At 39.4% G+C, this 144,179-nt stretch overlaps 3 protein-coding genes across 5 annotated transcripts; 1 reads left to right on the top strand and 2 right to left on the bottom strand.

The window, feature by feature from the left end:
* Nucleotides 1-748: 748 nt before the first annotated feature.
* LOC128363268 (melanin-concentrating hormone receptor 2) lies at nt 749-4,375 on the bottom strand. The gene is made up of 2 exons (XM_053324217.1): nt 3,972-4,375; nt 749-1,388 (listed from the first exon to the last, which is right to left on the bottom strand). Exons 1-2 carry the CDS (start codon nt 4,373-4,375, stop codon nt 749-751), a joined length of 1,044 nt encoding a protein of 347 aa, XP_053180192.1.
* A 31,347-nt stretch (nt 4,376-35,722) lies between these two features.
* On the top strand, nt 35,723-119,868 carry ctnna1 (catenin (cadherin-associated protein), alpha 1). Of its 3 annotated transcripts, none has more exons than XM_053323378.1 (18): nt 35,723-35,788; nt 38,176-38,293; nt 38,641-38,836; nt 45,234-45,400; nt 45,962-46,081; nt 47,357-47,626; nt 59,994-60,197; nt 79,643-79,723; nt 80,009-80,161; nt 88,032-88,124; nt 89,702-89,858; nt 91,101-91,301; nt 93,468-93,619; nt 98,027-98,137; nt 100,868-101,049; nt 105,980-106,085; nt 116,703-116,837; nt 117,830-119,868. In XM_053323378.1, exons 2-18 carry the CDS (start codon nt 38,189-38,191, stop codon nt 118,118-118,120), a joined length of 2,724 nt encoding a protein of 907 aa, XP_053179353.1. In that variant the 5' UTR covers nt 35,723-35,788; nt 38,176-38,188; the 3' UTR covers nt 118,121-119,868. The 3 variants fall into 3 exon arrangements, with proteins under 3 accessions (XP_053179353.1, XP_053179352.1, XP_053179351.1); XM_053323377.1 differs by having other exon boundaries at nt 35,750-35,931; XM_053323376.1 differs by having other exon boundaries at nt 35,750-36,006.
* lrrtm2 (leucine rich repeat transmembrane neuronal 2) lies at nt 73,541-77,792 on the bottom strand. Its single transcript, XM_053323974.1, has 4 exons — nt 77,781-77,792; nt 76,313-76,404; nt 75,828-75,880; nt 73,541-75,183 (listed from the first exon to the last, which is right to left on the bottom strand). The coding sequence occupies exons 1-4, from the start codon at nt 77,790-77,792 to the stop codon at nt 73,541-73,543; spliced, it is 1,800 nt and encodes a 599-aa protein (XP_053179949.1).
* Nucleotides 119,869-144,179: the final 24,311 nt, after the last annotated feature.

Genomic DNA, 144,179 nt, shown 5'->3' with positions numbered 1-144,179 from the left:
TGGTGCCTTATTAGAAAGTGCTATCAGTAATTGTATTTCCACAGTTCTCATCTGTTCAGATTGAAGGTGTCATAATGTGTGGAACTAAAAAGCATGATCAAACAACTCGTACGGCTGTGAAGTGGAATTAGATGTCATCATGAGCCTGCGGGAATTGGGCTTATAATAACAGAGCGAGTGTGAGACTACAGAGTATCTAAAGATTTCTCACTGTTTCCCACTCTCTCGCTGTCACATGTTCACGTTACCCAGGGAGAAATCTCATAAGCTGCACTTCAGTCACTGACCAGCGTGACAGGTAGTGTGGGTGTAGCCCATTCAATTCTTGTGAAATCTCCCCAGTCCAAAAAGAAAAAGGAGCCACACCTCAGTCGTTCCTCAGTATCCCTTCTCATCTTTGCATCTTTTAAAAGTCAGTGCTCATATTCCCTCTAGTTTCGGCTCAGTGACTGTTACTTTCCTTTTTAGCGCATTTGCCACCCTCTGAGAAGTAGATCTGTTTCTTTTTCCTATGAATATCTGTTGAAACCTCCGACATGACCTGCACTTTACTCTTTTCGGTCGTCGTTGATATCGCTGCTCATTCTTAATACCAAGTCTTAAGTATGGTATCAATTTCCGACTTATTTATGTGAAAAAGCTGAGGAGTGTGACCTCACCACAAGCAACACCATTCATCCCAAGCTACTTCCATTTGGGTGAGCAGCAAAACATGAACATTTGTATATACAAAAAAAAATCGTTCTGGTTAAATGACAGTACTGCGGTAGTTGGGGTCATTGGCCATACTCGAACCATCTGTTTTGACCACTGTGATCTTTGAAGAGTGCTGGGAGCTGTGCAGTGTGTTCTTGCGACAAAGACGTTCGCGGTAGTTCTGGGCAAAGATGAGCAACATGAGCGGATTGATGCAGCTGTGGGAGTAGCTGAGGCAGATACTGATGTTGTAGGCATAGACAAAAGCAATAGTCGGGGTGTTGTTGCTCAGATTGACAACCTGAATGACATGGTATGGTGACCAGCAGATCAGGAATAGGGCGATCACCATCAGGACCATCTTAGTGGCCCTCCTTGCCCACACAGACTGTTTACGCTTGACCCGACGAATGGAGCTGAAGACGTGATAGAGCGTGAGTGAGTAGAAGGTGCTAATGATGATGAGGGGGATGATGAAGCCCAGGATAGACTGGTAGAGAGTGTACCAGTACATGTCCTCAGGCCCGTCCAGGTACATCATGCAGACCTCCAAATGCTGCCTGCGCACCACCTTAGCGTATATCATGACAGGTACAGTGAGGAGGAAGCTGCCAAGCCACACAAGCATGTTGATGATAATGGTCCACTGGATGGTCCGCTTCTCTGATGTGGGGTGGACAATAGCTATGTACCTAGGAGGAAGAATTCACTTTTTTTTAGAGCTGGACTGCGGTCTGACACATAGATGATAAAAGCAACTTTGCTGAAGTGCATGTAAAGAACATTCGTTTTGCTTCAAGAGGTCATTTTCATCCTTGACAAGCTCAGAGAATCAAATCAGGCAAGGGGGAACCATGAAATCAAGTACCATGTCTGAGATACACTCAACATATTACGTGTTCAGTAGAGTGATGAAGGCAATGACAAATTAGTGTAATTTGAACAAGGTGACTTAGCAGTAAAATATGAAACACATTTCCATTTGGATTTTGTATTTGATGGTGTTTCAATTTGAGGAGCTGCTCAGCCAGTTCGGTCAAAATTGAGCTCACTTGTCAAGCCATTTACAGGAAATGAATGACCGCTTTATCATTACTTACACCAAGTGACACTGAAGTGGAGGAAATTACATATTTCCAGTTTGAGTCGACATGTTACTCTGTGTGTGCTCAACCTGTCTAGTTAGATTAAACAGGTATGTAAACTATTAAGAAGGTGACATTCTTTCAGTTTCTTGCTAGACTTCCTGATAACGACCATAAATCAATATTTATTATGTAGCAACAGAAGCCTTTACATATACTATTAGTCTGATTGTGCACTCAATAAACACACATCAACATCCAGTCCAGAGCTTACTGAAGTGTTACCATATATCAGAAAAGTTAGATTTTGATGTGATTAAAAACGTCAGACTGTCTAAACTCACATAGCAGCGAGCCTCACAGAGCACTAAATGTTTTATGCTCTGTAGCTGTATTTGTGGCTACATCCTTTTAGTTTGAGGAAGCAATAAAAGACACAAACTGTACAAAGCCCTGTATGTCAAGATTATTGATCTCTCTGTAGTGTGCTAGTGAAGAAAAACAGCACCAGAGTAAATTGGTTTAAGTCCAAAAAGGTTTCTTTAGACAGAATTCACACTAAACTTATTTGTTCCTATTGTTTAAATGTTTCTTGTGAACGTCTTTACTTTAGAATATATCTATATAAGAACTTAGCACATGTCATAATTTGTAAAGTTTCTCTTCAACAAATGTGCAACAGTTTGATTTGACTCTGCTGTGATGTGAGTTGGAAACAGGATTGGGTTGGCATCCATAAAAGTGCCATGAAATGAAATAATAATGTATGTGTTAATGTGTAGATTTGAGTTTGAGTTATCAACAGTTGTGTAGATACGACTGTTTTTTAATAGTTGCAACTTTGTTACACTGATATTCAAAGTGAACTTACTCACTTTGACTAGACTCTGAAGTGCTCCTGAACTCAGATAAACACCTTCAAAGCAATGTGGTTTGGATTATAGAGGGCAGAGGGCTGAGGTGTATCATTGGAGCTGTCAACTGGGAAACTCTCATCACAACAGCTCTATTGAATGAGGCTGACAAATAACACATTTAATCTTCCATGTGAAAGGTATTAAACACTAGAATTACTTTTGGGTTTTTGTATTTTTTTGGACACTCAAGATAACTTTTGTCTTGTTTCTTTTAGTTTATTATTAGTTTTATACCCATATAACCATATAATACTACTAATACTAATAATAATGTTTTTTAAATGGGGTTAGTTTATCAAAAGACTGTTTGATTAAATAAAAGTAATTAGAGACATTACGGCTGATTTGTGGTGATGTCAAGGCTAGATGCTACAAAAAAGTATTGATTGATATTAATAATAAAAAACAAACACTTATGCATTTGACTATATGTAGTGTAGCACTACACTACATGCAAAGGAGTGAGTAAATGACATGTTTTAGTACAGGTAATGCAAATCAGAACACAATGAACTGGTCGTACACACAAATGCATTATGTACATTATTCTGAGGATGTGTGACATTATAACCCTGAGAACGACTGAGTCTGGTAATGACCTTTAAATGGAGACGTTTATCAGTTGGACACTTGGCATAAAGAGAGATTTAAATGGCCTGCATGTGTTCAGATCATAAACATGACATAGGCTACATCATTTATGCAGGGAACATTGTGTCTTCATGGGCTGTCACACACATCAATAACATGCTCCATTAGTATATTTTTAGATGTTTTTTTAGGGATTGTCTCTTTCTTCAATTATGTCATCTTTTAGGACACTGGGTAACAGGGAAAATTCAAATATTTTTACAATGTTGTTGTTGTTGTTGTTGTTGAAATTCAGATGAATATTGTCATTTTTAATAAACTGCTGTGCTGTGTGCTGTGCAAATTAGGATGCAGACCCCCATTTGATTAGATTTTGTCCCAGGGTCCCATCTGATAAGATTTTAGATTTTTGGATGTTTTATTAGTACATGAAGCACATGACTAAAGAAATCAGACATGTTGTCATTGTGTTATTTATGGATGAAATTATGGTGAAAATATATGATTCCCTTTTTTGATGGGGACTCTCTGGAACCCCCTCAAAGACCCCTGGGGTGTCCCTGGGGCCCACTTTGAGAACCACTGTAATACAGAATAGCTCTTACATTTTTCAACAGCCTCTAAAGAATAAAAATAAAACATTGACAAAAACTGGTATGAAATGTGCGGATTTAAAACTTACCGATCAATACACAACACAGTAACAATCCCCACGGTGGTAAACTGGTTGCTGACATCCACCACCACAACCGCTTTACACATAAAGTTTCCGAAGACCCACTGCCTGTCTCTCACCAGCTGGTGAATGTTGAAGGGCATCACAAGCAAAAAGAGCATATCTGCTATTGCCAAGTTCAGCACGTAGATGTCTGAAACCATCTTCTTCTTGCATGCTGCCACCGCATAGATGACCAGTCCGTTGGCTATAACTCCGACTGAACACAAAATGCCATAAATGGTTGGAAAAATGTGCATGAAAGTGGTGATATCGATGTGGCTGAAAGGTGAGGGAGTTCCGTTTATACATGATGCGTTAGTCAAATTGACTGTTTGGTTGTTTTGGCAAAATAAGTCCGTTTCATTCATCTTCAAATCCCCTTAGTAAGTACGTCGATGCAGTTGGGGTAGAAGCGCGCACCGGGCGCTCTCCAGCTGACGGCTCGTCTCCAAACTTGGGCAGCTAACTCGAGACCACTCTCCCAGAGCGCGTATCCTTTCCTTGAGTTTGTCCCGGCGTGGATTTTGTTCAAAAACCAAAATGATATTATTTAAAATAGTCAGAAGATCAAAACAAGAAGGAGCACAAGATTATCTCTGGTACATGTTTATCTCTGGAAGCAAACTATGATGTGACTATTTACCATGCGCGTTGTCTGTGCGCTTTACCAAACACATCTGCGCCTCAGCGGACACTAGTTCCCTCCCTTCAAATATAATTTGCTGTTTCATGTAACAGGACAAGCAAATGAAAAGAGGGCAAGTTATACTGAGCCTAAAGAACGGAAATATTGGTTCTCTTTACAACTTGACAACTTTAAATCAAGGAGAAGAGTTAACAAAGTGTGTCATTGAGGTACGTTAATGTATATCCCCTGAAGTTCCACTTTATTAATACTGTATGTTACTTTGATGTTGTATTCTTTCATGTTCAAAGTGTAATCTAACAGGAAGAATCAATCAGACCAAAGATTACTACCTCTTCAGGCTTGAGGCACTGGAAAGATGACATAGAAGCACATTATGAGACTCTTAAATACCCGTAACATTGAGCCACATGGTACAATTACTTTAATACAAAAAGGGATTTGTATTCTCTTATTGCACATTTCTGATAAACACATTTTACTCCAGTGCTTTTTAAACACTCTCCTTGTTTCAAAGTTGTGATGAGTGCCAGCTTTAAAAACTTGAACTGATCCAGACTATCATCAGGAATTACGTTTTTTTAATGGTGAGTATACCTCAAAGCCTGCCGGTTAACCCTCACACCAAAAGATGTGATTTTCATTGCAGCTTTGTTCTGTACATCACTGGGAATCAGCTTTGAAAGATAGTCGCTGATCCAGCAGACATGGCTCCGCTGGGATCTGACCACAAGTCAGCAGGAATATATGTGAGCTTTCCTCCAGCTGGCCTCAGGTACCATTTGTTCATTTCCTGTGATGCTTCTCTTCTGTTCCCACTTCTCTTCAAAGTGCATCATAATATAATTATTTTAAGAGGCCTTCAAATAAAGTACACTTTTTGAGTTTGGGCCATGTTCGCTTGTCCCTGGCTCCTGTAGGCCTGCTTCAACAAGCTCTTTAAACACAGCTCTGTCAGCTACTGGCAGAAAAAGAAAAATCCACCCTGAATGAAAGTAACATTATTAATTTATATTTTATCATCTTGATCTTTTTCTTTAGGTATGCAAGTATAAATCCCTCGCTCCCAGAGATAGAAACAAGAGTGTAATTGGTGTCATCAAGTGTGTCTGTGATGATTTTATCTACTAGTCAAAGGCCTGTTGAGCGACAAAATGTTTGCATGACTGAACCAGCAAGTCTAGCTGGTTTTAATTTTAGATACAGTGTGATCAAGGACAAGATAGGAATGAAGTGACCATCTTTCAAATAGAGGACCTATTAAACTTACTAACTTATTTTTATAGGTGGCAAAGTTGGTGTCCACTAATCTGGTCATGACTGAAATATCTCAACAATCAATAGATGGATCACACACATTTATGTCCCTCAGGATAAACTGTAATAACACTGGTGATCCCCTCATATAGCACAATCATCAGGTCAAATGTTCCATTTTATTTATGATTAAATACTTCAAAACTCCCATCAGCCTCAGCTGTACATTGTGTCAAATATAAGCATGCTTAGACACCAAACTAAGATGGAGAACATAGGAAAGATTATACCTTCTACCCTAAACATCAGCATCAGTTAACATTGTTATTGTGAGCGTGCTAGCATGCTGATGTTAGCATTTAGTTCAAAGTACCACTCTGCAACATAAAGATTTCAGCTGTTGCTTGAAGCTAGTACCTTCACTGAAGGTTTTAGAGATGCTGCTGTTAAAAAAAACATAAACTGGTATCAATGGACAAATTGAGGAGGGATTTGAATATTTGTCCACATCTTTTCTGTTTGAAAGTCAGAACCACTGAGCGCTCAGCAAGTGGTGTGTTTACCCAGTCATGTCTAGGAGGGGTTCATGCTGATTCCTCAGTGAAAAAGAGCAATGATACCTGAAGCAATAATAATCCAAACTCTACCATGAAGAGACTCATACGGTTGCCAAAGTCATGAAATGTTAAATTCTACTGACAGCAGCTTAAACTTTCTCTGTTGCTCATTACGTTGAAACTTTCTGGTTCACACATATTAAAAGCCTTCCTCCTGACAGTCAGTTGTCTGTAAAATGTGGCATAATTGTAAAAAGCTGTTTAAAGTCAAGATTTAGCTCATAATGAGTTACATTTTACATTTACATTTAGTTATTTGGCAGACACTTTTATCAAAAATTACTTACAATTGAGACAAGACAATCAACTGTCAAGTTCTGAAACAATTTCTACACTGCTGAAATGTCTTTCTATCTGCATTTAGTAATGAGTTTCAAATGTTCTCATCTGTCCCCATTTTGCCCCCATGTACTGTATATGTCTCATGTTTTTTTCTATTATATAATTTGCTCTTCCTCAGAGAAATACAGTGCTCCAGATCTGTCTGTGCTTTATGTGATTACTTATTTCTTAGAAGACGCTCATACATTTGTAAATAAAGGCTTGCAGTGGCGACACAAAGCAAGCTGATGAGCTTGTTAAATTAACAGCCATAAATGACATTATTTGGTTTGTGAAGCATGCTGCTGCTGCTATTTTTAAGACAGTACTGTTGCTATAACTGCAGTTGAACTGGGCTGGTGGCTGCTGCAGCAGAACTGAAACCTGAGCAGTAAATCTTTTCGTTCTCTCAACAACTGCCACTGCAAGTAGTGGTGCAAGACGGGGTTAGTAGGGTCGTACCTCCCATCTGCTCAGTGGCTGACAGTGGAGGACGGTGCTCGCCCTGGTCAGCTCCAGGGAGTGACGATGTGCACCTGTGTGAATGTGAAGCAGGACACTGCTGAAAAAGAGCATGAGCACTCAATAAAACTCTTATCTGGATCAAGTGAGGAATAAGCATGGATGAATCACAGCTCAGCTAATCAAAAAAAGACTCAATCAGGGTATAAATCAAATCCAAAGTAATCAAGAATATTTCATCCTGGCTTCATAAGTAGCTTTCTTAAGGATGTCTTAACAATTGATTGGTTACTTTCAGACATTGGAGTCCTGGGCTATCTCATTGTAGCCACCTACAATACGCTAGTCTCCCTTAATGAGATGATGTGCACACAGCACTGGCCTGAGGCTGCTCACAAAAGCTGGAACAGATGACATAAAGCCACAGTATGGTCAAGTGAGAGGAGTAAAAACTGATGCAACAACAGAAGCAGAAAAAAATACAGTCACAAACATAAAACCCTGTGTGATGAGCACATGGAGAGGTGTTTCTTTGTGATTACAAACAATGTTCAAGCAGTGAATTGGTGACCACTGCTGTTTTTATAAGCGCATGTAAGAAATAGTCCATTGGAAAATAATTTCATCACAATGACTGCAAGAGTCGATCCAGTCAATCACAATTCATCTGGCTCCTTATGTAATCCATGTGCCATCCATGTGACAGAGAGCATTACTGTGAAGCTAAACCTGCTTCTATGGAGAAATCAGTCCATTTAATTCAAATAGAAGATTATTTCAAACTATGTCTGAGACCATTCTGAGGCAGTTTGGTTTAGAAAGGCCAGTTTAGTCTAGAACTTGGCTTCTAGACCAGCTTTCAGATGGCCGCTAATGCACTTAATAGTTTGAAAGACAGTTTTCTAGTTTCAGGAGACTTACAATGTAAATAAAAAAGTGTGATTTTAAGATAATGGAACTACATCCATTTGGTATAGTAATAGATTTACTCACTAATAATTGAAATAAATAATTTTCACATTAAAAATAATGATGGGGTTTTGTAATATGCCTTTTGAATGATACAGCTATTATGTAATAATAGCACTCTTGGTTTGAAACTGCCCCTTAACTATATCAATTCCTTTGAGTTTAAAAGGTGAATATTCCAAAATACATATGCATGAATTCAAATTACCACAATGTCAGTTACATATTATAAGCCCGCACAAAGGGACCCGTCAGAATTCCTGGAGCTTTGGGCCCTGGGAAGCTGCCTGCTTTAGCAATCTAGAGTTGATGCAATGAAGCATAAATGTCTAAAAATGTCAAAAACGTGATTGCTTGGCATATGCCGACTCTCCACTACAGGTCAAATATGTTCCACTTAGTCTAGTTTTACAGCGGCAGCTGAACAGAAGTAGACAAGCCTCTTCTTGCATTGCTCCCATCAGTCTTGATGAGCACCCATTACGGTTAAGAGTATAATTGCCTGTGACATTAAGCTATTTGACAGGAGCATTGAGGAGTGTGCACTCATTTCTAGTGGGAAAATCATTTCCTCCTTTGTGTAAGGGTTAACGTGCATTTACTGTGTTCCTGTAAGGAGGGTAGTTTGGAGCTTCTTCATGCATCTAAGGGTGTGTACTGTTTCATCTGCAGGAAGTATCATACAGTTGAAAGTTTCTTGATGTTAATAACACTAGTGTGTATTTTTTATTGACTTCTGTTTTTTGTGTCACTTCAAGGCTGATGTGATAACCAAATGCGATTAGTCAACAATATGTTCATGATTGAAATGACTGAACCTGTTAGAATCACATTCAGTGTAATGTATGTCAAATGCACCACTAATACATACTTTCCTCATGCACAACATACAGAAAGAAAATGCATGAATGTGCATTGATATACACTTATCACTCAAATCATTAAAACCACCTGCTTAATATTGTGTGGGCCTCCTCGTGCTGCCAAACCAGCTCCGACCCATCAATGCATGGACTCCAAAAGACCTCTGAAGGTGTCCTCTGATATCTGACATTGTTGCTTTAGCAGCAGAAGTCCTGTAGTAAGTTGCAAGGTGGGGTCTCCATGGATCTGACTTGCTTTTCAAGCACATCCCAGAGATGCTCGATCGGATTGAGATCTGGGGAGTTTGGCCAAAGCAACACCTTGAACTCATGTTCCTCAAACCATTCCTGTACTTTGTCTGCAACAATGTTTAGATAGATAGTAGGTGTCAAAGTAACATCCACATAAATGCCAGGACCTAAGGTTTCCCAGCAGAGCATTGCTCAGAGCATCACACTGCCTCTGCCTGCTTGCCTTCTCCCCATAGTGCATCCCAGTGTCATCTCTACCCCATGTAAACAATGCACAGGCACTCAGCTGTCCACATGATGTGAAAGAAAACATGACTCATCAGACAAGGCCATCATCTTCAGTTGTTCCATGGTGCAGTTCTGATGCTCACATGCCAATTATAGGTACTTTGGGCAGTGGACATAGGTCAACATGGGCACTTAGACTAGTCTGCGGCTACGCAGCCCCATACACAGCAAGCTCCGATGCAGTGTGTGTTCTGACACCTGTCTATTATAGCCAGCATTAACTATTTAGAAATTTGAGCTCCAATAGCTATTCCGTGGAATCAGAGCAGATGGGCTCGCTTTCGCTCCCCGCACAAATCAGTGAGCCTTGGGTGTCCATGATCCTGTCGCAGGTTCACTGGTTGTCCTTTGTTGGACCACTTCTGGTAGGTACTGACCATTGCATACTGGGAACACCCCACCTGATGTTTTGAATATTCTCTGACCTAGTATTCTAGCCATAACAATTTGGCCCTTGTCAAAGTGACCCAGACCCTAATGCTTGTCCATTTTCCCTGCTCAAGAAATGAAGCTTACTGAAAGTTCAGTCAGGAAGACTACTGTACATACAGGCATCAGGAGTAACCTTCCTTCCTTCTTTCACGCATACTCATCTTTTTTCTAGTTTGTCATGTCCAAGAGCGTGATCTTAATTGAGTTGTCAGTCACTTGTCACTCTTGGCAGCCAATAGCAAAAAGCCTTAGCCTTTCATCTTGTCGCAATCTGTTTAAATATGCCTCTCTCTCTCTGCTTCAGTTCTGTCATACAACTGTTCCTGCGCCCCACCTCCTCCCCATCTCTGCCACACGATCTGCAGTCCATTTTCCATTCTGCCGTCTTCTCATTAGACTCATCACTAATCACCACCAGTTTTAATATTTTGACTGATATTCATATACCAACTATTCCAATTCAGCATAAGTACAGTGCATAAATGCAGACACATGTATTGTTTCATTGTCCCACACCACATTTAATTTTGCATAATTTAAGAACCACAACATCCAATCATGTTTCTCTAATATATACACACTGAGACTGATCACTGACCTACCAGAGCAAATCATTCTCTATCACATCAAGAAACACTGACCTGGGAACAGTCTGTGCTTTGTATCCACAAATATACTCCATAGACATGAGATTGAAAACAGTGAGTGATAAGCACTGCCTGCAAATGAGGGCATAACAGAGGGCTTAACCAACTTTTCTAAGAACATCTTTAATTGAATAGATGCTGGTATGCCTGAGGTCTATAATTAAATTATGAAAATGTGAACTGAAATGCCACTGTTGCCACAGTGTCTATATGCATGACAAAACATGCCCTGGAAATTAGTCTGTAATGATTATTTGTGTGATTTCCTGCACGTCAGACCAGACAAACTATAATTTATTCTGCATAATAATCTGTAGGATGCAAATATACATTTGCCTGTGCTGCACGTTCAAACTGAACCAGTCTAAAAGTGTCTGTTGTTGTCACAACTGAGCACAAATACAGAGAGAAAACATAAACCAACACAAAAAGAAACAGTAGCTTGTCCTGTCTGGTTCATAGTTAATAGTATCACATGCTTCAGATGTCATATGATTCTTTGTCAAGATAAGATAAACATCTCAATAAATGCTTCAAGCCTTTGCTAATGTTAATTGCATGATCTGCCAGTGTTTAGTTTATATTTAAGGTTAAGAAAGACAATAGAAAAGATTGTGCTCAGAGGGTTAAGACATGTGATGAACACAATGGGAAAGGTCAAGACAAATTGAGCTGAGTTCGATGTCGTGATACGTTCCTACAGTGTTTTTATGTCTTTTAGGAAATTCCCATTGGTGTGCAACCTCATTTAAATATTCCCTCTGGCAATGAATGTCAGTATGGAATTGTACATTTTGGTCTGTTTCATTAACCAGTGAGTCTTTGGATTTTCACATGTTTCTGCACTTTATATAACACTACCTTCTATGAGGACGCTTTGTGAGCCAGAGATTCCTCTCGTAATGAAATATTTGTGAAAATTTCCCACCCAAAACAAGCGAATAATATTAAAATGTAATCCTGAAAATATAACAACACAGAGGCTATGAGGATGTCATAGAGACAGAAGTAACAGCATGTGTCTTCCCACGCGAGTTGTCGCTATAATGTACAACTTATTCTGATTAGATGGTCAATCAGATTATGACTCACTCCCAGTGGGACAGCTCTGCCAATATCAGCAGGCAATAGGTCAACACATGTCAGAAGAACTCTATGTCCAATCATGCATAGTTTTAGAAAGCACAATCCTGCAACTCACGCTCAGCTCAAGTTAGATTACTTGACTTGTGATTGTTTGACTAAGGATCGAAATGAGCTTTCACAGGCGCCTCTGACCAGTCTGACCACAGCGTTAGTCCTGCCAGGCTTGTTATGTTCTCCGCTGGCTGCTGGATGACACAGATCTTGTGGAGAATCTTTGAACAATCATATGATCTCCTTCTGCAGCTCCTCTGGGGGGATCGAGCAAGACGAATTCACATAATGTGGTGAACGCATTCCTTTATAAAGTAACCACACACTACTACACTACCCTGATGTTACAAATATCTCACTTTTCTCGAGACTCATTTTCTAAGAATTTAATTATCTAAACAACAGTATATTCTACCACAGCATCTTGACAAAGATTCAGATTAGAACATAATGTAAGTTCTCCACAGGGCAAGACCAATATTGTTATCAAACTACTGTCAACAAATTGTATGGCCTCTCTTTTTCATTACATGCAGAGAAATGGAGAATGACAACAAGTAAATATGAACAACCATACAATTGAAGCTCTCTGGTATCCTCCTTAGACTTGGTTTATCCTGCTTAGACTTACGAAGGCCCACAGGGAAAACATATTTTTTGAAGTTGAAACCTTGTTCTTATGGTTGAGAATCTAGATATTAAGTGTGTCTCTGCTTTCCCTCAGAGTGCATGGATTTGACAGCAGGCTGATGCCGATCTTGTTTGATCTTTAATGCTTTTTTAAAAACATTGGTTTAGGAAGATGGAAGTTGTTTAGTCTGTGAGGCTTATCTAATCATAGATTCAATACAAAACAATAATCAATTATGTTTGCCAAATTACTATTTGTGAAACATGAGTGCCTCTTTGTATTCAAAATGCCAATTTATAGTTTATAATAGAAGAACATAAACATATTTTAGATATACTGCTGATGGCTTCTTGCAAGCACTATGGAGGGCGTCACTGTGGTATGGGATGATGATATTGCGAGAAAATACCCCACAGTTCCATGTCCTCCATGACATAAACCCAATTTAGAAGCCTGAAAAAACTGTATTGTGGCAATGGCAACATGAAAAGTAGTGTTTTCAGTGCCGCAAGGACACTTTGAGTTCAGGGAAGAGTAATGCATTTAATTCTACACAATATGGAAAGAAAACAAGAGAAAACATGGAAATGATTTGACTTTATGTCTGTATAGAGTTTTTATGCAGGAGTGTTTTTGCAGCATTTATCATCTGAGGTTTTTAAATAAATTGACATTTTTTAAACATACACGTCACAATGATTGAGCTGCACAATGATACATGCTCCATTTGAACAAATGAGTATGTCATTAGCTTGGCAGCAAACCTCCCAAACTTCAGCTGTTTTTGACTCTTATCACAGACATATCAGATGATTTATAGGTTTCCTTGGTTTGTTTTAAGATTCTCATCAGACTGGTTTTGTTTTTCTTGACCGAGGTCTCACATTCTGATAATGATACAATGTTATCCAAGCTTGTGTCTCAGCTATTTCTGTACCATCCCTGAATCTCTAAAAGATGTAAATATATAGATCAATGTGCTCAGAATAGAATTTTCCGTGTGTCTTTGTTGAATTATTAGTGATCCTTTTAATACAATTACTGTAAACAAAGTAAACTGTTGTTAGGATGACTGATAAAAACATATGGATACAATATATAATAGGAATACCTAAGACTACTGAGGCACTGTATCAGTGTTTGTAGCAGAGTTTTTGTCATATATTTGTATGTGTGTGTGTGTGTGTGTGTGTGTGTGTGTGTGTGTGTGTGTGTGTGTGTGTGTGTGTGTGTGTGTAAAAATAAAATAGAGCTTTAAAGCCACATTATTCAAATTGCAGAAGTATCTGTCAAAATCTAAAGTTTGAAAATCCATAAACCTCATTACTGCATGATGTTCACCTTCTACCTCCTCCCTGGTGTCACTCTGCCTTTGTTTCTTTTGGAGATCAAAAAGACGAACAAGAGTTGATAATTAATAGTGATTTCTCCATTGATCCCTCATCTCTTTCATTATTTCCCACGGCCATGTTGAAAGCTCTCCATGCTTGCTGGAAGAGACTCTATACCTGTTTTGTGCCATTAAGAAATCTGTAAGAATCCCCATCTATTGATTCTAATATTACTCTATTAAAAATAAACTACAATAGATTATTTAAAGTGAAGACACATAATCAATTACTCATTGCACATGCTGATTTAAGATCTGGGGTCTTAGGTCTAGGTTACAATAGATAAGGACCGGTTCATATGACATGTTGTGTGACCACGTTAGAAACAGTCGCACTGGTCTGGCCACATATTTTCAGACATGCTCTCCTGGAATGTGTTCATAGTGTTGTACTCAGTTGTGCATATGAAATGTAAGAGAAAGTGGGCCTGGAAAGAAACTCTAAAATAATATTAATTGCAGATAACAAGGAAACAAACAAATGTGCTGCTCTCAGGAGTGTGATTGATGGCTGAAAAGGACCAGCAGAATCAGATAACATGTGGCGACAGCTGTAGTGGGCAGGTGTGGAATGGCAGTACCATGTAGCCACAGGAGACTTGTTTCCCTCCCACAATAAACCTTTGTGAAAGAAGACATTTTGACATGTCACAGTAACAAAAGCAAATAATAAAATTAAGGATGGCTGAATTCAATTTAGCTGCTTCAGTTTCAGAGTCTTGGTATTGTGCATGCTGGCTCACTGTCACACTGCCTCAAAAAAATATTGCCTCAAATTCATATTCCTGTCCAAAACTGAAGCGATATCTGTGTGTGTAGAATATCTAGATGCAATGCTCCTCTTTGCATCACAAATGTCTGATGTGAGACTGCCTCTATTTGATATCAGTGCAACTTTCCACACAAACCTAAGAAGAAATATTAGACAATACCGCAAAATTCTACAATTTTTCATGTCTAATTCTTTCCAATTCCAGTTCTCTTTCTGCAATTTTGGCGCAATTTTAACAATGGCAGATCAAATATAACACAAAACACTTGGTTAAATGTTCTAGGAAAGGTTGTAATAAAGGATCATTTTAGGCAAACTCTGATCTCCTGCCGATCCACCACTATAATCTTCACACCTGTACCTTCTTTGTCACTATATATAGGACACACTACTTCCTACAGTGATTCTAAAAACAGCTGTTGGGCATCGATCATGAGGTTTGTAATCATGCCATTTGTTATTCTCAGAGAAACCTGGCTGATTTTACACTACTCATCACAGTGTCATGGATATGCTCTGATAGGATAGGTGGGGATATAAGGAATCACATATGAAGGATTTAAATCGTATCTATGCAACCAAACATTAATAAAATATTTGGTAATCAGCTACTTCAGTAAGTGGTGTGCCACATGAGTCGATTCTTGGTCCAGTCCTGTTCTCTCTATACATGCTGCCTCTTGGCAACAGCATTTGTCACTTTGATATCAATTGATATGCTAATGACACATGGCTGTACCTCTCTTTCAATCGTAATACCCGTATGAAACTAAAAATAAACCTAAATTTATTTAGTGCCATACAAGAATGGATATCTCTCACAACACAACTTTAACTTAAGAAAACCTTGTGATGAAAACACTTTCATGCACAATTACTCAATTTAATTGGCTTTTTTAAGGATGTTCTGGCTGTTCCATGGTCATTGCTGAAAACTAAGATTCTCTGCTCTTTTGCTGTTGTTGTTTCTCAACTCTGGACCATCCTTCTGCAAGCCTTAAAACCTATCCAACCTGTTTTCTATGACTTTCTGGACCCAGGAGAAGCTGCAGGATGTACCTAGGCTGGTCTAGAGTTTTGCATGTTGTTTGTAGTTGTTTACTTGAACTTATTATTAAGAATGTTATATTGGATTATATATATCAGTTATATAAGTTATATTCTATTGTGCCTATGTGTAATAATAATGGTACAAAGGACAAGAATAGGAGAGAAACAGACTTCTGATTATGCCCTTTATACACTTTGATGGGCAATTCTCTACAATGGCGCTATTTATTACTTACAAAACAAAATTTCTTCTTATGCAGCAACCCATTGCATAAACTATGAAACCATGAATAATACTGAGTAATAACCAACCAGTTTGATGTGCAGATAAGCATAAAATTGCGTGTGGTCTGATGGTGGGTGCTTAAGATTTAATCATGGTGCCAGAATGGGTCTAGTATGCACAATCATGCTTTGATAATGTGCATCACTCAAATCAGAGACTGCAGAGGGAACACATACCCTCCATCTTCATGTAGCTGCATAAAGATGAAGTCAACTGAGAGGGAAGCATGTAAGCAGTTGTGGATGACATGAATATGTAATATACATTAGAATTATTGTATAATTATTGCAATGATCTGAATAAAACAGTATTTTTGCTGTATATTGTAAAATTTAAACGAATGAAATATCTAAGGGAGGTTCATTTAGACATTATGCATCTCTGACAAATAATACAATAAAAACAAATAATACAGTGATGATTAAAAGCCAACTATGTTTTTTCAAATATTTACTTAATTATTAGTTTGAATAATTATTTTACAAATTTGAATGCACAAACAAGAGAGATCAAGGTTCATAACATAAAAATGATTTTGCTGCAATTCTTACTTCATACATGGTACCACCAAAATTGCAGTACCCCACTGCACTGCCAGTGATACTCCCCCCACTGCAACACATGACAGAATATGAAAATACCACACAGAAAAAGGGAAAAACAAAATAACAAATATAAAAATGTTTATCCTATTGAGCACATTATGACCATTTATTAGCATCTATGACTCGTAACAGCACAGTAAATGCCACAGTCAACATTGTTATCCATAATTTAATTTAAGTATACACAGAATCACTCTGATGTGTTGTTGTGTGTGGGACAACATAAGACAGTGTGTGTCATAGCTACCTCTGTTGGTGGAGTACTTCCAGTAAAAGAGAATCTATTTAAAGAATACAGCCAGTGATAATCAGTGGCACTCCGAGCCAGACTTGTATTAAAGATGCTGTAACAGGCGGTATTTAACTCTTGCTTGACTCTTTTTTTTTTTTTTTTTTTTTTTACAATAATTTGTCACAATAACCTTTATTTCTTCTTCTTCTCTAATCACATTTTCTATAGGAGCCTCTTTCATTTCATTATGTCTGTTCCTCCTGTCTCTTTACAAAATGTGCTGGCTCCTGAAAACCCATTGATGCACAGGGCAGTGACTCATTTCCATCCACCAACACAATGTTCACAGAAACATATTTTCATTAATATGTTTACCAGTTTTGTCTTGGTTCAAAGAGAATACAGAAGGTGGGAAATTTATCAGTTATACTGCAGAGTGTTTAGTTAGATTTAGTCTGATTTACTACAATCAAAGTACCAAATCACAATCTGTTTTCCTTCTACACCGCGCCCGTTGCTGTTTCACCCTGTGGCATGCCAAAACACTGCACTGACAAATTTGTAGTGCTATTCTTTTTATGTCATTCTGAGTTTTTAATGGCATAATAACTCTATTCTTCAGGCTTCAGGGAGGGCACTTGTTTTTTTCCCCGACAGTCATCAAAGTGTTTTTATTCGAAAGTATAAAATGCCTCTGTGCTGTCTATCCTTAGCAGGTCATTTGATGGTTGTGTAATGAGGAAGTGCACATCAATCAGAAATAAACAAAAGTCAAACAGCTTATTTTTGCCTCGATGATGTAAAGAAAAATCTGTATGTTATATTGATCTTGCTGGCCCCAACCATCTCCACCACAGGAGCTCTCACCTCTCTGTATAGCATCTGAGGATTCGTACAGTGTCTGTGGGGTTTCAGCATTATCGGTATGCAGCACACATACCCACAGGTCTGCAAATAACTCTGTGGCATGCCCCCCACCCCTTTTATTGATCTATACTTTATTGCTATATTTATGCATATACACAGACTCCAACATAGTCATTCCAATCAACCAGGAGTTGTGCAATTTTTTCCCCTGCCAGCCATAAAATCTAATGAATAATTTGAATAGGTGCTGATGCAGATGGAGCTTGTGGTCAAGTGGGTTTATCTAATTAGTTTTTAAATATGCTGTTCTAAAGTTACATGGTACCACACTTCTCTATCTCACAGGATAAAACATTTGTTCATCTCAATTTACCCGTCAGCTCCTGACATCAAAAATGAATATTTCAAACCAAATGTGATTTAATGCCTTTCTTTAAATAAGTAGAAACTGCATCAGTACAAACGGTCACAAGCAAATCAACCTGAGGCCAACTTTAAACATAATCCTCTGTGGATTTCAGTGATTTCACCATGGAGATACGGTCAAACACTAAGCCTGAAGAGCAAGGGGAATCAATAATAGATTTTTTTTACAACGCAGAGAGAGGAGACTGGTTTATATTGTACCTGACAAGTAATGATAATACCCTCTTTGTTCTTTTACACATTCATCCACTTCCAAATGTGACTGAGGCCAGATTTTAGTCATTTTGATGCTTAACAGATATAGGAGCAGATAGGCATAAAGGAATATCAAGTCCACTAGACATGACAGGATTACAACACAGTCCTGGAGATCAAATCTATCAGATGTGGTTGTATTTTATCATTCTGAAAGAAGGATTCCTGTTCACAGCTGCTATTCAAGTATTCTTGTGTTGCTTTCTGTACTGAAATAAGGATGAAACAAAGTGCAACATTGTCCATCTCCAAGGTTTATATTTGTATTTATCACACATACATACTCACAAACACAAAATCACATTACAAATGTGAGCTACTCCACTAAATAAACCATTACAAATTTTTATTTTTAAAAAAAGGAAAAAGTTAATAGCATTGTTTGATGCAGCCAAAAGCTCCAGAAGAAGAAAGTAAGCTCTTTTCGAGTTAATTAAAATTGTTGAGGTCAAGCTCAACTTTTTGGTCAACTGAATGAAAAATGAAAACTGCTAGAGGTACACAGAATCATGGAAAGTCTGAACATCTCCATTTCCATAGCAACTGAGCAAACTCAACCTGCTCACAACAACTTCTCTGATTAGAAAGCTCCAGAACAAGCAAGTAAGTGAACCTTTAGTTGAGAATGTATTCAATAAGCAAGATTGTCTGCTCTTCTAAAAATATAAAAAAGAAAAGGGTTTTCTTCCTGCTCCTGGTACTGCATTAAACCCTGTCTGTCCCTGACTCAGCCACTTAATATGCAGGTATTTCCACCTACTGGTCAAGTGATAATACTGCACATCCCCTCCCTTCTATTTTTCACCTTGTGATACAAATTTAAATTACTGCTGGAAAAAATGAGATTTGGCCAGATGCTAGACATGCATGTAAAATTTTATATCTACATATCTCTCTCTCTCACACACACACACACACACACACACACACACACACACACACACACACATATATATACACATAAATATACATAAATATATATATATATACCACTCCTGTTCTCATTTGTCCAGACTTCTGACCATTTAAAGAGTTCATCATTCCTCCTGTTCATATTGACCATTAAGATCATATATGTATGTATATACATACATATTTATATATATTGCAGTCAGTAGAGCATATCACTGGCACCCTCCAGAGTTTATAGCTATTATAAAAACAGGCTGGTTCAGGCCTGTGCTGATTTGTCTCTCTGTTCTTAGCTGTTCCTGCATGTAATTTGTCCAGTGCATCCTTTTTGATCCATGCTGTAAATTTTCTGTCAAACAGGATGACACAGCATGCATGCCATTCCTGTGATACATTTTACATTATGTCTGTCATCTAAACCCGCTCTGATGTTCAGCTCTCACGATTAAAATAGGTGGTGCCTCCCCCTCTTGTGGTTTGATGCAATATTACATTGGTCATTGCTCTTAATTGCACCTGGTCATTAGAGCTTTTGATAACAATATTGAGACTGAACCTGAGTGGCAGGTTGCGCTTCAGAATTTGCATTTCATGAGAAAAATGTTTGTGCCTGGACAGCACTGACGCTTCGTGTGAGTAAAAATATTGTAGACACTCATTTCCTTGAGTATAATGTGGAGTTATGTGACTGTCTCTGCTCATGAAGACAGTGTTTGAGAGGAAGGAGAAAGAAATCAATGTCAGGATTGAAGTGGTTGCCTTATTTCCTTTGGAGTGCAGTGTATTGCTGATTGAGCGTTCAGACCCATTCAGAACCAAGATTGCCTCTCCTCTTTATAGGCAGCTCCAGCTTGGATTGACTCTCAGTCTCATGATGCTGGTAAAAATAGCTGTATTCTCAACAGGCTAGATTTAATTCCGCAGGCCCGCGTTTCCACAGTGATAGCTGATGGGGAGAAGTGTATTCCTAAGAGTTGAGTGGCTTGAACATAGTTTCATAGAAAAGCACAGGTTTTCTGTCTTTTTATACAAAACTGTAGTTTGAAGTAGTGATCACTGTACCAGAAAACAACACAATAGGTATTGTGAGTTTGCCTTGTTTGCATTTTTGTGCGTGTGAACAATTGTCTCTGCCCCGCTGTGCATGTGTTTTCCTTTTGACAGTGAAGACAAGTGTTCAGAGTTGCAAATGTTTCTCCATGCGTTCAAAATTTTCTTCTTTAATCTCCTCTGAGGAAGCTTCTGGGCTTGACTGCAAAGCATGGGTGGCTGTGTGAGTTATGGCATGCCAGCTTTTAAGGAAGGTCTAGAAGAATGGGTGAAAGAAAGGCTATCACCCCAACAACATGCTAATAGTGAAAACGTATCACATCACTGTGCAGAGCAAGAGAAGACCAAATATGCTTTAATACAAGACAGAAGTTATGCTGCACTTGTCCCTGGTAGTGACAAGAAGTCACAGAAAAGAGTGTTTTCACTGGCAATTAAATGGTGATTCATTTTCACCTTCCTTTAGGCACTGAATTCATGCCTCTCTTTCTTTCTTCCTTCCTCTCTCCTTGCTCTTTTGTTGTGTGTTTACATGAATGAGCTTGCTACACTCCTGTGTTTATGTGTGTGTGTGCATGTGTATATGGTGAGTGTGCAGGGGCATCATTGGGTTAAACCTATGTGGAATGAAATTTATCAAAGTCAGTGGGGTATTGTGATGAAAGCTTTGTGAGGGAATTTCAACCATGACTATAGCCAGGGTCCATGCAAAGTCGTTAGTTTTCTCTCGCTTTTTAATGAAAATTCTCCCCAGCTATTTTGGTTCACAGGGTCTCAATATCGCTATAACCTTTGCTGTTTATACTGTCAGCTGAATTGGCAAGCACCTTCCACTGGGCTGGTTGTGAGAATTAGAATCATCCAAAAGTTGTTTAGCATGCTGAGAATCTGTCCAGGCGTCTATCTATCTGCTATGTCCCTGGAGACAGATTCCTCATTCAATTTGTATTTGTTCCACCCAGTTTCCATTTGGAAACTGATTGATTCAGTGCTTCCCCATCTCAACAAATGTTTTACCTTGCTGTTATCAAGAGGCAGATAATAGAAACGAAAATAAATCCCAATCTCAACTTTGTTAGGCCAGAACATTACAATCAAATGCTTGAGTTGTTTGTTAGGGAGCAAAAGAGGTAGACAAAAAAAAGCAGCTTTTGCGATCTCTTACCTGTGTTATGACTTTGTATCCAAATGGTTTCACACACCTAAGGCCAGTCATTTATTGATAATAACCCAGCACATTACTGTAAATGGCATGGCTGAGGCCAGCTATGATGTCCTCTGCCACTTGCAGAATGAACACAGCCCATTGCCTGTGCATTTACAACCTCCAGGTAGAGCACATGATATACAATTGACATTAACCCGCTACCATTGCAAATGGACCACAGTAAACACATTCATGATTGCATCACAATAGCCTGGTGTCGGAACATGATGAATGATTTGTCATCAACATTTTTTTCTTGATGACAGATTTGCTCCAACAATTTTTATGCTGCAGGTTTTGGAGGTAGACAGAAGCTAGAGTAGCTGCAATATGAGCAGTCATGTCTCAGTTAACAGAATTTAGATTCATTTTTCAGGCAATGCTCAATCTGCCGCTGACACTCTCCTGCTTACAGGCGATATCTTGTATATGCTGATGTGGAATTTCATTTTCAGATGTGAAAATTCTCAACAGTCTATAATTATTTTCCCATTGGATAATGAAATTCATGCCATCACTGTAAATATAATGCAATTCGGTCTATTATAGTTGCAGTGCACAGGTGAGCATGCAGAGACAGAAAAACTGTTTTGAGTTATGTGTTCTCAGAGATCCGACTCTTCTTCACTACACACACACACACACACACACACACACACACACACACACACACACACACACACACACACACACACGCACACACACAAACCAGAGGCAGCAGCAGATTCTTGCCACATTCTCAGGTTTAATATAGCACTCTCATAGCAAGCTCCAGAGAGATTTCACAACACATCATTGACTGCTGACTGAAAACCTAGTAATTTACTTCCACTTTTATGTAAGACTTGCATAAAATGATGGATGTCACTTCAAAAAAAAACATGAATCATTAGTTTTTTTCTGTAATCATGGCAATCACTTACCTATCACCTCTGACAATAACCATTCTTTTTTCTCTCCTACACACTTAAGCATAACAAATTATTTGAATCAACTAACAGAAACACCATTAAATAACAAGTACTGACAATTGTATTGCTTCCTCCCACTCCTACCTCTGGCTATCATATCTGCATTTGAACTCTAGTCTGCTACTGCTCAACATTCCTGACCACTCTGCTGTGAACAACTTTGCATTTCAGTGCATTGTAGAGAGGAAGGTCAGATGAAGAACATACTGTAAGCCTATCAATGTACAAACTGGCATCAAAGTTATGTCTTTTCACATCCTCATGCTCATCTATCTGTCTTATAGTCCTGATGGATTTGACCTAGTTTTCAAAATATAGAAACAAAACGTACAGAACAGAAATGCCAAAATATAAACTCAGATTGCACTGCTTGAATACAGTGCAAACTTCACAACTCTAAAAAAGCTAGCCTTAATTTATTTTGTTAAAGTTTAACAATGTCAGAGTATGTACATAAATGTTCCAAGTCCTGTTACAAGGCTGGAGGCTTAGTACCTTAGTTTACTCAATCATTACAACATGTATTTTTAATTGCTCTTTGTTTCCTACAACACTGGCCAAGTTACTAACACTGCAACCTAATTAATACATGATGAGTTCTGAGACAGCCATGCACACGGCCTTTTGCTTCACTCTCACTCACACTAACAGACATGTCTAAACTTTAATCAACAGAAACACACCGAATAGGAAAAACAGAAAAGGGCTGAATCAATTTCAATCAGCAGGAACCTGACCTAATGCTAATGATGAGGTGCTGAGTTTTAGCAGTAACTGTGTAAAGTTGAGTCTGACCACATTAGACTGAAAACAAACATTTTCAGACTGGCTTTAAAGAGATTTATACTAAACATACAGACAACTGTAACGCAAAGGACTATCATAAAGTTATGTTCGGCTTCGTGTGGCATTGATTGATTGCTACAGTGCCGTACACATGATTCCACAAGATCTGATTGATAGGATGCTGATGAATCAAGTAATATGGCATATATACAAGTAGCTCTACCTTGACTTCTCCCATCAAGTACCCAATGTCCTATCAACCTAACATGCATGTGTTTGGACTATGAGAGGACATACAAGTGACCTTCTAGCTCTGAGATGCCACAGTGCAGACTATGGGATATTTTGATCCGGTATGTAAATGTCTGTTTTGTTATGACTTAGGGGAGAAGCACAATTACAGACATGTGTAGTTTGAACTTGGTACATCTCCATTATTAGGACTTGAGAGGGGTTATTCAGCTTAATAATTAAATAAAATTGACTGCCATCCACATAAAAGTGTTAAAAAAAAGAAAGAAAGAAAGTCAAATGTATGAATGATTTCTCAAAAGGGTAGATTGAGAATAGAAAAGGCCAGGAGCAGAGGTTTATGGTGCTTTAAAATTTTTATTACAGAGCTCCGAGGTCATAACTTTTTAAAACTCAAAGGAATCATTTGACATTTTGGGAAATATGCTTACTCACTTTCTTGCAGAGAGTTAGAGGTGATGTTTGATACCACTCTCATGTCTGTGCTGATTAGCTTAGTTTAGCATTTAGACTGCAGACAGTGGGAAACAGCAGGCCTGGCTCTGTCCAAAAGTTAAAAAAAAAAAAAAAAATCCATCTACCAGCACATCTAACGCTCTAATTGACATGTAATATTAAAGCATAAAAACAGTCACAACCTTGTCTTCTATCATCCATTAGAGAAGAACCACTGTGTGTAAACTCCCAAGCTCTTAATTCTATTAAAATGTATTGACATACATTGATTGCCTCACCTATACACTATATCAATATGTGGATACTTTGAGATAGAATTGACTGTACAGTTCAGTCACCCCTAGTTTTTGGGAGCAGGAGATAAAAATAACTACAAAGAGACAGAAAGAAAGTGCTGAAAACATTTTTACTATACTTTATATTTACTTTATTGGGTCACTGTAGAGCAGCTCATCTTAAACTTAAACTACTCTTCACCTTGTGTCTGTTCGAAATCCCCTTGCTGAACACCCAAAGCAATAATTCTGTGAAATATGATACACTGGGTACAGATTTAGTGCTACACTCCTAAAACATTGACAGAATCACAATGGACTTTTTTCTTTTTTTTTTCAAATGATCTAAATCGATCCAGCAGAACCAGCAATATTGTCTTCTTTTATTCTACACATTATTCTCCCTTGTCAAAACATTACCCACAATCCAACCCAACTGCCAACATTTCCATCAGAGATTTGTTTTATGCTACTAGTGGCTGATTTAGACAGGGTTGTTAGGATTAAACGGAGATGAGGATGAGGCTACAGAGGTCTGGTAGCCTCTTTTCGACTGTTTTTTTATTTTATTTTAAAACTTGTAGTCTTCAGCAGCAATCAACGAGGACTCAGCTGACATCAGTTGCAGCAATTTAACAGACTTCATGTAGTTCCTCCAGGAGCCATAAAAGACTTTGTACAACTTTTTCCACATATATTCTCCGAGAACTAAAACCAGACTTTGAAATGTAAAATTAAGTTCCCATTTAATAATGAAACATGAATTATCAGCAGTTGAGGCTGACTTTGGATCAGTATCCACTAACAAGCACTGACTCTGACTCTGATCAAACATCATACTAGCAGTTTTTAGAACAATTCCAACGTGTTATGTCATGTGTGAAATTTTCACAGTACTGAAGGACAAAAAATACTGAAATAATTAGATAACACTGGAATCTGTCAAGAGTATTAACTGTCCTTCTACTTTTTTTATTAGGAGATTAGGCAGTGGCTCATCTTTCTCTGTAAAATGGCATGTGCTGACGAGTGAAGGGCATTTATTAAGATATCTCAATGAAAATGGGTTTTATGGGTACTCATGAGTCTCCCCTTTACAGACGTGCTCATTTTTTGCTAATCCGATGCAGTTTTGGGAAAGAACCATGCAGTTATTTTCACCTACTCTAAAAATGGTGTACTTGAATATTTCTTGACTGGGGTCCATAAACAGCCTTGGAATTGTATAGATTTGATACGACTGGAAAGCTGAGACTCTCGATCAATTTTTTGAAACTTGACCTCACTGTATACAATGACCTGTTGTGACCTCTAGTATATATAATGGCAGCCTCACAAAACTTCACAACCACAAACTAGAGATGTAGAGCATATATTGTATATTGATAATAAGGGGGTTTCCTGAACAGAAATCCAGCCATTCTGACAGAAATCTCCAAATGTCAAAAGTTTTTGATACCAAATAACTGAATGGATTTTTTTTATTTTTCTATGACTTTAAAAAAAAATCTATTCTACAGGTCAAAACAGCTAATAAGTCTGTGTAATAAATAGTATCAACCCAAAAATTGCTGTTGAAACTCATGAGATATAATTGATCATGGGAATGACCATCATACACTTCTATTATAGTGTTGTTAGCTCTTATACTCTCAGATTTGAATAGGAGCCAATTTTATTACAGATTTATGACTAAAAAAACTTGGCACACAGTGCTGAGCTGCATCTCAAATTAAACTTCAGGTTACAGTCTTTTTAGTTTAAAATTCCCTCTTTGTGTTTCCCTGGACAGTGTTTCCATGCTGAGCTGCTGTGGAGGGATTTTTATACTATGAAGACTTGGAAAGATATTAACTTGATTTGTCTAACTTTGAACTTCTTAAGCCTCATATTAGCACCAAAATAACTCAGATGATTTTGTCCCCCTCAGTTACATTGAAAGTGCGTTAGGAGTATGTACAGGGAAAACATGCAAATACTGTTTCAGTCTTCCTAACTATTGTTTTGAGATCGACTTGAAGAACTGTGAACTGTTAAGCAAATTAATGCTTAATTTTTACCAATAGAGGGCAGAAAACAGGTTGACAGATACATCCACACTATATATTATATTACAGAGTTGTTTTTTGTTTTTTTTACTTAAACTTTAAGAGGACACAGAACAACATTATTAGTCATTTAATTTATTTGATCTGGCTACCTGGTAATTGTAGAGCTGATATATTCACTCTCTGATATATTCACTTTAGCTCTATGGTCTTTTTCAAATATGATGGTCTTTAAAATAGTCAGAGTACTCATTCCATTTCTCTTCTATTTGATCTGGCTAGGTAGTGTACCATGGCTCTCTTTTTCTTGGCTGGAAATGTCTGCCTGATTTTGATAGGGTGGCTCATTCTCAAACATATGACACATGCTTGAGCCGTAGCTGTTAAACTAAAACAGCCACCTAGCAGGGGGTAAAAAGCTCTATAGAGATAAAGAATGTGTTGTTAATTCTCCATGATCTTGGCACCATGAGCAATTTTTTTTTTTTAGTTTAGCAAATTTTAAATATCTTCTTTCCATAATATTTAAATGGCACATATGCATTATTCTAGTCTAATTTACAGTTTTGCAACTTGGGGACTCATTACTATGCTAGCAATGATTCGGCAAGAGTCAGTGTTACGTTCTTCAAATGCAACCCGGTACAAGGCAGCATTTGAAGAATATGTCTTCACAGTCAGTATAGATAGCTTTCTAATCAATTCTCTGTTGGCTTAGACGAGCGTTACGTGGTAGGGGAGGCAGACCTAGACATCTGTCGGGATACATTTTTCATAAGGAAGCATCCTTGTGGGCATACCCCCACCAATAGCATATGAAACATTTAACACAATCAGTGAAATGAAGCTTAGCAATCGGCAAGAACAGAGTTAATGCTGCAGACTGCATAGCTTCTTGTGAGGAAACGACCAACCAAAGCTCTTTGACATGCATGCAGTGGAGGATCTGATGCTGTAACACAGATTCTAGCTGCAAATCTCTTGCATCTTTTTGAACTTTGATTGGTATCAAGGTCCACTCCTCATTTTATGTTTTATTTTTACTCCGCCACTCCAAATCCATTTCCACACTCAGATTCTGTTAAAAACACAGCTGGGTCATTCTCTTCATTCCACTTGTTATTCTCATTTTTTCATGCTTCATGCATAATGGTTTCATTGTACTTAAGAGAATAAATATTTTTAGATAAGCTGCAATATATTTGTCACAGGACGGTTGTATTTCTTCAGGCTTGTCTCCTGTCACTAGATAACCTTGGTATATTAAATGGTGCAACAATAGCCCTTTCAGATGAAATTGCAATGTGACAGCGTCTTATATTATGACTTTGTCTTGTCTTTGTCTTCAAAGATATGTCAGCAACAGTCATCTGTAGTTTAACCCTGGGATTAGTTTTTGCTGCCATGTCCTGCTGTGGATGTGCAGTTACAGAGACAATGTCAACTCTATGAAAGCAAATGTATACTGACAGGGTGTGATCATTTTCTTCTCAATATAAATCCTTGTCTTTCAAGTTTGGGTCATCTGTGTAGTGTAATTAAAGGACAAGTGTAATTAGAGGACTTTTCAATAAAAAGTCACCAAACAGAATGTAATTTTGTTATGCAGCATCCTTCTTTCCTGCACAAATTATTATAAAGTTGATCAGTGTAACCCTAACCATAACCTCAGTATTAAACCTATGCCATCCATCTCAGCTGAGTACAAATTCAGAAACTGAGTGTTATATTAACTACAAATGGAACTTATCTTTTTTCAATTCTTCACAAATGGACTTTTCTACATACATAGCACTGTGCATCTGTTTGTAAAACACTATTTACATAATTCATCTTCATTCTTATCTTAGACTACTGTGTGAAAAATAAATTATGAACTCTTCTTTGTGGTTGCTTTTAGGTTACTTAGCAGTTTAACAGTTTCCCATTTGTTTATTCCCACATTGTGAGTGTTTCAGTCATTTAGTGACCCTGTCTGGCTGTGCATTTGTTACAGTTTGCAGTATGCAGTGCCTAAAAGAAGTAAGGCAAGCAACAAACCCACATTTACTAATGAGGTTGGATAAAACAATCTGTTGTTCAAAATCACAGAATTAAAAATGCCCATCTTAAGAAATCTGTCCATTGATTTTTTTGATACAGTAGAATTTATCTCTGCTTATAAAATATCATGAAATTGTGATAATAGACGCATGGGATTCCCTGTTATTGGCAACATTGACGTGTCAAAACAGAGATCCATAAACCTCTCTTGACAGTGCATTAAAGTGGACACATCCCCATGATTGATTAGACATCCAGCTGACAGATACCCAGCGATTGTTTATTGTGGTGGACCCTGGCAACGACTTTGCGTTTATTGCTGTCTGGTCCAGCAGTATTTCAACATTGTATCTCACTCCTTAGAACCATCAACAAGCGGCTTCACAGCAGTCACACACTTCCAAGTAAGCACTGCTGGGTTTGTTAAACTGCAGCACAAGCCTGTTGTGTTTCCTTCTACTGTCACCTCTTCAAACCAATGTTTTCACTTGCAGGTACCTCACATCTATAGAGAAAGTAAGGAATGTCACTTTGGATAATTTATGGGTAATTATCCTTCACACATTGACGATCAACATTTTTTGCTGAATTCCCTTCAGGTTTGTAAGTACTCTTAGAGGAATGAAAACTGCTGTTTACCATGTTGGTATTGGGAAATGGTAGGCACGTTAAACATTCAATGCATAATCACTTGAGTTGCATTTGTAGTTTGTGTATTTTTTATTTGGTACAGGATTTTTGCATATCAGTGGATCAGCTTTTCTTCAATCTCATATTCATTATTCAAAAGACAGCTATTTTTGCAGGAAATGCTTTTTGAATTTTAAAGCCCAGAAGGGAAAAGAAAGATGCTGTTTGCTGCCATCAGGTGCTACTTAAAACTTTTCACTCACTTATGCACCTCATTATTCATTCAGATCACAGCAGCGCATCAGGGGAAAGTGACTGACAACAGCTCAAGATGGAAACCACAAATAAAGGATGGTACTGGTGACATCCTCCCCACCAGGAGTCCCTACATCGGAAAGAATCAATGTCAGACGGATGAAGCATCACTTTCTCTCACTTCATCCTCTGTAATGTGTAAGAATTTGATGCTTTCAATGACCCACTGCACTGCACCATATCATAAAACCTGGGCACGGCCAACTACACAGAAAGAGCAATATTACTTCACCCATTTTTCGGCTGTTTTGCCGCCTAAGGAAGACTTATTTTGTTCTCCAAAGGTGATTGCATTTGTTATGTTTGGAGAAAATTTGAACTGACAATAGAGTGTGTGAGGTACTGAAGTCTAATCATGTACCGGTAAACAACATTTTTTTTGGGAGTATCAGTTCTGCTTGAGTGAGTTGGAAACAAGGGAAAAAACTGCATTTCAACAAGACATCATCTGACATATGATAACTTGTGTCAAGAGTGGGAGGATGAGCTCATTGAATTTTGCTGCTGCATTCAATAAAGAGTGACTCAAGCTTAGAGTGTGGTAGTTGGTTTGACAAATTCTTATTGAAGTAAATATGGCGTAAATGGGGCTGCGGGTGAGCTAGTATCCTCACACAGTCGCATCTATTCATTTCCCGTGGATCACACGGACCCAATCAGGTCCTGATGATGTCATGGCTCCGCATCATTAATACTGAAAGGTCATTTCCCCTACTTGGAAGTCGTGTCCATCACATGCTGGGTTCAATTTCCAATTTGCCACAAGACTGCCTGGGTCATTGTTACTATTTATCTGGGTAAAGACTACCTAACAGTGTTATAAAATTCCTCTGGAAATTAGCTGACTACTTCTTTTGTTGTTTCCTATGGAGCCCTTGACTTAGAAGGGCAGCATAATGTACTATCCATGGTTTACCTCCTATAGGGCACTTTACAAGTGATGAAAAGACTTTAAGACTTTCAGAACAATTACAATGTTACAGTCAAAAAATGTTAAATATAGTTTTAATTGTGCTGTGTGTGTCATCAAAGCCAACTCAATATAAAAGCATGCTGTGTATAAAGCTGGGTTTCAGGCTCCAATAGTATTCGGGTCATTAATTCTGATTAATTTCTTTTCTAAATATCCAGTCTCAAAAGTTTTTTTCTCTTCACATCAAGGTGTCAGTTATTCATAAATCCAGGACTAACTCCAAACTTTTTTTTCTTGATTCTGCCGTGTAGTGTTGTAATTGGTTTCAGAAACTTCAAAGAAGTCTTATCAACCCAAATTCTTCAGTGCATTCTGTTTTGTTCTGTTTCTACATACATGTGTCATTAATAATGTGCCCTGCATGAAAGTCTGAAGTATGTAGACACACAAAAGCATTTAAATTACATGTCATATAATTTACAAATAAAACATGAGCCAAATAAAAAAAAGACATATCTTAATATAATATGTAAGACATCCAATCCAGTTGTCTTTGGTGATGAGATGGACACAGATCCTACACTGGCACTGAGATCATTAAAAAATGATAACCATACCATTATGTACAGTCTCTCCAATTTCAGTGTTGGCAATGTTGTGATCTAGTGTTTTAGTATTTAGTGTATAAACCAACAACATGCACAGCAAATACTGTATTTTTGAAACTCAGAAGCATCTGCATATTTAGTTCAAAAGCTTTGGAAGGTGTCTGAAGGTGTCACTTATGGCTTTGAAATGCATTATGTTTCATTCATGGCTTCCTCCCCATTCGTCACTTTCCTTTTAGCCCGAGTCCCACTTGGAAAGCAAGAAATTAGGGCATTAGCTCCCAGGAGAATTTTGGAATAAAACAAGGTTTCCGCTATAGTGAGAGTACTGTGAATGACAAGACTGTTTTCAGCCGGTGGTCTGCTGGCAATTGTATTTCAGTCAGTAATCACTGATTGTGTACAAATCATTGTATGCACTCTATTGTCTGAACATCAGTGACACATACCCGGTAACAGAGGTGGGATCATAAAAAGAATTGCAGGGGAAATGAAAAAAAAAACAACAATTCATACACGTTTGTTTTCATATTGTCAACAGCACTGCTTTCCTGAGATGTCAACATCACCTCCTCAAGAGGATCTCTAGCTCTGAATTGAGCACTTGTTTGACTTTGAAGATTCACTTCACTCTAAATACAAAGCCTAAGATGGGCTGTTTGAGATCTTTCATGAGGAACACTTGATAAAAACAGACACACAAGTGACATACTAGCAAAAGTTACTTAATGGATATTTCAGTTATTTCCTGCCTCTTCTAAAGCCAGTGAGAGGTGGTACACAGACTCACCACACAGAAGGAGCATGCAACAGCCTGATACCACAGTTGAAACCAGCAGGTGGAGCTCAGCAGTCTGCCAGCAGCAGTTGAGTCATCTGCCACCTTCTCAACAGCCCAATCAGATGGGAAGGCTGCCTACTGAAACCATGACATCACTGCCCAAACAGTGACATGAAAACTTGTGTGATATGTCGTCTCAAAGGAGTTTTTGCTAATTTGGTGCGATAATATATCTTTCTTTTCATTTCTGTAAGACAGTCAAAGTGAATGACAGCTATTGAGAGTAATCATTATGTTACTTATCTGTTGGCTTTCTTCACCACCCCTAGGGTGTTTCTGTGTCAGGAGTGACGCCCACATTGCACCACGCTCATTGCTTGTCATGGAGGTAAAAGGTCTTACTCAGGAAGGTAGAGCCTGCAGATGACATCATTCAGCTCCATGGACAGCTGTCAGGATGAGTCAGGTGAATGTGGGCAGACTGAAAGTCGCTACGTTCCTTATGTCAGGGAACAAATTCCTCCTGCAGTGAGGGAGCTTCCAGTTCAGTCAACATCAAAGTATGAGTAATTACTTAGACAGGAAGCTACATGTAAAGTTACTATAATTCTTGCAAAACAATAGTTGATGATCACTACAGTCAATGGTGATGATGCATTGTAACTACTAAGTATGAGAGGATGGAAGGAACTAGTCTACAGTATCGCTATGGGTAAAGTTAAGGGGGGAAAATTACAGTAATAAAAGTATTTTTTTACTGTAATTTTAGACAATGAACTTTTTTATACATATTTTAATTTTCATTCATTCACATTTTCAGATTCTTTTTACATTTGTGTGATTCTGTAAAATGTTATAGATGAAAAATATGATTTGTTTTTGTAATTGTATTTTTTATAAAGAGGTTAGGTCAAGTTAGTAGAGTTTGTCTTTCAAACTGCATCTAAATCATCCACCCACATCTAAATGGTTGAGACATTAGTTTTATTCCAATGTGCAAGTTTCTTTTTCTTTTTTTGCTGTAATGGGGGAATACGAAAGAAAATGTGTCTGAAAAAAGAGTCATTGTTGATTCAGATGAGCCAAAAATGATAAGTAGTGGATCTGGTTCTATAACAACCTTAGAGATAATATCAAAAATGCCCAACCAAATACTACAAACTGGCATCAATCACAGATGGTGTAGGAATACTGGACTACTTCTTCTCATTTCAGTCTGAAGCTATTTGAAGAAGGAAAATCCTCTGTTTGTAGGAGATCACAAGTTTTTCACAAGTAAGTTTTGTTTTAAGAAAATCATCTACAACTGAATTTGATCCAGTCTCTAAGGCTGTTAAATAGTTTCATTATAATCTCTCTATTGGAGATATATGAACACCTTACTTTATGGAAAGAAATAGAAAAATCATACCCACTATCTTTTTCTTTTTTGATCCACTATACTTCCACACAATGCAAATTTGCATGTGCTCAATTATACATTCAGTGTGTGAGAAACATGTGCACTTCCTCATTATGAGTAGGAATTATTTATAGCATGCTGTGCTCTTATCATTTGTCGGGCCCAACAGGTACAAAAAGATGAAGTTCAAGGACAACCAAACTTGCCCTCCCAGCAAGCTGTTACTTGGACAAACATTCATCATTCAAGCACACAATTGCACCATATCTAATCCCCCTTCACCACAGAGTGTTAATTGGATAAACAAATCTGCTTCACTATTTATATGGCGGGTCTCCCTGTTCTTGACTGAAATTAATACTACACACAAGATAGTTCACTGATATATCTCGCAGGGATTTAATATGCCTATTTAATGCATGACCCTTCAGTTTCGGCATGGTCAAAAACTCTATGGAGAAAGCAATTACATTACAAATTATTATTGCAAGAAAAATATTCAGGAGGGTCTTTCCAGAAGATGATTATATTTGGAGGCCTTCATTAAGAGCTTTGTAAGTACATTTGTAAGCTCATTCTCTTCAGGACTGTAATTCATGCTGCACTGGTGGAGCTTCCTAATTAACACCTACTCCAGCCAACAAATAGAAGTGTGTTAGTTGTATTGCCGGCAGAACAAAACACCATTGTTGTTTGAAATGTTCTCTTTGGCTGCCTCCTTGGATTGCTGATGACTGTATCCTCCTTTATTTTCGTGACTCTCTCTCTCTGTATATAATTGGAATTATGACCTATGCTTGCACTGCTTTGTCATATTAGATTAGATTTTTTTCTTTTGCAAATAGACTCATGTTTAGCCAATGAGGTTTACTTGATACACACATGAAAGGTGCAAATCGGATGCAAGCTGTAAAAAGTGTCAGAAACTTTTCAGTTACTTTATATGCCATGAAGTAAAATCTGTTAGCATAGTACCATGGTTTAAAGGGATACTGTGTGTGTGTGTGTGTGTGTGTGTGTGTGTGTGTGTGTATGTAAAGTGGGTGGCACCTGGCCTCTTGAGATAATCTATTTATGGCTTTTACACTTCATCGGGTCTGAACCAAAATACTTGGCTCTTGAATGTGTTTATCAAATGTCCCAATGTTATCAGTCATAGCTGCAAAAAACCATAAAAGTGTTACTGCAGTATTTTGCTTGACCTTGAAATTGTAAAAATGTGTGCCATCTGCAAGTCTTAGCTATCTGGATAAAAGCATTATCTGAAATGGCTGTGCTGCTAAAGTTGGATGTTTATTGTATATTAATAAAACATGAGAAAGCCCAAGCTACAACCTGCTCATTGTTTGTGTACCTGATTCTGCATCAGCTCACTCCAGGGCTGATGGAGTCTCTCTTTGTCTCTGGGGTTTTCTGTTTCTTGACTTTGTCCAACATTTGAACCCATTAACATTTTAAAAAGTCATATTTGTGATTTAGGACAGACACACAGGGTGAATGCAACAGTAGCCTATATACTTGAAGCCTACTCTAAAACCTCTGTAACAGACTAAGAATTAAGAAGCAGAGGGCACAGAATGGCTTGTATTTGAACAATTATTTAGAAAGTAAACTACTAAATAAATGGCTCTTAAATCTGCCAGACAACATCTGACACTTTGACATTTGCAGAAAGCTAGTTACAAATTGAAACGACTCCATCCAGCATGCTATGAACACAGACTTTATTTATTCACAAGAGATATTCAAGACCTTTAATGGTCACATACACACAGCAAGACAGCATGTGGCAACACTGAAGGCTGAAATTTGGCTTCTTCCAGCTCTAGTTCCAATTAGAGAATGGCAATAACATTTACAATTATAATAAAGTGAGAGAGTGAACAGAAAGATAAGAGAGATGAAATAATATAGAATAAAATACATTTATATTTAGACCAACAAGAAAATATGTTGACTTCCAAAATGATGATATAGGCCTATTACTAAATGTGAAGATTACAGTCACATGTGATTTAAATAATAAGCAACAGCCTTTCCCCAGTGGTTACACACTGTTTGAGAATGGGATCCTTGAACTAAATCAGTTTCCAACCAGTGCTACAATGAACACTGCAACACTAAAGAATCAACTTTCAAGGTGACATTAAACTGCTCAGTTTTGTTAACATTTCCAGAGAGGAGCACTAGATCAAACACTAGTTTTTTCAGTTCCCTTTGTTTTAACTCAACAACTACAGATCAAGTGATTTTTTTTCTGCTTTCAGGATTAAATGAACCACTCACTTTTATCTGCACCAAGGAGACAATAAAACCAGAGCAAAATGAGACTAAAAGCAGAGATTAAATTAAATTCGGCTTGGCTTTAGTTTTAATTGCCATCACTTTCACATACATCATTATTTCACTCAAAAGTTTGCTTTCCCTGAAAACTGCAGGCCTACTCCTCTTCAGCCTAAATATTAAAAGCAAAACTGGTATCCCACAGTCAGGCCTGGCCTTACAGTAGAGCCATGGAAGCTATAATTAATCCATATATGGACACACACGCAGCCGGTGCCACGCCCAGTACACCTCCTCTCTCTGTGGGCTGCGGATCGCTGTGGTCGGCCTGCCCCGCTGCCAGGAAGTTCAGCCGCCCGGTCACCGCCCCAGCCCCCCCTCTGCCTCATCCATTGTTGGGAAGCAGTCTGCGACATCGACGGATTCTTAACCGAAACTTTTCAGGTAACCAAAGGTCGCTTAAAGCCGTTCTTGTATTGCCCTTTGGATATATTTTTCGGAGGGAAATATCTGTTGTAAAGTCGGCAGTTGAGAGAACAACTTAACTGTGTCAAAGAAGAGAGGAAACAGGGAGGAAAACTTTACAGGCAAGGAATTCCGTAATTCTCATTCCTCCATTTTGAACTTTTAAACTTCCAAGTTTTTCCAGCGGGTTGTTGACGGTAAGTTATCAGCAGTTCTTTTGTGACTCAAATTAAGCGATGTAGTTTATCTGTTACAGCGTGTGGTTGTTAATTGGATGATCAGTTGACACTGTTTAAGCTTTGCGCCGTGTGAATGCAGGCTAACTGAGCTAATGTTTGTTGTGTCGGTTAGCATTAGCTTTAGCACGGTGCCGTGTTTGGCAGACTGGACGCTAGCAGCAGGTAACTTGGCCTTAAGACACGGCCTTAGAAAATACCTGTTGGAAAATTGCCAAAAGTTAACTTTGTCAACAAGAGGTTTTAATTCTACATTAACACATACTTTATTTGTAACTGACCCAATTAAGTAAATTAATCCAGTGTTAATTAATGTAGCCACCTCAGGTGTAACATGAGTGTTAGTACGAAGCTGGCAGGGCGTGTTACCCAACCTGTTGCTCTTGTAATGTATTTTAGGGGGGGGGGGGTGCTGTTTGGATGGTGTCCTCCAGTTATCAAACACAAATGGCTTATATAACTTAATGTGTTAAGAAATAAGGGTTATTTCGCTTTAAAACCACAATCACTTACACCCCCCCCCCCCCCCACACACACACCACCACCACCCGTGGTATGTAGCCTTCCGGGTAGTTTCGTTTTCTTTAGCCCAGATTTGGAGATATCCCTGGAACTTGTGCCACACCCATACAGTGTAGGTGAATGTATTGCGACATTCACATCCTCTGTCACAGTTACTTAGCATAATCAGTTCACACACCAGTTTGAACTATTTCTCACCCTAAAGTAGTTTCAGTGGTAATGATTCACAGTGAAGTGTATAGCCACAGACAACCACTACGTTCATTTTTTTTCTTTGTGAAATGTAATGTTTCAATGGTTTGTGCATCACAACATCAGGTTTGTCATTTGTTCATTATGGCAGCAAAAGTTTCAGATCCTAAAACCACAGCAAATCAAACCAAAACTGAAAGAATGGTTAGAAACTGGTATGATTTTTCTTTTGGTAAGATTTGTGTGAAGTGACCTTTTAAATATAATGGGTGAGAAACCTTGCAGTGGTTGATGAGTAATTGTAGTTTAAAGCTGCACTGAGTATCAAAGAAATGCCTTCAGATTTTGGTGTTTGATAAAATTATTTAAAGCAGAGCCTGACAATCAGCATCCAACCATACTGGCTGACATTTAAAAAAAAAAAAAAAAAAGAAGGTAAAAGGGGCTTCTTATTGCCACAGCTTAAAAACAACCTAACATTTCAGTATAATGTGGGATAGCCATCATTCATGTGTTCTTAAAATATTTTGTCTTCTGTGTTAACAATGTAGGCTAATAGCTTGAAATGACATTGTTCTCACCTTACAGCTGACCAACTTTTCAGTTGAAGCTGTGCTGCCCTTAGGGCTTGCTGATTATCCCCACCCCTCCATGTTTGATAGCAAATCAATGGAGTTGTAGTCACTGTCTAAAAAGAGACATTGGAAATGGGCCACAGTGTTACTGTGCTCTGCATGTGGCAGTCATTCTGTGAGGGATCGAGTTAAGACTGGGCCATATAGATGAAATCAAATATAACAATATTTTTGACCAAATGCTTCCAGCGATATTGAGACTCTTTTGTAGTGTTGACTATTGGTGCTTTAACAAAACATTTACTCAATAAGATTTTTGATATAATCAACCTTAATGTGGATGTAATAAGTAAGTAGGTAAAGGCAAATTATAGAAGAGCTAGAATAGTCAGATAAATTCAGAAAGTTTAATATCTTTACTGTAATGCAACCATTAAAACCAGGATAAGACGCTTAGGCCGATCCAAAATCTAAGACAATATCTAGTCTCATATCCTGGTATTGATTCATATCAGTATATTGTCCAGCCTTATATGGAGTAATGCTGGCTCTTAACAAGGATCGTAGTATATTGACAACTGTACAAACTGTTAGTAAGTAGTCTGAACAGTTTAGAGGAAGTTTTTGCAAATCAGACTTCTCGTTTTACTATTCACTGTGCCTTAAAAATATAGTGTGTAGCTCCAATCACCACATATAACAGGTATTTGGTGTTTTGAAAGACAAAGATGATCGCATTTGTTGCAGTCCAAATTGTATTTCATTGCTGCATTTTAAGAATGGACATGGCTTCTTCCTGATCTTCTTTTTTAACATATTCCTTCTACTTTTTTACTCCCAGAATTTCAGACACCATGACGAGCATCAACACAGCTAACATCAACTTTAAATGGGACCCAAAGAGCCTAGAGATCCGTACTCTGGCAGTGGAGAGGCTGCTGGAGCCCCTGGTCACCCAGGTAACATAGTCTGCCTTTTTGTTTACTAACTCATTTACTGACTCATTTTAATGCAAGTCTAAAACAAAATTCACAGGATAAGTAGAAGACAGGAATTCCGCCTGTGCCAAATTAATTTTTTTGGTGAGCTCAGAATTCACATGCTACACATAAAGTTTATAAGTTGACGCTAATATTTTTAATAAAAGAAATCGCTACTGGTTTCCAGAAAGCTAAACCTGAAACAATAATGCTTTAGGCTGCGTGTGAAAAGATCTGTTTGCATAGCTGTAGTCCACCAGTTCACTTGAGACCCTAAAGCAGCTGTTTCTTACCCGGGCCGTCATGTTTTTGTAACCCTGCCACAGGTTACCACTTTGGTAAACTCCAGCAACAAAGGCCCATCGAACAAGAAGAAGGGACGCTCCAAGAAGGCTCATGTGCTGGCAGCCTCAGTGGAGACAGCGACCCAGAACTTCCTCGAGAAAGGAGAAAAGATTGCAAAGGAAAGTCAGTTCCTTAAAGATGAACTGACTGCAGCAGTGGAAGATGTCCGCAAGCAAGGTATATTTAAAATACATATCACAACAGTGTGTGGTCTCTAGCTCGTACAGAGTGCTTCTGAAGATACGATGTATGATAAATAAATCATAAGCTATGTACATATCATCTGCCCCAGTGGAAGACCTTGAAATAAGAACATACTTTGAACCTGACAAATCTTCTAGTGCAATGGAGGTTTTCAGGGAGCCCGTTAATAAACGCTTTTATTTAAGCATGCATACTAAACACATTCAGTTCAAGCTACATTCTGTCAGTGCCTTGTAGGATCCAGTTTCAGCATGTTCCTCTCTGAAGTTCATGTCTTCTCGTTGCCCAAGAGATTGGGTTTGAGCATCACCAGCCTCTCTCTTCACAGTCATAACTGTTGTGTAGTGTTACGCCCATAACAAAAGGCTGAGGTGTCTCTGAGGACTGGTGCTAATTCCTATTTAGGAAGTAATGAGGCTATGATAGAGAATATTGATTTCTCATAGAAGTTGTTGACTGTGGTCACTTATTTGTTGATGTACTGTATAGAACAAAGTCATAGTTTGCATTGCAGCAGTCTTGGTCATATAAATGTTAGTGTCTGGGTGATAATTCAATATTATAAAAATTGGACAAATTAGTTATTGGTGTTTTTGTTTTACATGTGTTCAAAGTTATCTTGTGATGTAATGTATAATATAGTTTACCTCTATAATATACATTGTGTCTTTCTACAGTAGAAACTACAAGAAAATGTTCATATTAATATTGTAACAATGTTTTCAGTCACATAACCTCCCCAATATCATTCGGCCCTGCAATGTAACTCAACTGTAGTCATCCTGTTACTATAGAAACCTTTTTGTTGGCGCAGTATCTTTAGAGCAAGATATTGATATTTACCTGTGTTGTCACGATCACACTTGTGGAAGAAATGAGTTCCTCCCGAATCTTGGTGTGAGACTGTGAGTGATATTCATTTGTAGCTTCTGTAGATGGAAGTTTGCCTTTATTGATGATGACAAAGTCAAAAGTGAGTCATCACACACACCAGGAGGCTCGTTTTGTCAATGCGGATGATTGAAGGAGCATGCTGGTATGTGGTGGTGGATCTGCCCGGTATTCTGTATAAAAAGTTGTCTGTGAGGTGGTTTAATGTGCACCAGCTCATTTTGTGACAGATGTGACACACAGACACTATCCAGCCACTTGTTTTTCTGCTTTATAATTGTAATGTGAACAAAAAATAAGTGTGCAGATTTGTTTGAATGATGATATCCACCTGCCTGGTGGGATTCAACCCACACACAGTCCATTTCCAATTTAATTTCATGCCTCCCACAAGTCTCGAGACAGGAATCCACCATCACATCAGTAGGCAATGAAAATAGCATTTGTCTTGTGATGGCAGGTTCCATCATCTAACCAGCACACTCACAAGTCTCATTTATTTCTCCTCTCCGGATATCTGACTGTCTTTTGACACACTCACAGACCACTGAGTCCAGGGAGGCTTTGACCTGAGGGTGGCTGTTATTATCACCTTGTGAAGCAACGTCTGTGTGACTGTGTCTCTTCCCCCCAGATCTCAGCGAGTTAGCTGTCCCCCGTTGGAGCTCTGTGCTGAGTAGTTGGGAGGTAGATGACATGTTGGTAGATAGCCTGTGCAGCGCTCAGTGCCCAGGAATGTTACTGTAGATGTGGTAAGCTGTCACCGGGGTGGAATTCAGAGACTGTTGTTAGCTGGTGCCGAGGCCTGGCTGTCAGCTATGCCATGCTGCTCAGCGGAGCGTGCCTAGACTGATAATACAGCCATTGAGTAGGGTAACACCCCTCCACCCCCCTGGATTCAGAAAGCATTTTCCATCCAGCTGTGGCTTACCAGCTGTTTAAAAATGTGAGAAAACATTTCTGACATGATCATTAAGGATGAGTATGAGAACAATTCATGTTGAAGTGGCTCGTCGCCTGTGTTTTTCTTTCTTTTTTTTTTTGCTCAAATGATTTGAAATCTAGTGGGCGTTTTTGCCCCTCTTAACATATTTCCTGAATGTCTAAAATCACATTCATTTCAAAGTAAGCACCATTATAATCAGTAGATAGTTCTTACACTAAGGACTTGTTTTTTTCTCAACCGCTTCTGTCTGCTCTTGTCCTTGTTCTCTCTGTGTTGCCCTTCCCTCCCCGTCTGTGTCTTTGTTGTCCTGCTGTTTGGGAGGCTTATTGTGTGATATACATTTTAATCATTTCATCATGCACTTGGTGGGCTGCAGGTGAGCGTTAGATGGATGGAAGTTTATTAAAGGAACACTGATCACTATCTGCCCCCTGAAAATGGCCCTATTGATTTTGCTCACAGAGGGGAATAACAGCCTGAAGGTGCGGACTGTGTTTGAGGTCTGTGGTGTCGATCATTTGCACAAACTGCTTTAGCTCTCTGTCGGGGTAAAACGGTCAATCTGTGGGAGATCTCAGTTCTGCAGATCCTGTAGTGCGAGTTTGGTTTATCTTTTGTTGTTGATACACAAACATCACACGACTGAATTTGAAAGCAATACCAAATGCACATTGAAAAAAACTATTCTTTTCTAGAAAAAGTCAATTACAAAAGTGTAATTGATTTTAATCTGAAATTTAATATCATGCTTGATGATATGTTGTGTTGATGCAGCGCCGTTCAATTGAAATTCAATTTGACTTAATGAAGCTGTCCAAACCGAACACATACTGTAACTAAGTAACAATTTTCTCATCTCGAACATTGAACTAACTGGATGTTATTAGGCTGTGAGCAATATCAGCAATTGTCTGAGCGGGCCACACTGACAGAGGAACAGTTACTGCCTTTTGCTTCATGGTAAATATAAGTGTCAGACTGCATGGATGGATCTGTCCATGTCTGCTTAAGTCTTTTTGTGCTTTTGTTTCTCAGCACTTCAATTCAAGGACTGTTGATTCTGGAGAACATGCATGAAAAGCTTGTCGTCCTTAGGTGGTCTTAGAGGTGCAAGGCTTTTAGAAACATTTTTTTTTTTAATTCTGTGGTTGTAAGCAGAAACCTGAGATTGTTGAGTGAGTGGTTGTAGAGTTTCAGTAAGTAATTGCTGAAGTGCGCATTAATTATAAGTGCCGGCATTAGCAGTGGTTGGGCTTTGTGTGTACGAGCACAGCAAGCAACATTTATCAGAGATTCTCACGCGTTGTCAGATTACTTAACTCAAGCAGGGGGCGTATTGACGCCATGTTATTGATGTTTCATTTATTAAGCCAGTTGCCTAGCCGGTGAAGTTTCTCAGTCCAGTCAAGCACTGAAAAATGAGTTTGTTTTTATAATGATGAGTGATTGGATTTCAAACTGTCGCCAGCTTTTTGCCACAGATAGTCATATTTGTTTGAAGGCTTCATTACTAATTACATGAAATGCTTTTAAAACTATGATTACAGTTATTTCATGTCTAAAATGATATTAGTATTGACATTTCCACTAATGGGTAACCAAATATTACCACTTGCAATTATTCAAATAATAAAATGAAATCTGATTCATATTACTGCTTTTTAAAATGTCACAATGTTTTTAACTGATGGTCTAATGCCAAAATAAGACTGAGATCTGTCTGCTTGGGTTGGGCATTATGTAATTTTATTGTTTTTTTTATTCCAAAGTTTACAAGAAAGCAAATAAATTAGAAACATAGATATTTATATTTTGTTTCCCATTATTATCCCATTATTTCTTTCAGTTTATGGATTTTAAGCATGTACACACGTTTGTATGAAAAACATTTGTGGCAAAGCTGAGAGGGCCGACTAAAAATAGAGATGAATTTCTTCTGCGTGCAATTACTCGATCTGGAGTACATAATGACGACTGGATCTGTGAAAAATATGCTACTCAACATCCCCGATCATCAGTAGTACACGTTTTTTTGTTTTGTGTGTTTTTAAAAGTCCAAACCCACCCAGAAATATGTCTTTCTGGTGTGTGTAGAGTTTGACACTGGAAGGCTGTTTTCACATTCATCTGCTGAAGGGGGAAAGTTTATCTGTGCTCATTGAAAATCTCATTTTTAGGGTCGTTTGGAAGCCTAGTTTTGGAGCTAGTCCTGGTCTGGTATGCAACTTACACAGGTGTGATGTGAAAAATTGCAATTATTTAGAAAAACTGCAAGTACCCTATTGCAGAGATTTCTTGAATTTGTGTTAATGTGATCGCAAAATCATAATTTTCTGGACGGACTGTTAAGTGCATCTCATTGTGTTTTAAAACAGTGATGTATAGAGAGTTTAAATTTGGGATAAACACAGCACTGGCAGTGGAGTGGTAGTTGGTTTGGTGTTGACCGATACCCCGAGTTGAGCTGTCAGAATCATTGTTGGGTGGAGTGATGCACAGTTGCACCCCAGCACCCTGTGAAATTTCTGTTGGGTGCTCTTACCAGAGGTTGGGTGTGGTTTTACACTTTTAACCAGAGAATTAGACATGAACCCTGTTTACCAAAACAAACTTATCACAAACTAATCAATCAGAAACTGATACGAGTTAAAAAAATCCTTCTGAGTTGTCACACATAGAGTCACAAATTCTTCTCACAGAAAACGTCAGTCATCCATTGACTGCTTTTGGGGAGAAGACACACTAGAAAAAACATCCCAGAGGTTGAAGCAAGCCAAGAAGTCACTTCACTTTGAAACTAAATACAGCTCACTCGTTATCGTGAAGTGAGAGAGAGAGCACTCTGTGACGGTTTGACTTTGAAAAAAACACACCCTGCTTTTACTGTGCACTGCTCACATAGCCACTTTATGAGATCAACTTGATATTGCCATTCATTTTTCAGTGTTGCCTTTCTGTTTCAATATAATGTCACATCATTGTTGGCACCCCTTCATATAATCTAAAGTTTTTTTTTTAAAGCCTCCATAATTATTAGACTGCTAACTCTGATGAGGGGCATGGTGGCTGGAATCAATGCCAGGACACACTGGGAGAAAGGTTGAGTCTCCTCCCTCTCACAGTAAGACTTCAAAAGCCCCAAATGAATAGTTCTTCTTATATACAGTATATGATTGTTGTCGAAAAAAGTATTTTGCGAGATGGTAAAAACTGCCAAGCATGAGCTGCTGCTAAGTTGGTTTTCAGTTGTCTCTTTTTACCAAAGCACGCTTCAGTGATGTAATATAATTATTCATGTTGCTGCTTGTCATCCTTTCTTAGTTTTTGCTTCAGTTCACCAGCAGAACTTGTCTTTTTTTGCTGGCTTTGGATTTCTAGCACAGACATAGCAGTTATAAGGCGCTTTTTTTAGAGTTTTGATTTTGGCTGTTCCTCCATTGACGTAACCTATTCACAGATCTACTGTCTTGTTGATAATGTGAGCCTACAAAGTCTATTGTGTACCCAGTCGACAGCACAGCCCCAGCCAATGTAGGACAAAGCACGACGCTGGCCAGACTAGACAGTGAGCCTGTTGTTGCATATTTGACCTTTTTTTTTTTTACATTTTTTATTTTTTTTAGTGGTTGCGTGTTCATGTCTGTGTGCAAGCTGAAATTATGACTAAACATGGAAGAGGTGCATGTGTCTATGTGTCTGTGTCACTCTTTGTGACACATGCTGACCAGAGTCAGGCAGGGGAGACACGTCACAGTTTGACCTCTCTCCTTCACCCTTCTCATTCTGTCAGATGAAGACTCTTGATGGCCTACAGCTGACATTTAGCCTTCAATGGACTATGGCTGTTTGGTGACATCAGCTGGCTGGTTACTGTACACTACTACTACCACTATTACTACTACTACTACTACTGTTACACGTGAATAGTGTTGTCCAAATTAACAGTGGATACAATCAGATGAACAGTTGGATAACAGTGGAAGGTTTTTGTGATACCATGCTAAATGGACTTTGTGTCACATATTTCCATATTAAAAGTTGTTGGTGATGCAAATATCAATCAATATAAATTGACTGATGGAAAAATAATCACAAATTAATCTGATTATCAAATAATTGTTGTAGTCTGTTTGGTTGAGGTGGTTCTTTGTTGTAAGATATTGATTGTTTAACGGTAAACTGAATAGGTTTGAATTTTTATATTGGACAGAACATATTTGTAGATCTTTTTTAGACATAGCAATTAATTGAGAAAGTAATCTGCAGATGAATAAGTAATGAAAGTAATCATTAGTTGCAGCCCTGAAAAAAGAAAAAGTCTAAAGCTTGAATTCATTATATTTTTAAAGATAAGGAAAATGCTTCCTATTAACAAACAACCAGAAATTCAGTATATTTTTTGGCATTATTAGTCCTAAAATGTGCTCAATCCCTTGTTTGTTTGTTTGTGACAGCAAAAATCTGTTTTTCAACCAGTTTTCAGTAGAAGACATATCTGTTTACAGCAGATGTTTTGTTTTCACTAATTCTCAGGTGACTCAATGAGGCAGGCTTCTGGAGAATTTGCAGAAGACCCTTGCTCCTCTGTGAAGAGGGGCAATATGGTTCGTGCTGCCAGAGCCCTCCTGTCGGCAGTCACACATCTGTTGGTGCTGGCAGACATGTCTGATGTCTACAAACTTCTACTGCAGCTTAAACTGGTGAGATGGATGTGTTCTTCTGCATATCATACAGTACAAACAGGCTTAATTATAATGTCAGATAATTGAATTAGTCCACTCTGTAAAAAGCCAGACATTGTCAAGAGCAGGGTTACTGACTGATTGACTGCTCATTTTGAGCATAGACATTTCATCATAGTCTATTTACATGTATAAAGCTACCTGGTACTATTGATGGCCACATGAAGGTAATAATGTGATTAAAGCAGTTGATAATCAGATATACCCAGTTTTGTAAATTTAAATGATTTTTCTAATAATGTCCAGAAAGATCTGTGCTTTTAATTGCATTTAGCTCATGAGCTCCATGTTGATGTATCAAAACCAACTAAATAGGTTTCAGCTAATTAAAGTCACAGCTTGAATGATTAAAAAAATATATATTTGAAGTTTTGATATGTTTAGTGTTGTGAGTGATATGTTAGGAGTTATAGCATTGTATAATCTACATCAGTCATTAAATTTGTTTAATTTGCTAACTTTTAATTTGTAAAGTTTTTTCTCAAGCATTGTCTAACGCTTTCCATCTACCTGGTTCAGGTTGAGGATAGTCTGGTGAAAGTCCGTAATGCAGGAACAGAGCAAGACCTGGGGATCCAATATAAGGCCTTGAAACCAGAGGTGGACAAGCTGAACATCATGGCTGCCAAGAGACAGCAGGTAAAGTATAGTTGGCCAAACAGAGGTCAGATTGTAGATGGAATGTGGTGGATTTAATTGGGTTGGGAGAATATTAAGAAGTTGAATGGGTGTTAGTGGTGTTGTCACACATGAAAAAACATACTCTAACCCACATAGCAAGCGGAAGAAAAACAATGGGATAGAGTAAACAAGACGAGAAATACCTCATGCTTTGGCTAGACAATTAGATGCAGTAAGCATGAACAATCTTCTTATTACCAAATGCAGTGAAGTGGGCTGGGATTACAAGAAAAACATATTAAGACTCGACTCTGAATGTGACCAAACCAATTTCCTGTGATAAAAAAGGCACATAGTTATCCTAAACTATGGTGTCAGTGGTAGTCAACGGTGATATGCATTTCATGATTCATTTTAAGGGTAAACAACCTCATAATAGGTTCTTCATACAGACACAGAAGATGCACACACATACTAATTACTGGAGGTGAAGAAAACACAGGGTGTGGTATTTAATATTTTTCGAGATGCCGGACATTTTCTCTTTACTATAATTTATAATTATACATTAATTTATATGATGTGCTTATTATTAATTTAATAAGTGTCACGTGTGTCTTAAAAAACAGTGGGAATGTTTATGTTTTTTTTGGCTCTAAAAATAGCGGGACTGATTGCTGTGAGTACTGTATGCATATAAAGCATTTTTTCCCAGGTCTCCCTCCTTTTTTAAACAGGCCTTTTGGGGTTCATTCAGGATTTGCAATGCACATTGCTTGTACTTTATTATTAGCAGAATGTGTTTAATCGAAGTGAATGCAGGAAGTAATGTGGCTTTAAGACAGTTTTTTTACTCGGAGCATGTCTCAAGCAGCAGTAGTAGAAAAAATCCCTGGGAGCGTTCCATTTGGAGGAGAGGCTTTTGCTTTGTGTATGCAAGCAGTTTTTTTTTTATGCCATAAATCTATGCCAGCGATCGCTATCTCCTCTCCTCCCTCCTATGAAGGTGTAATTGCAATATAATGCAGAGGTCTGAATAGCAACGCATTAAATTGCAAAGGCATATTATAATGGCCTGATTATGACTGTGTTGTGTTACCGCAGGGGACATAAATAAATCTGGGTCATCCAGAACAAACTCTGTCACACTTACTGTCTCCATAAGGGCATGACAGGCCCATTTTGAATCTAAAGTACATTACCACACCACCCCCTGTAAGTATTTCATCTTCCAGTTTAACCCTTTATTTTTTGTACCCTTTTCTTCTTTCCTTTTGATTTCATCCTTTTTAGGAGCTTAAGGACGTCCACCACAAGGATCAAATGGCTGCTGCTCGTGGCGTCCTACAGAGGAACATCCCCATGCTGTACACAGCGTCTCGTGCCTGCCTGCAGCACCCTGATGTGGCAGCCTACAAGGCGAACCGTGACCTGATCTACAAGCAGCTGCAGCATGCAGTTTCAGGCATCTCTAATGCGGCCCAGGCTACCGCCACTGAAGACTCAGCACTCAATCAGCCAGGAGGAGGTGGAGAGCTCGCCTACGCCCTCAACAATTTTGATGTGAGTTAGTTGAGTATTTTACAAGCCACACCCCATTTGCCTGTTTTTGTGTGTCCCACCATACATCCAGGTGTCAACCAGATCAATATTTAGCTGGAGTGTGGGACTTTTTGTCTCCTCCTTTTGGCAGTGAGAGTAATTACAAAAACACTGTTGACACATGCTTAGGTCACAGACTCCACTGTAGCGTACTCTGTCACTAGCACTGCCGCTGTAAAACTGGACAAATAGTTTTGGGCTTCACACAACTCCTCACGAAATTTCACCATCCATTTGGTCCGATGAGATATGGGAAGTCTAGGAGAGCCACACTATTAAAATATTTTATCCCCATTCAATTTAGCAGAGAGCTAACCGAAAGATAGGCTCAACCGGTCAAAGTCTTAGGTTCGCACGCTCTGCCCATAGAGCCACACCCATTACGCATTTATCCTGCCATGGTGGGAATGTCAAACCTGACACCAGATTAAAAACCGGTATTCTGTGAAATGCAGAAAGATTTATCTAGCGGTGACAGGCTTAATCGGCACTGGCGTTTGGCAAGGGCTCGAAGTTAACATTTATATGTAAAAGTTCTGCACTGCAAGTTTAAGGTCATATTTTCCCCCTCTTTACAGGAAGTCTATGTTTAGAAAGTATGATAAACTATTTATTTATTCAGCACAGATGATGGGGGGCTTATTCAGAAAGGTTATGGCTAGGTCAGAATTTTATCTTACAAGAACTAATCCAACTGAATCATAAAATGACCAAAACCCTTGAAGGGCTTGGGGTTGGGGTAGAAAATAGGACGAGCTATGTGGGCAAATTGGACATGAGTCACAATTTCCTTATTCCTAGATTTTTCTCTGTCTCTGTCAAATGAAAGATTTTCACAACTCTAGCTAGAGACATAACTAGCCATAACCTGAGTTTACAAAGAGTTGAACTTAATTCTGCCCTATTCTCAGACTGTCTTATTCAAGACAAATATTACTGAATATATGATACTGATATATGACACGCCTGTCATCACAATATTGACATGAGACAACATCAGGATAACAGCTGGATAAAACATTGAGCTAATACTTGTAATGCTGCCTGGGGCGGTAAATGCAAAGATGATTAAATTGTTTTTGTTTTTTTGTTCTTTTTTTTCCACCAACTCTTTTTTCAAGAGCACGTTTTGTTTAAAGGAAATGTGTTATTCAGAAAGCTTCCAAAGACAGCAGAGCAGACCCAAACTGAAAAACCAAATGTTCAATGAATTCTGTACAGACATAGGTTTCTGCTGTGTGTGGATCATATATTTAGACATTCAGCAAGTAGCAGTGTGTAAGTTGATGTGTTGCTCCTGGCTCTTCCAGTGACATTGTTTACTTGCGTGATTGATGCAATCTGCATGCTCATGGTTTAGATGCCCGTAGCCATGTGACGCACTATTTAATTACTCATGGCATTTTGCAGGCATCTCAGTGGTGGCTGTTGCAAAGCAACATTGCCATACCTTAAGAAGCAATGATTGGGCTGCTAGATTGTATGCAGGTTCTTTTGTTGGTGGTGCTTTGGATGCAGGTTTGTATTGATGTAACATTTTATTTTTATATTTTCTCTTTCTCATGTAGGGAAAAGAGTAGAAACTCATTTTTTCACTCTTTTTATCTACATTTTTTTCCATTGCTTTTAGTGCATTTTCTGAAACACTTTTGTAGTCCTCAAGACACTAAGAGAAATCACAGCATAATTTTATAGTTGGCAGCACAAACCTTTCATATGTCCTGCAAAATGCTTTCACTTAAGATATTCAGGTTCTTTATGAAAGCAACAACAAATGCATATAATATTGTGACAAAATAAACTATGGATTTAAGAACTAAAGCCTTTCATAAGTACTAGCTGCCAACCAAACAGCCAACTACTGATTTAAGACCATCCATAAGACAATTATGCAGTAAATGTTAAAGTCCACTGAAGGCACTGCATATTCCATATATTTCTATTGGATGAATTAATAAACAAATGAGAGAATAATCTTTATTTACATGATGCTTTTTACAGCAGAACCATCTCTAAGACGTCTGGTAAACACACACTAAAACAGACAATGTTGTCCATGTAGCAAGTCTCTGTCATATGAGTTAAATGTCAGCTATACCTTGAGCTCACTCTAAGGATGAAAATGAAGCTGAAGATGACTAGAAGTTGAGTTGATTCAATAGATAGCAGTGTTTTTGGCATGCATTTATTTTATGAATAATTTAAAACCAACTAACCTATCTCACACCGCATCCTGACGTACAGCGATGCGAGTAAGAAAAAGTGATTATAATGCATGAGTTTTCAGTCAGCCTTTCCTGACATGCCACGAGCGACATCGCCCTGTCCAGCAATGACACCCACCCCTCAAAAAATAGCTCCCTCTGTCTCTATCTGAACAAAATTTTGCGGCCTTGTCCCGCCCCTAAACACTTCTTATTGGTTGAAATGTACACGCTGCTTGAATGTCAGGAATCTAAAAGTAGCGCCAGAAGTTTGTTTACGCCCCTCAATAATTTGATTGGTTTGGAATATACTTGTGATAAAATCGTCACGCTGCATATCAGGACCGCTTCGCATGAGATTTCATCGCTGGTTCGCTTGCTCGCTGTATGTCAGGATTAGATTAAAAACATGATCCCCATTAAAATAACCATGTTTATTTATGTTGAATAACAATGCATTTATGTTTCTAGTTAAACATAAACCATCATTGTGGCATTTCTTGATAAACTAGTAAATGAAGTTAAGATAATATAATATTGAATGATTATTAATTACAAAAGTTCTGATCACTCAGGAAGAGGCATAGTTTTAAATATTAATAATATTAATTAGCACCCACATTCATCAGAAAAACTCTGATTTATAAAATACTAAGCCTGTTATCAATACTTAGTTGGAAGACAGACTCTACAATTATAAACTGAAAGTGGTGGCTCCGTTATTGTCTGCGGTAGCAGCAAAGTTTCAGCACAGAGTAGCGGAGTGAAACATCTGTCCTCCCCCCTGTTCTCTGCTGAAAACACACGTAGCTGTTAGCGAGCAGCTGCTCTCATGTCTCACTGGGTCTTGGTCCTTGTTTTCGGCAGAAACGCTCCTGATCTCTGCCTGCTCAGCCAGCTTTTGGCGTGTCTTTCTTTTTTCCCACTGGCTGGTTACTCCATATCCTTGTGGAAAGCTCTGGAGAACTGCACACAGTGTTTGGCAATGCAACACAATGATTGTCTGAAGTCTGTGACCCTTTGACATCAGCTGACACTTGCTATGCTCCCCGATGATGGTCTGGCAGGCTTATACTACAAATTCAGCTCTAGCCTGTTTCAGGGCTTTTTGTGAAACACATGCTCACTTGGATAGAAGTCAGGTGACTGACTTGGCATTGAGCTGTTTGGCCATAAAAAAGCTCTGCTCCAGTTGCTTTGTCTGACTACACTGAGGAAGTTTGTTAGTGTTATTGATCAGGACTCATGAGTCACAACTCAAAGGTCACTGCCCCAGTTGCTGGCATTTGTGGCCTGCAGAAGTTTACTCAAGTCCAGAAAGCTCTTTCAGGTAGCTTGATGTCATGTTTTTGAATGAACAGGGGGAAAAATGGGTAAAGCATTGGAGATACACCAATTTGACCTGCTGTTAATTGACAGATGCCCTGGTCAACAGTGTTGCCTTTTAGTTCATGAATGTTAATACAAGCTCCATATCAAACAAAGTCTGCCCTTCTTAAATTGGTGCAGTTTTTTCATTTTATTCTTGCCGCTGATTTGTACGTTTTGTAGACTAAATTATTGGAAAGTTAATATTTAAGTGGTTTGCCTTGTTTCCATGAGTAAAAATGCTTTGGCCTACCTTTTAGAGTCTCCTTTGAGTCAGTAGCTCTAAGCAAGGCTAATGAAAAATTTACTTAAGCTAAGCTTTTAAGTAGCAAATGTTGTACTTTAGGTATATCTCCTAAAGCACCAGAAGTCTGTGTTGCTTTCTAAAGTGGTCTAAGTACTGAGTCTATAAAATCATCTCTGCTTTCAACAAATAAGCATCTATAGGGGAATGGTTTTATGATGGGTAGAGTAGTGCTGGGCGGTATACCGGTTCACACCGTATACCGGTCTATATTTTCATTATGATATGAATTTTTAATCTACCATCACACCTGGGAGAAAAGACAAAACGGGAAGGCCGCGGGAGATGAGTCTAAAATACGGGAGAAACCTGGGAAAAACGAGAGCGTTGGCAGCTATGATATTACTACTAGTGTGGAATTCTACAATATTCACTCATCATGACAGTAAAATAGTCCATCCTAAGTCAATCTACTGCAGTAGATTAGTAGTTCCTCTCTCAACTAGTAGAAGATGTTGTGAACACCTGATTATGCATGGAAAAAAAATACCGTCATATACTGTGAAACCGTTGGTCATACCGCCCAGCACTAAGGTAGAGGCAAAGAACCTTTGTGTACTTAATATCAGTTAGATTCACTTGCTAGATTTTCCTGTTGCTAGGGTTGTAAGAATTTTCCAATTTGGGATCAATACAGTACATCTATCTGTCACAGTTGTAAGTTTTTGTATGCAGGACCAGACCTGACTCTTCATGTTACACTGCTGTAAACTATATAAGCAGATGGTTTGGCTAATGACACATGTACGTAAAGAAAAATGCCTATGATCAGTCTCTTAGACCTGTTACTTTAAAGTGGTTACACATGGACTTCCGGTTCCGGCCATGCCCGCGTCAGACGCATAAACATAACACTCTGCCCGATTTCAGTTTAAACTAGCCTGAAAACCAACCATATCCCACGTACAACTTGAGAATGTCCACGGAAACGAGCTCAAACCAAAAACAGACTAAAATGGACACCAGAACCGGGAAAAATAACGACCCAAAGACGAAACAAAAGCAGCTAACGCTCAATGCTAACTTAATCAACAATGAGTCTGGAGCTGAGCAGCTAATGTTAGAAGAGCTCCGGAAATTCAGACAAGAGTCCGGGGAGGCACAACGACAAATTAAAGACTCCCAGACACGGATGGAGACGTCTATGGCCGAAATTAAACAGCAGATAGACACACTTGAGGAGAGGCTGACCACTACCGAAACCAGAGTGAGTAACACTGAGGACCGGGGCCTACGGCAAGAAAGAGCGCTGGCTTACCTGCTAAGTAAAGATGCTAAGCTAACCGCTAGACTGGATGACCTGGAAAACAGGCTCCGAAGGAACAACATCAGAGTGTATGGAATACCTGAGGACGCAGAGGGTAAAGAGATGATTCCGTTCATAACCAATCTTTTTAAGTCGACTCTGAAACTGCAGGAAGAAATGAACATATGCTTAGAGAGGGCTCACAGGGCCATAACACCGAAGCCGAAGCCGACAGCGCCACCGAGATCAATAATAGTGCGGTTTTTGGACTTTAAAGTTAAACAAACGGTGCTTCAACAAGCCTGGGCCCAACGAGATGTGGAGTTTCAGGGGAAAAAAGTTTATTTCGACCAAGACTACTCCCAAGATGTCCAGAGGAAGAGAAAGCAAGTGCGCGAAGTCATTAAAAAGCTCAGGGGTTGCAACATCAGAGCCCAGGCACCATACCCGGCGCAGCTAAGGATATTTTTGGACACCGGGATCAAAACCTTCCCTTCTCTTTGTGAAGCTAAACCAACTCTACAGAAGCTAGGAGTGGAAGTGGACGTGGATGAGCGAGACCTCCTGGAGAGAGAGCTACTACAGGACGGATGGCTGACCCAGGGCAGACAGGGGAAGAAGGGGCTGATACTGACTCCCAAGGAAGTCAAGACCATCATGAACAGTGCAGATCACCACGGAAACGACTGATGACATGGTCTCAAACTATTTCCACAGAACCAGGGATGGAAATAGTTGTGAAATGAGTGGGACATCTTAGAGAGAGAGAACTACTACACAGATCGACACTGAAAGGTTTGACAATAAGAAAATAGATATCTTATTTTCTGGGAGTTTTTTTTTCATTAAAGATCGAAAGGAAAAGTTAACATGAGTGTAGTGAAAACATAGTTAACTCTAAAGGTTTACAGGCTTGACGAAATTAGATCTAAGAACTCGGGCAAGAGGATATGTAGGGATTTTCCCTTTTTTTGTGGTTGTTTTTTTCACCTTTTTCATTTATTTATTTTATATTTTAGTACAGACTGATTCGGGCATCTAATGCAGCAGAGTTTGGACGTTGCGTGGACTGCTGCTCACACACTTTGTGTAACCCTCCCAGGGAGTCTATTCTCCCAGTCTCTTTGGAAGTTCTACCAAGTTACCAGTTTGTTTTGGCGTTTCATATGTTCTCTGTTATACGGCAAGGTGACCCTATGCACTATTTTCGGTTGTGAAGGTATCAAGACAGTTAAGAGATTTTTTTTTTCTTCTCTCCACATAGTAGAATATGACCACTCTGAAATGTGTTAGCTACAATGTAAACGGACTAAATCACCCTATAAAGAAGAAAAAAATATTGGCACAATTAAAAAGGTTAGATTGTTCGATAGGGTTATTGCAAGAAACCCATTTAAATGAGGAAGAACATGCTAAGTTAATAAGGGGGTGGGTGGGACAGGCATTTAGCGCATCATATGAAAATCATAAGAAAAGGGGAGTGACGATTCTCTGCCATAAATCCTTATGTTTGGTCCCAGAAAAAGTTCTCCAGGACAAGAAGGGTCGCTGGGTCATGGTCATAGGTTCCATTGGAGAACTTGTATTGACAATTATGAATATCTATGCACCCAATGAGGATGATCCAGGGTTCTTCAAGGAGGTGGCACAACTCTTGGCGGGGAACTCAAAAGGAATAATAATATTAGGGGGTGATTTTAATTGCGTGATAAACAAAAACATTGATAAATTTCCATTCGAACAAAAATATCAAATATCCAAATCCAAAGCAGTGTGCAATATGCTAGATGAGCTCGGATTGGTTGACATTTGGCGTGTAAAAAACCCCAAGACCAGGGACTACACTCACTTCTCGAGAGTACATAAGAGTCACTCAAGAATTGATTACTTCTGTATTTCGAGACAAGAAGCCCATAGAGTGGATGAATGCAACATAGAGCCCCAAACTCTTTCGGATCACGGCCCAGTGTTTATGTCGTTATGTATGGACCAAAATAAGACTCAGAAACTATGGAGATTGAATGTGTCACTTTTAAATAACCTCGAGGTGGTTCAGGATATAAAAAACGAATTTAAAAATTTCCTAAACACAAATGATAATAATGAAGTCTCCCCTTCCACCCTATGGGACACAGCGAAAGCAGTGTTGAGGGGTAAAATTATATCACTATCCTCTAAATTAAAAAAGGAACGTGAAAAGGATCAAAGGTTATTAGAAGAACAGATTAAGAAATTAGAGACAGAACATAAAAAAACAAATAAGGATACTATCTTCATAGAACTAAGTAAATGTAGACAACAATTAAATGATTTATTAACATACAAAGCAGAGGGGGCCTTACGCTTCACTAATCAAAAGTATTATGAACAAGGGAACAAAGCAAGTAGGCTGCTTGCTTTCCAATTAAGAAAAGCACAGGCAAGCCGAACAATACAAAAAGTTACATGCCCAAACTCAAAAAATTTGGTGTCTCATCCAAAAGCAATAGCCAACGCTTTTTCTAAATATTATGAACAACTTTATGATTCAACAACCCCCCCCAATAAATCAGAAAAAATTAAACAATTTCTCCAACAAATTAACCTTACCAAACTGGACCAAAATGAATCTAAAGCTATAGTTGAAAATATCACTGAAGAAGAAATAAAAAATACTATTAAAAAGCTCAAAAATAACAAATCGCCAGGCCCGGACGGGTTCCCCGGGGAGTTCTATAAATGTTTTCAAGCCGAGATAGTTCCCCTTCTACATAGAGTATATAACTATGCGCTGAATGCTAGAGACCCACCTAGAACATGGGGAGAAGCGGTTATCTCGGTCATATACAAAGAGGGGAAAGATCCGACACATTGTGCCTCATACAGGCCAATAAGTTTGTTATGCAGTGACGTTAAGATATTGAGCGCTATAATAGCAAAAAGACTCCAGAAGATCATCAACAAGTTGATTAACCCAGATCAGACCGGCTTTATACCTGGGAGACAGGGAATAAATAACATTAGGCGCACGCTTAATATAATATCAACTGCCCAATCACAGTCTCACCCATCAATGCTCCTCGGTCTCGATGCCGAGAAGGCATTTGATCGGGTGGACTGGCTGTTTCTGGAGCAGGTCCTAAGTAAAATGGGATTTGATGAAATATTTATTGAATGGTTCGAAGTCCTATATAAAAACCCTACTTCCAGAGTTCGAGTCAATGGTCATATCTCTGATAGTTTTCCATTAAAAAGAGGAACACGTCAAGGTTGCTGCCTGTCCCCAATTTTGTTTGCTATAAGTATTGAACCCTTAGCAGAACTAATTAGAAATAACCCATTAATCCTTGGTATATCAGACAAGACAAAGGATCACAAATTAGCATTATATGCGGATGATGTCATTTTGTACATTAGGGATCCCAGCACTTCTATACCTGAACTTTTAAAACTTTTGAAAGACTTTGGTGGGGCCTCAGGCTATAAAGTAAATGAATCGAAATCGGAAGCTTTGATGTTGAATGGGTGCTGGCCATCAGAATTATCTGATAAGGTCAAATTTAACTGGTCACCTCATGGATTTCGATACTTGGGAATAACTATTTCCTCGGATGCTTCTCAACTGTACAATTTGAACTATGGGAAATTAATAGAACAGATACGAAAAGACTTAGAAAGATGGGAATTATTGCCACTATCCTTCTTTGGTAGGATTGAGACAGTCAGGACAAACATTCTACCCAGACTGTTATACTTGTTTCTGTCTCTTCCTATTTGGGTCTCAACAGCTAAATTCAAAAAATTACAAAAAATGATTTCTTCCTTTATTTGGCAGAAAAAGAAACCCAGAATCAAATTTACGCACTTGACTAGCAGTAAAGCACGTGGTGGTCTAAATGTACCAAATTTGAAATTATATTACTGGGCTGCACAATTACACGGGGCAATAGAATGGCTAAAACAAAAGAAAGAAACAACATGGCTATCTTTAGAGCAAAATTCATGCCCTGAAATCCCATTACAAGCATTACCATTCTGCTCAAATGAGATATGGACAAAGAATAAAATTTCAAATATCTGGATGAAGTGCACACGTAAGGTTTTAAATTCTGTGAAAAAAATAATAAATGCACCACGGTCTATATCTAGGGCAATGAAAATTTCCGAGATAATAGATTTCAAACCCAGATACTTAGATTTGAGATTTAAAGAATGGGAAAATAAGGGCCTTATTTTTATTGATGACTTATTTGATGGTGAAACCCTGAAGTCATTTAACAATTTACAGGAAAAATTTGGTTTGATATCCACAGATTTCTACAGGTTTTTGCAGTTGAGAAGCTATCTGACTTCACATAAAGAATGGCAATCTCTTACATCACTGCCTTCTGATTTAGAACTTTTCTTCATCAAGGTGATAAAGAAAGGGGATGGTAAAAAAATTGTTTCACATTTATATAAATTACTACAGACAAGTGTAGCGGGGAGCTCTCTTGGAATAAAGGAAAAGTGGGAACTAGAAATGAATGTTGTGATTGAGGACCAAATTTGGGAACTGGTGTGTGAGAATGGTCATAAACTGACCAGCAGCCCCACATGGAAAGAATTCATATGGAAAGTAAATCTCCGTTTTTTCAAAACTCCACTTATTATATCCAAATTTGACAAAACAAAGACAAATCTTTGCTGGAGACAATGCGGACAAATTGGAGATTTCACACACATTTTCTGGGATTGTCCTAAACTGAAATTGTACTGGGAGGGAATCCGGGCGGAACTTTCTAAAATTTTACAAATTCATATAACGAATGACCCGCTGGTCTTTGTTCTTGGAGTGCTTCCCTGTGATTTTTTATGTAAAGAAAAAAGGTACCTACTTAAAGTACTCATAATGGTAGCAAAAAAGATGATAACTGTGTCCTGGTGTAAGCCATTACCCCCGACCGTTGATAAATGGAAAGAACGACTTCTCAGGGTATACACTATGGAAAAAATAACAGCAAAGCTCAACCTTGATATGGCCTTATTCAAGAACAGGTGGAACCCACTAATTATGTACTTTGGACTTACATTACAGGACACCTAGATGATTGAGCATCATATAGGCACTGATAGGCCTGGACCATCAAAGTATAAGGGTGTATTTCTGTCTCTGTTTCTGTATTTGTTATGATTTCATTTCATAAGTATCAATCACCATGGACATTTTACTTAATCTGTCTCTTATATAATTATCAATAATTTTATTATTTATTCAATCATTTATTTTAACTTTCAGACCTCTGATACTGTCATAAGAATATGGATCCACCTTTGCCGATAGATTCTCTGTTTATACTGTTACTATTTTTGCCTTGTCTATTTTTTATTATTTTTTTACTCAGATATAGAACAAAAGAATTTAAAGCTTTTTAAAAAGAACATTCTGTAAGTGTGTTTAAGTACCGGTATGTAAAGCTTGGAATATCAATAAACACATTGGTTCAAAAAAAAAAAAAAAGTGGTTACACATAAAGTCAAAAAACTTGTATCCAGGCCTTTTCAAGACTGGCTCTTTTGGATGTCCAATTTGAAATGCAAGGCAATATTAGCCAATGAGTCAAACCCCCCCCTAATCTCTGTCTCTCTCTCACTCTGTTTTCTCCTCCGTGTCTCTCTTGTGTGCCTGTTGCCATGGTGATATGACACGCAAGCAGAGGAGGTCAGATGAGACGGAAAGGAGGGGGCTGGAGGTGGCTGTGATAGAGACTCGGCCGCCTAATAAACCACAACTCTTACCAGCTGAATTGTTGCATTTTTTCGTGGCAATAAGGCATCTGCAGAGGCACAGAGTTCGCTTGTCTTAGGGGAAGTTGGCTTTCATTCTTTAGCTGCCACAAGCGTCATGGTGATACCTTAACCCTCTGCAGTGCCTCTCCAGCATGTCAACTAGTTGCCTCTCGCAGCAGGCTTGCCCCTGTGAAATCAGACATTTAAGTGTTCTCTCTCATCCTGCAGATATAAAAGAGAGGGGAGTGGGTTACTCTCACACTTCTGTGACTCAAATGAAAGCGAGCAAAGGCTGTAAAATCAAATCCTTTCACAAAAGGGATTATATACACATTCATTCTTTCATCTGTCTGATATTGATCTACATTACAGAAATAATGTTACTTTTTGCTTTTTGACTCGATTCATTCGACAAGTCTTTTGATATAACTTTTCTGTTGATGTGTTTTCACCACCATTTCAGATTAAGATGATTTTGGTAGATTATATGACTTATTGTTGCTGTCAGGGCACAGAAAAGGTGCCTGTTGGAGCTATATTCATTTTCAATTCAAAGACAGTAAAAGCAGAGCAGAGGAGCAGACAAAAATAGGAAAAGGAAAAGTCCTCAAAAAAGGTAACTTTGTTCTTTGTAAACTGGACTGTCAGTCGACTGAAGCTTTTGAATAGGACATTTTCTTTTTCCTGTGAGTTACATCACTGGCTGACTGAAGAACTCAAACAGTGTCGTCTTGTGATTTGAGTCCAATTTAGAAAAGCTCATTATGGTTTTAGCAGAAACCAAACAAATAGTTTTGAGTATTTAAATGACTACTTGCAAGGCAAGTAATCCTGGAAGGGTAAAGTATTTCTCAACATTATTAAAACTTTCCTGACTACATAATTTTTATTTGGAAATGTTTCTTGTTTTCATGCTTTTGTTCATGTAGGTTAGAAGCTTCGGTTAAACAAGGACGATTTGATTATAATATCTGCTTTTAAGAAATGAAGAGTACAGCTCCCATTTTAACATTTTTTGTACTTTGTTACAGAAAAGACTGTGAGCATATCTTGATATTGTTGTTAAGACACTTTTAGTTGAAGACTTTGCCAGCTCTATTACGTAGTGGCTTTGTATTAGTCACTTTATGCACTGTATGACAAACTTGCAACTCATACTATTAAAATCCTTCATATTTCTGTATGATCCACATTTGATCCATGACCACATTTTCAACTTCTGAAACAACAAGAAGTTAAGAAGTTATTGTCTTTTAGCCTGTGGACTCAAAAAGACAACTTAGCACTTTCCTGTCTTTAGGTTTCCATCTGACCCGTCAGCCTTTCAAATCAGTCCTCCCCTTTCCTTTCAGATTTCTCTCCTCTGGCTCTGAGAGGGAGAGATCAGTGTACCATGATGACTTTTTGCATTTTTTTTTACCTCCCTGTGTAATTTCCCCTCTGACCCTTTCCTTACAGAAACAAATCATCGTGGACCCCCTGGCGTTTAGTGAGGAGCGCTTCCGTCCCTCCCTGGAGGAGCGCCTTGAGAGCATTATCAGTGGTGCTGCCCTCATGGCCGACTCTTCCTGCACACGTGATGACCGCAGGGAGCGCATCGTGGCCGAATGCAATTCTGTGCGCCAGGCTCTTCAGGACCTGCTGTCCGAGTACATGGGCAATGTAAGTGTCTTCTTATCTTTCTATTTCCTTTCCTTTGCCACGCCAGCGCGGTGTGTCCACAGCACATCGGTGCTATATTTTTAAAATGGTCTTTTTTGAATTTGCATTTTGGCTTTATCGGACAGTTTGACAGCAGGATAGCCGCAGGTTGTAAAAAGCATTACAATTTCATAACGTCAGATATGCAAAAGTTTAAAAAAAGGTCCCAAACTCAAAACAACTTGATGATCACGTCTGTGTTGAACTTATATACTAAATAAATCATCCCTATCAAATATTTGCACACACTTGCTTACTTTCATTGCTTTAATTTGTTTACCTCCAAAACTGGGTTAATGTTGTCTTTGACAACAAATGAAAGTCGACAAATAAATAGAATGTAATGGGCTGTAGTATAGTGTCTCTTAATGGTTAATCAGGTGTTTCTATTTGAGCTTTAAATTGGCCGATTGAAACTGGGTAGTTGAGTTGTACTATGCTCAGAAAGTAATGAAGCAAAATTAAAAACGAGGAGTGTCCCTAATTTATAAAGCAGAGTATAGTCAACAAGAATGTATATCAACCTCACCTTGCTTGTGTTTGGGTCTGGATTTACCTGAAATAGAGGCAATATTTTTAAATGTTAAATGTTACTTTTTAAGTTGTGCTTTAATGTCAGTACACAATGATATTACACTCATTTTATACTATTGTTGCTTCAGCTAATGCACTAAAATCATTGCAGTAGAATCATGCAGTGTGTGTCAGTGTGTGTGCTACTCCAGATAAGCTCTACTCATCAAATGCTTTAGGCTATAGATTGTTAGGTAAGAGCTGTAGCCGAGGTTAGACAAGATGGAGGCTGTTGCACTGAAGAAAGCAGAGGAAGGTCTGCTGAGGAGGCTCAAACCAGAACCCCAAATTCCCTTGGGAAACCTTTCAGGGGAAACAGAGGCACACTCCTAAATTGCCTGTACGACTGTTAGTCTATGTGACAGCTGTGCTAAGTGATTTTGTCTTCTTTTTTAACTGAAGTGGGTGTTTGGTGGTTTTGTTTAGGACTTGGTGGATTGTTTGATCTGGTTGAGTTTTAAGCTACTATATGGTGGTACTTCTTAAATAGGATGGCTGCTGCTGTGGAGAGAAGTCAGTCTAAAGCTACATACCCAGCTGAATACTAAGTTTTCATTGGCAAGTCAGAATTATTCAGGGAAACATTGAGAATCTGACTTTTACTTATAGTCACACACAAACACACACACACGTACGTGCAGTCATTCTCTAGTGCACGCTCTTGCTTGCTCGCTCCAGATTCTGGGAGATTGTGTCTCATTGCGGGCGTTAGGAGCCTCTATCAATATGCTGGAGACTCACAGGACATCCAGGAGAGTTGGGTTGTCTGCTTTTATCCTCCCCTTACTTCAGTAGCTTATGAAGGGAGGGGGCAGGTTGTGTTATGAAGCCTACACCGAAGCCAAAAGTGAAGTTATATGGTTAACTAGCTGCTAGCAACTTCTAATGAAATCAAGCAAGTCATCAACATAGTTAATGTCACGTTACTTCAAGCACAGTCATTTTTGCAGCGGCGCTGAGAGTTCAACAGCGCGCGTACATAGGAGAAACATAGTACATTTCTCTTGTGAAAAACTTTGATTTCTTTATGCAGCACAGAATAAAGGAACAAACCATGCAAAAACTAATTTAATTTATTCAACACATTTATTTACTGTACTTTATTTGTTTATATATATATATACATTACTTAAAACATTTAATTATATCTGATGTTTTTAGGATGCTAAGAAAAGTAGATGGCTGGAAAAAAGGAACTGTGCAAGGCAGTGCACAGTTTTTTATTTTAAATATTTGAAGAGATCATTTCGGTAGAACATGTTGTTGTTTGGAAACAACTGTGTTAAAACAACCCCCAAATATCCTGTAACAGCAGAGTGTGAGCCAGCCAGCCAGCCAGCCGGAGAAATATCATTGTTGTGGTAATGCCTTATTTATTATCTAGTGCTTGAACTTTAGTGGGTTTCAGCTGTTCTTGCTGGTTTTTCGAGGTAAAACGGTGTATTACTCAGCAGTAATCCTGTGGCTGTGGTGGATGTCTGGTCATAGAGATGGGCCGGTATACTGCTCTTGCTACAAACTGGTGAAAAATCTGACGCTGTTAATATCGCCAAACATTTCCATTCCCACGATTATTGTTTTTTTCACTGTGAACACAGAGCAGACTGTGCGTGTGAAGGTGTGCAGAGCGGCAGTCGCCACTAGTGGCCTGTAAGATCCCAGTGTGACTGTTGTTATGCTCTGTGTTTGTTTACACATTAAAAAAACTTTACGAGTTAAAACCCAACATATAACTCTTACAATAAAGTTCTCGCACTCCAGAAATCAATTGATCAATCTCATCAGGAATGAATTTTCAAAGTATGAATGAGTGTGTAGAAAAGACACTTAACTGCATTTAATGTTATTTCCAGGCAGCTTTCTTAAACTTTTAACAATTTTTCTTTACAGTGTTTAAACTGTTTTTTTATTTCTAATGCAGAGTCCAAAAGAATCTGTGCTATACAATAGTACTAATGGTAGACATTGATGATTATCATGATAATACTGTTGCTTTGTTTTTAGCATTGTAATCGTAGTGTGAATTTAGCTAATTCTGACATGCATGGCTAACTATCTGCCTGCCTACAGTAATAACCTTCTCAAACTGCCTAAAATTAGCTGAATACGGTATTTTATTGGCCTATAGGTCACAATAGAAATATTTTCAGGACTAGTACATTCACTGCATGGCTGCCAGTGGAGGACTTGAATTATAGCAGTAAATAGGGCAGTGGGCTAAAGCCTGCTAACAAAATGGTCTACCTGTATAGAAAATGACTCTCCATGCACAGTCTCCGAAATCTGTTATCTGGGTTTTGAGGGAAAGTGACTATTTACAGAAGACATATCATTTGATAATGGCTCTATCATCATTTTTTGAAGAGATATGTTTTCTTTGGATAGTGACGGACAAAATAAGATCAGATCAGAATACTTTATTGTCATTGTACATTACTGTTCCAACGAAGTTCTCGTGCAACCCCTCAGTAACAACATAACAGACGGTATAAAAATATATACCGTCTAATAATAATAATAATAATAATAAGTCAGATGTCCACTAAGTTCATGTCATTCTCTCTTGATACTGTCCTATCCATGCTCAGGCATTATAGCCATGGTTTGCTCTCATTGCTCATCCAGAACACTGTCAGTTTATTTTAAGGTCCAGGCCGTTCAGGCAGCATCTCTGGTTTGCTTCAAAACAAGTTTTCTACTTCACTGGACTCCTCCATGCCACTCATGTAGCTCTGCATGACTTGAGAACTTTACAGATGAAGTCATCTCATCACCACAGTGACAATGAGTGGACATGACAGGAATTAGGCTACTAATTTGGTCTGATAAAGGAAACCGATGAGAAGCATAATCTGTCATTGTCCACCTTGTGCAATAGTCTAATAGAGCCGAGCTGAGAACTGTAGCTGACATAGTGAGATAGCTGGTGGTTTAAACCAGTGGCAGACACCTGACTGCATCTGTAATTAAATTTGACAGACAAAACAAATCTCAAAGTGACTTGATGAAGATATGTGTGCTGTTATTTAAAGGCAATGCAATGAAATGTATCATTCTTGCAGGAAAATAAAAAAAAGCTCCACAAGCTTTTTTTCTGGAAAGATTACACACTACAGGCACATACTTACCACTGATTTTGACCGGGGAATATACTGCGTTTAGCTCGATGGGCATGATTTTGACAGCACATTATTCTGATTGTAGATGGGGCAGAGCAATACATCAAACAGTATTTTGCTATTACAGCATATGGGTTTACACTCACAGCTGAGGCTGTTGGATGAACTCCTAACTCGCTCTTTCTCTTTCTCTTCCCCATCACTTCTGCTTCTTCATTCCCCCTAGCTACAAGTTGTGTTTCTCAGTTTTCCTTCCTTTCTTTCAGACTCTTCAACAAAAATGTTACCTTGCCATCTTTGAAGCTGCACTTTGAGGTTTTCTATGAATGAAAAGTGTGATACAAATTAAATGTATTATTTTTTTAATAAACTGTAATAAGGGAAAGATTGGGGGAAACAGAAACTTGGCCCATATTTAAATCTACACAATACAGTAAGTTGTTGGATTACTGGGATAGACCCAAGTCTTTTTTCTCTATTCATAGAGAGGAAAAATGAGTACAGTGTAATGATCATTTAACAAGACTCAAGCTTGGCTCCTCAGCCATTGAAGAGGAAAGGCGGGTGAGGGTTATGCCCCGCCACATAGTGTGACCTCAATTATTCCATATTGTCATGACAGTTTGGCATTGCACGTGTTGAGTGTAACTGTTTCTGCCACTTTTTATTAATAATGCATCTCTAGTTCCCAGCATCTGGCAGGGACTTGTTACACAGAGGGAGAGTGATGCTAGGTTGCTTTGACATATTAAGCTACTGACATTTAGATTCCTTCAACTTGAGGTGATACATTATCATTGGGACCTGGATGAAAAGGACATGTTTGGCCACTGGAGTGGGACCCCTGCCTCTTCCCCTTAGTTGCTTTTTTCTGTGTGTCTTAGTTTGCACTCTTTAGTATTTCTCCTACATTTTGCTTTCTCTTTGCTGAATCCTGTTTTCTCCACCTTTTGCAGTCTTTATTGTTCCTATTGTCCCTTTCTTCGTAACGGCTCACTCTCTCCTACTCCTGCTGTCATTTTACCCTGGAGCATCTACAGTCACTGGCAGAGTTTTGCTTTCTCCTTCTTCTCCTTTGCCTGAATAGTTGCCTCTCATTTTAAAGTCCGTGTAAAGTGTTCCTAGTTTTTCACACCATAGAAACATGTGTTATTAACCACTCAGCCAAATTTGAATGATTTTAAAAGAATTGCCAAGTATACTAATTAGTTTTCAAACTGATGGGAAAAACAAGAAATGTTGTGGGCACGTCTGCTGAAGGAGCCGCTGAGCTTCTGAACTAACGACGCTAAACTGCCTTGCCTTGCCTAAGGCTGAAGTCCCTTTTTCAAAATGTACGATTTAAAATAGTCCTTGTTTGTAGGTGTAAGACAAGCAACATAGATGATGTTTCAAAAATAAAGTAAAGCTAGCAGCCACTGTTTAATTCAGCACCTTCTTTGTAGGTAAATGTGGATTTATTAAAAATGCAGTTTAAAGAATCCATCACCAATAATTGTAATGTTCTATATCTACATTACTCACGTCTTTGCTGAAAAGCACCAGTGAGGCTCTAATGGTGATGACAGTTGGTAATTTCTATGACGTCTTATTTATGCTGGGATAGATGTATAACATATTAGCAGGGTGAATGTAGGTCCAGGGTAGGAAAGTATAACAGGAAAACATAGTGGAATTGCCCAATGTGGGGCTTTGTGCCCATGATTTTGAAAAAACTGGAGGCAGTTCAAAGATGCTGGATCTATTGTGAGACCAGTGTGAGAATAGTTCAGTGTATCTAGTTGTAATCTGATTTAAATGCATAATAAAAAGAAATTACAGTCCACACAATGTAACAAGGATAAGATTTAGTGTCCCCAAGGCTTTTCGTATATTTACAGCCTCCATAAAACACTGGTCTGTCAGTAACCGCCCATCAGGCAATGGCTCCCAGACCTGGCCCTTGATCTTTAGGTGTGGATTCTGGGCTTTTGATTGGCTCTGATGGCAGGTAGATGAGATGCACCCCCCCCCCCCCCACCTCAAATGCCATGACCTCAAAAATTGACATTTTGTGATATGACTGAACGCCACCTTTTTCATCCAGAATGAAGTTAACTCATGAAAGACCTGCACTTACTGTTCTTTTGAGCTTGTCTGTGCTTTTTGCTCTTAGGTGATTTCATTGGCATGTATGACAGCTTTTGTCTCTACATGTTAATAGATATGTATTCCTTCAGATGAATATTTAATTGGTGATTGATTGGTCCTCTTTTGTTGTACAGTCTGAGTCACAATATGTTGTCACCAAATAAAGCAATTGCTGTAGTTTAACTGCGGTTTTCCTTCCATCATAAAAAACTCAGTTTGACCCTTGGGATTACTTAATTCCCCCCAATATCCCTTTTATGCACACAAATCTGTTTCATCATGCATTCTTGTTCTTAATTGGAGATTTCTAAAAAACAAAATTAATCTTCTAGTTTTTATTACAATAGAGTTCAATTATGTATCTCATCTGTGTATCACTATACTGTACAGTTCAGATTTAATGTGTGGATCCATTTTGGATTGATTGTGCACATAATTTTTTTCACATTTCAGACACAGTTGACAGTTGCAAACCAATTTTCATGCAGCTGGACTGACAGCACCAGTAGTGGTAGATGTAAAAAGCATCACTATCGGTGTGCCAGTGCAGGACAGTCGCCACAGACACCAGATTTAAAGTCTCTTATATACTTTGAAATACACAGAGATTTACCTGGCGGTGATAGGGTTAATCAGCATTGTGTCAACTCGTTTGGCAAGGGCTTAAACGTAACAGACCTTCATTTAGTCCAGCACCCTAGCTTTAACACATAAATATGCTAGAAATTTCACATCTCTTAAGCCTTGATTGCAAATTAAGAACACAATATGTAATATATGTAATTATGTAATATAATTGATTGGGAACAGCAGTGATTCACATCTGATGCATCTAAATCACTGAGGTGGTACTCAAAAAATTCAGTTTTCCGACTTAAGAGTGTTCAACACATTCTCAGCATTTTTTATGTTTATGTGATATGACATTTAAAGACATCCAATTGTTATCTACACCATATGTCTTGTTGAGTGCCTAGGGGACTGGAGCCTGTCCAAGTACACATTGGGCTAGGTTACTGCTCTATAACAACAACCAACAACATAAACAAAACGTGTTCAAACCCTAGTTCACACTGACTGCCTGTAGGGTGTTTCCAATTCACCTCACCTGCGTGTCTCAAGCGCCAGCATGAAAACTAAGTAGACATGGGGAGAACATGCAGACTTGACACAGATAGGTCCCGATCTGTATTCGAAGAAACAGTTTGTAGCTGTCAGGCATGCTAACCACTGGATGAAATCATGTAGTTGTGGGAACTGTTCAGAACAGGACCGTGAAACATTAATATGTATATTGTTAGTCATCTATTTATTTGCTGGACTGGCCTCGGACCAACCCTATAACCCCAAGTGTCTGCCACGGATTGACTGACTCACTGAGTGATGAAGTTACACTATTAGTTTGCCAGCCAATGTGTTTCCCATCGGTTGCTCAAAATTAATCGGTGCAAACACTTTTAATTATGTCCTCACGGGGCCTTTACAGTGGAGCCCCAAGGGCAGTTCACTCTAGCAGTGCTGTCATAAAAACATACATTTACCAGCCAAAGTGTGGCTCCAATACTGACAGGAGCACCATAGACTGTACAACAATAAGATGTAGCTGTGGTGGTTCCGGTTTAACAGCATCAGGCTTGGCGAGTGAGTGTGTTTACTGTGTTTGTGAGCTTTGAAAGTCACAGCGCAGATATTAAGTCACACAGTTGGTGGACATGCTAATCCTACATAAACATATGGATGAGATTATATGTTTAAAGACATCTACAGATAGAAACATAAAGGCAGGGGTAGTTAGTTAAGTTTTTTCAAATTAAACATTCCATAATATGAGTGGACAGTATTGTCCTTGCAACAATATTTATATCATTTTTATTGACCATAGCTTGACTGTAAACGGTCCAGCCATGGACTAGGTTTAGACCCAGTCCTGTTACTTTTAAATTGGAATTCACAGTTTTGGTCCTGGGTTGGTGGCACCAGTGACAGACTGCCCATCTGGAGTCTAGTGATTGTTCCCAGTTGGCCGCTTTACAGCTGGACTTCACAGAGAGGAAAACTAAAACAAAGCTAAATAAATGGGGCCTGCGTGTGAGTGAGTGAACCATTTTGGCAATTTGTAGCATTAATCTTCAAAGTTATGTTATGCTGTTGCTGAAAAGACTGATTTTCAAAGTCACTTCTGTTGATCTGGGGCTTAAAATTATTGCATCAACATCTTTTGAATTGCTTGTTAAAATAGTCACAGCTGTATTTGCTCTGTAGGCAGCTCTAATCATGTCTGTTGGATTTAAATTATGTATTGAGGAGTTAAAGATTTGTTTGAATCTACAGTAGACTTTTCTAATGTTGTTGATTTGAGGAAAGATGTTTTTTTTTTTTTTTTAGAATCCAAACAATATATTGAAGATGCTGACAACATGCTCTTCATTTATGTGAAAAGTGAAGTTGCAGTGTGCTGAAATGGTTGAGGAATAGCTTTGAATGTCTTAAGCGGTAAATTCATTAGGGAGGTATTTCCAGATCAATATATCCCTCCTAGAAGGAATTTTCTAGATGTGTCTTGGATCAGCCTGTTTTCCTCTTAAAGTTTGCATCGTTCAACACTCCAAACTGCTTGATGTAATCTGACTTCACATGAATGATACATCTAAGTAAAGTGGTATACTTGAAACTTTCAGTCTGAAGCCTTTAATGAAAACAGTTATTCTCTTTCTTTGGTGTAGATTGACTTGTTATTTGGACTTTTTGATAAGCTAGAAAAGGACCAGCACTGCAGTATCCTACTTTATCACCCAAAGTCCTATTTCAACAAGTTGACTAGACTCTATATGCAACTTGTAACTGCTGCATGTGGAATAGAGACTCTGATACCTCTAAAAGTTGGAGAAAGATTGTCTATTAGGCATATGGAAGATACACAGGCTGCTTCTGGTCTCCACTGGATGTTATATATGTGAGTGGGTTATGCTAAAAATATATATCCTGACAAAAAAATCAGCTTAAAGAATTTGACTCACTGCATACGTAATACATAGCTGTATTATGGTGTCTCCCTTCCTGCAATATACTTACTATGTAAATATAATATGTGGAAATTGTCATTTTTCACACAAAGGGGTAATTCATTTTTTACTTGGTCTGCTTCATTGACATATGGAGAGATGACTTTGATCTCAACATTGTAACAGACAATCACATTGGACATGGGTGAAATCTATTTTATGCTGTGGTCACTAATATATCCATCAATATTTTGCGACTGTGACTTTTCTGTGACTTCATTGTCTCTAACTGCTACATGGTAGAAATTGTAGACATGTAGGCTTACAATCTGCTCAACATCAAACATAAAGCTGTGTCTGTGCAGGTTGTTTCTGCCATGTTCACACTGTTAAACCTCTGGCATTTTAATAAAAGCCCACATATGTAATGCTAATCTGTAACTGTTACCTCTCTAACATTTGTAACATTTGCCTTGCCATACTTCATCTAGTTTCATTTTTGTCAGTTTTTGGTTAGTTATTCTACAACATTGTCACATGTTCAATTTGCCTGACAGTTGTTAATCAGCATTAATAGCAAATCTTATAGATTTATACATTTATAATAAAACAAAGTGTTGCCAATAGAAAATTAATGTACACAGGTCAGCAAGCATCCCAAAATCTTAAGTCTGTGCCATATTGTTTTTTTTTTGTTTTTAAATCTTTGTATGACAAACCTTGGCAGAAAAGGTTGTGCTGAAATGCTAACTTAGTTTATTTTCCAATATGGTCATTCTGTGAAGCCAGAAACATTTGCTTTACCCTTTTCTCTGTTTTACATAATTTATTAAAGTGATACCTTTTGAGTTTTGGTCATTAATAAGTGACAAATTAAGTGATCGCTAAGATAATCCATAGTTGCAGCCTTCTATTGAAGCTTGTAGGACCTCTTCCTGCCATCGACTGCAGAATACTTAACATTGTGGACCCTCACTTGGTATTAGGGTAACACTTTGAAACCCACAGTGTTTATTTAACTGGGTCCATGTTGACATTTTCCCATTTTTAAGTCAAGACACGAGTCCTGCTTAATAATGTAATTATATATATATATTTTTCTCAAAGCCTTGTAAACTGGATGATATCCTAATTATAATATTGACATGCATAGGTGGAAGGGAAATAGGATAGAATTAATCCCTTAACCTTTTGTGCGTTAAACTGTGTCTAACAAATTTATGAGAAATTCTAGTTCTAATTGACACATACTGTCAGAGGTATTCACAATATACTGTTACCTTTCAACTTCATTAAGGATTGGTTTGATTTGTTTTGCTTAAGGAGGTTTTTAAAGTGCTAATGACTAAAACATCGAACCAAAATGTAATGAAACACAAAACCAAGTTGTGAGCATCCATCAGTTAGCAAACACTGTAAATTATAACCATTTTATTTAAAAAATATATGTTTTAAGGGGAAAATGTTTTTTTTTTTTCCGTTTGGCACATCTTATCCACTATACAGATATGAAATTGTACATATTACAATACAAAAGGAAAATGGTAAGAGAAAAGCATTCATTTTGCACAAAGAGGTTGGGTAAGAGAGAGGGGATTGGTTCACTTGTTTTTCTTTTTTTTTTTTTTTTTTTTTATTTTAGGCAGGATGGGGACGAGGGCTAGAGGATGACAAGAGGAAACAAAACAGTTTACAAAGAGCCAAAGTGCAAAGGGATGCATATTTCTACAAATTTTTGTGAATTTTTAGTCACTTAGTACAACCGTAGTCTTAAACAGTGAAATGTCAAATGGTTGACAGAACTTTATTGGAATGCCTCATACACCCCCATTTTTGCTGTTATCAAAAATGAGGTCTCTCCATAATGTTTGCTGAATGACAGTAAGAAATATTCAACTCAATTTAGACTTTTGAACATGCAAGACAGATTAGAAGGGCAATAGTAAAAGCAGTGCGAAGCTGGAATAAAACAAAATTAGAAACAAAGTGAACTTGCTTGGCTTTAGTATGATCAGTGTATGCAGTGTTGTTTTTTTCTCATTTAATTCAAAGGTGAAGTGTAACAATTTTTGGTTCACACAAACACTCTTTTCAGAAGTTGATGTAGGCATATGAGCATGTGTGGAAGCAAATTGACAAAAGCATTCATTTGGAAGTTGAAAGCCAAATTTTTGACATGTTCAACAAAGAGACAAAGCCACAAATGGTACCTCCTGGCTACCTCTAGGAGACACTTGCTAATGCGCTGTATCCTAATTGCTCAAAACCAGATAACTCACTTCAAGGTGCTGTGCTATCAGGAGCATCTTGCCATCTAAATGGTGGACTTTGTCAAACACAAATGAAACTGCTGGGAAAATACAATGACCTGATTTACAGTTTTAAAAGTTTTTTTTTTTTTTTTTACCATCCAAACATCAGACAGTTTGTCAGTTGACTAGAAGTGAAATAGTTTCTGCTGTGTGGTGAGGTGAGTGCATTTCAAGCAAAAGCTGCTGTCAGTCAGTATTCATCATTGGATTCTCTGCTACCGTCACATGGCCAGAAAGATGCTCACTGGTTTTGATAAACTAAGACATTACCCCATAGTTGCCCCTCTCCACCATCCCATCAATACCTCTCAATCCCTCTCTCTTTCACCCTGCCCCCACCACCAAACTGAACACAAAGAAGTGCGGAGCTGCGGCAGCAGCTTTAGTCTGATGCTAATGCACATCCTCTCCCTGCTGCATACAAATGTGTCCTGACCCAGGCTTGCTGTTTGCTTATCACTGGATCTCCATTTGCTTTCAGGGTATTGACCGCAGTTTAACTTGACACTTGTGACTGCTTACTGTGTCATAGTATTATGTATCGCAACCCCTTTTTTAAGACTGTAAATGAGAGCCAGTATCTTCAAGAGGAAACGTGTCTTAAGAGATCCAGTGATGTTGGTGTGGAGGGTGATTGTATGAGGACTATTTTTGAGTGGCTGAACAAGCTAAATGTTGCTGGATCACTGGTGTGGGTGACAGAATATTAGATTCTTTTTGCCTTGCCTTAATTGGTTCAATCTTGAGCCTGTCAGTTCTGATTAGTGTGTAAGCAGTAAAGAGCCTTGGCTACCGGGAAAGGTTTTATTTTCAGAATGAAATTGTCTCCTATCTGGCATTTGCGCTGTTCATTACCCTTTCACTTGCTACTTTCACACCTCACACTAGCTCGTCTGTATATTGATCCTGGTATATAATGACAAATCAGCAAACTGTACTTGCTATGTTAAGCTGTTGGAAATATGGTCACAGTGTGTATGGTGTTTAAGAGCCAGAGAAACCATATACATGTTTTTATTCATTTAAAGGTCTATAAATTCTGTTCTTGATGTCCAAGGTGAGGAAATAATCCATATTTGTTCTAAGGAGTGGAGAAAATTGGAAAATAACCATAGAGGAACAATGTTTAGTGTTTCCCACAGGTTCAGAATGTATTAGTGGTGGTAGGGCCTGGTGTGTGGGAGCTCCAGCACTGAACAACTTGAGAGTCAGCTGCAAAACTGCATTGCATTTAGGAGCTCACATCTGATTAAAGAGGTCATTTTCCAATTTATATAATTGAACATAAATTCACTATTCCAGCAGTCTTTTCAAATAGTAATCACTTCTAGTTGCACTTCCACATAGAATTTTTTTTGGAAAGAACAAAAACAATCCCTTTTTGGCTAAGGGTAATTTTTTTTGGGATGGGCTGCCCAAATAAGTTCTTTAAACAGGAAACAGCCTTTTTATATGATGGAAGCTTACAGACTTCCCTAACTGACTCATGTCTGATTTGGTAAGCACTATAATTGGTATATACTAAATAGGCTCTCATTTCCTCTGGAGAGGAGTTATGTTTTGTAATATAACAATAAAGACATGTATTTATCTGTAATAAATCAGAATTTGAAAGTGGCCTTTAATGTATCATAGTTCTCCCAAAACAATGAAACTACAAAAACAAAAACATTCTGATAAATCGATCCAATTTGCTTACTGCAGTGATTGAGTGTGGTTGGCTTACAGTGCCTGTGGTGCAGTTAAAAGGATGATTTCAAATATTTAAAAAAAGAAGAAAAAACGACGTAAATCACATTTCTCCACTTAATGTATTCTGTTAGCAGAGGGCCATTTGGCTAAGTATTTTCTCTGTGCTGCAGAATATAGAGACAATGTGGAGACAAATCTCACAGTTTACAATTTTCTTGTTTAAAATGATTGCCCCTGCCTGATATGAACAACCTTGCATTCATAGAAAAATAAATTTGTGACTATCTCTACATCATCCCTAAACTGTCATGTCCAACCTCTGTCATTGTAGCATTCAACACTTCTCACATATTCTCAAATCTCACTTGTAGAAATTATGCTTTTTACATAAACTGGAAAAAAAATCAAAAAAGCAAACCCTGTATCATCTGAAATGGTCAAATGGTAAACCATATGCTCTAGGAATAAATAAGAGTTCATACTTCACACTCTTTGTAAGGCAGTTGCTGACACTTGCACTGCCCATAGCCGTTGATGATCACGAGTGCCCCTTCTTCATGGCTGGGCTCATACTCATTATAGGGTACCTGTGTAGCTAGATCTGCCATAGGCTGCCGCTGCTGGGTCCTCATCTGTCTGCGGTTCTGGATAGCCGAACAGTGGCGTATCCGACGCAAGGTGGGAGGGCAGCACTTCCGTGAGATATACACAACGAAAATGATGAAAAAGAATGAAAATAAAAGGGCCATAGTTCCAATGATAACCCTATGAGTCATAACAGTGTTGTCCATTGCCGAGAAGTCATCCGTTACAGCTGCCTCTTCCGCTGTGGTGGTCGTTGCTTGAGCAGTGCGTGGTGTTTGTGTTGTGGTTGTTGTGGTTGTGACTGTGGTAAAGCTCCCAAAATCCTCTGCATAGTCCTGCGTCGTGGTCAGCTGCATAATTCCAAACAAGGAGCTTGTGATCTCTGCAGCTGTAGTAGCGTCTGTTGTTGTACTAATGGTCTGAATAACCGGCGCTGAAAAATTCTGGCAAAGCTGGAATCCATAAACGGCATCAAGTATCTCCTCACCTTGGGCATACTCAGGACTTTGGCAGAGAATGGAGTGTTCCCACCTACCCTTAAAGGTGCTTAGCCAAGTGGCCAGAGAGCAAATCCTTTTGGTACATTCCCAAAGGTTGCTAGACAGCCCAATGGTACCCAGAGACTGCCACATATCCATGACTTTGGGATCCAGACTGCTTAGTTTGTTGTTATCCAGCAGCAAAATCTTTAAATTTGGCAGCGTTTGAAACACATCAGGTGTCAGGACACGGATCTCATTTCCTGTGAGGTCCAGCTTCTCTAAAGTGGTCCAGGTCCACTCCATGCCACATGTTAGGTTGTTGATCTTATTCCATTGCAGATATAGAAACTGGAGAGCAACTAGGCGAGGGAAATGGGCCAAGTTGATCTTTGTCAGCTGATTGTGCTCCAAGTGGAGCTCTTTAAGCTTAATGAGCCCAGCAAATCCATTTCGGGCCAGACTCCGTAGACGGTTGCTGCTCAAGCCCAGATATTCCAGGCTGCGACAGTCCCAGAATGCCCGAACAGGTGTGGTGCGAAGTAAATTGGAGCGAAGGTGAAGTATTTGGAGCTTCCTTAGTCCATGAAACAGTTCTGGTTCCAATGCGGTCATCTGATTGAAGGACAGGTCCAGAATCTGGAGATTGATGAGGTGGATGAAGGTTGTGTTGGGCAACTTGGTGATACGATTGGAGCTCAGATTGAGGTCCTTTAGCTTGTAGAGCCCTTGAAAGGCATCCTCTTGTACCGTGGTAATCTGGTTGTGGTCTAGATGAAGCCAGGTGAGCTGGCTGAAGCCATAGAATTGATCCGGGCTGAGCTCAGTGATGCTGTTGTGGCGTAGTGACAGCCCCAGGGCCCCCTTGTCCACGCCATCTGGGGGTGCCTGTAGCCCCTGGGTGTCGCAGTAGAACTGCAGGTCCTCACAGCGGCATTTTTGAGGGCAGGTTGTGCATGATGCAGGAGGCAGCAGGCACACCAGGAGCATGCTGATCACACACAGACACAGAGCCGCTGGTGCAGGTCCCACCATTGGCCACCTTGAATGGAAACCTGGGTGGGTTCAAAGATAAGAAAATGAACTGTGGGGCGGGAAAGCTAATCTCTGCAGAGCACTTATTACTAATTCATAGTGGTGATTGTGGTTTTTGTATCTGTGCTCGTTCTCTGCCATACATACAGCGGTTAAGGTATTTCACATGACAACTTTCACAGTGGATGTAAACATGATTTCTTTGAGCTCAGATTTAATGGACAGTCATTTACACAGGCGTCAAAGATGATCCTTTACATCCATGAGCTTGGTCTTGTTTCCACTCTATTGCCTTTTATATTAAGCCTGATTTGTTCATATTTTGTGCTCTGTAGTTTGTGTTAAATACAATTTTTCTGCTGGTAACTGACATTCATGCAAATGTCAATTTGTAATTTTCTATACATTTTTGAGCAGCTCATATACGTCCTGAATTTTTAGTTTTCTTTAGTCTTTTGTCATTACTGTAGAGGTCTCTTTTAAGATACAAATGCTAATTAAAATGTATCTATGACTAACTCCTGTGTCATTGAAGGAGAAAAAAAAATGAAGGACAGTTGCAGTAAATAGACTAGGCTGAAGAGCTTTTAGTCTTCATCCTCCCTCGCTCTGACTCGTATTCCCTATTCATGTCCAGACCTGCCATATAAAGGGGCTAACTTACCCATTCTTTTGTGCACATCGGAGGCTGCATTCAACTGTCCTTTTCCGCAGACTCTTGGAGCAACCAGATGGAAGAAAAATCCAAAGGGAAAAAACCCTTTTGAGTGAGCACAAAAGGAATCAGCCTCTTTGGAAATAAAGCAATTCTGAGCCCACCCAAATGAAACAAAATATGAAATTCCATGTCCCAAGATGATGATTATTCCTGTTATTTTGCTTTGAGTCTTATAAAATCCAAGCTCAAAGAAAGGGTTGAATCTTTTCCTTCATCCCACGAATCCTTGGAATATATTTATATATATTTTTTTTAAGTTGATCACTTGCATCCAGAGCGACTCCAGTGAACAGACCCCCCCCCTTCCTCTCCTTTTTTTTCTTTTTCTTTTTTTAACCTTTTGTTTCCCTTGCACCGCAATGATGTCAGCTCAGATGGTTAATTGAAGATCAAGTGCTCCTCTTTCATGGCGGTGGTCTTCCAACCCTAACTTGTTGATGGCAGCCAGAGATCCTGCTTCCGACGCCGGCTCAGTCTCGGCATAGCCTCTGCAGAGTTGTGAGCGGAGCCCTTCGTCTGCTAGCTGAGACGCAGGGAAAGAGGGAAAAAAAAGCAGAGCAGGGAGTCAGGGATGTTATTCTGTGCTTTTTGTTGCAGCCACTCACTGCTACAGAGTGGTGGCAGCCTGGCGTCGATCATCACTACTGTTTCTCTCTCTCTTTTTCTCTCCCACACACACAAACACCCTCTCGCTCTCTCGCTCAGTCACTTGCTCTCCGCCTCATACGCACTGCTTGTGCACCTCAGTCTTCCTCCACCTCCCTCCTGCTACCCCCCCCCCCCCCCCCCACCCCCACCCCTGTTCCCTCCCACTGGCTCGTCACCATCAGAATATTGATATCTTGAACGTGTTGCGGCAGCTTTCTGTTGAAATTAACCACAGTTGTAAATCTCAGTCTCGCCCGGCTGTTGTTGTGCATGCACTATATATGAAGGTATACTACAGACATAAACAAAACACAACAAAGCAAAATATACTTTGTAACATGTTGCTCTCGACAACAAACACAAGGGTGGTTTAGAAAAGCTGTTCTGCATTGCCATATATGTCTGTAGAGGAGGGACTATGCTATAGCAGTGGTAACATGGGGTGTCTTTTTATTCATAATTTACATTTCCTGAGTGCAGTGCTTTAATTTTTGAGCACTGGCATGTGATGTATGACCAGCTGCTCAGAAGGAAAAAAAAATTAGGCTAGCTTTGAACATGTAACAGACAAGGCCAAATACTAGCTCGAGGGTGTGAACCACTAGGTAAGATCAAAGTAACTAAAGTATCCCACTAATGTTTTTTTTAAGGTTTTTTTTTTTTTTTTTTTTTAGCATTGAGCAACCGGCCTTGATTTGTGGCTGCTACAGACGGCTATATTTCAGTAGCATTTAGAGTTCTAAACAGAATATGATGTCTGTAATTCAGTGCATGAAAATTCAGACTTTTCCTTAATTATTTAATGTGGGTTGAGAAGGGTGTGAGGGTAGCTGCAATGAACTAGATTTCAATCAGCCCAGAACTAGATAGTTTTTTAGCACTCCTACCCTCTGTTATTCTTTTATTTAACTCATGCATCTTTCACTTAAACATGACCTCAGGTTTCTGGATACTGCTACACTCTACCTTGCTATAAATTAAATATTCAATTGATTAACCTTCTGTTATTTTATATGGATCTTGTTAAAAAGAACGATTCTACTTAAAAGAAAGAACTTGACTTCTTTCTCGTGGGCTTTGGCAGAAGGTGATAGCAGATACTGCTAAAGCTAAATTGGATCACAAAGTCAGTGAACTGTGCTGAGAACTTCATGGATATTACTGAAATTATGCCCCCTAATTTTTATTACATCATTTTTCAGGTCTTAGAACAAAACATGCATCTGGCTGTGACTTTCCGGGTCACTTTACCAACATGCACATGTCGCACATTTATTGTAGTAGACTACATCTCCCACTGGGAAAATGTGCACAAATGTTAGAGTGGGAAAACATGGGGAGAAAAAAAAACGCTTAAGTCTCAGAGGGGCATGATTGATATTCTCTGGATTTGACATGCACCAGCTTTTAATATGGAAGTAAAGATGTTTAAAAAGCAGTTTTAGAGAAGTGAGTAAATGTGTGAAATTATAAATGCATGTCAAATTAAGTGACCTTGCCGAGCTATGAAAAAGCAGTATTGTAAAACTCTGTGATCATTTAACACTGGGGTATACTTTCTATACCATAAGTCTACTTCCTGTGCTATATTTGCATAGAATTTTTCCATAATCCATTGGACTAGTGGTTTGTAGAAAAGGGATGTTCCTAAATCTGTCCCAAAGGAGATGGATAGAGACTCACTTGAGTATCATAAAAAATGCCGCAGAGAAACTGCCTCCATAATAAGCACCTGAAGAAGTGCTTTAGAAGCCTCTGGCGTGGAAATGAAATATAGGCTAGGCATGAATGAAATAGGATTGAGAGAGTAGGGGCAGAGCAGACTAAAGCCCTACCACTGCACTGCATCCAACCGGCAAAAAAATCACAGGGGATTAGTGCCGTTGGAGCTCCCTGGCCCCTAACTATTTACACCCCCCCCCCCCCCCCCCTCACCCCCCCAACTTGCACACACCCTCCCAGAGGGCAGGGGGGATGGGACAGGTCAATACCACCACCACCCATGGTGTTATGTCGCAGCTTATTTGAACATTATAAGGGGGTTGAAAAGCACAGAGTGGAATTGGTTCTTTGCCTTTTCTCTGTTGCCCTTTCCTGTTCATCTAATCTTTCTCTAATTTTATTATTCTCTCTCTCTCTCTCTTCTCCTACCCCCCTTCTTTTTCTGTCTCCCCACTCTCTCTCTCCTCCATCCCCCCATCCTTCCTGAAAGTTTTAGATTTTCAACTTAAGCTTGAGCAGTTTGCAGAATGTCACTGAACATCTCTGTGCTCTGTGGAGAGCTGTGGTTAGGGCTTTGACTACTGCTTAGCGCTTAGCTGTGTGACTGCTGCCAATAGTGTTGAAATGTTTCTGACTGTGCATAATTTACACTGTTAGCCATGTATAGTGAATTGCAGCCTTTTAATCTACCAAAATTCCTCTTTGATGATATTAATATTAGACATCTGGGGAAGACATGAGCACATTATTTACAGTGTTACTTTACATCATTGGTGATGAATATTTCACAGCTGCTTTGTATTTATGAACTAACCCTCGACCATGTCCATACTGATGTGGTTACATTTGAATGCATACTTATTCAACATAGTTTTGTATTTTCTGTCCAAACTGTTGCTTTACAACCTCAAGAAGGATGAAAATGCCACTCTGTTTGTGGAGTTGATGGGAAAAGCACGGCCTTTTGAAAATCCTGATTGTCAGCAATCTTTTTCTTTTCTTCTTTTTTTTTTTTTACAGCCTACTTACAATATTAGAATTGTACTGCAATTTCTTGTAAGGTAACACTAAAATGTAAGCTAAAGAGACTTGGATAATAGCATTAAACAACATTTTGGTTATCTTAAATGCTATTACTAGTCTAAAAAAGTTAGAGAAGAAGAGAGAGCGAGCATATACAAGTAAACTAAAATTTAAACCCGTGAGAGAGATACATGTCTTGAAATTATAAATATTGCCATTATGTGCACATCCTGAAGGTACAGAGTGAATGTAGAATTGTTCATTGTTGCCTTTAATTCAAGTCGAGACCCAAGTTAAATAAATTCAGTGTGACACAGCAGTATTTTTTGTGTGCAATGACTAATTCCTCTTTCATGTCTATGTTTCAGGCTGGAAGGAAAGACAGGAGTGATGCTCTGAACACAGCCATCGACAGGATGACAAAGAAGACCAGAGACCTTCGCAGACAGGTTTGTGTTTTCCTGTCTTTTTTTTTTTGCCTTGTCTTTTCATCTGGGAGTATTTTGCTCACTGAGACATTCATTTAAAAAAAGTGCACACATAATATATTCTGCACCAAAGCAAATATACTAATACTCTAACTGAATACCTATCCTGTATGTCTTTGTGTTATCTGTCTTGTGTATAGAGGGCTCAACAAGCTGAACTGTAAGATGTCACTGAATAGCTGCTGGGGGATTTACTATTCTAACGTTGTCTTTTCTCTTTTCTTTTTAAAATTTCTCTCTTCACAGCTGCGTAAGGCTGTAATGGACCATGTCTCCGACTCCTTCCTGGAGACCAACGTCCCCCTCCTGGTCCTGATCGAAGCCGCCAAGAACGGCAACGAGAAAGAAGTCAAGGAATACGCGCAGGTGTTCCGCGAGCACGCCAACAAGCTGATAGAGGTAAGGTGGAGTTGTGACAGCTTTCACAGTCAAAACCTGATGCCTCCTCAAATACAGAACATTCACATTTCTCTTCTCCAGCCCATCTGTTACGGACAGTTTAGCTTAGCATATAGTAAACACCAGCCTTCATCCAGCTCCTCTGTTCTCTCTTCGAGGTTGTGTTCTCAGAGATTCCCTAGCGATAAAACTTGTGGATTACAGTGCCTTACAAAACAGCAATCTGGTATTCCTTTAAACCATAAACATTGAAATGATTTTCTGTGGCTGCTGTTTTTGTCTTTCACTCTCTCTGCCTGTCTCTCAATCTCTCTCTCTCTCTCACACACTCTCTTTATAGCAGCATTTTGTCAGTTGAAGGCCGATTATAAAATGATGCTTGAAGATTTTGTGAACAGAGAAACAGAACGTGTGGTTATAGCAACAAATACAGTTTTTAAGTGTAACTGGGTGAAACGACTCCAAAGAAGAAGTGCTACCTCTGGGGGAAAATGTCATCCTCGCAGCAAAAGATTGACGTACACATTTATCTGACCAACTTCACGTGTCTGCAATAGCGATACTTACAAAGACAAATCCTAAAATCTTCTCACTGGCTCGACTCAGCTTAACAGATCAGCATGTGTTTTGAAAGTTGAGGTTGTTTTTTGTTTTTTTTTACTCTTTAGTGTTGTACAAATGGCAACAAAGATGCAGATGTAAGCTTCTAGGCACAGTGATGACCTCAGATGGGAGACAAGCGAACAGGAACATTAGCTGTCCTCATTAATGGTCTTTTCTTCAATTTTCTTGAACGTCTGTGTCAGAGACATTCGCTGACATTTGAAAGGGACTTCTCCCCACAGGCAGATGACCATGAGTGTAGCTGGATCAGTTGGTGTAGTGAGAGCAGGGCAACATAAGCATTCACTGGGGAAGCCTCTTAAGCATCAGAGGGAAAAGGGGACCACGTTGGGGAGTAGACCTTTAAGTCGCTCCAGAGGACCCGAGTGTCAGAAATGGCATTAGAGCATGTCATCGGTGGACTCCCCTGATGCTCCACTACTACCTCTACTTATGATACCACTGGGCTACAGGAAGAACACAATGCACAGCTCTAGTTACGGGTCAGTGGCATTAAATGACAAAAGTTTGAAACACTATTAGATTTGATGGATTTCCTTTCCCAATGAAGTAGTAGATTGTTGTGTAGTGTCATCTAAGCATAAAAAAGGTAGCTGCTTTTCATTATCAAGTCTTTTAGCCAAAACTATTTGATTACTAGGCTAATCTCTATGTCTGAAGTGGATCTGGCTCTTATGTATATAATTCTTGTTAAGATGTTCCTGTGTGGTTCCAGACCTTTGAACCTGCCCGCTCCATTGTGTCGAGTTGACTGATTCTGTCCGCCTGACATCTTGACACGAAACAGCGGTTTGTCAGCTGAAAAAGCGATCGATCCAATCAGTGTCGCGGGTGGGACCAACGTAGTTGTCAAGATGTTGTCAAGTAGTTGCCAAGCTGTGAGCTGGAACCAAGAAGGAGTAAAACTAGGCAATCCTGATCAAATATGAATGAAGGTTCTGTTACAGCATTTCTTAAAATATGCTTTCAGAAACATATTTTAGTGACCTTTTTAAGCTTTAACATGAGAAAATATGTGACCTGGCAGCCATGTTGAAAATAGGCAAGCCAAAACCAAGCCCTGCCCAACTCTTAGTGCATCATCCACCGCGTCACCCACCAGCTGGAGTGATGATCAATTGAATCCCCCTGCTCCACAGAAATTGATTAGATTGGAGACTGAAGATGGAAACAAGTGGAACGAGTTGACAATTCTGTTTGAGCCAAAAAATATGAATCAGAAAATATCTCCTATTGCAAATAAATTGTATATAATAAATGTTAGTTACCGTACATGTTCAAGGAGCTCCAGTGAAGAGAATGAGTGCTGTCTAATTAATTTGCCAAACATGAATTCTGATATCACAATATGATGATAGGACTGTTTTGCTTTCCCAGTCCTAATTAAAATAAGACAAAAATATTTTGTCACAGTCTGATTAAGAGAACCACATTTAATAGCAGACGTTCATGGAATAAACACGAGTTAAATGAAAACCAGTTGACAGCTTTAGAGATTATAAAAATCTGTCACACAAAGATACTGATAGTAACTTGGCTAAGTACAAACCTACTTGGTAGCTCAGTTGTATCCACAGACCTGTAACTAGTGAAAGTCTACTTATTGATTATTAGACATAACAAGTGCAGGGACCCACATTATAGCTTATAACTTATGCACTGCAAGCACTCGTATCACATATTTCAGTGTTGCATTTAAGCACCTCTGAAACACATTCCAATATCCTATCAAAATAATGACAATGCACACATCACAAATGAAATGAATGTGGACAACTACAATAATCTTGAGGCATGTTCAGAGTGAAAACAGCAAAGTAATTGCACATGAAGACGGTGCAGAGAGGCAGAAAGGCGCCGGTTCATTCATGCTGCTGTAAATTGAAGTAAAGATGCGTCTGCATGATTGGAGTGTAGTGAGGATGTTATCAGTAAAACGTTTATGTCCAAGTGGTAGCGATGCATTGACAAAATGCACTGTTCTACCATTCAGATGCAAATGTCATGTTGTACTGTTTGTAGTGTAACTAACACAGCAGTACATATCACTAGGAAATAATATTTTATTATTTGTACTGAAATAGGCAGAGGTTGCAGGTTATAATGCCTCCATTGTCGCTAAGAGCTTTTCAGAGCAGCCACAGTTGTTGACATATCATCATTTAAGATCAGCTCTTAGCTTAGCATGGTTCAGCATTAGCTTTTATCATTACCAAAAGTGCACAGTCTGACATTGCTTAATTTGTCAGTATAATAACATTGCTGTAGAACCAGCCAATAGTAATGCATAGTTTGGCGGGGCAATAGGTAAGTCACAGTAGGGCTCATATCTTTCATATCTGACTGAAAATGGTTGACATTTCCTTGCATATGCATTGTGAAATGTGCATATTGAACAGTAATATACATTGCTTTTGAAAAGAGTCTGATGTAGATGTAAATGAACATTGCATGTGTGCAAATTTAGTGATAAGTAAGAAAATGTTACTCGTCACATGAGGCAGTGAATATGATGGAAATGCACTGCGTCCTGTATTCAGAGGTAGGAGCAGCAAAGTGCCACCACTGAATCACAGGCTCTGTTTGTATGACATCATGAGTTGTGCAAGTGTAGGCTGCCCTAAGGCAAATAGTCCATTAGTTCACACACATTTGTTTGAAAGCGACATTATGACTGACCCATATTCATTTGATGGCCCCTTTAAACAGCTCCTCTGCCCTTGTTTTTCAGAGCTGCCTTCTTTTTAGAATGTAGTATTTATATCATTACATAAAGCTAAGTAAGAGCTTTTACTTCATCCAGGTTTTCACTCGGTGCCAAATCTTACTGATTGACTTGATATAAGCTAACAAACAGAAGCATGTCATTTTCTTTATTCACTTCATTTCAAAATGAATTAAATAAATAATATTTGGCCAATGCCACCTTTAAGCCTTTTGCTCTTGGGAGTTGGGCCAATTCTCCACATGCCATCAATTATCTATTACCTTTGTTGCTTATAGCTATTATTACTGTGGTGAAATGTAGTCAAATCTACAAGGAAAATATCACAACAAATATTCACACTGATAAATATGCTTGCAAATCCATTGGTTGAATGTTTTTCGTCACCTCAGTGGCCCTTTTTAAGCTGAAACTCATCATCTTAAGAGCAGGGGGAAAGATGGACTGAGCTCAGCCTTGTTGCCTCAAGGCAATGTCCTCAAAAGTTCCAGGGCGCGGAGGATGATGTGGAGATTTTAGCACTGAGTGAGCAGAGGAATAATGCAGCCTAGAAAAACAGCATCAGTAATGCTCTCCTCTGATGCTGTGAAATTATTTGAATTCTCTCCTTATGATAAAAATCAAGCGTTTGTTTATCCTAATGAGAGGATGGAAGAATGGATGGGATGGAAAAATGGGAATCAATTCGAGTTTTAAGGCTCTCAAGCTGGCAGGAGGATGGAAGTGACATTGGGGGTTAGTTTACATTATTAAAACGAGTCGATGCTAGATTTGGATGCACTTTCTGCTTCGCTTTTGAGGTTTTAGATTGAAAAGGCACGATAAGTCATACAGACTTTCAGTACAAATCAAGATGCAGGGATGCCTCTATTGAAGTGTGACCTGTGATCCTATATATCCAGGGGAAATAGTGTGATCAACCGTGGAAATTGCTGGAATATAGTGAGGGTATCCAACTCAGGATTTTTTTATTTTTTTAATACTCTGATCTGAAATCAGTTTTTTCATACATTTTACCACAGAAATTTACCCAAGTATAATATTTTTTTATATTTTGACCATTAACAAACTACTTTATTAAACGTAAGAAAGACATTTGGTTAAGCCAAACGCCTGCTGGTAGAGATGCACCCACTGCAGTTTTGTTGGCTGATTCTGATTTTTATTTATTTTTTTATCTGACCTGGTCATTCCAAGTTTTGGCCAAAGAATTTGATAAAAAAAGAACGATTTTGTTTCCTTCTTCTATAATTTTTTCATTTAAGAACTATAATGGCAGCATACAAAACATTTTTTAAAATCTGTTTTTGTGTTCACATGCTATTGTCAGTGCAGAGGCTTAGTAACAAAAAAGGCTATGAGTGAAAAGCGAACAAAAAAATTAACATTTATTAAATGCCAAGCTTCGATTTCAGTACGTCAATAATTTCCTGAGCATCTTGTTATGACAGTGTGCGACCCACCTTAACTCACCTACCTGGCATCTGAGCATCAATGACAACCGAGCATCAGCAGAGCTCGTGTGTGTGTGCTCTGTGTGAGAATGTGCCTGGGTGTAAAGTAGCAGTGAAAACGTGGGATGGAGTTTCATTGATTTGGGCATTCTTTCAATAAACAAGCAGAATGGATTTGATAATGAAGCACTGACACAGCGCTCTGAAAACAGCGCTAAGTGGATAGACTGATGTACTGATAATTGACATGGTAATAGTGGGTGGGACTGCCATGTCCATGTATGTTCATATGAAACATGAACTATTTAAAAAGCTTTAGCTGCTTTATCTTTGCTAGCTTCTTGAAATTAAGCATGCTCGCCAGGTTGAAGTGTTTGATTAAATTAGTTCAAAATGTTCTCAGTTTGTTCCTCCATGGCTTATTTTGGATTTAGAGCTATCACACATGGCAGGCTTTTTGTCTTCTTTACTCAAGCTGAGGAACGTCCACATCAACGATGTGTGTGGGTGTGTAAATTTCACCAGCAAAAAAAATCAGATATACGAGACTCATCAGCTGATCACTGGTCATGGCCGATCAGCAAAGTATCGATCAGTGCATCTCTACCTGCCAGCTTTTAAGTCTGACTTTGCCTTATTTTCAGGTCTCTAAGCCTTTTATTATTATTATTTTTATCTGAGATTTTATTTAATAGAATGATGACATTGCATATATAGCCTCCAAAACACCTTCTCCTCCCCTCTTCCTCTCTTCCTCTACTCTTTCCTGTCCTGACAACCAAGGGGAAATATTTACAATCTGATATCTTCCCCTGTTTTCCAATACTGTCCTCAGCCCTCTGCCTGCATTTTATCACCCATTTAAAATTTGGTTGCTTAAGACAGATACAAATGATTTAGTCAGAGATTTGAGACACTGTGTGATTCACTGAACCTGCTGTTGGTGCATAATGCTGGAATAATGACACAGTGGTGGGCCACGCTTTTGATCACAGCAAGCTGTTTGTCATCTCATCTATTTAAATCCACACAATATTCATCAAGTTATACAGAGACTGACACAAATAATGTTTCTTATCTGCCAGGGTGCACTAAAAGCTAGTTAAGGAGATGGGACTGTAATAACTGTGCACCATGATAAAGCCATAAGGATAAAGGTCGGAAAGGACTGAAATGTTCTCACAGGGATTATTATTATTATTACAGAGATAAGAATCAGTTAGTATAATGTAGTAGCCTGATTAAGCAGAGTTTTATTGTGTAGACAGAGAAACTTTAAAACAAGTGTATTTAGCTGAGTATTTACATGGTCTGGACTCCTCTGACACTTTAAATGGTCCATCATGGCAAGTGGAATAGCATTAGCTGACTGTAGGCTAGAAATTCCTTATATTACTTCCTCCAGTGCCTTTATGCTGAAATGGCTCCTTTCCCCAGTGGTATAACAGTGAGAGTAAGAAAACGCTTGTGCGAAAGTAAAAACACAGGTTTCTCCATAAAATGCCCCCCCACCCCCCCTTTCTTTATGTAACCACTCTCTCACCCCTCACTCTCTGGGTTAGTGAATGCGCTACCTGTGGTCCCTGCATGTGTTTGCATAGTGATGCAGGATGTGTTTATATCAATGTTTCAGTGCTTCACCGGTGCAGTGGAATAAGTGCTTCTCATCAGCAGAATTGCTCAGGAGTTTTGAGATGGGGGCGCGTATCTTCTTGTAGGATTGAGGAGAAGAGGAGCTCTCAGACGCTCTCATTCACAGATGCATTCCACCACCAGCGCTCATTTAATGAAAAATGAATCTTTTTTTTTTTTTTTTTTTTTTACAGCTTGGGTCATATTTTCATACGTTTCTTCCTACGTCCAATATCATTGTATGTTCAGGCTTAATTACTGAGCTGTGGGGAACCTGGTTAAATTGCTAAAACCCAATAAAATCCAGCAAGGAAAGAAACTGGAGCAGTCAAAGATCACACATGTCATAAAAATATCTGTTTTCCCTTTTTTACTTGGAAAGAGAAGAAAATGAATGCGAATGCTAAAATGACTTTCCAAGCTGTTGTTTATAGCTAGACATTTATTTGGTTTTGAAAACCCAGTGACCCAGATCTCTGCAATTAAACTGGTGAGTAAAATATAACAGATTGTTGGCTGAAACTACAGAAATAAGACCCAGGTTGTGAAAAAAAACCCCTTTCAGTCCCTGTTCCTGCTCCAGTGCAATCAAGAGTTGGTTTAGCCTTTTGTAAATTGATTACGTTTCAGCACATTTTCTGTCCATTGGATAATCCCACTTTGGCACAGTTCCTCACATCCCAAGCATTCTGTTTCAGCATTGTTGCCAGCACATACCAAACAACAAATGGGAATCTTCAAAGTCCCTGACCTAAATTTTTGTGAATATGAGTAGATGCATAATGTTACTGTAGAAGATGCAAAAAAAAAAGGAAAAAGATTTAATATTTGGAAATAATTGCAGGGGAGCTTTGATTTGTTGGTCAATACAAGGAAATATACTCACAAACCATAAAGGTTGGCAGCAGCGAGCAAGACTTGCTTAGCTCAGCACTCCAGTTCTCGCTCGGCTGCTCGGGTTTTCAAAGTGTCAGGAATATTTTCCTCTCTGATTCCAGGACTGGAATGGCAGCCTTGTGATTTAGTCGTCGAGAATAACCACATCCTTGAACTAAAGACTTCAACTCACATTTGCATTTTAAGATTTTTTTTTTTGTATTTTTGGGAAATCAATAGAAAACTTTATTCATTCAACAGCTTTTGTTTCCCCTCTTTCTTCCCATATTTCCCATCTGGGCCATTGTGTTGTAACATTTTTTGCAGCTTTATAAATTAATCCTCAGCAGTGGGTTTGTATTCCACATAGTTTTGTAGTATTGCAGATCTGCTCTATTTCTGAGAGAAGAATATCTAAATCATAAATCATAAACTTTTTATCTACGTTTAATTACGTATTCCTGTATGTCTAACTCTTTCTCTTTTCTCTTAAAATACATCTTTGTGTCCGAGTCGCTGTCTGTGCCTAAAACTAGTTTTGTTTTTGTTTTGTGTTTAGGTGGCCAACCTGGCGTGCTCCATCTCCAACAACGAGGAGGGAGTGAAGCTGGTCCGGATGGCAGCATCTCAACTGGAAACTCTTTGCCCCCAGGTACCTGTCTGTTTTGCCCCCGTCTTTTCCAGCCAGCTCATTGAGCGTGCACCTCTTTGAGAGTCTGCCACATTGTCTTTTAATGCTGCAGCTAGGAGTGGCATACAAGGGCTAAGGCATTATTATGAGCTTTAATTAAAACAGCAGCTACTTAGATTTTTTTTCTCTCTTCAAATGATGGTTTAGATACACAGCTTTTGTCAATCTTTCAGCCTCACTGACCTGGTATTAAATATTTTGTAAGCAGATTAAGACAATATTCAATTTTTTGCTGCTTTGTTTAACAAATCCTAATTGGGTTATGAAATCAAGGTTGAGGTCAGTACATAAGCATAAAGCAAGTAAAAGACCTGGATTACAGTGATGCACATACACTGTAATTAATTTCAGTGTTGAGATTCTGCATCTGTGCCAACTGGATACAGAAGTGTGTTCGGTAGAGGTCTTTCGTCCCACAATGTATTAATTGAAGCAATAATAATTTATGGAAATTAGTCACAAATGTGCCACACAAAAGCTAGTGGTGTGTTAAGAGGGAAAAACACCAACCGGTTGAAGTTGCCAGTGCAACTGAACAAACATGATTTTGCGTTTATTGGATCATAAAACTCTACTGAAGGGTAACACTGCCTGGACATTTCAGGTCTCTGTAGTGCCCCCCCCCCTCCAGTTTCAAGTTCTGAATCAGAAATCTTTCTATATGCAGCTTATTTTTTATACATGTGAAAATATACGTAATAGTGCATGTCACAGAGTCAAAGGGTTATGTTTGCTCTGTATGTTTTATTAAACTGTGAAATAACTTTGGACTCATGTTGAATCTGAAGAGTTAAGTGAGCAACCGTTTATTCATCAACACCTCCAGCAAGACCCTGACTGGAAAAATATTCAACTAAACAGACTGCAAATGTTTCCTTAATCAGATCATTTTCCATGATAACGCTGTAGTCTGCATGTGAGTGCCCCCAGCCCCTCACCCCCCCAACCCACACACACACACACCTCACCCCTCTCACCTGTGCTAGACTCTGAAATCTACTGGCTCTGTAATTTTGCCGTCTGTGTACCCAAAACCTGCAGTTCCTGATATAACAGGTTAGATGCATAATTTATTAGTTCATATCAAAACGGCAAATTGTTTGACACAGCTGTGTGATTTTAATTTCACACATAGTATAGTGGCAACAGCGGACAATTCAGGTAACGACAAAGAAGAAAAAAAAAACCTGCTAACTACCAGTTCCTCATCTGCACTTCGGAGCCTTGTCAGCTCTCTCCTCTGTGCTGCCACTGCTCTTTTTAATCTCATCTAATGACTCCCATTCATCTTGAGCTTTGATATCCACAGATGTTTCTTCCCCCAAAACAAGCAGCTATTAGTTTTATTTCATTCAATCCTTCAAAACACTTCGTGCCTATAATCACTGCCAGGAATGAATTGGCTTCATGCTGCAGCCCCGACGTTGGGGCGGGGGAGAGGTGGGGGGCCATGGTGCAATCAACCTACAGTATGCTAATGTTGTGGCTGACGGCTATGCTGTAATGGAGCTTTAATGGCTATAATTGGGTGATTACAGGTGATTAATGCAGCGTTGGCCCTTGCTGCCAAGCCCAACAGTAAGGTGGCCCAGGACAATATGGATTTGTTCAAGGAGCAGTGGGAGAAGCAGGTCCGCGTCCTCACTGATGCCGTTGATGACATAACATCCATTGACGACTTCCTTTGTGTGTCTGGTGAGTGGTCATCATCTGCATGTCATAGCAACGCATGGAGAAAAGAAATGTGTCATACAGGTTGAATGGACAGCATTTGTGTTATTGATCTGTATTTAGTTAAGCCTTTAATGTCTGTTGTACATTAGTTTTCTTAACAGAAGTTTGAAAAAATGAAAAGATAAACTCAACTGTGTTTAGACTGAATGACCGTGATGTGGCACCAACCACAGTCTCTCCCAGGTAGACAACAGGCAGTAGAATTGAATTATGGAGATGTGTGTAACATTTAAAGATATAGAGTTAGACACAGTGGTCTGTGTCTACTGTGTTTATTTTATGTACTGTGTTACTCTACTAGCGTATATGGGAAACAAAATCTACCCAACAGCATCTTACTATAGGTTGGACTGACTCACCACTGGTGGTTGACTTCATCATAATGGGAAGTCATCTTACCACAACCCATTTATACTTGATTTATATTATACTCATTTATACTTACTTTTATACACTTTTTTATACTACTTACTGCTCATACTTATACATATAAATTGTATGTAAATGACAGGTGTTGTTCTACCCACAAGTTATTGTAAACAAACATCATGATTAGTTGTATGGGTCAACAGCTCCTTTGGTCTCCTTTTTAGATGGATTCTTAAGAGGTGGTATAATAGCTGTAAAGGATCTGTGTGGTATTAGTCTTCTCTGATGAGAACCATACATAGTAAGGCTGATTGAACTCAACAGAGAAAAGCAGTGAAGCATCAGCAGAACTAGAGCTGAAATTGACATCCTGTCACGTGTGTTAAAGCACACAAATGGTTTGTCAGCCGTACCCTTAAAGAGTTCTCATTAAGCATTAAGCAGAGTGACTTCTCTCACCTCCAGCCAAGGACAGACTGTAATTTACACGGTGGGCATTTGCATTTAACAGGCCCTCCATTATAAAGCAGTCTAAGAATTTGTCTTCAGCCCTCCCCATCCTATCCTTGTGCCTCCCAGTGGCCCTCTTAATTTAAACACTATGAAACACAGCATGGAGGCTGGGGATTTCCTGTCTGTATTTATTTCATTTGTATTACTGCTACAAACATGCTCCATCTTTGGTTAAACATGTCTCAGGTTAAAAAAAATGAGAATATTTTCACACTAACCTCTAACTTTTGTTCAAGGTAGGCTCATGGCGTGTTTGCATCAAGGTGTTTTGACTAACACAACGTATAAACAACTAACTGCATCATTGTTTTATGTCCCCAGAGAACCACATCCTAGAGGATGTGAATAAGTGTGTCATCGCTCTGCAGGAGAAAGATGTTGATGGTTTGGATCGCACTGCTGGGGCTATTCGAGGTCGTGCTGCCAGAGTTGTCCATGTGGTCACCTCTGAAATGGACAATTATGAACCTGGAGTCTACACAGAGAAGGTCTTGGAGGCCACCAAGCTGCTCACTAACACAGGTTAGTGGTTACATAATCACAAACATGATTACATAATGAAACAAAGAACAGTAATGTGTTTGTTTCTGCCGATAGACTGTGCACCTGAATGCCAGTAATTTGACTTTACAGAGTACTCAGTATTCTCAGTGTGCTCATGTTCTTCCTAAGACTACCCTCGTCTACTCTTAAAGGATTGTTTGAATGTCTTAACTTTGCACATCATTTAAAGTTTGAACTTTTGTGACATTTAAAAAAGCTAACATGTTTTAAGATACACCCGAAATTGGATGGAAAATGCTTTCTTTTGTTGTCAGAGACTGTTTCAGCCATTTCCTTAATACTCAGCATACATTCTGAATGCATTGTGAGACCCAACCCCCTCTGACACAACTGATGCCACTGATCTGCACAGCAGGCGCTGTTCAGTAGTTGGATATCCTTGAATATCTTAACCCGAGTTATCTCATAGAAGTTGTTTTTATCCATATGCTGTTGTATATCTTTACCAGCCAGTATGTGTGAGCCGTGTTTAGCCTCTGTCACCAGTAAGCTAAAGAAATGGCAGACTGATTTGTTGGTTGTCAGAATTGGAAACGGTTTTGCCCTCTTGAGGCAGGGTCCATTCAAAACTGAGGAATTGCTGGCTGTAGTTCAAGCAGGATTTCTGCTGTAGTTGAGAGAGATGGTGAGCTGTGGAGATACAGACTATTGAGAGAATTTTTGTAAGACTTTCCCTTTTCTGCTCAACAATCAAAGGATGGGATTCAGGTATAAACTCAACACACTCATCCTTTAATTGTAGACTTGTGCGCTGGCATACAATGTCATCTGTAAAAAGTAGTTAAGAGTTTAAAACCTTTGATTAGTGAAAGTGGAGCAGTTTGAGAGACTTGCAGGTCATTAAAAGAATTTGGATTTCATCAGCCAGTGTGTTATCTCACTGGTTTTAATGCTTTCTAAAGTCAAAACATGTTTTTTTTCTTTTATTTGCCATGAATAAAAAAGTAATTGCATGTAATTGTCTGTGTATATATTAGACATTTTAAAGCATCCTAGTAGCAAAACGCTATTTACACCAATAAATCCAAAGCATGACTACATTTCTCAACACAATATCAAAATAAAAATAGCAGTTGTGATCTTAATTAGGTGGCTGACTAAAAAATACTGAAAAAATCCCAGTCCTTAGATCACTGCCAATTTGCTAAATATTATGCATGTGTAATCTCATCATGTTGTGTGTATAATGTGATACGTCTGGTAGTAGGATTGTGTCACTAAGACAAAATATAAGACTAATAGTTGTTTACTGCTCTACAGTTGATTAATTGGACATCTGAGATGGATAAAGTTGATGTTGTCATTTGAATATAAATGTTCACAGTATCACCAGATATTTATATTTCCTTTTTTAACATTATTTTCATACAGAAGCCCACAGGTTTTAAATGGTCTCTAAGCACAAACCAAATCCTCTTTTTCTTTTTCTTTTTTTCTGCCGCTCCCTGCCTCCACATCTGCATCCTGACTTCCATATCTCTCCCACGAAGGCCCAGCTGAATTCTAAATACTGAATTTCAAATGCTATTAATGCAGATGTGTTGGAGAGCCCTCTGGAGCTGTTATTATATTGTCAATGGGGCAAAATACATGCCCGCTGGGGCAGCTTTGCAAAACCTTCTATTGGAAAACTCTGTCATGCTAAATCTGGGATCTGTTCCCTCAAGCGTTTTGTTCCCTATTTCTCAAAGACGGCAGCGAGTAAGTAAACCAACAGCACAGAATTTAATCTGTCAAAGGTTAATTTAATCACCACACTTTTTAAATAAATTATTCAGAGGCTGCTGTTTTCAGAGGCATAGAAAGAAATACTATTTGATAACTTGTAATCTCTGCTAATGTCATAGAGCTGCTTGGGAAAAATCTTGCTTTAAGAAACCCATGGACTCTTGTGTTGGAGGTGGTGGGTGGACAATGTGTTTATTCTATTAGTCATTCTGTCTATGTCAAGTTTAATTTAATGCAATATACCATTTCATGCCTCACTCAAGGTATATAAATGAGCTTTCATGGTCTATTCTTCTATACTGTGGTTACTTTGGAAATGTTCCTACCTTCACTGGTTTTTTTGGAGTGAATCTTCTTTGATATTGTGTTTCCCACCTTCATTTCTCCCTCCTTCAGTCATGCCACGGTTCACTGAGCAATTGGAGTCTGCAGTGGAGGCCTTGAGCGCAAACCCCTCACTACCTGTGGATGAAAACGAGTTTATCGATGCCTCCCGCCTGGTATATGACGGCATTCGCGACATTCGCAAGGCTGTCCTCATGATCAGAGTAAGTCCTTCTGTTTTTTTTCCTCCCTCCCTAATACAAAAGAATACTTGATTTTCTGCCATGAGCTTAAAATCCATCTTTTTTATTTTAAATGACGGTATAATCTCTTCCCTATTCTGTGTTAAACCTGGACTGTGGGAGTTACATTTTCTCTCTAGAGCTTGGACACAGTCCTGACTGTCAGGAGTAAAGCTCCTTCACTTCAGGATTTGTTTTCATGTGTATAGAAGGCTTTACCTTCAGCATGATTTGCCTTTGATCACATTAAGAAGCTGTAACTCCTTGAAAGCCACACAAATCCAGTATAAAGGTTAAAATGAATTATCCAGAGAGAGCATTAATTTGATGCAGTTTCGTTTAAAACATTTCAACAGAAGTCATCTAATCCCCTGACATTGTGTTGTTGGTTATTGTAGTGTAAGATAATTATATATATATTTATTTATGGCCATTGGTCTCTACAGCAGATGTTATTTTTAATGGTATGTGAGAAAGAGGATATGCGTGCGGTCCTAGAAGCCAATGATTAACTTGTCTCAGGCAAGAGCCGACCTAATTGACCAGACTTGCAATCTAGTGTAACCACAGCCTTAGTTGTCTGTTGGTTAATGGACTTTGCTTCAGTTGAACTATAACAGAGACAGATGGTAGTTGGGTAGCGCTGAAGCGTTACCTAATTGACTGACAATGAGCTGACAACAAAAACCTTCTCCAGCTGTAACGAAGAAGTGAATCACTCTTAAGGCTTTGTAATATAACTAGTTTAACTACTGACACATTTGATTTCTCATATATTAGGAAATAAGTTGATTTGTTAAAACTCCCCCTTATGTGTAACAGCACTTAATTATGTATTTACCACGTTGAGTTACAATGTAGTGGTTGGTTGTATTGTGCCATCTCCCATTATTTTCAACACTTTAATCTTTTGAGTTGTAATCATTAGTCCTGACAGCACATTTTGTGTTGACAGTGGTGCTTCAAACTCCGCTCGGGCTCCCATTAATAATGCTGCTCAGACATAGACAAAAACCAAATGAGAGAGCAACCATTATGCAGTATTTGCATTATAATAAGCAACTGATTTAAGATGGTGGTTTTAATTAGCATTCTTTAGTCGAGTCTGCGAGCCAGAGAGCTACATTCATTCTCCCACTGCCCCAGCTCTACTCTTGTTATCCAGATTGATTAAGCTGTTAACACCGGGCCTGTGGGGCAGGCTGAAAGCTGCCAGGTGGGTGGCTGTGTGTTGGTGTGCATGCATGTTAAAAATATCAAAGAATTTATTTAAAAAATGCTGCTTGCTTATAATTAATCCGTCAGATTCATTCTGCCATTAGCTGAAAGCGGGAGATAGTGATGTGGCTCAACGTCATCCATTATCTGAAACGCTGTGTAGTTCCCCATGAGCTTTCCAGTATTTTTTGATCAGGTGTGAGAGGTAATCACTGCCGGTTGTACTGTAATTATTCAGAAGGAAATGGCTCAGCCGCTTAGTCGGATAGTTGGGTGAAATTTCCAGCAGCATCTACACAGTTGTCTCCTTAAGCTTACTCTAATTGGTGTTGTTCGTAATGAGATTAGACAAGTGTATCAAAAACATTCATTTCTATCTGGAAGAAGCCTTCGCCTGACTGAACTGTCCTGTGGTGGTTCAGTTTACATGTGAAACTAGGCATGTTCAGCTCTCAGTCCAAAGAAGTGCGAAACATTCCCAGTCGGCTGCGTCGAGAGCACCATGATGCAACTTCTGGAGGGCATGTCCACACACGTCTTTCTGTCAACTCTCGTGTGCATGTGCCGCACAGTGGCCTTTTCTTAAATCGGAACAGACAAGTGTGTGGTCGGGGCTACTCTAGATAGACAAGTCTTTAACCTCTGTAAGTGGTGCACTGGCAGCCTATGTTGGACGTCCCTTGGATATTTGACAGGTGGACAGAAGCGTCTCTCCACTTACAGCGACATCAGACAATATGCCTCGCAGACATCACACTGTCTCAAAGTCAGGGAGCTGTTGACAGCGAGATACAGGGGGCAGCTGTTGCTACATTATGATGTGTGTTGTCCATCACTGACCAAGGTGAATTTTCCCTTCTCTTTCCAAAGAAATAGACTCTAGTCACACATGCCACAAGCAGAATGTCAAAATAGAGTATAGGACTCCTTTCATGCTGAGACAGAGCATCATACCCTGAAAAGCATGCCCACCACAGGGGAAAACAGTCAGAACCATAACATACAAACAAGGCCTGAAACACTTAGAAATGCCTGTAACCAACTAAAAAACATGAGATTTCAGAATGTCACAGAATTATTTTAGCACCCGATATCTACTGCAGAGGAAAATGTAGTTTATAGCATATGCTGTTAAAATAAGATGCAATACATAAATGCAAAAGCTGACCTCATCTCTACTGTAGAGATCGCACAACTGTGTACAACTGGCATACTCCTCCACATTGCAGGCAGCCACGACAGAGGAAGCTGATGTGGCCAGTTTTTTTTAAACACAGGCAAGGAAATTACAATTAATTGTACATAATTGGAACTTGAGCTGAATGCAGGTTAGCTATAATGTTAACTTGACTTTGATTAGGCACATATGTTTCTGTTTATTTCTTGCCCCTGTGTGTTGTGGTACCGTTTGAAGTATTGCTGATCTGTCAAGACAAATACTTGTGTACATGTTATGATACATTTGGCGAATAAAATTGATTCTGTGATTTAAACGTCTGTTACAAACACTGCACACCTTTCAGTTAAACAGCTGTTCTGTTTACTTTGAACCTGCGTGTCCTCTGTGACGAGCAGCGTGTTCAGGTATATGTGTCATTTTCACAGAGTGTTTTTGAGCTGCAGGCTGTCTGTGCAGCGCAGCACACATCGCTGTAACTTTATCCACTTTTGTCTTCTTAAAGGCTCAGTTTTTCGGTTCAGCAGCTTATAAAAACTTGGTTCTAGCTTCTTTACCCTGTCGGTAGTGCATCCCATCACACAGTAGCTTTTAGGCATTCTTCTGTTGTTGTTTTTTAGCAGACTGAAGTGCAAGGAGGCACCTTCACTCAATATAAAGTCAGTGGAGAGCGATGAATTGTTTTCCCCCTCCGTGGTGTTTGGGACTTAATTGCGGTCTGTTTCTATACTGTAATTTCAGCAGCGCTCCCCTGTTGTCTCCAAACTGTACAGCTTCAGATAGCAGCTGGTCATGTTTACCTCATAGAGTTGAAACTGAATGTTTGAGGAGTTACTGAACATTACAAAATTAAACATTGATTCATTTATTTTGCCACAGTATGAAACAGTGATATTAAGATTTTACCCACTCTGATAAGGATGCTACCCTGACAAAGCCCTTTTATTATCAAGCTACAGGCTATTGTTGTCACTTCTCCACAGTGGTTTCCCATTGGGTGCCCACCATGAGCTATCGTCTGTGAGCCTCCCACGTTCACAGGTTATCTGTTGCACAGGCCACAGCAGGTGATATCTCTGCCCCACTGAACAGCATTGTCTGGGCTGAAAGAGATGCCTGTGAGTCACTACAGCTTTGTATCTGAAACCATACCCCTATTCCCCAGAGAACAAGAGCATCTCTACATTCCATAAAGCAGAGTAAGGTTGTTCGGAGACCTTCAGCTATTTTTAGATGTGAGGGCTCCAAATCCATTACAGAAGGGAGGTATTGAGACAGCTGGATAAGCACGAGTAGTGGCACAGGCGTGATAATGCACCTTTATCTGTCCACATCATCTTCTTTGTGTCTGTATCAACACCAAATACATTTTCCTGTCAGGCGGTATTGTATTTTGCCTTAAGCATGACCTGTTGAGATTCTTTTGAATATTAATATTTATGAAAAAAATAGTTGCTCATGGCTTGTTTAGCATTCAAAGCTAGGGAAGAGGTGAGGGATCACAGATGAAGTAGCAGCACTCCAGAAGAGTACAACTCATGCCTCACCCTCCTTTCTACAGATAGCAGCGACAGATGGGACTCTAAAGTGTTTTGCTCCCAATATGTTTCGTACCAGCTCGAACCTTCATTTTCCCTCTCAAAATGCCCAGGCAGCACATTACACTTGATTTACAAATTCATTTAACGTTCACAGTTTCTTGTACCAAGCTACAGGGAAGAAGACATTTATCTGATGCTGCCCTGGCTGGCAGCGCCAAGACATTGCTCATAGATAGTAAGCAGGTTGGTTATTTAATAGTGCTCAAAAGGCTGTAGTATGCCAATATTATTTTATATTCTCCGCTCACAACAGATTTTTCTTACCTTATTATTCTTTTATACCCACAGAATAATCTTGTTTCTTTTCCTCACCTTGTACGTTTGACTCGTTGATTTGTGGTGATTTGTGCCTCCTCCCTTGGCCCCCCCTTTCACTATGTTGTCTCATTACAGACTCCAGAGGAGTTGGATGACTCTGACTTCGAGACTGAGGACATTGATGTTCGCAGCAGGACCAGCGTGCAGACAGAGGATGACCAGCTCATTGCTGGCCAGAGTGCTCGGGTGAGTGCGACCTTTCCACTTGTTGTATTAACAGACATTCCCATCTCTGCTCTTCAGTTAGTCAGCACATGCCCTGTTAATGGTCTGGCATCTCCACTTGTCACACGGCATCAAATAATACTGTGAGAAATGAGAAACAGTATGAGGAAGAACACCCATACTCTCATTTAAAATACATATATATAGGAGAATGCATTCAGCGGCAACAGAGGCATATTTGAAGAAGGTTAAATATTGACTTGCATACTTGCAATATATGCTTGAGTTATTAAGTTGAATATTGCTCTCCAACTTGTTTTAATTCATGTGGCACATTTGACAAGCATGAGAGAAGAAAATGTACTAATTTTTCCGCTATGGTGAAATACATTTTCTTTAGATCTTTTTTCCTACCCCTTTAACCTTCATTAGTTTTGTTGGTTGATTCATTGAATGTTCAGGTCAGACTTTTCAAGTCAACTCTGTTGGTTACTGGAAAAGACTCATCAGATAACGTGTCTCAGTGCATCATTCTGGTGCACTCTGAGAGCAACATTAAGAGGCTAGATCTATCTTTTTTGTGTGCTTTAGTCATTTACCGGTTAATTAATTACTGGTTGAATGATGATGACACAGCCACAAAGCATAAGAAAGACATTTTACCAGCTAATAAATGTTCCAATCAAACAATCAAAGAAGGCAATCTGCTGTGAAACAAAGAACGCAGAAGTGATTATCTTAGTTCAACTAGTTAATTACTTATGAACATGTAAAATACTGTTTCAGTAAATATCATTTTCAACATTGTGTTTCTTCAAATAACTAAACTGTCTGCTAATCAATAAAAGACTCAACTTCTAGATGACTTAAAAGTGGGTCAGGACCAGAGTTTTTGTTTTACAGATGGAAATAAAGAAGATCTCTCATTAAGCCTTTGCTTTTTAAAATCTGAACCAACCAAACCAGGATAATGCTGCTACTGTGTTTTAAACAGCACGCAGGTGTTTCCAATTCAGAGGTTTGAGGCTAAGCTGCAGGGTTGAGTGGAGGTGTGTGGGGAAGTTTGTTTGTGCTGTTGAATGTAACCGATCTGATTCATCCGCTTTCTTACTGTCACCACTCCCTCACTTCATTCACTCTCTAGTTCACTCCACCACAGGCTGCTAATAACAGCGCCATGTAGCCGCTTACTGACGGCGCAACTCTGTCCCCCATTCAGTGTCCAGACCTTTTATACAGAACAGCGAGGCGGAATAAAGTAGTAGTATTCCCACATTGAATAGACTCTGAGAGCAGAGGAGAGCAACGCGATGAGAAGTGACAGCAAACTATATCAGAGGCTAACGTTAGCTGCTTGTCTCCTCTGTCTCAGCGGAGCGGAGCTGAGCCTCTGTGCAGCAGAGACGGTGGAAGGTTGTCACAATTTCATTCAGTAATTTAATAATATAACCCGCACAAAAGAAGTAACGTTTCATCCTATATCTCATTAAAAACTCAATATACTGCTCAGCCCTAAAACAACCCAACGTTTTGGAGACTGTACAGACATGTTCAGCTCAATATGAGACTGTGGCGGCACAAATGAGTCTATGGCTGGCCGCCACAGTCTATATCATTAATGGGAAACACTGATGTCTGCTTTTGTTTGCAGTGTGAATCCAAGCTGTTTTGAGCCTGGATTCCTACTCTGTCATTTTGTCTTGTGCAGTCAGACTGTAGTCAACTAGATAGGCCATTGTTGCCATTGTGTGTATTTTATCCTATATTTTGCCTTCTTATGAAATAGTTTTTTTCCCATTTTAAGATCACATTTAACTTTAACTTCAGAGGCTAACAGCTTTAATGTCTTAAAGAAGAGAGAGTGATAAATTAATCCCAAAAATCCCTATTGGCGCATCAGAACATTTCCATGCAGTTTGTTTTGATCACTGAAGATTATCTGACTGTTTTGTCTGATAGGCGCTTTCCATCTTTGCACTGCCCTGAAGAGCCTTACTCAAGCTTAGGTGACTCTAGAGAGAGAGTCCTATTTACCAGTAATGGAATGAACGCTCTTGCGGTGATATTCGATTTCCTGCTCCTAAGTGTCTATCCACTTCGGCCTCACAAGCTCATTCATTGAATGTTTGATTGCCTGTTTGGAAGCTGCCCTTTAACCGTCTACCCCAAGAGGATGTATAGGAACGGTGCTAAACACATTTGCACATGGTAAATGGACTGAATTTATATAGCGCTTTTCTAGCCTTCTGACACTCAAAGCACTTTATAATACATGCACACACAGGAGCCCTGTTTCGAGCCCAGTTTTTTAAATAAAAAAACAACAACAACAAAAAAAACCCAAATCAAAACCCTGAAACATTTCATTTAAAAACAAAAATCACTTAAACTGTTTTTACAATCCCTGCTTACACAGCATCAATCAGAGAAATGTACAGACTTCATTCCAACATGTCTTATATGCATCTGAATGATTAAAATTCAGCCCTAAGAGTTAAAAAACAATTGACTGTATTTAAATAAATATAAGCACTTTATGTCAGAATATACCAAACTCCTGCAGCAGTGCTCTGCCGTAATCTTGTACGACACCATGCTTTTGCCTGGCAAGAAAACTTGTGTGCATCCATAGAGACCACGGTGGATGATGTAAAACAAAGTGCTCTGGAGACATGCTCTGGAAATGGCCTCAGTAACAGTACATTGAAGTCTAGTGCTAACCCTGTATGCTTTCCATAATTCCTCCTTTAGGCTATCATGGCCCAGTTGCCCCAGGAGCAGAAGGCGAAGATTGCAGAACAGGTGGCCAGTTTCCAGGAGGAGAAGAGCAAGCTGGATGCTGAGGTATCCAAGTGGGACGACAGCGGCAATGACATCATCGTGTTGGCCAAGCAGATGTGCATGATCATGATGGAGATGACAGACTTCACCAGGTGAGTTTGGACACACAGTTTGGCTCTGAGCAGTTTTCTTTCTGAGCAAACGTTCTGTTAGTAATTGCAAACCGGAGAGAATAACTGAGCAAATGATTTGTGACACAATCTAATTTATTCCTTTAGATTGATGTCAATGTCAGTCAAAGTTTGTAGTCCATGTGAGTTTTCACGATGGTTTCTCCATCCACAGGACCAATATGCATATACCAGCATACCCTCTCCTCACATTGAAATTCCAAGGGTTGTGCAATTCAAGCAACATGCCTCCAAGACAGAAAGCATGTTTAAGTTAACCCTGTGTCAAATACAATCGCCCGATAATCCCACATTTGTTTCCTAACATTTTCCCATATCTGCACAATACTATGCCCCAGTTTAACACTAGTGTTCATGCATGAATGCTCTTCATTTTCCTTGAGCAGCACTGTAGGTCGGATTTTATTCTTGATTATTTTTTCCACCCTCCCCTAATCTTAATATGCACAACCATAAGCAGTGCATCAAATCTCTCTGTAAAGCTGGGTGTGCACAGTAAATCTGAAACGGACAGCCTCACTCAGCAGAGCTGCTACAGGCTGGCCGTATTCACACTTGTCAGTGGTTTGTAGAGGCAATAAAGCTGACAGTCAAATGGTTGAACCACAAAGCAATATCAGGAATTATGAATGAGCCCAGGTCTAGGTTAGTGCTCTGTATGTTCTAATACCACACAACACTGAAGTAGGCATTGTTTTAATCACCCTAGTTATGCATCCTACACCCACACGCCTCCAGCTAAACAACTATAACATGTTTATCATTTAGTTCCCTCTGGCAGACCTTTGCAAAGGGATGCAACAATGATAAACAAAACCTTAAGGGACTTTCTGCACAAATAAAATTACAGCAATGAAGATTCGAGAGACTATATATTTTATAAAACTTCATTAGTAGATGAGGTTACAGTGGCTGCTGCAATATCTTGTGTGTAGGATGATGTGTTATTTGAGTTTGTGGCTAAGTGTGGTAATATTAATACTTTTTAAATTAGGGTTAGACAAAGTTGTTATAACTGCATGCTTGTGTAGCTCACAGGGTGTGTATATGAGTGTGTTTGTGTGGAGGATGTGTTAGCTGGCTGGCTATACTAGCGCCCGACTGTGTTTCTGTGACTGCGCCTTTTTACATTTTCAAGTTAATCACCCAGAGGACATCTTGTGCCTAAGTGAGTCACATCCACCCTGACGATCAAATGCTGCCTCTCTATCTTCGTCTCTTGAATGGGTCAAAGAACCCGTTTCATCGGCCTAAGAAGTACAGTACTAGCAAACTGTAGCACAGTTCAAACTGCTACGACAGCCGGCGAACTGCCTGAGTTTGCATATTTTTTATTTGGTCCCTTTTCAGCTGAAGGACCTCCAAAAAATAATTGCCGCCTTTTGCATTACATCCACAGTACATATACATGTTAATGCAATGCAAATGACGCTGGCCCCCCATCTCAACATTCCTTCCATGTTTCTTTATTAGATGGTGTCAGCTGTGTGTATATATATTTTAAGAGGTTATTGATTGCAGTGACATCTTTATATCAACATAAAGACTGCTTCTCTCACGTTTTAGCAATGTAAAGCAGAGCCGAGGAATACAAATGAGAAAAACCCTCTGATAAGGAAAACAAGTCATTGAAGCTTTTCCAATACTTCATTTACTGTAAACGGAGAAAAACATTTCCTCAATTTACACCATTACCTGCTGAGCGTTACTCTTAAATGCAATCAGTCACAGAACACTAATCTTTCCTACATTTCATTGCACATTTTACACTTGGGAAAAAAAAGTCAAATATATGTGTACATACTTTAACTAATGAAATAAGAATGAATCAAATGAAATACAAATAATAAATACATTTGTATTGTGTAGCTTCAAAATAAAGTTTATCAAGGAAAACCAACAAAGCAAAAATAGAATGAGTTAAATTTTGATTGAAAATGTGAAGATTGTGACTTGGTACAAATGCTCATAATGTTGGAGCACTCAGCTGTCAGTATCACAGTACAAGTACTGATCATTGGCTTTAATCCTATGTACAGATTTGTATTGTTTAACATGTTATCAGGTATAGTCTAGTAAAGTATAGTCTTAGCTGCTCAATGAACAAGTTTCCTTCGTTAGCCAGTTCAACTCAAGAGAAAGGCAACTTGCAGAATACATTAACATAACTCACATTTCAGTCATGCAAGAAAAGTATTGTGTTCTGCTGGATGACTGACGCAAGACATTTTTTTAGACAGTGGTTTGATTTTTAAACTTGGCCAAGCCTCTTATCCACTGTGAATTTCATCTCGGATTTAATAACAAAGCGCTGCCCTAAATGTTTTTAGATTTGGGTGCTGTTCCATTGGTAGCATTTAGTGGATCCCACCAACCACCAAGAGTTTTCAAATTAAACATGTATTTGAAGGATTGGGTTTTTTTCCTCCTTCTACTAAACCAACCAGACGACACATGCTTACAGTCATTACGTGTTGATGATCACTAGGCCTAGAAGGTGTTCAGTCAGTTCAGGCCACAGGAAGCTGCTCTGAAAGTACCCATACTTCAATAAACAAATGAAATATTCAGTTATTTGTTTGGCTGCGAGATATCTCTGTTACCTGCCTGGTGACGCACCGAGGCTAATCCGTGCTACTGTCACCTAGCAACTGCAACCGCGTGACGTCTTGAGGTGCGTGCATATTTACACGGTTGTTCTGACTTCATGTTTAGCAGTTACTTTTGCTCTAAACTTATTGCACGTGTATAATTATAGAGAATAGTGACTGTGCTCAGTGCTTTTAAACCAGTTTTCTAATCCTGGGTTGTGAAGTTACACAGCTGCTTGTGTGAGGTGTTGATTTCAGAGTTCTTTTTTTTTGGTCAAGCTTTAATTATGTTGGTGCTGGCCAATGTCTTTTTATTTGTTGATGATGACATTGTTCTCCTTGTGTTAGAATATTGTCTTTTGTTGCAGTTTTGTTGAGAGTTTGTTGATTTGTGTGTGTGTGTGTGTGTGTGTGTGTGTGTGTGTGTGTGTGTACATGGATGTATTACAGGCTGTATATATATCTTGTCATTATGCCTTCACTCTTCATGCGGCAGTAGCACATAGAAGGTCAGTAGCTGGCTAATTCAGCCCGCGCCCAAATTATTGCCCCCTCAACCTTGAGCTGGCACAAAGCCTCGCCAAGGTTAATGTCGTTTGAGGTAATTGATCCGGACCCCTCTCCTGACAAATCTGCAGAGAGTGAGGGGGATTCTTTTTGACTACTGCATCGCTCACGGCTGCATGGTGGCTCTCATGAATAAAGCATGTACGGCTCGGGATCATGCAACATATTTGGGTGCCACCTGTCTCAGGGCACTCTATGTTGTGGAGTGTTTGGTCCGATGTGGCTTACACCCATCTGGAGGCCCGCAGCTGTCAGCAGACCTGAACCCCCACCCCCACCCCCCACACACACACACTCTATGTATAAACCCACTATTAAAATCTCACAAGGGTGTCCTTCTGTCAGGAGTGCTGTTATCTGTTTCCGTGGTAGCCTGTGTGCTTTTTTTTCTATCACAACACAGTCACTTTGCCTCCGAGGCAGAGCTGAAGAAGAAGAAATTCATCGGCTTTTAATTGTGAAGTATTTTAGAAAGAGCATCAGTGCTTAGGGAGAAATCAGTGGTTGTTGTTATTAATACATTGTGAAATGATGGCATGATACTAACAATGCTATGACAAAAAAAACAACACACACTCCATGTAGGCTTGTACCCAGAACCCATCACAATGCCTCCAGCTCCGTCTCCAGGGGTTGACTTGTCCCTGGAGTACTTCCAGTCTGTGCTGTGACGCGTAGCCTCTTCCGCTAGGACCCTGACTCGCTTTACAGCAGAGCAGCATAGGGGGAGAGCAAGAGAGTGGAAGGGTTGGAGACGGGAGGGGAGGGAAAAGGAAGCGAGAGAAACGGAACACAAAATTCCATCTGTTCTGGGTTGGATGGCTCATTTTTTAGCCTGGAGAGAGCAGCTTTGAATCCAATTTGTGCCTCTTGCCAACTGTGTCCCAGAGTCCCTTGTGGGGGCAGAAAAACGGCAAATGGCTGACAGGCTTTACAGTGGGTCGGGTCATGGCTGGACTGACCTGTGTTGGGACTGGCTTTGTTTGGCTTATGAAGGGTCAAAAATGGACGTATAACAGTACAACAGTACAACAGTGAAGACAATATTTAAATTGAGTTGGACTCTGTTCTGTCTTTTGTTCATTTCTCTTTCTCTTCTCTCATAACTGGAAGACAAAAGAAAAGCTGTTTATGTGTGTATTGTATCTTATATCCATCAGCCAACAGATTTGAAACTAGTGCAGTGTTGTTTTCTCTGCCGTCTAATAAACCCTTGAAAGCTGCTTGAAGGACAGGGGCCAAATAGGTTCACCAAGAAAATTTATGTTGCAATAGAAAGCTGATGGCAGTGGTGACAGCTATAATATGATGACCTCTTGAGTCAGGGTTTCCCAACAGCATGATGGTACCATTAGGTTCTGCATATTACCTATATATTGTGTGTTTTTAAATCCTAAAACTTGAGGAAAGTAACAGTTAATCACAATCCTCTTCTGTAAAAACTGCACTGCTGCATTTAGCAGGATAGAAAAGGTTTCTCAGATCTAACTGAACAATATGGTTTCAGTGTGTTTTGTGTGCGCCAGCATGTAAACATGTGTTTCTGTGGTGGTTCACTGAAGTACTCCCATAAGTCATGCTTCTCTCTCTGTCCATACTTGCCTCTGACCAAAAAAAAAAAACAACCCACCAAAACAAGCAGCAGCTCCATGATGGAGATGCTGCTCCTGCATATTGAATGAGGCTGCAGCAGTTCAGAAACAGTGACTGATCTTTCCACTTCTTCTCCCCAGGGGGAAAGGGCCGCTGAAGAACACGTCTGATGTCATCAGCGCCGCCAAGAAAATTGCAGAGGCAGGATCAAGAATGGACAAGCTGGGTCGCACCATCGCTGACAATGTAAGTCGTTAATGAAAATCCATCCCAGCGGCTTTGGTGTAGGCCTACACCTTTTGTGCTAGCCACCCCGATATGTAATTAGAATTTTAATGATTTGTCACATCAACACTATCGGGCCCAGATAAATTAGCCAAAAAAAAAGACAAACATTCTAGTGCCGAAAAATAGTAGCTGGCAATAGTAACAGTAACGCAACAAGTAATCTCATGTCTGAGGCAGAATGACATGTTTCAGGTTGGAGGATTGCAAGAACAATGTTGTTAAAAGAGAAGCTACAGCTGTAATTTCCTGTTTTATTTCCTGTTTTATAAAGCCGGGCAATAGCATCCTATTAACTTTACCTCCATGTTTGTAGTGTATAATCTCAAAATGTGCCCGAGGGTACTGACCTATGAGTAATTGTTGTGTTAGAAGACGGGGGTGCGTACGTCACTGATGCTGCTCCTGCCAACAGAAGGTCCACTTCTGTATCAGAAAGATGCTTTTCATCATCAAGGGGATCCCTATTTAACGTCAGTACTGGAATAACGTGTTAGGTTTTACTTAGTCACTACAGTACACTAATTTACATCATGGTTTTGGAGTCTCCCATGTACACCAATCATCGCTTTAGTTTTTAAATCTGCAGCTCTATGTGTAAGAAAGATTTAAAGACTCACTGTAGGAGATAAAACTTCCTATTTAATATTCAGTGCTACTTTTACTCTTAATTCATATTTACAAAATGTAATAAACAAAACAACATTCAGTGCATGTAATTTAATTCAAATTTTTAAGGCTTACACTATTGAATCCTCATGATGGTAACATCTGCCATCATTTTCAGCATTCATGAGACACTCCTTACCCGTCTTAACCAATTTTGTTCAGGATCAAACACCCCTTCCCCCATTGCTCTTACTCTGGTCCTTCCATCTCCCATTCCCCCAACTCCCGATTCCATCATCTCTCCACATTTATTCCTTACCCCAGAGACTGTGGTCCTTGACATAAGGAAACACACATTCAATTATCCATAGCCTCATATTTCACTTAAATACTTGCACTGTACTACTCCTCAGGGAGACACTGTACATGATTTATCCCCCAACTTATTCATGTGCCATCTCGTAGGCGCAGACTTATTTCCTCTGTGTGTCTGCATGATGTATACATTTTGTTGTTAAATCATGAAAGAGTTTAGTCGTGATGTTTGCAACAAGATTCGACTGTCAGTTTGAGGTCTTCTCCTGTAAAAGACGTTGCTTTCACCATCTGTGGGTTTCTTTCACTTTTATCCAAGAACACACAATCACTTAAGAAGGCACACACTGGCTTTAGATGTTTGCTGGAAGATTTCAATTTCGATAGCATCGGATGTGTTGTCAGTCTCTCTTTTTACTCCGGTATTGTTGACATATCTCTACTGATATCATGCTGGCTAAAGGTTGTAACAGTATAAAGCCTCATTGTTAAGTCATGATTTCATTCAAAGTGAATAATTTATGGCTCACTACATCATTTAATGCTTTGTATCGGTCATTAAGAAATCTGTTTGACTCTGTTTTGCGCTATTATTAAACATTTGTCTCTTAACAGTCAAGGTTTGCCCACACAGAGCAGTGGTCAATAATTGATTGAAGGATTATGTAGTTTCTACATCATAGCTGTTTTTCTATTGATGGTTTATCCTAATGATAAGATGGATGTGGCTGTTCAGGCAGTTGTGAATCATATTCCTCATGTAATGATGCTGGCAAAAAAATAACAGAGCAAAACAAAGAGGCTCTGCTCATGAAACATTCTCTGTCAGAAATATATCAAATACTTTTGTCTCATTGCTGCACAACCAGGGGTCTCTTCAATTATGCCAACACATACTGGAAACATCTGCATCTAGCTTTCAGCAGAGATCTCTCCCTCACACTCTGATATAATGAGCTGCCGGCCTCCAAGAGCCCTGCACTTCTGATATTTTATTTAAGGTGCCCTCAGATACTCAATATTACAGGCCCACGTCTATCATAAAGTAAAAGTCTTACCTGCACTGACCTAATTGCATCCGAATCATCTGAATAGGGAATAAGCCGTTCTGGAAAGTAACTCTTTTTCATGCCTCACTGCTGCTTTTGAAGATGCTTATTCTCTTTAATGAAAACAGTGTTATCCCCCAAAGAAAACAGATGGGCAACTGTGCAGGTGTGTTAGTGTGCATATATATATTTGTGAGTGTGTTTACGCCTACATACAAACATGTCTGTTGACTGACCGTCCTCTCTGCAAACACATGTATTGATGTGTTAGATTCTCTCATCCTCAACTATTTGTAGGTATTCGTCTCTTTATCGTTTTTTTTTTTTCCTATCTATGTTTGTGTGTGTACACTATTAGGGGATTTTGGGGTTTGAAGCACTCAAAGTATGAATAAATGAAGAGCTTTGGCTGTTGGAACAGAAGCCTTTGCCAAGAGTGAGGACCCCTCCAGCCTCTGAACCCATCCAGCTGTCCCTCTTAGCCTTTCTCTCTCAGCAGAGACCAAAACACTAGCAGACCAGGCGACACTCACCCAAAACACATCAGCCAGGGTGCCCAGGGATGACCATGGGGTAGAGGGGGGGGAGAGGTGGGGGGGAATGATGGAGAGATGGGAAAGGTAGAAAGAAGGGGCAGTGCATTTGTGTGGAGAGAGGAACATCCCTCCTGAGAGATGAATCCATTAAGAGTGCTTTGCCTTTTAATTAGCAATATAATTGCCAGGTGGCAGTTTTTTGAATTTATTTATTTACACAGGCGGTTTATATTTAGGGCCGTATCTCTCACAAAGCAGGAGATGCCACAGGCCCTCTCATAGCAACGGCACGGTACGTTGTGATGGTCTGCATACTCCAGCAGCAATAGTTAAGTGAATCAGCATCAAGATGCACACATACTGACAGAGTCTTAGGAGCAAAGGCAATGCTGGGACTGCTCATTAACCTAGGCATATTAATCACTTGTGCTCTGTGCCTCTGGCATGGAGGGCCTGTGAGGGTTTACTCCTCATAAAACACATTGGCAGATGGTCCCAGACTGATAGCACAGCATCTCACCCCACAGTTTCCTTGGCGGGGCTGTCATGGCGTGTTTTTCTATGTGTATATCGTGTTCAACAGAGACGTGCAGGTGGACATGGTTTAGTTTGGGGTTTCTAAAAAACAGTTAAATATGTGTAATAGAGCCTTATTAAAGATTAAAGAATTGAGTGTAGTGCAGAGATGAGCTGCAGGATTTAGGTCAGCGCCGTACAAAGGTCTGCACTGCAGTTTATTAAGAATTTATGACCTTCCTCTGCAGGGCATCTTATGAGAATTCCATCTGAGTGGGCTGGTAAACAAATAATGCTATGTAATTGAGATTTATAATGCAAATGTGTTAGCCACTATGTAGCCTATAAATTTCTGCCGCTTGCCTGCTCACCGCATAAACACTTGCATGTACACATCCGAGCACGTGCACATAAAATAATGCTTGCATATTTAGAGAATGGGAATACGCTCGCAGTGTGTGTGTGCAAGCTTTATTCCTGTGATGTATACTGACATGCATAGTGTACTTTTCCAATTTGCATTCAATCAGTGGAGATTTATGGTGATCCATGGGCTCTGCTGCTGGTCACAGTCTAATCCTGGCTCTGGCCCTAGACGCTTAACATCAGACAGGGTTGTAAATTACCTACTGCGGCGGGGAAGCAAAATCACCCAGAGAGTCACAAATTCTCAGCTCAGCAGTTCAAGGGTCAGCCAGCAGCAAACTGCACTTCAACCCAACCAAGAGAGGCTCACCTTATTTGTTGCTTGAGTAAATTTATCAACTCCCACTTGATTGTTTTGAAAGGCATTTACCCACGATTCAATATCTGGAAAAAAAAAAAAATTTCTTCTGTCAATCCTGGAGGCCAGTGAAAAAGGGTTTGGTCATCAAAGAGCTCAGAGAGGTGAAGAATCCAGTGCAGGGAATATGAAAAGAACAGAAGTATGGAGTCGTTGGTTTCTTGTGGACAGAAGCTTGATACTTCAGAAGAGGAATGGATTGATTAAATGGTGGATAGCTTTTTAATGACACAGAGATTGTTGAAAACTTTGAACTTGAAATAGTGAGTCTAAGGTTTTGTAGCCTTTAGGAATTTTAGTCTAAAAAAAAAAAAAAAAAAAGTAAAAAGGGCGAGCCTTGAATAAAAATCAAAATCAGAAAGTCAAAGAGTGTTGAAGTATAAATGTTTCAGCATGCTCACTTTGTTGTTATGTATTCTGTAGCTCCTGTGTTAAGTTATCAGTTTTGCTTACAAGCACTACACTGAGATGGCTGACTGACAGGCGCAGGTGCATGAACATTAAAAATTGATGACGGCCATTTAATTGGTCCCTGTGGTTACCTCCTAAAAGTCAATCTTTTTGGCTAGCCCCCCAGCTTGATTTTCTCCTGTCATAGCCAGACTTCTCTGTCTGCTTCAATGTCACATTAACATTCCCAAGTGTCAGTGTGATTGAATTGGCACTACACAAATATGTAGCGTGGTTTTAGCAGATGGAGTGAGGAGAGGAGATCTGGATATCGTCATTCTGTTTGAAATGGATCTTGATTGATATTGGGAGAGCATGGCAGGTTTATATTTAGTCCTCAACTGTAACAGAATCGGCAGCAGACGGATGAAATCTAATGTACAGCACATTAACTATGAAGCAGATGAGCTGGTTGAGGTTGTGCACAGAAAACAGCAGCAGTCAGTGCACTCTGTCAAAGGTTTTATCCCAAAGTAAAACACATTTCATTTTCTTACTTTTAAATCCTATAACTTCACATAGGTTTGAGTGGTTTTAAATGTAATATATTAAACATGTTCTATGTTTAAGTGACTGCATACTACAGTTTTCTGTCACCACCTCCTGCTCCAGTTTGTGCCTGAAGTAACAGAAAGGTATTTCCAGTGTTCTCCTGTATCTCCTGTAACGTTGTCATGGATCCCAGTCCAACAGTTTTTCCCCAGTGGCTCTCAGCACACTGTAACATATCTATCTATGCATCCTTTCAGTTCCCCTGGCACTTTTGAGGTGTAATAGCAGATAAAGGTGGCCTGTGGTTTGTTGTCCTGAAGGTCCTTTCTCAGGTTAGGCACAGTTAATTATCAACAACCCTCCACCACACACACACGCACGCACACACACACACAGCCACACAAATATCTGATTTTTCTTTCTTTTTCTTTTTTTTTTCTCCCCTCTGGTGGATGTTTATATGTCAGAGCAGTAAAGCCGCATTGTGAAACGTGCTGGCTGGTCTAAGGTTTTGGATTTGTTTTCCTCTTGTTGGAGCTCTGAAAATCCATCCACAGCAGTACACAGTCAGGCTCGCCTGAATGAAAGTATTTGTGTTTGTTTGAGCTTGTCTTTTAACGCTGGCAGGAGAACAAATTGGGCTGTCAGTATGTTGTGATATGGGATGATTTATAGAGTTGAGGCACAGTTGTCAAGAAATGAAACCTTTTCTGTTTTCCTTTCTCACAGTTCTTAATTAAAGTAATATAGATGAAATAATAAATGCAGTTGTTGTAAATTGTTATTTTTTGCGTGGTTTGGCTATATTTTAGTTTGCTAAGCAGGTAAAGTCTCATTAATACACTAAAATCTAAACAGTGGGAGTATCAGTTTCCTCAGGACAAGAAGTCATTCAAAAAGCAAATGTATCAGAACCCACCTCTGTGTTCTGCTGCTGCTGCGTGGCTCTCTCCAACAGGTTGCTGGCAGCAGCACATTAGAATGCTGCCGTGTCAGTAAATATTGGAAATTGGCATTTCTTCTGGGTGATGCATCCTGAAAGGTCAGTGCTGGGCGGCAGCAGCACAGTGGCTCTGGCTCTGCTCTGTATAATGGAATTCAGAGAAACTGCATGACATTTCCAATGATGGGACCTGACCTTCCTGATCATCATTTATATCATGGATATTACCCAACACGTCGCACAATGAATCCTTTTGTTCAACATCCTGCTCCGTCATCCTCATTGCTTCATTTCCTGCTTCTTCTCTTATTTTGTGGGCTGTGTCGTTACGGGGAGGAAAAAAGATTGTGCTTTTATTTGCAGAGTGCTCTGAAGCGTCTCTAAAGCAACAGCTTAAATGTGAAGCAGTGCAAAACAAGTGCTGCCCACACATTTTCAAAGTTAGACCCTCATAAATAAGGAAACAGCAACTAAAAGTCATCTAAAGCATTGCTACCGAAAAGTTTTAATTAGAATCCTGATCTACTCTCCTTTGACCCAACCTTGATATTTCACCTGTGTTTGTCTGAGAGGAAAGTTAGCAGTGAAGAGAAGGGATGAAATGAACCTTTGTTTTTGTAATCAGGTAATAGATTGCAGATTATATTCTCAATTAAACAATTCATCTTTTAGCCTAAATAACATCAGGAAAACTCAATTTCCACCAGTCTAGAGTGGTGTCATCAAATGTTGTGTCCGACCAAACTTCCAAAACCCTAAAATATTAAATGTACTGTAATGTTAAGGAAAGGAAAAACACTTCACATATGAGAAACTTAAACAAGGGAATGTTTGTATTCCTACTTTATAAAAACGCTTTCTCATTAATTATCATGATTGATTAGTTGACTAGTTTTTTTGCAGCTTTTAGTGAAGGAACATGAACCATTTTACAAGAGCCGTTGACATTTCCTGTACTGCTGTCTCCCTTTTGAAAGATGGTGACTCACCTTTTTCTATTAGGTTGCCTTGAAAAGATATCCCGCGTCATGTGATGAAGTCTCTAGTGCCTCTCTTCCTGCTTTTCCATCTCTCAATAGTAGCTGACCAAGCAAGGTTAACTGTCCCAGTCTATAACTGGCCACACAGCATGCAGGAGAGAAAGCAGGAGGCTTCATCATCAAGCCTGAGGGACATTTTACAGCAGCACTCAGACAAGAAGGGGGAAAAATTACAATGATGGCCTCTAATGGTTGAAGTCACAATTAGAGGAGCGCACGAGAGAAGAGTGATGATCCCCTTTCTTTTCTTTTCAGAGCAAATGTTCTGTGGAAAGGGAATGGATTGTTTAAAGTAGTGAGGCTAAATGTTGTTTTCAACGTGACTGCACAGTTACGCTGCTAGAGAAATGTATACTGTACAGTACGAATACACCTACATTATATGACCCATTTATTATTCATTTTCACTGTTAATTATTCATATCATTAAATGTAAGCAGAGAGCTAAAAGGTGTCCTGTTAGCTTTTCTTTTTTTTCTTGATTCATAAATGTATCACAGTGAATGTGGTCACTCAGCTACTGTAGTCTTTGACGCATCATCGGCTTTGAACCAGCCGAGTTAATCTCACACACAGAGCTCCTGTTTGCATTGACAAAACAATCCAAGGTGTTCTTGTCTCTTCCCCGCAACTTCTGTATTCACATGTCACAGTCGGAGAAGCCTCGCAGAGTTTCCTGAGTGCTGAGTGAAGCCAGCAGCTGAGCCGAGCACGAGCACAAGTGATGCTTTCACAGCGCCCTGCTCCCAGCCGTCTGAATACTTCCCCGAGCCCTCATTAGCATGGCTGCTGCATTCAGCCTCATCGCAGGTCTTAGCTATTGTGTATGTGTGTGTGTCTGTGCACTCACTCTCACGCGCACACACACATATACAGATGCTCTCTCTCCCTCCCTCCCTCCCTCCGTTTCTCTCTCTCTTACTTACGTATCCCCCCCTCCCCACTACAGTTGAATCCTCCTGTCTACGTCCCTTCTCCCCAGTTGGATTTCTCCCCCTTATTTACTTCTCCACACTGTTTCCCCTCCGGCTCACTCTTCATCCTCGTCTTTTCTCCATGTACTTATTTTTGTCTGGTTCTTTCCTCCTCCTTTTTCTTTTTTCTTTTTTTAAAACCCGCTCCTTCCCTCCCTCCCTCCCTCCCCTCACCCCTCCCTCTCCAATTTTCTCCAGTCTCTCAGCCATGTATTAGTCCTCTACTATATGATGATCATCCCCTCTAGCCCTCTTTCCTCTCATCATCTCCTCTTCATACTTTTTCTTTAATAGAATGTCAACTCTTACATTTACTTCCTCTCCTCTTAGACCATACTTTTATTAATCAGGAGTGGATGGTAGTGATTTTATTCATATTAATATACAGCTCTCAGTGAGGAGAGATATAATTGTTGGTGTGACCTTTTCATTTGTGTTTTTTATGTATGGAAATCTGGAGTTTATTTGTGGGGTGAAATGACGTGTTCCTTGTATATATTTTGGTGTTATTATTCATATTTAGTATTTCATGAGTCTGATGTTTGCCGTATATGAAAGAGCACAGTTTGGCCCACTGAGATTGTATGTAAATGCATGTTTGCATGGTTGTATGTCTAGGAGTGAGGGCACACTCACCAGAGACACTGATATGCTCAGTAGGATTAGAGGCATCATAAGTCCTTGTGTGTTTGAAGAGTCCAAAAATCACAATCCCCCAAATGTTTCCTCCTCCTCCTCCCATTGAAGAGAAGGTTTCTGTAAACTAGTCTACTTATGACTGTAACGTCCACTCTGTGTGTCATTCACTCACTTAACATCAGAATGACTCTTAATTTTGTCTGGATCCAAGCAAACACTCACTTGCTCACTTAAGTTCTTCACTACTGACATCAATTAAAAGATTGGCTGCTATTACCTCCCTTTCACCTTTTCACTGCACTCAGAATTAACATCTGCCAAAGGACTCCTCCTTCAGATAGCACAGCACCTGCAAATACTACTCTTTTAGCCCCTATTTTCTCTTGGCTTGCTCACTCAGTTGGTCAGCCATGGTGCGTTTCAGAGGTATAGTTAGTTAAGTGGTTGATTAGAAAAGCTGCTAAACTCTGATTACCTTCATACGTCAGTCCAGCTAAGTCAACATCTTTGTCGTGCATCAGCGTCCTATCAGGATGTTTACGTCATTCACTTGATGAGCAGCAAAGGAGCGCTCTGTGGCCTAATTACTATGCTGGCAGAGGGCTTATTTAGCAAACTAGGAAAGGGACTGGAAATGGTGTTCCAAGGTAGAGCCCAAGTCTAATTATGATGAGATGAAATAATTCAAAAAGATTGCCAATGCTAAATGAGATGCATTTGCAGGGCTTGTCACATCCTGCCACTTTCAAGTGGGTTTTATGATAATTTATTGGCTTTCTTGAAGTTGCTGGATTTTTTTTATGGCTCTCATGTATTTTGTTTTGTGTTCTTAAAAACTTTGTCAAAAGTCAGCTGTCTATGCCTGCTTGGTAACAGGAGTAAGAGCTACTGTGTTTCCACCCAGAAACTGACCATATGGTCTCAAAAGTGTTTTGCTACACATTTTAAGCTTCCTGTCTTCCACCACAAGTTCCCTCTGAGAATGACGTGTGTTTACGGAAGCCTGTCCGAGCGCCTTTCCGACCTTAAGCAGTTTATTCTCACCTTCACACCTGAAAGGATGGCTGGCGGTTTCCTGTGTTTGTCTTATTGTCAACAAATCCCAAACCAACAATGAACTCATCCTACTAACAAGTACTGTGTGTATCCAAAGCCTGATATACCTTATTCCTTTGTGCTGTAGACATCATCATCCAAAAACAATTAAAAACATGTCAATAAGCTGCAACACTGCACTGACTGACATGTTCCTTCATCCCTGAATCCAGTGGTTACTATAGCTTGTTTAGAGAGTTCCAAAGAGTAAAACAGAGCAGTGAGACGGTAACCTGTCACTGCACAGGAGCAGGGCTCTGTTAACAGAACATTGCTAGCTTGTTGTGCTATGTAACAACTTCGCTAAACACAAAACAGAACCATGTTTGTGCACATGTGCAGTGACATCTTAAACCTCACTGAGGGGTTACTATCTTATCACATATTTTACTCTTTGGAGCTGTAAACCCTGTCTTCAGGGTAGAAGGAACATGTCACCCAGTGCATGCTGTGGCTTACTGATGCGTGGAGGTCTACAGCACAGAGGAATAGGATATATCAGCCTTTGGATACACATGAGATTTGTTGACAATCAGAAACATGTTAAAAATCACCAGCCATCCTTTAGTCATTACTTAAGTTGTTGCAATGGAGCATTTTCTGACTTTTGTCTCTCAAGGACTCTTCTCATCTCCAACAGAGATGATGAAAACATTTGTTATCTATGAACAGGGCTGCTGTTCACTCTAGATTATTAGGTATTTTTCTTTCCAAATAAACTGATCAAATAATATTCCCATTACCTTAAAGTAACTGATTGACAGCATTGTTTGCTTCCTAATAGAATTAGTATTCTGTGTGAATTGATCGTGCTTAACCCTGTGAACATGAGTTATCAATCTAGCAGATTGTGGGCGTGCGGTTGTCATTTTGGCTCCAAGCACGTCCCTAATGTGGGTGTCTGCCTCACCTGTCACACCGCTGCTAACTCATCTTGATAAAGTGTGAGATCATTGTGTCTGTTGAATCACATAAATATTCAGATTGAGTAGTGCCAGCAAATGACTAAAGTGACAAAAATTGATTTATCTTACCACCTGCAAGCAGATGGAATACAAGCACAAAGCTATTTGTTTGTTCTTATACACTAATTGATGTGCACATTAGTTTAAACATGTTGTCTTTGTCTCTCCCAGTGCCCCGACTCTACCTGCAAGCAGGACCTGCTCGCCTACCTGCAGCGTATTGCCTTGTACTGCCACCAGCTCAACATCTGCAGCAAAGTCAAGGCTGAGGTTCAGAATCTGGGAGGAGAGCTGGTTGTCTCGGGGGTAAGTTCAACATCATTTTAAGCATGAACACCAGGGACACATCTATAATTTACAGTGTTCAGTATGCAAAGGCCCCACACTAACTACAGAGGAGCAGAGCAGTGGAAATGTGAAGTTAAAATTCAGAAGTATTCAGGAAACAAGTTTTTGAGTTGGCTGCAGGTTTACAGGTTCAAACAGTAAAAGGAGTAAAGGGAGGCTGGTGAGGCAGTGTTTCTCTCCTGTATTCAGGGTACACACAATGTATCCAGGCCAGAAACAAGAATGAAAAACAAACAGGTTGTGCACACTGAAATCTGAACAGGGCACCTTTGATTCCAAGCTGGAAAGATCATTAAATCAATAGAAAATACTGGCTACTTTTGTAAAGTTTTATTATCTGGTGTTGTAAAATAATAAATATTCATCAAAAAATACGAAGTTTTTATCAAATAAACAGATAACAGAAATAAAGACTTTCTCCGTTAGAGAGGATGAATGTTTTTTTTCTACTTAACATAGCAACTGTACAAAGCCAATATTTACAGAGCCTTTTAAAGCATTAATTAACCACTTACTTGCCAGTCAAATTAATTTAAATAGGTTGCCTCTGTGTAGGAAATAATGAAGCCCTCCCTCCTTCCTGTAGGGCTGAAATGAGACTATGCTTCAACACTTCCAGTCAAGTGTCACTAGTGTCTCTGAGGCTATTAAATTGCCGAGATTAAATTAGTGTGACCTTTTTCCGTATTCTCAAATTCTTCACATCTGTTTGTACGTCAGACAAACTTGGAAAGGTCGTTGATTCTCGGGTACAAACACTTGAAGGTTTTCTACTGGCATGGAAAAGTGTAGTTCTCCAGCCACATGAGAAAGATCAGAACAGTTTACTTCAACCAGACATGAGTTTAAAAAAGGATGAAAATGAAAAAAAAAAACAAGCTTGTCTTTTCAATATTTCACAAGGCTTACTATTTCTCTGGTCTTCTTACATTTCTCTTCCATGTACTCAGCTGGACAGCGCCATGTCCCTGATTCAGGCTGCCAAGAACCTGATGAACACAGTGGTGTCCACGGTGAAGGCTTCGTATGTTGCGTCTACTAAGTACCAGAAGAACAAAGGCATGGAGGCCCTTAATATGCCTGCTATTTCATGGAGGATGAAGGCCCCAGAGAAGAAGCCTCTGGTGAAGAGAGAGAAGCAGGATGATGGCCAAACCAACAGAGTCAAGAGGTCCTCTCACAAGAAGCACATCAACCCTGTGCAGGCTCTGAGCGAGTTTAAAGCCATGGATAGCATCTAAACTCCCCCATTCTTTATTAGAGAGAACAATAAATATTGACCAAGCAGTTTATATTATATAGATTGAGTTTGTCATTATATCAAAAAGAAAAGGTTTTGACATATTTGAAACTCTTATTCCATCTTTGCATAGATGGCCATTATATTCCTACTCTGCCTCATTCCTATCACGTAAGATCTGGTTTTCTCTAGTCTGTAGCGTTAACTGTTTCTTCTGTGGAAAATACAGTTAAGAGGGAAATCAACTGGACAAAGGCATTCTTAAAGAAAATATTTCCCATATGTTTTTCATGTGTATGGGAGAAAAGTAAGTGGATTTCATAGATATTGTAAGAACTAATTCCAAGAGACTTGATTATTTTGTATTCTAACCGGCTTTATAGTAATTCTGTGGGGTCCCTGGTGTTTTCCACTATAACGTTTGATTATGACACAGTAACTTGTGTAACCGACACTTCTGTACTGCAAATATCAACTATGCAAAATCTCAACTGCCTTATTTTAACTCGAGCAATAATTGTAGTTTATTTTTTTGGATGTTCAGAGCTAACTGGTGAGATTTTAAATATGTTTTAGTCCAGCCAAAGTCGATATATTTCCATGTGCGCCTGGATCTTTAGAACTACATTCATACTTGGTTATGCCACTAAATACAGCTCAAATGAGTTAAAATTGTCTTTGGAGACTATTTTCGGTGCTGCGTGACTCATGATTTGTTGCCCCCTCCTTTCATATTGAGACTAGTGTTTTGTCATCTCTTTATAAATGCGCATCTCACAATGTTTGTTTTTTTTTTTCTTCATGTTGACAAGATGCAGCAAACCAAAGGTGAATATTCTTCCCAGCCTTCTGTTTTTGCTACATAAGTGGTACATGTGTTTAAATCTCGCACTAAAAGGCACACAGATCCACCCAGTCAGTCAGTCAAACTTAGAAAATACGCCTCAACCAATCTAAGTCTGGGACGAAACAGTGGGCTAAACAATGAGTAGACATGTGTCAGTCCTCTCCATAGCTGACAAGCTTCATTAATTGTCAATGAGACCAAACACCTCCACAGTCTAAGAATGTGTTCAAATTGAGGGATCAATGTTTTCTCTTCACAGCCTAGAGGTGGGCGAGGAACAGAGAGAGGATTTCACTGACTTTAAACTCTGCTCATTACTCGTATTCCTTGTCCTTGAGCTTTGAACGCTAATCAAGATTTTATGTCATGCACAATCTTTGTAAAGACCTAGAAACATTTTGAGATTTTGCCAGGTGTCAAGAGCTTTAAAAAACGGTTAATATAGAAAGATTGTTTTTTTTTTTTTTAACTTCAACAACTTTGAGATGGAGTTGCTCTGTGCAGCTTGTTTTCCAGTCATACATAGTATTCTGCTGCATAGTGGTGCATTGGTGTACAGCAGGGCTTTGAAGTCCTGCTGCTTTTGGTCTCGGGGCTGAATCTTTGTTTTGCTCGTTTGACATTTATGAACGGTAGCAGGATGAGCGTGTTTGACAGGTGGATTTTTTTTTTTTTTTAATTTTATTTTTTACTGTAGAAACCAATCATTTCCAGGATGTTTTTCACTACATTATTTTTCCTTACAGTTTGTCTTTTGCTGTATTTGAGTTTTGGATTTGAAACTGGAGTGATATCAAACTACTTTTGCTGTGGAATTTTTGTTATTGAGAGCTGACTTATTAGTGCACACGTTTCTTATATTCATGTGCCTGCTTTATATCTTAATAAACAACTGAAATGAATCCACTTTTTCTCTGTCTTTATTACCTGTAGGAACACCCTTTCTTAACCTCATGCTTTGTTTTACCATTGTGTTGTTGTGACAAGTTTGAATACTGTGAGAGTGTAAGCTCTAATGAATTATCACTGCTCTCAAAGGTAAAATGAGTGTGTCTGTCAAATGTTAATTCATTGAACATGTTGACTTATACATGTGCACATATATCCATAGATAGGCCTATATACATAATGTGCTCTTTTTCATTGTCTTAACCACTTAACACACGCCCCTGTTTTTAATGCTGTTAGCCTAAACGACATGCCCAAGTTGTGAGCAGCACAGATCCCACATAGTTTGAGACTCAGAGATGTGTCTGGTGTCATTGGAAAGGAAACACTCTCAGGATTCTTGTAAAAGTGTCTGTGTGATTCTGTGACTTACTGACAAAGAATGGCAGAGGTTACAATGATGTGGTTGTTTACTCGCCCATAGGTTTGCCTTTACAATGACATGTGTACAGACATTCAGGGACCTCTCAGCAGGATATAGACACAATGAGGCCAGAGCCACAGGTCTTGGCTTCATGCAGTCCAAATTTGGAGTCAAAAGACCAAAAGATGAATTTTTCAGAGTTATTTTTCAACAGGTATGTCCATGCGTTTTCCTCAGGTCCTTTTTGGAGACTCCAAATGGACACTTGGTTACCAAAGCTGTATAACCGCAGTCAAACACCTATAACTTCACATCCCCTTTGCCTACAATCAAAATCTTGGTCTCTAATGAAAGCTGACGCCATATTATTATTATTATTATTATTATTATTATTACATATAACCATATTTTTTTGTTTGGCCATATCTATCTATATATCTATCTATCTGTTTATTTTGGTATAAGTCATATGTCAAGTCGAAGAAGAACCAACCGTGTACCAAAATGCCGAGTGCGTAATGATATGTGGTTCAACTCTTTTACGCACAGGGCGCACGCCGGTTACGCTTGGAGTTTGTTTATGGACAGCCAAACATAATAGCTTAGTGTCATACACATAGACTGTATATAAGAAATACACCGTTGGAAACCTGACTATTGGCTAAAAGGTTATCAACTTCATTTCACCGAATATTTCCATAGGCTAGAACAGCAGTCAATCAAAGCCATGTCGTCATTGTTGTCGGTCACATGTCCTCATTGGCTTTGGAGACATGTACTGCCTAATCCTAAACACCGATTGGCTTGTGTGTGGTGTCGTCAGAAGCAGAAGAGGCTCACGGTCGTAAACATCTAGTCACGTGTACTCTGAGATGGACGCGCAGGTCAGGAAATGACGTAAACGGACCGGGTTTGTTATGTGTGTTACTACGTTACGTGTTGGACTAAATACATGTTGACATATTGAGGAAAGTATTTCATATTTCACAAGAATGGATATTTGGCGAGCTGTACAGAAAGTGCTGAGTCATAAGATGATCGTTGTGGATAAAGGGAAGACTTTGAAGGTATGTAGGCATTATAGCTTTTCTTACTTAGCTCAGGGGCTAGCCGAGCTAATCGCTAATACTATTACGGCTGTGAGCAACCATATAAGTCGTGAGTGGTCTTGAATGAATCAGGACAACCTAAGCTTTCCAACGATGTACGGCATGAATATATATGTTTAAGGGTTGGTGTTTAAAACATCCAGAAGAACTTGTGGCTACCTCCTAACATCCGTCCCGTTCCGTAGACGGAACAGCGTGCGTTAAATGGTTAAACATATTGTGTGTGTATATAAAATTTTCTAAAGATGAAACAAAAATATTAAATAGAAAGTACAAGAGAAATAAAATGCTCTCCTTTAACCTAACCTGAACTCTATCTCAGACCACCCCCACCCAGCCATACCTTTTTGGCAGTTGGGTCACAGGTGTAAAATATGGCAGCTCGTCTAGAACAGTGTACCTCATTCTCTCTACTAGAACAGCTGCAGCATGTTTATTTGCCAAAAGACACACGCTCATAGATCAAAGCAGTGAGAAGAATGTATATATATGAAGATCACAGTATGTATGTGTCCCAAACACACTCGTGCCCTCACAACCCCCCCCCCCCCCCCCCCCCCACACACACACACACACTCACACTCACACTGATGAGGCACAGAGATAAAGTGAATGATAGAAATGTATGTGACTACATATAAGGTAAAGAGTAAAAAAGAAATGAAAAGAAAGGAGAACTTTCTATACAAAGGTTTAGGGATTGTTGACAGAAGATATGTATATCTTTATATAGAATTAATATAATACATGCAATTATATGTCTCCCAAGGGAACATAACAACAGTGCAGGAAATGCAGACTAAACCCATGTGAGGTGTATCAAATGGAACTGCATGTGTGACTTGGTGTGGAGCTGTCCATGCTCTTCTGAAGTTATGATTCCTCTTTAGTCTGTTGTTTTCCACAGCTGAGCTGCCATTCGTCGTTGACCTTAAAAGTCAGATTGTTCGCTGAAATGAGTTATACATAACCAGGAGCCACATGTTGGTTACGGGCAAATGTCTTAAAGGGTTAATTGGAAAGTATGAGTACCTGTAGCTGCAGGTGTCTCCAATGATCTCTTCAGTCTCATTTGCTGCTGACTGTCCTCAAGGTGCTCAGCTGAAAAGTAAATATTTCAAATATGGCTTTTATGCAGTTGACTAAATAATAATTTATGAGAGTAGTAGAGTCAGTTAGTAGTTTGAAATTAGATCCACACAACCAAGGTTAGTTAGGCCATGCAGGAATAACATTATGTATGTAAAGCAGAAAATATATGTACCTGTAACCTGAGGTGGCTCCAATGACCTCTTTTGTCTCTTTCATTGGTCGACTCAGACGAAAAGTGAATATTAGTGTGTTTTTTATGCTGTAGAGTAAATTATAATCCATGAGTGTTGTTGTGTAAGATAGTTATTTGAAATTAGATCCACATAACCAAGGACCAAGGACATGTTAGGCCATGTGTGAATGAGATGGTGTATGTAAATGATCATTGTTAATGTTGTTACTGTGGGATGAATTAGTTAGATAGGTAAGTATTTAATTAGCATTGTAATGCTAGCAGGTAGGTAAGAAAGTGAAGAAGCAATATGTTTATGTTTATTTGTATATTAATTGAAATATATGCATATATAGGCATGACATGGTTAATCAGAAGGTATGAGTACCTGTAGCCTCAGGTGGCTCCGATGACCTCTGCTGTCTCATTCTGTGGCAATTGTCCTCACAGCGCACTGCTGAAAAGTCAAGACAGTTTGTTTAAATGAGATAATGCATGATGACACACCACTGGTTAATAAAGTCAATATATATTGATAATGAGATTTCTGAAAATGTTTATATAGGCTATTGTAATATAGTGGACACAATGACTGAAAAGGTTAGGCTTAACATACATAATCACATTGTAAAGTATGATCTAGTTGCTAATGAAAACAGTCTTATGTTAAAAAAAACTAAATCTAAGTAATAATTTCTGTATCTTGGTAAGGATGGGTAATGATAGAGGAAAATGTGAATACTCATTACCTCAGAAAAATGTAATATTTTATGTATTGTCTGAAAAAAAAATATTTTCCCTTGTTTTAACCAGTGTTACAATGGTGACATAGACATACCCTTTCCCACCGAGTTGGAGCCAGTGCTGGTTCGGACCTAGTGATAGAGTCAGTGCTCAGTTGGTGCTAATCCAAGCACCTCTTACAAACCTGTTGCTTTTCCACCGGCAAGGAGCCATGCAATTACGTCACTGTATAACGTAGCCAGCACACGCCTTTGAAGCACTTCCATGATTCACCAGTGAGAGGCAGCAACATGGCGCAAGGCATCTAGCCTGCTGGAGAAGAAGAAGAAGAAGAAGAAGAAGAAGAAGAAGAAGACAGCTCTGGCAAAAAATGATAAAAATATTACTTTTAATCAACAAATCTTTAACCCTCTGTAAATGCCACGCTAGTCAGTTAATGTACGTTAACCCGCGAGTTGCTAATAAACGTTAGCCCCGCTAGCCGGCTAATAAACGTTAGCCCCGCCCCCAGGCCGCTGACGTAATCGGTTCTTGCTTTAGACCAGCAAAGAGTTAGTGCTCGCTTTGGCTCTCATTCTGGGGCTCCGGGCTGAAGCTTTGGCGGTGGAAAAGCAAAGAAGCAGTGCATAGTCAGGCTTTGGCTCCGAACCAGCACCAGCTCGGTGGAAAAGGGGTATAAAGAGTTGGTGCTTGCTCTGGCACCCGTTCTGAGGCTCGTGGCTGGAGCTTTTGGCGGTGGAAAAGCAAAGAACCGGTGCTTAGTCAGGCTCTGGCTCCGAACCAGTACCAGCTCCAGCTCGGTGGAAAAGGGGTACAAGAGGAATTCAGGTCGTGGAAGACAATTACATGGAAGGCTGTTTGGGTGAGTAACAAACTGTAGCATTAGCATTAGCTACTGTGTGGATTGTGTTTTGTGGTTTCTTACCTGCTTCTCTGGAGTTTCCCCACCTTGCCTGAGCAACGGTGTAGCAATGGTGTATTTTCGAACAGTGAAAATACTAGGGGGGGGGGGGGGGGTTGGAGAAAGGTAGACAGACGACAAACATCCTGCTCTCCAGTTATAGTAGTAGGATATGGCCACATCTCTGTAGTGGGGACTTTGTTCTGTTACCAATGCCTCAGAACCTTTTTGCAATGATGAGATTTCAAAGTAGGAGAGTAGGAAATATTGCTCAGCAGTGTTTAATTTCAAAGTGCCATCAGAAGTTCCAACAATAAAAGTGAGTGGATCTGGTTTTAGGCTAACTGAATTTAAAGTATTTCAGATATTGAAAATATTGATCCAATACGTCCTAACTTTGGGCCACAGAGCGAAGCTGTGGAGCAGTGTGTTGTCTGTTGAAAGGCATCTGTCACAGGTAGGGAGATCTGTTTATTCTGTGTAACCTGTATTTAGATTGATGAAGACGGTGTCGACTTTTAAGTGGGATTAAACAGAGCCTTGCATGAGAACATCGCTGGATTGACTCCAAGCTTCCCTCCCACTGAGTGTCCGAGATGCTCAATGCTCATTTCTTCCTCCCATTTTGTTTTTCTTTTAATAGTAGGCTACACGCCCACCATTATTTCTGTGCATAATTAAGACATTATATCATGTATACCGCACATACAGTCTACTCACTGGAGGGCAATATAGGCTACAGTATGCTCTTGTAACTTGGATAATTGGGTTGCCCTACTGTTGTAGGGTATTTTCTCCTAACAATAAGTGTAGCTTTTAACATCAAACACATTCTTCACTCTTTCGATAGTGTTTAGCAGCCTGTGAAGAAAATGCAGTGGGACCAAAGAAAGAACTCTATGAAGATAAATGCATGTGAAGCAAGAAAGTATTTTTAAGTGAATGTCCATTTCATCCCTCTGCACAGTTCATACTTAAACACATACATCTTTATACTTTGTGATTAAGTATTACTTATTTAGTGAGCTAGATATCTACATTTATCTACAGTAAGTTCGTTATTTTTTTCATTTTAAATCCCCAGAATTCCCCATCAGTGTATGAATGTGTGTGAATGGGTGAATGATATGTAATGTAAAGTGCTTTGAGTGCTCGTAAAAGACTACAAAGGCGCAATATAAGTACAGTCCATCTCTGTGATAACTTTAAGCCTTGGATGCCTCCTTGCTTCATGCTGACAGAAGAGAATGTGCCATATCAGATGTAAATACATAAATAAATGAAGTATTACAAAGCCATATGTGAAAGTAATAAAATGACTCAAATAACATGCTTCAGCACAGTTTGATAGTTGGCGGCCATATGGCAACAATAAAGATTAGTTGGAAATTAAAACTGGAATCGCTGTTGGGAGGTGTAGCTCTTACTAAATAGAGTACACAGTATGTCACTCCTGGAAAGCGACATCAGAGATTAGGGGGGGGGGGGGGGGGGGGGATTGTTTTTTTGGTGGCACCTTTTTCTACATGGTTTGAGATTGTGCAATAATACAGGTCCTCTGGGAAGATGTTACAAACTCCCCAGATTAGATTATAGGTCATAACGTCCCTTGTGACCCAGTGCTCATTTGAAATGACAGTCAGTATTTTATCTAACCTCAATATATACACATATTCTCAACTGAGTGTATGACAGCAGAAAAACAAAGATGAACAATGAATTGGAAGCATGCTGGAGGACTCTGCTTTCATTACATTACATTACATTGAATAGTTGCTACTGAGGAAACAGCTAATTTTAAAAGCTTGCAGTTTCCCCAGTGCAAAATATAATGAAGAGATGGCAGTGTATGGGAACGGTGGAGGTCAAGATGAGATCTGCAAGACAAGAGAACTGTTGGTTGAGAACTGCTCATGTGATGGTTAGAATGGCTAACCCCTGATTTTAACTGAGTTATGGAAACAAGTATTATGGACTGAAGTTAAAATAAGTCTTTGGCCACAATCAGCAAATGTATGTTTGGATAATAAATGTGGCAGTATTTCATGAAAAGAACACCTTGCCAACTGGTAGCATGGAGGTGGATGTATCATGCTTTGGAGTTGTGTTGCAGACAGCAGCACAGGAAGCAAACAGCTGACTGTATAAAAAGCTGAAGCTGAGAAGAGGACATCGTGATCCTAAACATACCTAAACATCCACCATAGACTACCTCTAGAGACACGAGGTTTTGGATTGGCCCTCACAGTTTAAACATAACCAAAAATCATGTGGGTGGATCTTAAAAGAGCTGTGCGTACCCAGAAATATTGCAGAACTAGAAGCAGTCTGCGAGATAGAATGGGAGAAAATCCCAGATACAGAAACTGAGACTGTTAGCTGGCTACGAAAAGCATTTGCAAGCTGTGATATCTGCCAGAGGGAGTGTTACTAAGTACTCAGTCTGTAGGGTGCCAGAACTTTTGCACACAATATTTTTATTATCTATTTTTGTCAAGGGGTGCCCATCACTTTCCCACTTATAGTGTTGAGTGAAAGCCTTTTGATTGTATTTGTATGGTATTATTGAATTATTCCAAAACTAAATAGTATTTCTACACACCACTTATTTAATTTGATTGCTTTCTTCTCATAAGTGACAAAGGAAGAAAGTCTACATGGATGGCAATGTTTTCTCAACCTTTCAGTCAGAATCAAGTGTTCTTCAGCAAGTGGATGATTAGTTAGCAGCATAATGTTTAAAAAGCCCAAATAAAAAAAGTGATGCTCCAAAAAGGAAGGATAAAACATCACAGGATGAGTGTACTGTTAGACTCTTACCCATCACACTTCATTGAAAGCCAGAGATGTTGACTTAACGTTATCATTGCCATCTACTGCAAAGTGAAGCTGAGCAGAGCGTTTGTTCTCCAAGCTCACATTAACCCTCAGTGGATTCTTGTTCTCTTTGCAGGGAATACCACCGCCAGGACTCCAGCAGCATTGTTTCCTAAACACCAGGCCTGTAGGATGAACTTCAAATGAGTAAGTTAGATGTTTCTCTTTCTTATGAAGTGGGATCAGGGATTTAAATCTAACACAGTGTTATTGTTACCTCTCATGTGTTGGAAAATGCACACAGACTATGATCTGCATCTCTGATTAACATCTGGTTGCCGTGCCATTGATGATGAATTCTTGATGAATTATGAATTCTTGATGCAAGCTGTGGTCTGAGAGAGGCCCACAGTTGGACTTGCACCAGTTTGCATACAGACACAGTACAGTGCACATGGTCACTAAACATCTGGACAGTCCCGAGGCTTCTGCCAGACTATTGTTTGTTGAATTGACTTCTACATTAACACCTTGCAGCCTCCACATATTATATACACAGTTAATCAGCTCAATGTCTTCCTTAAGTGATACCATTCATTTATTCATTTGTTCTTTACCAACCACATCAGCATGTGAGTGTGTCTGGATGCATGAGCTTTCAATGAAATAGAAACAGCATTGAATGGGAGGTCTACATGACTGTGTTTCTGAGTATTCTGAGCTTTTTTACATTTTTGCCCCTGACAAATCCCCCCTATATTATAATAATAATGATAAAAAAAGCTAAAACAATACTAAAACAAAAAAACCCAAAACAAGTAAATCCACTCTGCAAACTACCTGAAACTAAACTGACTTGAAATTAAAAATGAAATAAACATAAAATCTAATAAAAAATACAAAAAACTCCTCCGGCTATTTTTTAACAAACCATCATCAGAAAAACTCCCAAAAAAATAATCTCAGACCCAACTCATGTTCCTCCACCCTGAGTATCATCTGCTCCCCTCAGGCAGATGGTTCAGGTTTCCCTTAGGCAGGCATAACCATTTTAAACATCTCCCTGTGCCCCCGTTCATTAAAGTCATTCACGCCACCTAGGCTGAAATATGGGTCTGCCATAACTTTCTTTCTTGTCACTGATCACTGTGATATATTGAACCATGTATGTATATGGGCATATGCACTTTATGTGTTTTATATTGTTGCCTTGCTGTGATTATACACTGCTGACACTGTAATGTCTGAGGCAAATATCCCAATCTTATTTTAATTCTATAAATGGAAGTGATTGTGTGATCAGGTGCTGTCATCCATAGGCCTGTAAAGCCTGTTTGTTTTATGCTCATAGACATACTGTGTGCTGATGTGTTGTCACTGTAGGCTGGTTAAAGCTCTTTTGGTTGCTTGATAGTTGGATGAATCAGACTGTGGTGGTTTGAGTGCAGGGCAGGTTGGTTAGATTAGCCTTGATAAATGTGGACCTCTGACTGCTGTCCATGGCGCTGATCAAAGGCTGGTTTGCGGCATGGAGGTCTATGGTGAGCCTCTCCATGGTGACATAGCAATTTTCTGCTTTGCAATTGTCTGGAGTGCTTGTTTGTGTCTGTGTGTATGTGTGTGTTTCGGGCAAAAGGGGAGGGGCAGGAAAAAATATTTGCACCAGGGCCAATCACAATTATGTTCTGGCAGGTGGTCTAATAACTGAAAGTATATTATCCTGAGACTGTTGAACACCGACACTTGCCAGCTCCAGCTACTTTTAATGGTGAGTAAATGTTGTTTTTTTGTTAGTTTCTTTAAACCGGTGCCAGCTTCTGTTGTGATGTGGATTATTTTGTACATGGTGCACCTGTTGCTGTCTGTATTGATAATGGATGTAAGACTGCCATGAGCTGGTTACATATGATTTTAATTTAGTTCATGATGGGCTTGTGTATACAGCACAACTCAAAAGGTTGGACTTTCTCATTTAAGGGACTGTAAAGCTGTGTCGAGACTTTTGACTGGTCATGCAGATGTGGTTTGGTGTCTCTTGATCACACAGATGTTTGGTTGCTCTTCCTCCTTCAGAAAACCATGAAGCCTTTCTATAAATCTCATCATTTATCGTCTGGTGCATGTGTTAGTATGCAGTTTTTAACCAGTGGTATCTGATTGAGGCCAGCGTCTCTGTGAGGTCAGTCTGCTTTTTAGTAGTCAAGAATTGTGCAAATGCAGCTTGTAGTATTATTTTAAATGCAGAACCTGTAATCCACTATTTTTATATTGCTTGTTTTGTTGCCACTTTTTTACTCCAGTAAAGAATTGAAACACTGCTTGCACCACCACACAAAGTTGATACTAACCTCACTCCAGAAATGTCACTGACACCAGGCCTTGACATCTTGGGGGAACTTGTACTTTTATTAAATGAATCAGTATGTGTTACCACGCGCACACGGCTGAGGGGAAAAAAAGAAGGAAAAAAACACCTCGGCAGAATGAGTCAGCATGGACTGTAGATTTAGGCCTGTACCCTACATTTATTGAAATACAGTACTAAAATGAACCATTACTTGTATTCATTATATGAATGGAATGTAAAAATATAAATCTCTTACTTCATCCCTGTGTAAAGTGGGCCCTCACTGGCTATAATGAGTTGAGTACGTAAGGAGTAAATCTGCTCCCTACAGTGTTAATATGTCCAGGCTGCTTTGAATTGGCTGCTTTGAATCGGCTGCCTGTAGAAAGAAGCAGAAGTTTAACACTGTAAATGCTTTACATACCAGTTAGAGGTGGATCCTGTTATTTTGGAGAAAGATTGTTGATATTTTAACACCCAAACACAACAATTATGCTCCCTCAGAAGCTCCGCCCCCCCCACATTCATGGACGCTCATTACCATGGCAAAGACCAAAAGAGAAATATGGCAAAATCCAGAGCAATCTGCCAGTTGTAGAGTCACTTGTGTTGCTCTCACACATTATCACGAGCAGTCTCATGTGAGGACAACAGTCCATCCACACTCTCCTGCTCTCCACGTCTCACTCGACTTGCGTTCAGCATCTCTGTCCACAGAAGCAGCTGTCTGTCAGCCGCAGCTCCTGCAGAGCCGAGAGGACAAACTGCCTTTACCAAACCAAAACCAAAATAACCAAAATAGTTTATATGTCAGATCCATGGGAAGAAATCAACAGCTGCCTGCTCAGATTACGCTTCACTAAACGCAACAGAAAAAGACTCGAAGCATGAAAAAACTTGGGGTATCTCTTCCAAACGGTCACAGATTCAGATGGATTGACACATTTAATAAAATGGAAGTGTGTCTGTTTTGTGAGTGAACACTATATCGGCCATGGCCTTTCTTTGCTGTTCGCCAGCGTTCCCCCACCACTTAACGGGTGCTGGAGATGAGAGACTGTCCTTTCCTCAGTGAGACAGCCGCTCTGATGACTTCCACCTGTCTTGTACATGAGAACCAACTGTTGATTGGCAAGAATAGTTGTTTTTTTTTGGCTCGGTCGGAGTGACTTTATTTGTTTCCCATTTACAGAGCCGGAGCTGTGAATAAACATCAAGATGTTTTTTTTTTCCAGCGCACACACAGAATGGACAGGTAGTGGACTGTGAGGAGATATTTGCTGAATTTGACTAAAAGTGTATTGAACAATCTTTCTCTAGAATCATTGACTAATAAATTGGGTCATATCACATCACATAATATAGGTCATATTACACTTAAAACATGTTAGCAAAAATAGGTTAACATTTAACTACAGATTAATATAACCCTATACTACCTTCACATGTTTAACACTTGATCATTGACCATCTGAGGAGGAGCTGTCCAGTCTGCTGTGGTGCTGATTACTGTCTGAGCGCAGTAGCTTGTTTTACTTTTCTACAACTCGTATTTAAAGCAAGTTTCAACGATATCTGACATCTCACATGTGAACATTTGTTGGCTTAATTGTTCTTTTGATATCTTAATTGTAATTTGGTATCTTAAAGCTTCTAACTCAGAACAAGCAGATTGAAAACAGTTATCTCTATTTTTGATGTCTTTTAACATTTGAGATGAATAGATTAATGCAGAAAGTGATTGGGAGATTAATTGATGATGAACATTATACGTGTCACTTTTCATTTGTATCATTTATTTTGGTTCAAACTCATGGGAGTGTAGTGTTTACCATCTGAACAGTTAACATCAGTGTTTTATCAGGTACAGTGTGTTTCATATATTTCTTGTTGAGGTGTTTTCTTGTAAACGCTGGATATATCTGTGTACAATGATGTTTAATTGTTGTCTTTCCTGCCTTTATTGACAATATGGCAATATGAACTAGTCCACCATCAGAAACTTTGCCATACTGTGTAAACTTGGTTGTATTATGCCATTGTGGGCAATGTTGCAAATCAATGAGTGGGACTGGTTTGGGACAGTATTGGCTTTTTATATGTGATTGTTGTCAGGTGTTTAATAGACCGGATTAGCCAGTTTCTCAATTGATTTTCCATTAAATTTGCAACATTGTGGTTGATATTGTTATTTAAAATTACAAATACAGACCTGAGGTTTTTTATCCAAATGGCTCACCCATAGCTAGACGTGTGCTGAGTCATCCTGAGTACTTTCCTACCATGTAAACTGTAGTGAATGCTTAGAAACAATGGCACAAAAAACATCTAACTTTATTGATGCCATCAAGCAAGTTACAAAAATCCATCCTGCCAAGACCTGCTGTAACAGTCCATTTAAATCAGGGCATCGCCTCAAAATGGTTTAGTGTCAAAATTTTTCATTTCTGCTAAACTCATGCTCTGTCAAGACTTCTGGGGATGTTAGCAAAATGGTGGTAAATTATGGTTCTCACAAACATCGTGTTTCAGCCAAAATCCACCACAGCAGCCCCCAGATGAATAAAGCTCTGTAAATATGACCGGTCCCGAAACACTACTTAAGTCTTGGCAGATAATAAGAGGATGGGTTCTCCTTTTGATGCCAAACAGCAGACCTAAATCTACCCATCCCTTGCAGAATGAAACAATACAATGTGGCTGTATGAGACATTTGAATGCAGATATGATGCAAAGGTGAAAGCACAGACCGAGCCCTCATGTCAAAACCCCCCCCTCACTGCTAGTTTCCTCCCATTTGTGTTTTGCTGTGTCACTCAAACTCCTGTCATCGCATGACATGTTTGAATGAAGTTTTATCAATCACAGTGGTCAAGTGTGACACTTTAATCAATAGGATACATTTTCTCTGAGATTCCTATTATTTTAAAATTAGAGGACCTGGGTTAGGGGGGAGGGAGGGAGGGAGGATGTGGTGTTTAGGAGAAAAGGGGTGGGGGTTGTTGTTGGGCTTAAAGCTGTCCACTATACATAAACACGGGAATAAAGAGGCTTCTGAAATATTAACCGTGAACCAAGCGGGAGAGAATTGGCAGACACAGGCTGCTGGACTGACAATCTGTCAGTGTAGAGCTGGATGTCTGAGATAGATGGACGTGGCTCTGCTGGAGTATAAATGTTAAATATGACTACTTGAAAGAAGCAGTGAACCAGACGGTACAGATGCCAGAGTGCAATCATGCCAAATAAGGTAGTCCTTTTCTAAAATGTCAATAGTTTTACACAGGATCCAAGAGTCCAATGAGTCCAGCATGACACCCGGGGAGACACGTCATTTGGTTTTAATACTCGTCAGTGCCTACAAACGTCAGAGCAGCTAGTTTATTTGTGGTGCTGAGACACTTTGTAGTGAAATCATTTGACAGGTGAAGGTTTTGGGTTTCAGATTTACAATATCCAATCAAAGGAGGTATTGGTTCAATCGGTTTTATTCAGATACGTTACTTAATAGTCAGAAGAGACAAAGAAACGACTGGTCTCCATCAGTATTCATTTAACAAATACCAGCAGTAACTGGGCAAGAAGTGGGATCTATTTAATCAATTTTTGAAGGTTTTCTTTCCGTTCCCCTGACCTTAGGAGGTTAACCTTTCCAGGGCATCATTAATAATGACATCCCCACATTAATAACAATTTTTTGCCAGGAGCTATATGGAGGAAAAAAGGTTCCAGAAGTCCCCTAAAGCCAGCGCCACAGGCTGGAAGCTAGGATTTTGGGAGGACATTAATTACCTGAGGGCCAGCAGGAGAAATGGTAGCCGTTTGTAAGGAACTGAATTGTATATTGGCCTGCCGGTGTCAGGTTTATTGTAGCTCAGTAACCCACTTATCATGTTTAATGGAAGAATTGTCCTTTGGGGGATTTTCTTTCAGCGTTTCTTTCTTTTGTAGAAGTGTAATTAATGACGTGGTATGAGGCTTTCGCTCTTCTAAATGTTCATCTCATAAAGCTGAATATTTTCCCCCTGTTGGCTGATCAGGGGAACTTTATAGCGACTTCTGAGTCTCACAGCCAGTCGTCTTTTTATAGGACCGAGTCTGCCAGTGGTGACCCATGTTAGCCAAAGATGGGAAGGAGCTCAGCATTACATGCAGTGCTGCCACTCAGCTTGTCAGGTCTGGTTATGGTGGCAAACCTCTGACTGAACTCTCGAGTATGTGATTAAAATAGGACTTTAAATGGTGTGATTGAACATTTAATATTTGTGATGAGAGCCAAAAATGAAACTCCGAGGTGAGAATCATAATTCGTAATGACAGGTGTTAAATTTCGATGGAAATGCCTCATTTAGCCATAAAATTCCATTACCTCCCCTCTTACAAGGAAGCTCCACACACATAGTTGTCTCTACCAATACAATTTCATAGCCTCACCTTTTCATTGCTTCTGAGGCCAGTTACATAAAATCTATATCCTAAAATCACCTTCTTTTCTAATATGAGACTTGGATGCTATATGTAATCTAGTGAAATGGTGCCAGTATTAAACAGAGCACTATCTTTTTATTTAAAGCATAATCAGCTCCCAAGGAATCACAAGAAAAGGCAGTAAAAAAGTAATAGAATCAGCAGTGGCACAGACATAGGTAATTATGTTAAACTCCTTTCACAACGGAGGCTTGCAGGGGAAAAAGAAAAAAAAAGAAAAAAAAAAAAGCTTAATACTGTAAGCCTTGCAGTGAGGGCCGCTGTCATTGTATTGCAAATAAATGGCTGCGGTGAACATGTGTGCGCTGTCCCGGACGATTTGCGTGATGTAATTAGATGTAAAATGCTTTTTAGCTGGCTCTTTAATTGACTTTTGGCTGGAGTGATTTGTGGTTATCAGCTTTTCCCTCGTGGCACGGTGTGCTCTTCAGTCAAGGCCAGTGGATTATTTGCAAACACCTAAATCCAGTTTCTTGAGCTGGCCTTGTTCGATCAGGTCTTCGGCTCTCTCTTGTGTGGAAGGGACTTCTATAACCTTAAGGAAGAATTGCTTTAAATATATTTTCCTTACACCAGGTGTTAAGATTCCCTCAATGATACTCTCAAGTGCCTTACTGAAATACATCCTGACAGTTATTTAAACAGACCCAGATAATAAACATTCAGTCGAACACCTTTGCATAAGGTAATCCAGTAGTGTCATACAGTATTGCTGACTACCAATCATCTCATATGTATTCCGGGTACCCACTTTAGCCAGCACTGTATTTTAATGGCTGACATCTCAGGGCTGCAATTCAAGTGTGATTTATATCTTCTCAAGTCATCAGTTACAATCAGATCCAAGGATCTGACTTTGTGCTTGCAGGACAAGTAGAGCTAATACAGAAAGGAGAGAAAAAGGAAAAGAGCTGCATCACATTCCCCAATTTTTAGTGAATATTTGAATCAAAAGGTGCTGCAGCAGAGGTGGAGGAGGTTAGATAGAGAGAGTAAGAGAGAGGTGACAGGGCTCTGCATTGATACGCAAGCCTGTGTCTCATCCTTAAACCAATTTCCTTCCTCAACACTCTGGGGAGTGGTCTGATTTGCACCGTTTCCTTTCTCAGAGTAAGTGTTTATCCTGCTTTTACAATTAGATCTCGCTCCCAGCTGCAGCATTAATCAAATAACCAGACATATTCTCTGCTTTTAGAGATTGAGGGAATGTGTCCTACATGTCTTTCTTGGTGGTAACAGGCTGTGTAGCAGCACAGTTATTTGTTTAGTAAGCGTCTCACACATACTGTACACAGATTTGACAGGCCAACAGGCTTTCAGAGAGCTCTGCAAGGAAGCCAGAGTAAAGGTTTTATAGATATAAAGGAACATGGGTGGCCTATTTATTATATCCTGTAGCTATTGCCTGTATTTATCATGGTGTTTTGGTATTTGTGTGTTCAGAAAAGTAATGAAAGGAAAAGGATGTCTTTATCTGTAATAAACACATGATTGAAATATGTAGGGGAGCATGGTCAGAGTTCAGAGTGATAATTGGTACTTAGAGCACAGGTGTTGTTCTGGACCTTGAAAGTGAAAAATAAGGCAGAACATTTCTTGGATGGAGTTTTGTTTTTGAGAGGCAAAGTGCCCAGCACTACATAATCCAGTAATTTAGCAGAAAAACCATGGACCCCATAGTTCATTGTTGTAGTATTGTGTAGGTGCAGGTGCATTTCTCTCTCCTCATAGCACAATGTCAATAGAAATCCACTACAATCACTTAATGTACCCTACTGCCCCACTCTACATATGGGCTTTAAATGCTTTAATCGAAGACCTGCTCATTTTTATTGGGGTTCTTTATAGGTAAGGTTAGTGATGATTTTCAAATGCACTCAGTGATTTGTGGCTAATTAGGGCGAGAGTTAGTCAGACCACAAAAATGTATGTTTGCTCTGGGGCAGCGTGCTGCAGTGATGAAACAAAGGCCACAATACACCCAGGACCCAACTCCTCTGAAGACAGGGAGCGAAGGCTATTCTCTATAGTACAGAGTGCAGATGAAAAGACCAGAATGTACTGTAGTTATTTCTATACCAGAAAGGAGAGGAGCATTGTGGCATCTCGTTGAATGGGATGATTTCCCAATCGGGCAGTTGCCTCTGTCACCATGGTTACCTGTGGAAGTTGTGACATTCAGTCAGGGACATGCATGACAACTAATTTATTAGTCTAGAATTATTTCTGATGAAGCCAGTATTAAGAGTGATGGAGTAATATAGTGAAGATTTACATCATAAATTGGTCTATTTCTTTCCCTGTGACGCTGTGTGCTGCTGGTGTCACTAATGCTAAACTGCTAATTATCATAAGACAGACCTGCAACAACAGCTCCAGCAGCAAAGCTCACTGCTTATTATTCACTTATTAACCCCTCCCCAGTCCTCAGCTTTATCTGCTGTGAAACCTGCCCCTCTATGCTAGTGGAATTGTTTATTCTTTATTTTTCTGACTAAGAGCGATTTCTCTGCCAACTACATAAGCCGCTGTTTTGCTGTGTCGGCGTAAACTATCAGCATACTAATGCAAGTGGTTAATGCAGCCCTCAGGTGGGGGGGGGGGGTGGGGGGAGTTAACACTTTATATGTATTTCAATATTTAATGAGCTAAATGCCAGTGACTCCAAAAGAGTCTCATGAAATTCTGTGAAATGAGCATAAAATTGTAGATGCAAATGAGTTGTTGTGGACAGGAAATATATGAAGATAATGTTCCCCTGGCCACAAATTGGGTTGTAGCAACATCACAAATTGGACAAGTTGTTTCCATTTGTGTGTCATGTGGAAGGAAGCGTTGGCTAACGGTCAACTTCAGGCAACCAGAACAACTGTGGTTATGGAAATGTGAAAAAAAAAGAAAAAGTTTATAACACTAAAGTTTGATTAAAGAACAGTTCCATTTATTTAAAACCTATTTAAAAGTTATTCCTTTTTCAGTGTTTCATTAAAAGGAGGAGGCATGTCAACAAATCCATTGAAAAGACCAAAAGCAACAATGCGTTAATCCTTCTCTTAGTATTTTCTGACTTGCCTATCCTTTAGTTAAGGGCACTGTAAGTAAAAAAAAAAAAAAAGAAAGTCAAACAGGAATAAAGAGAGCATTTGTTAGGGACCATTTCAGCCTCTGATTTGGTTCGCTAGTCAGTATATATGGCACCAGGGCGATGTATGCGGGATTGAAAATAAACTAGAGTGTGTGTATGTGTGTGTGTGTGTGTTTGTTCATGGTAATGGATGAACATGTCACAGAGTACAATGTTGTGGTTCACTGATGTATTTTGAATAGTTTTTGGACAACAATGACGCTCTATTCCACAGAGGAATGAGCTCTAGCTGCTTTTGGCTGCACAGGCGATATTTGTTAGGAGGATCAAATCATTGTTGTTTTAGTCTTTTCATGGGATTTCTTAAGGATAAGAAAGAATATCCCACAGCCTTATCCTTTCAGCATCTACATTATTCCATTAAAGACAGTGGCAGTAGTTGGAAAAATCATGCTCACTTTAACAACAACACAAAGCATCATCCTTTAACCTTAACAACAGTTTGACCAGGTCACTGATAAAGAATTAAATATACAAATTCAGCCTCAGGCATAAAAACATACTGAACCCGATTCTGATGATGGTGTATGATCATTTTCTGACCGTAACCTTAATTTTGAAGTTGTCTTTTCAATGTCAAAGTACTATACTAATCCTTTGATGCTGGGAAAAGTTTATCACTTGTTGTGCACAGGGCATACATCATTCTCATACAACAACATTTTAGATCCGACTAATTAATTCCATGAAGGGCAGGTTTAACCTTCAGAAAAAAAACAATTCACGCACAAGAGGCCTCTGCTTCCCTTTTACCACGGAGCTCATTTAGACTAATGCATCATACAGACCAGCACTATTCCTACTCTGCTGTCAGTTCCCTTATTACTGCTGTCATGTATGTTGTAATGCTCGCAGGCCTGCAGAGACACCAGCGAGCGTGGGTTGAGCCCGAATGGACACAGACACAGGCGTTAAAGTCGATGAACTGAACCGAGCTTGAAATACACTGAGTGAATCAACCTTCCATTGTAATGAGCTGCTGCGTAGGCTGACTTAATTAAAAGTGATGTTAAATAATTTCTCTGTGGTGATGGTGCCATGATCGGCTCAGCCTCACAGCGTGACCTGCTAACTCTTCTCCACGCCTGATTTCAGCCATCAGGCACAATTGAGAGGCTGTATTTAGTTTAGAAAGGGAATGTTTATATAAGTGATATAGCAACAAATATCATATCACTTTTTTTTTTCTTCAAGCAGGATCACAATCCACAATCTTATCATGAATCTTTTTCATGATGATTCTTGAGACTATTTTGCAAGTTACACACAACAGTACAACCAAACTTATTTCCCTGTTGAAATAAATGTGGCCCTACAAGATAACAGAGCCTAGAAGAAAAAAATAACCACAGACCATTAAGGCCAAATTTTATACTGGTTATGTGTAACACAGGTGGGATACAAATAGTTATTGGCGTAACATTTAGGCACTTTAGGCAAGGCAAGGCAAGGCAGTTTTATTTATATAGCGCATTTCATACACAATGGCAACTCAATGTACTTTACATAAAACAGAAAAACATGTAATTTGAGAAACTTAAAATTATTATTATTAATACAATTAACCCCCACCCCCCCCATAATAAAAACAAAGTACAGAAAAATAGAAAGACATAAATAAAATGATTGCAGCATAAAATAATAAATTAGCTTTAAAATCATTAAAAGGACATAGAGTGCAAATGAAAGATTAAAATGTAAAGTGCTTTAAAAGAGTTCAATCATAAGCACAGGAGAAGAAAAGTGTTTTTAACCTGGATTTAAAAGTGTTCACAGTTGGGGCTGATTTCTAGCTAACTAAACTAGCTAATTAGCTGCTACTAGCTTGTAAGGTGCCTGCTAACATTGATTCAGCTTGTGTTTGCAAAGACACCTTATGTATATATACCTTGTGCTTCTCCGCTAGCTGATGTTAGAGGTCATATAAATGATATCTCCAGGAGTCATTGGCCACTCCACCTCATCTCCATGCCTCCTCCAGGCCCACATACACAGCAGGAGCAGCTAGTTTAACATTACACTACCTTGAACATGTTCAAATGTCAGACTAAACTATTACTTTTTGTTTTCACATGCTTCCATTCACTGTTCGATATGAAGATTTTAGTTTATTTCGCTTTAGAATAAAACCCCTAACATTGAATTTGAATTTCTACATCTGTCCCCCCAACCTCCCTCTTGTGTGCTAGCTGTCTGCAGGGTGAGTGAATCAGGGTGATAGTCAGTGTGTATATCTGATGAAGCTGGGTGCAGAACAACACAAAAATGAGGCTCTGCTTTGCACCAGCGCCTCAGGAATGTCTGCTTTCTTGCCTTGATTGATCCGTGTTCCTCGAAGGCTCTGTAATATGGACGGCAGTTCAATAAGAAGGTAGAGGGAGGCAGAACTGTTAAATTCATCTGAGGGTTGAGTGAACTTGTCATGACACGTGACACACACACACACATACATACACACACATACACACACACACACACACACAGTCCTATCCTGTTTTTTCCTGGAGATTGATTCTGTCTCATAGGCTTAGGATGAAGTCATATATTACATGATTACATCACATGATTCAGCCTCATTAACTACATCACACTGGCCCGTGGACAGCGCTGCAGACATATCTCCAATTTAAAAGCAGCGAATAGGATTTTTCTCGCGTGATGGTGATATCATGTCTGTCTATTGTGCAAGCAGATCAGAAAATACATCCCTGTAGCAAATTAGCCCAGATGATAACATTGATTTGTTTCATAATCATGTTTTCATATTTTGGACATCAACTGAAAAATTTGCAACAAAATTGTAGATGTTTAATTTAAAATGTTATTATTGTTGAACGTGTGTAATTTAATATTCTTTATCTTGTCATATCCTCAGTCAGTCGCTTCTCAAACAAGCCCCTCCATCAGCCAATAGAACGGCAGAGTGCTGACAACGCAGCTGCCGTCACACTGCTTTTATAATAGCATACATCAAGCCTTAAACGCTTCGGAGAAACACTCAAACATCTGTGTGCGGGTCATTTTTGTAGCCCTATAGATTCTGCCCAGACAGACAGAGTGCAAAGTAATAGGTGTGCAGGAAAATGAAGAGCACACACTGGTTTTATCGGCAGCATTGATTTTATTTATTTTGTTTGAGGGGGGGGGGGGGGGGGGTGTTGGCATTCAGTGAGTCGGTGGCATCTGCAGAGGCCTCCTGCTTCTGCTCTTGCCCCCGGGCGCTGCAACTGACTTGGAGTGCTCCAGTATGTACAATGCTCTACAAAGGGCCTTAGTGTAAATACTTCATAGCGTGCTGAGTGGTCCTATGAATATGTGATAAGGATACATGCACCAATTCAAATTAAACGTTACATGAAGCAACCATTTACATAAATGCGTACTTTATTTCCGACATAAAGTTACGCCCTTGTGACACTATGTGAATAACAGCAAATGGTTGACTTCATCTTTGAATGCATTTACTTTTATGCCATCTGGTTTTATCTATTTTAAATGACCTTTTAGTGAGGTGTGATGGTTTGTTTGTAAAATGTAATGTTTTGTAGCAGTCAGCCATGGCCAGCTTTTGGCCACCTGAACTGCACTGGTGTTGAGTGTGACAGCTGCACTGGCAGCCGTCACTGCACATCATAACTGATGTTGTGCTGAACTCAGTGCCCATGACTGCAAAAATCACTGGTTAATTGACCTGCAGTAACTCTGGTCAGTGGCCCATCTCTGCCTCCCTGCATGCTCAAACAAGTCCAAATATATTCTAAAAGACAGCATTTGTATCTGTTTATAAATAGACACACATGCATCATCCTGTTCCTTTTTTTAAAAGTCTATGCATGCCCCTGGCAGAAAAGTCTTAAAAAACTGTCGCTCTGCTCAACAGTAAAGCAGTACATCTCAAAAGCTTATTAGTCTGTCCCTCGATAAGTGTCAGCGTGTCTTGGTTAAGTGTGTTGGTTGACATGACAACCGTGCCCTGAAACACAACATTGGTTCAGTCAATAATTGGACCTGAGCTCCCTGTTAAAATGTCTCAGTATACTGTAGGTTGGTTGTTCCATCTGTGCAGCCGGACCTGTACATCAAATCATCTAATTCCAATTTCCCCTGCAGACCAGTCACTCACATTTTAATAAGTGTTCATGTATTTGTGGTTTCAAGTAATGGACTCCTTTTTAAAAATGTACCAACACCTAGCGTGAGGTGTTTGCTCAAACAAGGACAGTGTTTGCGTTTGTGCCCTGCTGCAGCACAGGGTACACTTATTCAGTGAGCATTTCACAAATGAGGTCCATTGTGGGCAAGTTCATCATTTCCATAGACACTTTAATTTTAGTTTCTTGCGACCGCAGAGGATACATACAAGCAAGCCCCAATTAATGAAGGAGTTAAATCATGAGCAGACTAGACTTAAAACACACTACTGGCCAATTACATCCTGCACCAGGGTGTAATCCGAGGCTTGCACCACAGTGCCTCTGGCGCTTCTCTCTCATCCTCAGACTTTTGTGAAGTCCAGTGCATCACCCCATGTGACCTGAACTTGGCTCAGTCTTCCTCTTTTCTAGCCTTCCAGTTGCAAACTGACAGTGACGCATTGGTTGCTGCTAGCAGAATTAGATAGATAAATACAAAGAAAGCGTAACACCCAAACCTACAGTCCGTGTCTCATTTATTGATCTGGTCATGCACCAGTAGATTTCCATTTGCCTCTTGTGAAGTACATAAAGGTTTTCTTCAGGATGAGCCTGACAGTTTTCAGATATGAGTAAAACTACCTCAAACTTAGTGCATGTGACTGACATGACAGGAACATGGAGGAAAGATTCAACAGAACTTTCAAATATCATCGTCTACTAGTGTTTTCATGAAATGTTTATATATTTACAGCGCTTATTCAGATTTATCCCTGTTGCCCTGAGCTCTCACGGATAGACCATTGTAGACACTGGATCATGTGACAATGTGCAATGTCAAGTTGCTTTTATTGCAGCTTTGCTGTCTAAGCCCAGTAGTTTTACACTGGATCATAGCAGTGCATGAGATGATGGATGTTTGGAGCTGCATTACACAGCTCTAGTGTGAAAACCATGAAGTGAAATCTAATGTTGAATATTGTAAGAATATTTTCATACTGAAATGAAAAGGGTAAATTACAGTAGATGTAGCTTAGGAAATAAGGTCTGGTTTCATATACACATGGCATGTATTATGTGACTGTTGTGCTCATCTTGAAGTGTAAAGTGAAAAGCAGTGGGAAATGGTGAGGTAGAAGTGCTGAATATATCATTAAATGTTACCTGCCACTGTGTAGAATCAATTTGTCCGCTTTTAAACGAATTACAGACTGAACCTCACAAAATCACAAAACAGAAAGTACATCTTTCAACCGTTTGTGTTACTGTTGCATCACATGGTTCTGTAATCTCTGCTAAATATACCAACGCTGTGAACAGATCACTGCATTCTCACAGCTCAAAGCACAAGCCCCTGCATCTTTATCTGGAGAGTGTACTCACTTTTTCACAGATTTAAGGACTCTGGACTCCATCTGCATTTATATAAGCAACCATAAAAGATGGTGTCTCGTCTTTTTGCTTCCCCCTTCCTTGGACAGTCTTGAAGAACAGGAATAGAATTGAGATGCTGGCATAGGCTACTTACTTGATGGAGGCAGCAGCTGCATAAACAATGCTTTATTTCACATCCTCTTAATGTTTATTCACTGGCTCCCATTTGTACACTGATAGTGCTGAGTCACACCCTCATGTGCACACTCTCTAATTATTCTGTACCATAGCAACCGTAACTTAGCAATTGCTAAACCTCTTCCATATGAGAGGTTTAGAAAAATGTCATTATTTTTCTCTATTTATTCTTTCAGACTCAGGAAAGTATGAAGTAAAACCAGCAGTGGTTACTTTATTATGATTTTTTATCTCTCCATCTCTCCATGAACCCTAACCTGCAAAGTCCCTTTTGTGAAATGCTGATTTAAGGTCTTTAGAGATGAAGTCATTAACATCAACGTGACTAACTTGTAAATGATGTGTAACTTCATGTAAAATACAGAAACGACATTGTTTCATTAATGTGCAGCCTATTAAAATGTAGTAAGTGACTTATATCTGGTCCTTAGTGCACAACCATGCAGCGCTGTCTGGAGAAGAGCCACTATGAATTCTGGGCTCACTGACAACTTGTAACACTCTCTTTCAGCTGATGCGTATTATACTTGACTCAGAAAACACAGTTTTGTGTCAAAATTAGATACTAGACACTCATTTAGTGTGAATGTTCATCACAAATTTATGCAAATTGGTTAATTCCAGGGTTTTTTGCAATCCATAAAAGATCCTGGTCTTTAACTACTAGTCAATAAACAGCATTTGTAGTTGACAAATTTCTGGCCTAGACAAGTTAAGGCTGCGTTCACACTGCAGGCGAATCTGATTCAAATCTGATACCTTCTCAAATCTGATTTTTAGGCCTGACTGTCCACACTGTTTTTAGCAAGTGTCCAAATCGGATTTGACTCTGTTCAGACTGGGCCACATTAATGACCAATCTGACAGATTGCCGTGGCAACGTTGTCAGAGCAGAGGCGTCATCTAGCGTGTATTGTGTGATGTCATATAATTGCGACAGCGACAGCAACAACAAACCCTCAAGCTTCACTTGAACCGAGCCATTTCGCCAAAGATAAGGAATTTGGTTTGGTCCTCTGTCCATTGACAGATGTTTATGTCCTCCGTTGCCTCCAGTGATATCACCTAGCAACAACAACTGGAATAAGCGCAGGTCTGGTGTTGCATAGAGTGACGTAGCGTAGAGACGTAGAGAGATGTCACGGACAGTCAAATCCGATCTGAGTGTTTGGAGCTGTTCACACTTAGACACATCTGTCCCAATGTGATTTACGCTATATTAACCATTAATGCAGAAGTAGAGGGACATGCAATGTGCCATAGACTTGCTGTAACAACTCTTACTATGCTGACTGCCCACATGGGCTGCATACATTGTAAAAGAAACACACCTCCCTGTTGTACACGGAAGAAAAAGTGATGAACATTGTTGTTATTGGCT

Source organism: Scomber japonicus, chromosome 8, assembly GCF_027409825.1.
Source record: "Scomber japonicus isolate fScoJap1 chromosome 8, fScoJap1.pri, whole genome shotgun sequence".
In the NCBI taxonomy this organism is placed as follows: domain Eukaryota; kingdom Metazoa; phylum Chordata; class Actinopteri; order Scombriformes; family Scombridae; genus Scomber; species Scomber japonicus.
This window is presented reverse-complemented; position numbering and strand designations above follow the sequence as displayed.

Bases quoted from the DNA above. Each gene is read 5' to 3' on its own strand.
- LOC128363268 (XM_053324217.1), bottom strand. From the start codon at position 4,375: ATGAATGAAACGGACTTATTTTGCCAAAACAACCAAACAGTCAATTTG. The intron at 1,389-3,971 runs GTAAGTTTTAAA...TCTTCCTCCTAG, and splicing joins ACTGTGTTGTGTATTGATCG to GTACATAGCTATTGTCCACC.
- ctnna1 (XM_053323378.1), top strand. From the start codon at position 38,189: ATGACGAGCATCAACACAGCTAACATCAACTTTAAATGGGACCCAAAG. The intron at 79,724-80,008 runs GTTTGTGTTTTC...CTCTCTTCACAG, and splicing joins CCAGAGACCTTCGCAGACAG to CTGCGTAAGGCTGTAATGGA. The intron at 106,086-116,702 runs GTAAGTCGTTAA...TGTCTCTCCCAG, and splicing joins GTCGCACCATCGCTGACAAT to TGCCCCGACTCTACCTGCAA.
- lrrtm2 (XM_053323974.1), bottom strand. The intron at 75,881-76,312 runs GTTAGGGTTGGA...GGTTGCTCCAAG, and splicing joins TCTCTGGCTGCCATCAACAA to AGTCTGCGGAAAAGGACAGT. The intron at 75,184-75,827 runs GTAAGTTAGCCC...GAACCCACCCAG, and splicing joins CGATGTGCACAAAAGAATGG to GTTTCCATTCAAGGTGGCCA.